This window comes from Callionymus lyra, chromosome 10 (genome assembly GCF_982586985.1).
Source record: "Callionymus lyra chromosome 10, fCalLyr1.hap1.1, whole genome shotgun sequence".
NCBI classification, from domain to species: Eukaryota; Metazoa; Chordata; class Actinopteri; order Syngnathiformes; family Callionymidae; genus Callionymus; species Callionymus lyra.
In genome coordinates this window covers 15,647,687-15,756,632 of record NC_141827.1, presented here as the reverse complement: position 1 = coordinate 15,756,632, position 108,946 = coordinate 15,647,687, and the positions used below count along the sequence as shown (strand labels likewise).

At 37.5% G+C, this 108,946-nt stretch overlaps 4 protein-coding genes across 6 annotated transcripts; all 4 read right to left on the bottom strand.

The window, feature by feature from the left end:
* Window positions 1–34,913: 34,913 nt before the first annotated feature.
* chchd6b (coiled-coil-helix-coiled-coil-helix domain containing 6b) lies at window positions 34,914–83,629 on the bottom strand. Of its 3 annotated transcripts, none has more exons than XM_087800814.1 (8): window positions 83,426–83,629; window positions 82,680–82,776; window positions 82,496–82,577; window positions 81,223–81,319; window positions 68,473–68,493; window positions 58,009–58,079; window positions 51,769–51,908; window positions 34,914–35,878 (listed from the first exon to the last, which is right to left on the bottom strand). In XM_087800814.1, exons 1-8 carry the CDS (start codon window positions 83,507–83,509, stop codon window positions 35,838–35,840), a joined length of 633 nt encoding a protein of 210 aa, XP_087656940.1. In that variant the 5' UTR covers window positions 83,510–83,629; the 3' UTR covers window positions 34,914–35,837. The 3 variants fall into 3 exon arrangements, with proteins under 3 accessions (XP_087656940.1, XP_087656941.1, XP_087656942.1); XM_087800815.1 differs by having other exon boundaries at window positions 82,680–82,773; XM_087800816.1 differs by lacking the exon at window positions 68,473–68,493.
* Window positions 83,630–84,416: 787 nt separating this feature from the next.
* tpra1 (transmembrane protein, adipocyte asscociated 1) lies at window positions 84,417–90,180 on the bottom strand. Its single transcript, XM_087801384.1, has 11 exons — window positions 90,026–90,180; window positions 88,852–89,038; window positions 88,604–88,736; window positions 88,142–88,228; window positions 87,784–87,856; window positions 87,606–87,685; window positions 87,436–87,546; window positions 87,289–87,349; window positions 86,620–86,722; window positions 85,708–85,788; window positions 84,417–85,634 (listed from the first exon to the last, which is right to left on the bottom strand). The coding sequence occupies exons 2-11, from the start codon at window positions 89,025–89,027 to the stop codon at window positions 85,370–85,372; spliced, it is 1,170 nt and encodes a 389-aa protein (XP_087657510.1). The 5' UTR covers window positions 89,028–89,038; window positions 90,026–90,180; the 3' UTR covers window positions 84,417–85,369.
* Window positions 90,181–91,908: 1,728 nt separating this feature from the next.
* trim107 (tripartite motif containing 107) lies at window positions 91,909–94,798 on the bottom strand. The gene is made up of 2 exons (XM_087800702.1): window positions 94,425–94,798; window positions 91,909–93,574 (listed from the first exon to the last, which is right to left on the bottom strand). The coding sequence occupies exon 2, from the start codon at window positions 93,561–93,563 to the stop codon at window positions 92,106–92,108; it is 1,458 nt and encodes a 485-aa protein (XP_087656828.1). The 5' UTR covers window positions 93,564–93,574; window positions 94,425–94,798; the 3' UTR covers window positions 91,909–92,105.
* Window positions 94,799–95,588: 790 nt separating this feature from the next.
* On the bottom strand, window positions 95,589–107,592 carry LOC148070534 (phosphatidate phosphatase LPIN2). The gene is made up of 20 exons (XM_087800867.1): window positions 107,545–107,592; window positions 104,325–104,526; window positions 103,595–103,690; window positions 103,257–103,522; window positions 102,704–102,811; window positions 102,503–102,614; window positions 101,782–102,415; window positions 101,587–101,680; window positions 101,096–101,283; window positions 100,933–101,026; window positions 100,795–100,864; window positions 100,593–100,685; window positions 100,316–100,377; window positions 99,817–99,967; window positions 99,595–99,743; window positions 98,739–98,825; window positions 98,018–98,170; window positions 96,726–96,840; window positions 96,540–96,643; window positions 95,589–96,450 (listed from the first exon to the last, which is right to left on the bottom strand). The coding sequence occupies exons 2-20, from the start codon at window positions 104,514–104,516 to the stop codon at window positions 96,303–96,305; spliced, it is 2,916 nt and encodes a 971-aa protein (XP_087656993.1). The 5' UTR covers window positions 104,517–104,526; window positions 107,545–107,592; the 3' UTR covers window positions 95,589–96,302.
* Between the last annotated feature and the right edge of the window lie 1,354 nt (window positions 107,593–108,946).

Sequence of the window (108,946 nt, the reverse complement as noted above, 5' to 3'; positions counted from 1 at the left end):
TGAGTCGGATTGGATTTCTAAATTCGGATGTAAAAGGAAGCGAAAAAGAGGTGTGCGAGAGACAGCGGCGGGAGACGTGGATGACTTCCTTCCACCTGAGGGCAGAGTAATAATATCTGAGAATGTGATATAAATGTCTTTTTAAACACACCATCATGCATACACACACCTGCACGCAGCCAGGTAAGAAATAGAAGCTGCAGACCGTGTTCATTCCTCCACAAGTCTCCAACTGACTGAGTGATTTCCTCTAAACTGCACCCTAGGGCCGCTGTTTGACCATAAGCGAGCCTGTCAGAAAGGCAATACACACAATTGGTTAAGTTCCCCGCAGAAACACACACAGACGCACACATGCGAGCCGCGGAGTGTGAGGTGACAGTGTGAGAGGGAAATGGGTGATAAAATACTCATTTTCTTTCATTGCGGGGTCGTTTGTCTTCGTCGCGCAGGCGTCTTGCCAGTCATGGAAATGTTGGCCGGCAACAGAGCTGAGTCACGTCAGACCTTCATCGATCATTGGCCTGTTTACTTTTTATTCTCGCTCCTTTGCTTCCGTCTTCTCCTCTCTGCGGACGGCTAACCCTTTCCACCGCCGCTATCATATTTCTCACACTCTCTCAAACCTACGAGCCATGTTTTCAGCCCCGGAACTACCGCTTTTATTTTCATACACCGTCTGTGAGAAGTCGATGGAATTGATCAACTGCTTACAAGCCGGAAGACGGGAATGGGATTCGGAGATGTGTTGTTGTTGTTGCAGGGTTAGAGGTCAACGAAGATTTTAAAGAGTAAACTTCTGGACGGCACCTTGTTTTCACCGCTCTGACGGTGAAATTCGATCACTCCATCCTGTGTTTGTACACTGACAACCGCTGAAAAGAAGATGACAACCTGAGATGCTGTTGTTCAAAACCGAACTATTTCCCAATGGATTTGCAGCCTCTTGAGTTTCCTGTCAGTGTTATTGCACATGACCTTGCCTGGGGGAAAACCTTCCGTCAAGAGGGGTCCTCCGAGGGATCGTTGACTTCGTTGACATGTACCTGAAAATACATTTCCCTTTAATGAGGTGTTTTGAGAGGCTTTGTTGACGCAACTTCCTAAAGACAAAAAAAAAAAAGGTTCAAGCCATTTGTGAATAACGAGAATATGTCACGGTGCTACGATATAGCAATACGCTAATCTTCTGATACGATATATTCAGCTCACGATACAATTTAATAGGAAATATTCAGCTGCCAATAGAATATATCAACTCGCATCATTTCAGTAGCTGTTTTAGTCACATGTCCAAACATCAGCTTTAAAAGCAGCCTCAGCCGACTGTATCCTCTCGTCCTCAGTCATCGCCAGGAGCTCACAGGATTTTGAATATTGACAATTGAATATAAATTAGCCAAAAATGACTATTGATAAAAAAATAGAAATATGATTTGAAAGCTAAAAATAAAAATAAAAAGGCCCCTTAAACAAATGTGTTTGTGGTATCCCTTGTGTTGTCTCTCAGTCAAGGTCATCAACCTCCACCACTGCATGTGTATTTCTGGAAGCTGCAAGGCTCAGGTGTTTTAAATCCACCTTGAGCAAATCATCCACAACCAAACAAGGATAAATTAATAACTATAAAATGTTGTTCTGAGTTGTGTGGTCATGTGGCCATGAATGAAGAAACTATTCTCAGCTAAACACTAAAAACCTTGAAAGTGTTTTTGTGTAAAAGTTTTGAGCGCTCCATTTGTGGCATAGCATGAAGGTTAACCTTGTGGGATTAATTATATTTTTCTCAACATCATTTTAGGTGATTCAAATGTTCTCTAAGACACCAAATAAGAATGATTTTACTCAAAATAAAATGTCATTATAGCTCATAAAATCATGCCATTTTACTCTCATTGTTAAGTTAAATTATCTTATCTTTGTAAAAAATATTCACCACATTAAGTGACTTTTAACACAAATCCTATTACGAAGAGGTCAGATTATTGTGTGTGTGTTGCGTGTCGTTGATAATTCAATAACCGTTGCAGGATCAAGTTGTCATATTTCTTTCCAAACAAAATTCTTTTCAATTGTTGAACCACATTCTGCCCTATTAACCAGTTTCCTGTTTATCATAAACGGATGTACACATCATAACATACTTCCAGGGAACAAGTAACTTTTTTGTGAAAAGTTCAACACAACCTACAGGCGACAACACAACACTGTGCAGTGAACTAACAGACTCTTTTTATTCATTCCTGAGGAACCACATGCTTTGAATAAGAACACATGACCAGATGCTCTTCTAGACGTTCAGTTTTTAATCATACACGAGAGTTAAAGAGTTCAAGGGTTCATGAACACTGAAGCTATACTGATGTTCCTGCCTTATTTTTCTACCTAAATATTCTTATTTTGTGTTTCCCAAAATGATTTGTCGACAAATAATCCACCAACTATTCAACCAAGTTCTAGCACAAGTTTAGAAATATTTGACTTTTTTTTTAGGACATGATTTATACGAAATATAATTATTTAAGTGAATAAAGATGTTATGTTATCTTTATATTTTGACTAATTATTAAGAATATATTCCATTTTATCTGGATTCAGAAAGTTTTCAAATAAAAAAAAACACTAAGTTCAACCAGTACCAGGTTTTGACCGTTTTCGGATTTGAGTGTACCCCCGTTTTTAGTAGGAAATCTACGCACTTCTTAGTACATGAGGTTTTGTTGCCTAAGGGTACTTGGTCACTTAATTATTTGATTCGGATCATCTGTTGGTGGAAAAAATGTCATCTACTACAGCAGAATTTAAAAAAATATATGTGTGTTACGCTGTCAGCTAGTTAAGTGTTGATAAGGCAGCTGATGTTGTATCATGATACAGTTAGAAAGGACACTAGATGGCGCTCTGAGTGAAAATGGTGCCAGTTTCCATTGAACAAGTAAATGAGAGCCAAACATTATAAAGCAGAGAGTGACATCTAGTGGACTTCCAAAACAAAGACACTGTATCGTGTTACAGCTGATGCTGTATCATGAGGCCTCATCAACACATCACTACTGTTGGCCAAGCATCGCCTGCACGAAACCACAAAGTAGTAACAAACGTATTATCTTTCATTTGAATCATATGCATTGATTTCTACAAAACTCTCTTTTCATTTAAATATTTACATCCGAAAACGTGCTTAGGCCCCGCCCACTGAAAACACTTTATTTATTCTGGAGACTAAATCTCGTTTACCATAACCCCACCCACTCTGCTTTTAAACGTCGATGTTTGTCACTGCGCGTCATCAGTGCCGGTCGTTTCCACCTCCGAGTGACTCGTTGTGTAAACAAAGCGGAGTAAGATTTCAGCCAGCTGGAGGGAAGGGAAGCCATTATTAGGTCAAAATGGACTCCGCCCTCGTAACCTCTTGTTCGCCGAGATTTCAGACGGGGGAGAACTTTATAAAGTAATAAGTTCAAAACAGGGTCATGATGAGGGACTTATTGCATCTTGGAGAGGAAAACGTTGGAAACATGTCAGTGAGTCAGGAGAGTTTGGTTTTCACAAGTTATTTCCTAAATTAAGTTTCTGACACATGTTCACGATTCAATTCAATTCAATTCAATTCAATTTTATTTAAAGTGTCTTATCATAACAAAGTTATCTTAAGACACTTTACAGTTGAAGTAAGACTATAGTTGATTAAGGAAAAACAGATCCCAGCAATTTTATTGAGCAAGAACTTGTGAATATATGTGAATATACGCGTAAAAAAAACAAACCACCCACACACACGTACACAAAACCACTTCCTCATTTGAGCCCGTCGGTGATGGCTGACACCTGCAGTGGAATCTCTGAGTTTATATGTTTATCATGTCATTACTGCTGCAGCCCAACATAAGCGAAGCGCAGAAAACGATGCGTTGCGTTTCACAGGGTCAGAGACGGGCGATAGCTATTCATAGCGCAGACGTTATCTCGACTATCTAGTCCAGCAGGAATCTGATCCCACGGGGGTGGAGACAGACAAAGTAAAACTTCTTGGAAAAAGAAGATTTTCAAACCGACTGAGACTTGTTGATAGAAGACGAGGATTCGACTTTTCACAATCCGTCTGCTAACTTCGGTAAACAATTTGATTTAAACATCGACACAACAAGAAAAGAGGAAAAGAGTTCCAATCCATTTGAGAATGATGTGTTTATACTTCGGCTCATGTAGAGTCTCGCACCTCCCTCTTCTTTTACTGCCAGTTTTGAAATGTTGCGGCATTTGAAGCAACAAGGAGATGTTCCTCCTCCGAGAGTCAGGAATAGATCAAAGTTTGCCACAAAGGTGGGAAGAAGAAACATGGTTGGGTTGTGTGTAAAAGCTGCCTTTTTAACTCTGGAAAAAACTTCCAGCTTGTTGTCAGACCACTGAGCAGAGCCTACACAACATCATATGCTGGAGCTGAGAAAAAAAAAGGTCCAGGTTTTAATTCGAGACTCTTAAGTTGAGGTGGCAGTGAAAGAGAAGACGAGACAGAGAAACGCGACAGACTGTGTTTGTGTAAGTCGGAGGGAGATCAGCGAAGGTGGGGAAAGGGCAGCGACGTGTCAGGCTGGTTCAGGACAAGGACAGACACTGTTGCTGTATTAACTGAGTCATGGACAAAGACTTGCTTTATTGTCGACGAGGACATTGTGAGTCGGTGACCTTTTAAATATAGCTCTTCATGACACTGCGTTAAAGAGGCATTACATGGGAATTAAAATTATTGAAACTCGTTTCCTTTTTTGGATTATCCTTTTTCTGTCAAGAACATTTTCCCACGTTCAGAAAATTCCACATGAAATTCATCATTCCCTATAAAAATCTTTAAAAAAAAAATTGTTTCATTATTGTAATTATGTTGTTAATGCTATTCAAGCTGTTTTTAATGATTTAAAGTCAAATGTAAACTATCTATATGCCTGATCAGCATTTACAACATATCAACAAGTAACGCCTGAACTCCAACCAAAAGCAGTCGTGGCTCAATTTTTTTTTTTTAAACACCAGGAAAAAGCAAATCCAACAGAGGACTCACTCAGATTGCAGGTGCCCCGTTTTTAGCGAGCTCTGAACCGATTAAATAGGATCGATTTTGATTCTATCCACTTCCTGTTCAGGCAGGAAATGATTCCCAAACTTCATCATGTCAAGGCAAAGGTCCCCAATGGCAAAATAAATGATGTAAAAATAAAGCATTTTAGTGTATTTTACCTTACCTCAATTAACTTTAAAATATGTTAACATAATATATGAATAACAAATGTGTTTTCAGTACTGTATATTGAATAACGTTTCAACATCATTTTAAAAATCCTATATCTTGTCAGTATTCTCACCAAACAATTTTTAAAAATGTATTTGGTAGCTGGTAGAACCAAATCCTCTTCAACTATATGAGGGGTTTTTTTAATCACGAGAAATGTGGTACAAAGCTCAAAGTAATGCATTCAAGGTACATAAGTTGCTGTTAAAAATAACAAATTGTTAAATGATATTAAAGATTTGAATCCTTAAACACAGATCTCCAGTATTTTGGGCAAATGGAGATGTTTTCTATTTGTCTGTAAATCTATACTTGTATGTATGGTTGATGTAAGCCTACTTTAGAATTCTAGATTGTCATGAGATCTTTTCAGCAGATAATTCTACAGCAGGTCTGTTGGTCTGCTCATTTGGTCTTTTTCTGACTATCTAGATATAATAAATTCATCAGGATAAAATGTTCTGTTGTTGAGTTTGCTCAACTAAGAACAAAAATCTTGAATCTATATTTTCCAGTAGTAGTTATGAGCATCTTTGTTTATCATATGACTTTTTTTTTCTCACTATTACTACTACAATTACTATTACTTACTACTTGCTATTTCCGAAATTAGTTTCCGACACATTTTCGTGAATGTGTTTTGCTTATTGGATGTGCCTAACAATAGCATCTCATTACACAGAATTAAATTAAATTGTATTAGTTGTTATTTAGTGTGAAATCATTAGATATAATATATTTAACAAAAGAGGAAAACAGGGAAACTGTTAAAACTATAATTAAGTACATGTTTTGCATGATTATATTTGATCAGAAATAGCTTTTTCTTCATGATTGGACCTTGACAGGACTGAATTCAGCAGCAGCAACATCAAGTTAGTTTGCAGCATGAAGCAGTAATAAGCAGCAGAAGATGGTGAGGGTTTGCTCTCTTTGATTTATAAAATGATTCTGTTGTTCATCCGTCACAAGATCACACGAGAGTCTCTTCAACAAACATTAAGCTAGGAGGACAAGAAGGTCAATTCACAGCAAACAAACCACTGTGAATATGTTCACTTCAATAAAGTTTTACTATCTATCGTATCCATCCATCCATCCATCCATCCATCCATCCATGCATCCATCCATCCATCCATCCATCCATCATCTATCCATCCATCCATCCATCCATCCAACCATCCATCCATCCATCCATCCATCCATCCATCCATCCATCCATCCATCCATCCATCCATCCATCCATCCATCCATCCATCCATCCATCCATCCATCCATCATCTATCCATCCATCCAACCATCCATCCATCCATCCATCCATCCATCCATCCATCCATCCATCCATCCATCCATCCATCCATCCATCCATCCAACCATCCATCCATCATCCATCCATCCAACCATCCATCCATCCATCCATCCATCCATCCATCCATCCATCCATCCATCCATCCATCCATCCAACCATCCATCCATCCATCCATCCATCCATCCATCCATCCATCCATCCAACCATCCATCCATCCATCCATCCATCCATCCATCCATCCATCCATCCATCCATCCATCCATCCATTCATCCAACCATCCATCCATCCATCCATCCATCCATCATCCATCCATCCATCCATCCATCCATTTCTTCCAATCTTCTTTTTTCAACCAGTTGTAGTTGTCACTATTACGATCCCAGGAAGTAAAAGATCAAATCTTGATGATGATTTTCTCGGCTGATGCATTCAGGGAATATTTAGTAAGACAGAGAGAACAAAAGGCAGGAACTAAACTGACAAAAATAAAGCTCAGTGATGAGAGGAGACCAAACAATTTCAAAAGCTGTGAGACAGACTGACCATGACGTGCCTCACTCTCGTCTTCATCAATTTTTAGTTATTTTATCATAACTCTTACTCTAACTTTACTGACTCTTCTCCTGGAAGTAATTACCCCCGTGGGTGTTGGACATCAAAACACAGATAATTAAGCACGCAAGTTAAACAAACTTGTTTTTGTAAATATAGCTCTGGATTCTCATCAAAAGAACTCGACAACAATTGCTTTCACCGGAGAATCAAGTTCTGTCTCTATACTCGAGGAGGAAACATTAACAACAAGAGATGAAAAAGTATCATTTGTAATATTTCGCCAGTAACCATCAAAGGAAATCAAAATCCCACGTCTGTGCTAACGTGAGCCACCAGGTAAACAAAGGGACAAAACTATCAATATTCATTGATACATGTAAGGTTTGCCAAAATGGCCCCCGCTGTTGTTGTTGTTGTTGTTCCGGTGCACCATGCTGTGCAAACGATTGCATTCCTTCAACCAAATGAGAGTCTATATGTAAATAAGTAAGTTATGGTTATTTGTACAGATCTTTCTGGACCAGGGTCACAAAGCGCTTTAACAATCACCAACAATACACAGTTGAATATATATACTTTATATATCTACTTGTAGATTCTGATCCACAGACCTAAGAGCCCGAGCTGGGGTGTAAGGCTGGATCAGATCAGTGATGTAAGGAGGAGCCTGACCATGAATAGATCTGAAAGTAAGAAGCAGAATTTTAAAGTTGATCCTGAAAGAAACTGGAAGCCAGTGAAGAGTTTTAAGGATCGGAGAAATGTGAGTTCTTCTACTAGAGCGGGTCAGAATTCTCGCTGCAGAGTTTTGTATTAACTGCAGGCGAGACAAATCCTTCTTGTTTAGACATAAAAATAAACTGTTAAAATAATCTAAACGAGAAGACACAATCGCATAGATTATAAAACCAGATCGTGTTGTGACATCATTTTCCTAAATTTAGAGATTTTTCTCAGTTGAAGGAAACGGTTTCTGGTCAGTTTTCTGCAGTGTTTTACTAGAGACATGTCTTTGTCAAATACAACACCCAGTAGTTTTTAATATATAGTTTTGATTATCTCATAAAAAACGGATAGTTCATCAATATGACTTTGTTTCCAGACATAAAAGAAGAAAATCATGACCTCCTGAATCAGTGTAAGAATATCTTGCTTTGTGACCGAGACATTTGCCACCGATGCAGTTTTGCCGGCGGAAAAAAGATCTTTAGAGGGCACAGAAGGATGGTGTCTGTTTCCACAAACTGAAAAAATCTGTAACGTGATGAGCAGAAATAGGTTAAATTTGAAAGAGTCTGTGCGCCGGCGTAGGACGATACGCATCCAGCTCATGAATTATAACTGAAGCCGTCGGAATGCTTGCTCGTCCTCACCTACGCTAAGAGGCTGGTTCGCGTCAGGACAAACCCACAACTCTACTACGACTACACACACATTTTTTGCAAATTGTAACAAAAATACTATCTGTTTTTCTTTCCTAATGTTCCTAATGGCGCTCTCTTGTGCAGCGAGGGAGCTGCACCCATGTGTGTCGGTGAATCTCCAGTGACAGTCGGCACCAGACCACAGGAGAGCCGACCCGAACAGGCAGCGTGGTGGGGGGAGGTGAGAGAGTCGGGAGAGAAAAAAAAAACCCCCCCGAGGGATTTAGGTGGCGCTGGGCAAGACGTGAAGGTCACGTCGCTGAGCATCAGATCAGCCGGGGATGCGAGCCATGGCTGCATCTCTCAAAGAAAAAAAAGCTTCTCTCTTTAGGTATGACATGGTCACTGTTTTGAACACAAACAGTCCAATATTGTTGAAGATGTTTCATGGTATGGAAGTATATCGGTGCCACCGGAAGATTGATGGTTGAATTACACGTTTAAAAACTTTTTTTTCTTCTAATATACAGTATATATATTTTTTTAACCATTTATTAAGAATAATGAATTCAATAGTTTCTATATTGAAAGAGAGATTTCGTTTTTATTGATTAATTGGACTTGAAAGAATCAATTATTTTTTAAATTAATGTTTTTTACCGATAGATATTGCAATTCCAATGATAGAAAAAATGTTTTAAATTGTTTTTATTTGTAGCTTTTTTAAGTCCAACATGTGTCGACGTGGAAGCGCCGCTCATGTCGTCCTGTGATCGTCCGCACGTCGCATGATTGGCTGTGAAGTTTGATTGAATAGCTTGGTGTTCTTTTAGGTAAGGTAAGGTAAGGTAAAAGTTTATTGATCCCTCAGGAGGTCTCCTTCGGGAAATTGTTTTTTACCAATAGCCAGCAATTTTTCATAAACAATAAAAAATAATACATGAAAAATAAAATATAAAATAAAAAAATAAAATAGTATCGTCTGCTTTCACTATTATAACAACACTCTTTATTGAATTTAAAAGTCTACGAATTTAAAAATATAGAAATTTTGGAATCAGAATATCAAACTCTATGTGTTGAAGAAAATACATTAATTTTGAAAATATACAAAGAATTTAATTCAACTATTAAATAAAAGCAATTTTTTTTTTTTTTATTAGAATAATTGAATGACATTTTAGATTAAAACAAATTTAACCTTTAACTATTTTAATCATTGAATTGAATTATTAAATAAAAACAAATACACATTTCAATATTCGAATAATTTAATATAATTGTTTGTTCAACCTTTAACTTTTTTAATGATTGAATTAAATTATTTGAAAATCATTTCCACCTTTTCATATGTAAATTATTAAATAGAAAATGTTTTTTCGAAAATATACAAATAATTGTATTCAACTATAATAATAATAATAATAAACTATTAAATAAAAACAAATGTAACGTTTTAAAAACTTGTAAAGTTGAATTATTCTATTCAAAATTATGTTTGCACTGACTCACTAGCTTAGACAGAAATTAAAAGAAACATTTTTTAATTTGAAATCATCGGCTGCCGTGTCAGCAACGACAGAGGAGACACATTATTAATGGGTTATCCTTAAAAAAGTAACACATAACTAGAGCTCATTATTCATTTATCTTTCTCCAGGTTCACGAATGAAAATGGCATTTGTAACAAAGTAAAAACTCATGTTCTTCCCTCTCTCATGATACAGGCAGAATAATGTGTTTCATAACTCCCCGAAAAGCTTTTCATCTCGCGGCAGCAGAATGAAGAAAATTGGAAAGAGAGGTGGTGAAATCACATTAGAGACCTGAGAAAACAGTTACATGGACTAGAGTGGATCACGTTGTACTTACAAAAAGCTCCATTGTGACTCAAACAGAGAGTGAGATGAGAGAAAGGAGGATGAAAGGAAGCCAAAAAATCTGTGGATCGTCTCTCTTTTTCGTTTAATAATTCTGGCTGTTGCAACTACCGACGGCTGCCTCTCGTAACACAACATACACATTTTTATTGTGCGGCTAATATCAAATGGGAGTCCATTCCGAGTTATTTTCCGTGTTCATTTGTATCTGAAGAAATATGTGCAAGTGTAAGGATGAATACTTACTGATTATATAGTACAGGGTCAATAACATTTCCACATCATATACAAGACTGTGGGGCCGTCATGCAAAAATTAGCTTTAAGGATAACTAACGTGAAAACTAGTGATGAGCTGAGGAAGTTTATGAAGCAGTGTCATGTTTTTTAGAGGTCACTAGGTGGCGCAATCATTTTAAGAAGGATGTTATGTTTCATTAGAACAGTGGAAATACACCAGGACACGAGGAAAATAGTGCAGAGGCCGCCATCTGGTGGACTCTGAAAATAATGACACTGCTTCATGAAGCTTCATCAGACCATCAATGGTGAAAACCCAACTTTCCTGACTCATGTTTCAAATGTTGAAGTCTTCCTCACCAAGATGCAGTGAGTCCATCGTCACGACAATGTTATTACTTTATAAAGTTATTACTCTCGTTCGTCTGAAATCTTGGCGAATAAGAGGTTACGAGAGCAGAATCCAGTGCAACCTAATAATGGCTTCACTTCTTCTCCAGCCAGCTGTAATCAGGCCCCGCTTTGTTTATACAACAAGTCCCTTGGAGGTGGAAACTTCTGGTATTGATGACCCGTGGTGACAAACCTCGATCTTTAAAGTTTATACTTTATTGAATATTGTTTTGATTGTTTAAGCGCTTTGTGACCCTGGTCTAGAAAAGCGCTATATAAATAAGAATTCCTTACTTACTTACTTACATGACCAATCACAGCAGAGTCGACGTGGTTAAAAAGGGTATTCAGTGGGCGGGGCTTACGCTAATTTTGTAATGTAAATATATCAACGAAAAGAGAGTCACTAAAACATCATAAACCTTTCATTAAGAACAGATATTAAATCATGTTTTGTTTCAGTATAATCTCAATATTCACTCAAATTAAGAAGAAAAAGAAAATAAATCATATTTATTATATTGTAATTGCAGTCTTAGTAACTCACATGCAATCTGTGGTTAAGCCCTCTTCACAGACTTCAAAACATCTGTAGGTTTAGAAAAAAGCATGCATAACATGCATGATGTCACGGCTAATATAATGCATCATACAGCAGTCCGAACCATAAAAACTCCCCGAGAGCCCAAGAATAACCTTAATATTTGAGCATTGCAGCTAAATTTATGTGATGGAACCTGTCAGTGAATCACTCAGTCTTCTCTGGACCATTTAATAATAGCCATCTTACAAAAAAAGGGAAAAAAAGAAATGCTTTAGTCACAGGTCAATTTTCCTCTGCAGTCCGATGGAAAGACTCCCGGAGGAGAAGCGAATGAGTCTGGGCCCACTGGCTGCTCTCCAATAAATGGACAAACACCTGAGAGGGAAACATCATCCACAGAATAGTTCGGCTCTTTCTCTTCCACCGAAAACCCACATGAAAGAAATGACCTTCCATTTAGAGTTATGTTTAGGATTTCAAACATTTCTTCCCTGTTGTTCAGCCTGAGGAGGTTTTTTAAACCACACAGTCGTCCTCGCATTTATCACAACTTCCCTCATCAGTGACATTCAGTTGTCACAAGTATTTAAGTGTATATGTGTATGAAAGTGACAAACTAATCAACTTATCAATGTTTATTTGATCGGATACTTACTACTTCATGTGGTATTTTACCCCATACATACACATACACATACACATACACATACACATACACATACACATACACATACACATACACATACACATACACATACACATACACATACACATACACATACACATACACTCCCTTCCATCCATCCATCCATCAATCCATCCATCTTTCTATCTGTCCGTCTATCTATATATCCATCTATCCCTTTCTCCATTCATCCATCCATCTTTCTATCTGTCCGTCTATCTATCATCCATCCATCCATCATCCATCCATCCATCCATCCATCCATCCATCCATCCATCCATCCATCCATCCATCCATCCATCCATCCATCCATCCATCCATCCATCCATCCATCCATCCATCCATCCATCCATCCATCATTCCATTATCCATCCATCTTTCTATCTGTCTTTCTATCCATATATCCATCTATCCCTCCATCCATCCATCCATCTTTCTATCTATCTGTCTTTCTATCCATCCTTACATCCATCCATCCATCCATCTATCCATCTGTCCATCCATCAATCCATACATCCCTACATATATCCATCAATCCATCAATCCATCCATCCATCCATCCATCCATCCATCCATCCATCAATCTATCTGTCCGTCTATCCATCCATGCATCCCTACATATATCCATCCATCATTCCATCCATCCATCCATCCATCCATCCATCCATCCATCCATCCATCCATCCATCCATCCATCCATCCATCCATCCATCCATCCATCCATCCATCCATCCATCCATCCCTACATATATCCATCCATCCATCCATCCATCCATCCATCCATCCATCCATCCATCCATCCATCCATCCATCCATCCATCCATCCATCCATCCATCCATCCATCCATCTATCATCCATCTTTCTATCTGTCTGTCTATCCATATATCCATCCATCCATCCGTCCGTCCGTCCATCCATCCATCCATCCATCCATCCATCCATCCATCCATCCATCCATCCATCCATCCATCCATCCATCCATCCATCCATCCATCCATCCATCCATCCATCCATCCATCCATCCATCCATCCATCCATCCATCCATCCATCCATCCATCCATCCATCCAAACTGTCCGTCTAACTGTCCGTCTTTATGTCTGTATACAATATCTATATTGAAATATATCAATCGATTTATTTGATTGATAGTTTAGATTGATGCATGCGTTAAACAATAATATAACACACATACAGTATATATTAGGTAAAGACAGTCATTGGTGAATAATCAGTAATAAGTGAAGCGGGTTTTCCGAGTCATCTCCAGGTACTTCCATAATATTCAATCAAAATGTCTGCCTGCCTGAATGACAGCTCTTGGTTTTAATGAGTAACTTCTACTTGGTTGAACAGACTTGTGTCTCTTCTAGGCGGCTTGATGAAGGGACACACTTCCCTCAACACAAGCCTGGCTCTCAAGGCTCTGCTATGAAGCTGACTTGCTGGATTTTTAGCAGGATTCTTTGCACAGTCGGCGGCTAAATGTTCTTTAACTACCACTGTTGCTTTCTCAAAATATCAATCTCAAATCCATTAGAGAGAAGTGAAGCTGGGGAGTAAACAGATATGCTCGCACATACCAAACAACTTCTTTTATTTTTTACTTTTGTAAAAGAAGCCGAGAGTCATATTCTGACATCACTGTCCAGTTGTATTAACCCCTCTTTGAGAATAAATGACCTCTACTTTACAATGCCAAATAAAACATGTTATCATGATGTTTACTTGAATATCTGAGAAAATATTCTAGCAAGTTTACACATATTTCAACATATGCAAACCTAATGTGTTGATTCAGGTGAGTCTTAAATAGATCTTGGACTCTATTGTATCATCAGTAAGTGTCTGTTTGTACAAAACTCTATTTTCATCAAAATATTTACATTAGAAAATGTGTTTAAGCCCCGCCCACAGAATAACAGAAGCTTGTTTACCATAACTACACACACTCCGCTGTGATTGGTCAAACATCCAGGTTTGTCACCACGCATCATTAATCCCGGAAGTCTCCACCTCCAAGGTACTCATTGTATAGACAAAGCGGGCGTTATTACAGCCGGTTAGAGGAGGAGTGAAGCCATTATTAAGTCATAATGGACTTTGCTCTTGTAACCTCTCGTTTGCCGAGATTTCAAATGGGTGAGAACTTTATAAAGTAATACGTTGAAAACATTGGTCATGTTAGGGACTTATTGCATTTGAAATATTACACTACTAAGAGACAATTAGAGAAGAGAAACTGTTTTTTACTCTCAAGTCCAGAACGATTATTTGAACACAAAGGATCGACATCATATGCAGCGAATGAACTCTTTAATGCAGAAGACAGAAACAGGAGTTCGATGGCACATCTTTCATTTCCTCGACGTCTGTTCTGTTCCCTCCACTCACCACTGTTGCACCCCTGTGCTTTTATTTTGAAGGAAAGAAGTTTTTCAAACTAAAGAGAAAAACTTTCATGTCTTAGGGTGACCTAGGCAGGCGGAGAAGGTGGTGGAGGTGGTAGGTTTGATGCTCCGTGCCTCTTCTGATGTGTTTTATGATCCTCCGGGAAGACGTGATCGCTTCAGGCTCAATTGCCGGAGACTTTGACGACTCCCCCATAAGAAGTGTTCCCCTTTTATCCCTTTTAGCAGCACAGTCCCGCATCAGGTGAGCTGGGAGCACTTCCGACAACACCCCAAACGTTACACTGCATATTGAAAATGAATTTTTATCAGTGGAAGTCGACCGAGGCATTCTGTGGTTTCTGTCCTGCTACGACGTCTTTGTGATCTTGAAAAAAAGGCAGCAAAGTTGATTCGCCTCCGAGGACGAGGAGACGGGAATGATGTTCACACATTAGCGTGTGTGACCTCCACTGGATGACAATGTGAGATGAATCCACGGGCTGCAAGGAAATGTGTTACATTTTGGATCCTCAGCATCGAAAAAAAAAAAAAAAAAGGGCCACGGGCACACACGGATCCATGACCGCACACGCCTGTTTTTTCAAGCCGGGAACTCTCGGCGGCTGGTGAACAAGAGGCACGTTCATGACACCTGCTTCATTCAGATGCTGGAGAAATCAGGAGCGCTCACATGTGAGCACGCCGCTCCGATAATGCGTCTTGATAATATTATGGACGGATGAGCGAGCGGCTCCATACTAGTGTGATTACCGACTGCTGTCTCTGAAAGGAAGTAGATTAGTCGCCGTCGCACACTCTCTCCGTTAATAACAAGGCATACACACTCTCGTGCCAAATGAGTCCAAATTCAATTCAAAGAGCTGGCCGACTAATAAAGGGAATAAAAGTGTATTTATTTTCCATGTGTGTGAAATTTTGATTTATTGAACGTACAGTCATGTTCAAGCTGTCAGATCTATCAGTTTAAAGTCAGGATTTCTATCCTCATCTCTGCTACACCGACATAAACTCTAGGGATGTGTATTTACGATATGTATCACGATACAGAAGCAATGATACAATACGTAGTGATACCGTAGGAACACAGGAATATATTTGTAGTATTCTTAAAGTATTTGACTCTGGTTGTTGCAGAATTTACAGATCACATGACTCTTGATGGAGTGGGAACTAATTTCATTTGTTTCGAAAACAAAATATGTCCAAGCATCTACTTTAAAAGCTGCTAGGGTCAACTGTATCCTCTCGTCCTCAGTCATTGCCGGGATTTCATTGTTCATTTTGGTTCAAAAGACGCAAGGAAGGCTCACACCTAGTGGCCTCGAAGTATAATTGAAACACAAAAATGAACAAATATTGTGAATATTTAAATATTAATTCTAAATAAGAAATATAAATATTTTAATGCATACCAACTTTATTAAAATGTAAACAATAAAATCACTATGATAGGAAAGAATTGTAAATTAAAGGCAAAAATTTCAGTTGAATATCGATACACTATTGTCCAAATGTATGTGCATGTATATATATATATATATATTTCATGTTACAACCCATCTCTACTCTGCTGAGTTAGAAAATATTTCACAAGGGGGGGATGAATGTGAGGTGACACTTCTGGGTGGAGAGCAGAGACAAGAGGACAAGTTGGACGAGGAGAGATGAAGGCAGCAGGTGAAAGAGAAGACAATGTGGTGACGTTAATGGTGGAAGAGGACGTGGAGGGGACAGGAAAGACTGGGAAGGATGATTTAAGAGGAGGAGGCTAACCTTTGAGTCAGGAAATATGAACGAAGATACCAGATTTAAGCCAGAAACTTCTCAGTGTGACTGGCGGAGGAGGATGAATTGGTGTTGCAACCCCAGCAGGAATATTCCATAACAAGAAGAGCTATTAAAATACACATTTTGTACTTCTTTTCTACTATACCAGGTCACTGATCATAGATAGATCGAGACTTTAAGGAGAATTCTTTTTAACACATCCATCTAAACAAATCCATAAATACATGTAAAACAATCGAATAAATACATAAAAAACATAAAAAGACGTGAATAAATAATTCAGCAAATAAAAGTGCATGTAAAAGCATGAGGAAGTGATCTGTTGTGGCACCTTATGGCAGAAGGAACAAAGGATGTCCTAAAACGTTACGTTCTGCAGTGCATGGAGAGGAGCCTGTTGCTGCAATCACTCTTCTGAGCCGCCCTAGTGTCATGCATAGGGTGTCGAGGGTTACTCTGGATTCCCTGCATAAGAGCTTTCATCCTTTTAAAGAGTCCACATGTTTACCCATCGCAGACACACATTTTTAGAATCAGCCTGTCACTCGAGGTCATGCCACCGCCCCAACACACAACCCCAAAGAACATGGCATTAGCTTCAAAAGACTGATAGAAAAGGTGAAACAACTGACAGCTCCCATCAAAAGACCTCATCCCCCCCCTTCACACATGCCGTATCATCAGAATACTTTTGTACGTGACATGTGGCAGAGTTGTGTGCAAATTATGCGTTGTGAATTGTAAAGAGGAAGGGGGGACAGACCAGTACCCTGTGGTGCCCCCTGTATTACTCACCACTGTTTCAGGCACCACTTTCCTAGCCTGACATACTGTGGCCTGTACAGCGAGGTAGTCGTGGATCCAGTTTGTAAAAAATATGATCACTCCCGTCTTCACCAGATTCTCCCTCAGCGCATCATCTACTCCCATGTCATCCTGGTAGGCGAACATCGAAAACATCTAACGGTTTTCTTTGGCACCACAACATCTGTGCAGAGGTTGATGTAATCCGTGACACAGTCTACAGTCTCGTTAAAGTCCTCCCCTGAGTCCCAGTGTGTCCCAGTCAGGAGAGTCAAAGCAGTCCCTCAGAACGTCTATGCTCTCTTCTGTCCATGTTTTCAGGCCTTCATGATCTCCTGAATATGGCCAATCTGGTCACATTTGGACCCATATATGGGCTTTAAATGGTTCAGATTGTGGTCAGACTTGCCAACAGGGGGCATTGTCCCTACACTGTATGCACTTTTCAAGTTAACATAGCAAAGGTCGAAAATGTTGTGTTATCTTGTAGGACGGTAAAGATATTGTGTAAAGCCACGCAAATGTGAGCTCACCTCCACATGAACCAGTCTTCTGGTATTATGAACGGTGCTTCAAGGTGTGACGTGTGCAACTAATAATCGTGGTGCTTATAAGTACGTTTATAATTAAGTTGTTGGAGCCGGTAACGTATTAGTATTAATGGTAGCTGGGTTATACAATGAAATTTCAGATCCTACAACAGAGAAAGCAGCCCATTGGTTAATTTCGCAACTAATAGAGCAATGGACCAATCAAAGCAGAACTATTGCAGTCATCATCGCTGCCCCGGTTCTGAAATCTTACATTATATATCTACTTTATAAACATAATACAAGTTTTACTTTTTAATGCCAGTTTAAACAAGGAATGTGAGATTGATAGAACTGATGATGGGAGAAGCATCATCATCATCACTCTCTGAAAAAAAGCAGATCTAGTATGAGTCACTACAATATAGGGGTGTGGGAAAATATGGCTATCCAATTGCATTTCTTTGAATATCCATTCTGTTTGTTCATTTTTGTGTTGCAATTAAAAATGATGGGCAATAGCTTGCAGCAGTCATTGCATGCTCTGGAGCGGAAAGAATAATAAAATCCGGCAATGACTGAGGATTAGAGGATACAGTCTACTCCAGCAGCTTTTAAAGTTGATATTTGGACATATTTTGGTTACCAAGCAGATTGAATCAGTTTTAAAGAGTCATGCAGTCCGTAAATTCGGCAACATCAAAGTCAAGTACTTGGACAATACTACAAATATATCCTTGTCTCACAGTCTGGCCATATATCATATCAATTGCCCCTGTATCGTGATACGTACGGTATCGCCACACCGTTGCCAATACACACCTCTAAGGAAAGCAGAATGTTGTCTGCATTTGCTGGCTCTTACAAAGACACTGTTTCTTTAAATTATATAACATGCAGCAGATAGCATCACTTAAACTCAAACCCATATAATGTTACATGATTATTATTTTTTTAACAATATAGAAAGATATTTTGTTAAAATGTTTTAACTGTAATTTAAAGGGAGTTTTAATTGTATAATTGCTGGACTTACAACTGGGTCACGCTCAAACCATGACACTCATAGAGATTCATGCCCGAGGTGGGACTACACATTTATTTTTGCAGGTCAGACAAAAGTCTTTTAAAAATAGGTTTCCATGCAAAGTGGAAATGGCACCGGTTTCTTTGAGTGACCCAGTAACATATGTTCTGTCACTATCTTACTTCATTGGTGAAAGTAAACTCTCTCCTCACTCGGTCCGACAAGCCTGATGCCTCAAATGCTGCCACAGCGACACAAGCGTGTGACAGCCAAAGCAGAGAAACCAGCGGCGCAACAAAGAGAACGGCAACAAAGGCTCTTGTTTATTAACGAAGCCTGCGAGGAAACAAATGAAGCGTGAAATGAGCATCTTCCACGCGACGCTCACGTAGCAGGTACCTCGGTGCGAGAGCACGCGGTAACGGATGGACGCGTGTCACAGGGCACCACAGCTCACGTACAGATTAGAAAAAGAATCAATTTCATGGGTCGTGATAGCGAACAGAGGGTGGAAGCGTGGTCACATCCACATGGCTGTGTTAGTCAGACCCTCTTGTTGATCTCGTTCCTCATCCCAACTAATCTGATCTCATTCATGGAGTTTATTTGCTCGCCACGACATGGACGGTCAGTTTACGAAAACACGTGTTCTACCGTCAGCAACCACACGTGTCTTCATTGCCCAGGTGTGTTACTTAAGGAGCTAAGATTCTCTGGAAAAAAAGAAATCAAACAATGGCTGAGTGAAAACTTCACTTGCAGCTAAATGTGGACAAAACTGAAACTCTGGTGATTGCTCCTGATGATAAGATTCCAGGGTTGAGTCAGTACTTGGGTGACTTAGGTCAGTCTGTCAAACTGAGCCTGAGAAACCTGGGTGTTGTATTTGATAAAGACATGTCTCTTGTTCAACACTGCAGAAAACTGACCAGAAACGGTTTCCTTCAACTGAGAAAAATCTCTAAACTTAGGAAAATGTTGTCACAACATGATCTGGAGCTTATAATCCATGTTTTGTTTCTTCTCGTCTGGACTATTGTAACAGTTTGTTTACATGAGGGAAAATGCTTTGTTCTAATGATGCTCTGAACTTCAGGGTGTTTTTAGGTTGATCAGTAAACATGTGCAAACACCAAAGTGAATTAAAACTAAAAGTTTACTTTTCTCTGAAATATTGGGATATTCGAGTCTCTTGTGGTTTCTTAAAGAGGAACATTTTCAATAAAAAAAGGCTCTTCAAATATGTGTTTATTTACCTTCACCACCGTTTTTATTTTTTTGCTTTACTTCAGTGGTTCTCAACTTTTATTTTTCTTACTTACTTGACTCTTACAGACGATTTTAAGAGACTGTAGATCAGTCGAGAAAACAAGATGGCGTTATCGTCGCAGCATCAGCCAACGGACCTTCTTTGCCTCAAAGAACTTTGACTTGAAAGTGTTTTCTAATCTAATTTTACATTTATAAAATCTCTAATAAGTTATTTACAACATGAATTATATTTGAGTTGTATATTTAAGCGAATAACTAGCTGTAACACATAGTATAAAATATAATGTAACTTAAAATATATATATATATGTTTCTTTGTTTATATTTCATTTAAATGACCTCTTTGGCAGATGTATTGTCTCATTGATGAATATACTAGTGGCATCCAGTGATAGCGCCTCCTACAATAGTTTCCTTGAGCAAGGGGCCACAAAGACAACAGGGCTGCGTTGATGTCGCCAAGAAGAGAACAGAGAAGCTCCCTGAAGATTCCACAACCGTCACAGATCCAGTCCGCACTGCTGTATGAAAGGGGACTGACGTCGAGGGAAATGTCGCCATCTTTAGGCTGAGAGGAGAATTACAGAGAGTCCAAACTACTCTTCCTAACATCTGTCCAACTAACTAACTTTATTATTTGTCACCTGATTTATCCATTCTTAACTTTCTTTGTCCATCATGTTGCTTTTCTCACTTCTACCAGTTCAATCTGTCTCTCCAAACCTCACATGTGCGGAGGTAGATTTGTTTTTGTTTCCAGATATAAAGTTTAAATGAAAAAATATATTTATGATTGAAAAAAGGAGCTTGATTCAAAAAAATGTTTTTTTTTGTTGTTTTTTTAAGATTTCTTTAATCAAAAATATATATTATTTAATTGGTTCAATAAAACATTAAATAAAAGAAACCAATGCATTAATCAAATCAAATATGGTCTCCAAACAAAAATAATAAATATAAACTATAACTATAAAAATCTTCAATTAAAAAAATAAGGATTTGATGAAAAAAAAAAAAAAAATGTAGTATTCTAAGACATTTGTATTTGTTCTGGCTTTTCCTTGATTTTCTGGAACTCCTGTTGTGTTATCAGTTTTATCTTGACCTTTATATGACCTAGTATATACTTTATTTAATATTGTTTTGATTGTTTAAGCGCTTTGTGACCCTGGTCTGGAAAAGCGCTATATAAATAAAAATTACTTTTACTTTTTAAGATATGCAACAAAAACCATGAGATGGACATTTGTGTCTTTATTATTTATTCCCCAAAAAGTCGCTTTGATCAATTTAAGTCATTTTCTATCGTAGTTTTCTTTTAATTTGAGTGAATTTAAAGTTGTTTTGTCATTTTATTCTGAATTGAATTATTTTGACATCATCAATTTCATTGAAGAATCATTTTTTCAACGATAATTTAATTGAAAAATATGGTTTTAAATGAAGCAACTTTTTTTTAATTTGAATAATAAGGAATGCTCATCGCTGTTGTTTTTGATGACCTTAACTATTCTATGTCACAACATCAGCTCAACACTGGAGACCATCATGGCTGTATTTACGGTGGTTCCAGCTCCCACACAGAGTCCTGCTCACACACACTGCAGCATGTAAGACGCTGAGGCTCATTAGTCAGTCTGAGCAAGGCTCGGGGCGGCTTGTCACCGTCGTTCTCTAACAAAATTTGACCAAACACGACCCGCGGGGCAGAGCTGATTGGCATGCAGTCGGCCCGCCGGCACTGGCCGGCAGGTAAAAAGACAGGGGGCTTCACTCCGAGGTCCCCCACCCTGTCACTTATCTGCAGCTGCCCACAGACCCGCTCGGCTGCCTCCAGGAGAGAGTCCATAAAAACCATGTGCACTGGTGAATGCAACTAAATATTAATTTCCTCTCGCCCGTCCTCTCAGTCATGCTTTGATGGATGCTGCCCACGTGCCCATCAGCAAGGGCCGGGATTGATCGCACGGACGCACAGAATTGCGACTGAAGTTTGAGCTCAAATGTGTGTCAGCAGGAGGAAAAAAAAAAGGAAATTGTTGTTTTAAGTCATGCTCGAGATATTTCCGGGGTTGAAGGAATACTTTTTTTTTATATTAAAAAATAATCACACACGCATGGTGGGGAGACAATGTTGCCGGTTTAGCCGAAATGGAAAAGTTGTTAGATATAAAAAAAATAATAATTTCAATTTAGAGCTTCACGCAGCATGTAATGTGATCCAAAATATCATTCCAGACCCCCTGAAGAGAAGTAGGTTTTCATTTCTGATTTCGTCTGTTTAATGCAAATGTTTCATTTCCTTTCAATTTATTCTGCAGCCAATGATAGAAAGTTTCTTGATTTGTTTCTTCGCGGGGAAGAGAGACTCACATCGCGACCACACACCGGGCGCCCTGATGATTCCACCGCTTTCTGTCTCTGCAAGAAGAATAATTGGAAGAAATTTGTTTGAAAACCTGTTGAATGTTATTCCATGAAAAAAAAATCTGCTAATCATGATTTAAAATGTAAAAACACTTCTTCTTCCTCTCCTGGGAATTTTTACTTTTATTTCTTCATCCCTTATGCTGGATAAAACAAAAGAAGACAAAAAGTAGGCTAAGGAGGACAAAAACACTCTGAAGAAGAAGAAATGTAATCCAGAGAGCAACAATAGAGAACGTACATACCATGGAGTGAAGATTATAATCCGGCGCCTGTTGCTTGAGGAGAGTTGGCTTTAAGGCCTGCTGCCGAGGTAGTGATTGCGTAATGAGCTGCAGCTGCTCTTTAAGCAACAGGCGCCGTGAAACTCAGAAAGGACACAAAAAAATAATAAAATCATGAGACATGACAGGCTGAATATCAAGTACTTTTTTTCATTCGTGTTGTTGAACTTTAGGGATGATTTAAGATAAGATAAGGATCAGCAATTAAGGCTAAATATTTTGCCCCCTTGTGAGTTCTCGCATTAGCACAAGTAATTGAATACATTTTAAGTACATTCAATTACACTGTCAGGCTACTTCCTACCATTGAGCCCACAGTCATCCATGATATTTTAAATTTTAAGAGCGAAAAATAAGATTAATATAGGTGGATTAAAACGGATTACTAAATCTGAATCTGTGACTGGTAATGAGCTGCTTGGGGGATGTCTACCGAGGATAATTTTTCCAAATTTATGATGACCCCTTAATAATTGTAATCTTGTAATCCATGCGTTGTGTCTTCTCGTTAAGACTATTGTAATATTTTATTTTTGTGTCTAAACAAGAAGGATCTGTCTCGCCTGCAGTTGATTCAGAATTCTACAGCGAGAATTCTGACCTGCTCTAGTAGAAGAACTCACATTTCTCCGATCCTTAAAACTGGCTGCCAGTTTCTTTCAGGATCAACTTTAAAATTCTGGTTCTTACTTTCAGATCTATTCATGGTCAGGCTCCTCCTTACATCACTGATCTGATCCAGCCTTACACCCCAGCTCGGGCTCTGAGGTCTGTGGATCAGAATCTACTGATGGTTCCTGAAACATACTTCAGGACCAGAGGAGAGAAATCCTTCCAGACTGTTGCTCCTAAGCTTTGGAACGATCTTTCTCTCCCTCTGTGTTTGATGATCTACTGACTCCTTCAAGAAACATCTTAAGACATTTTTATTTTTTCAGGCTTTTCCCTGATTTTCTGAGACTCCTGTGTTTGTCTTATGTGTCTTGATCTTTTAAAGTATATATTTTAACTGTGTATTGTTTTCGATTGTTAAAGTGCTTTGTGACCCTGGTCTAGAAAGGTGCTTTAAAAAATAGCCTTTCCTTACTTACTTACTTACCTTAACAAACATCAGTATACGTGAAGTTCATTTTATCAAGTATACTTACACATGAGTAAAAGTACAGTAAGTATACTTAGGTTTATCTACAGTAAGTGCACTTTAGTATAAGTATACTCATTTGATACTTCTTCAGGCTAACCTGGAACATTTTAAGTTTACAGATACATCTCTATACTACCAGTTAACTAGGTATACACACCAAGTCTATGGTTAAGTCAACTTAAAGTATACTCAAAGTACACTATATTTTATACTACCAATGTACTAGGTATATACTTTAAGTACACACATTTGTTAAAATGCACTACTTTTAAGACTGACTCACATGGAACACAAACCAGCCTCATATTTCCCAGACATGCGCTCGGACCACTACACCATAGTATGTCTCCTGAAGGTTCTAGTGTTTAAAGGAGAATACCATGTTTTTGGCACGATAGATGCATCAAAACTTCAAAGGCAGGACAGACAAGGACACATGTCATGTTTCCCATTATTAAAGACAACCCTTTCCAATAAACAAAGCAGGTTGAATGGGTTCTTGTTCGCGTTTGTCTTTAGGGTACGTTAAGGTAATGCAAATGAACACACATACTATTTGCTATAAACCTACACACACATACTTCAAACACCACATGATCAAACACATGTAGATTTACGATGGGGGGGGGGGGGGGTAATACCTCAAAGCAAACGTGCGTATCTAACATTAAAAATCGTTTTTCTGTCGCCTTAACCCACTCCCATAATCCTTTGCACCACAATAATACAGTTGCCCGGAGAAAAAACTAGTATACAGTACTTGTCGGTTCATTAAGTACACTCAAGTTAAAGTATACATCAGTGTAGTATTTGAATGTAGAGTATGTCAAAAGTAAACTTCAAGGATGCTACTTTAGTTTCATATACAGGGGTTATTCAACCAAATATTAGTTAACTAATTGTCAGGATTGCTAAATGTTAATATTTTTTCAGTTTATTTAGTAAATATTTGAGTTTGTAATGAGAAATGCCGATACTGCAATTTTTTTGAACACAGAAATATCACCTGTTCCTTCATATTCTGTAAAGTAATTCAATATTGATACTTTTTTCTTTATGATTAGTTGTGCAATACCATGTGCAGCGTTCCTAATGAAAGAACATTAAAAAATATTATTAGGATTTTGAACTTTATTCACTTTTTGAAAAACATTTCTATTATTTTGAACATAGCTGTAAGTATACTTATAGTACACTAGAATATACTTCTTTTGCTAAGGTTCAGATCTTGACTTCAAACTCACGGTTCAACCAAAGACTATTCGGCGGATGTTGTCCAGCGAGGCTGTCAGAGTCTCCGAGGCTTTAGCTTCTCATCTGTTTTTTGGGGGGTCGAGCAGCTGCGTCCACGGTTTAATCAAAGCCTCTGTTGACACAGGAAGTCTATCAGATGACGCTCAGATGTAGGAGGCCGTTGAGTGGCCGGTCGAGTGCGTCACGTGCACTCGCATCTCCTCCGCTCTTTGTGCGACGGACAAAAGCCGATAAGATCCCGTCTATGTGAGCGAGATAGCATCATAATACAAACGGACTGCTGCCATTATTGACAATGTTTGCCGGCGACAAATGAAGAGAGAGCGCTGGTCGAGCAGAATATTGAGAAGATATAAGTTCGGTTCTTTTAATCACCTGGAGCGTTATTGCCGTCTCTGGTTCATGAGCTTAAAGCAGCACTACGTAACATTTAACATTGTTTTTCTAATGGAATGAAAACGCTTGACCGAAACCGGAAATCAGTTAAAAATTCAAACTTGACTCATTTTCTACTCACCCTAATGAGGACTAATGTGATTATTTTCTGAATAATCCGTTCTTTTTTACGAGCACTATTACGAGTTATAGACAAAAATCTATGTTCATTTTAGCATAGTGACTGGAGCTCAGTGGACAAACTTCATCCAAAAAGGCGCTTAAAAGCATCCAAATACCTCCATGGAGCTCGTCTGTAACGTCCCTCTTGTATTGAAGCCTCGACCAGAAGGATTGTTCTAAAAAAAAAGAAGAAAAGTCCGTATTTTACGCTCGTTTTGTGGCTGACGTTTAAAGAATAACAAGCGATTTAAACAGGAAGAACTCAGGTTAACATCGCGACCACTTCTATAGAGTCCACTGTATTCACTGGAATGATGGAATAATCCCAACCCTTACTCGACATTAAGGGCGAGTCGATTTTTAATATCACTTTAATCAACGACGAAAACCGGATCTGAAAAAGCGACTTTCATGCAAATTTTTTGGCTATTACTGTGTTCTTACCTCATTTAAATCACGGGATTGATATTTTTTTAAATGCCACAAAAAATAATTCAATTACCAAATTATGAATTATTTCGACAATGACAAATCAACAATGCACAATAAAATAATAAAACAAGTTTTATAGGAATTTATATTAAAGTGAACCGTGCATATATATTTGTAAAATGTCAATTGAAAATAAACTATTATTAAACCAGCTGGAAACATAAATAATAATAAATAAAAATTGCAGTAATTAAATGTTGGAAAGTCTTTTTGTTTTCTGTGCTTTAGTTTGTTCATAGAATGGAACACTGTTTATTGTTATGACATAATATGAAGTGAGGAGGATCTGAATAAATCTACGGGAAGCATGTTTTGTTTTTTTTAGATATTTTGAACATAATCGGTTTTGTGTTCAAACAACAGCCTGTTTCTTACGTTTTTCTTTCGGTAATAAAAGTCTGTCTCTAATTTTTTGTCCAAAGATTCAGTAAATCTCCAACTTTATTTATCATCTTTTTGTTTTTTTCTTTCCTGGATGCTTGTTTTCATGACTCATACAGGATAAATATTTAACTGTTGTTTTAAAAATGTTCCATCAGGTTGACTCACCCAACCAGGACTTTTTGAGAATGGGTTGCATCAGTAGATGAAGTTGCCAGATTGAGGTTCAGACACTAAAAAATCAACCTCGCTTGTCCAGAGGTGGCGCTCATCAGGAAACATATTCATTCTGCCATTGACTTGATTGTCCTTCTGCGTGACCATCCTGCTCCCCTCGGTGGCTCAAGACAAGCACAAGGGCTGCTCCAGTGGTTTCATGGAAACATGACTATCTGGGTTAAGACCAATGAGCACACTCGCCTCTTCTTTGTTTCCGCCCGATGCACAGGCTCGGCAAACAACCGCGGGCGATGGTGTCAGAGTAATGAAGTGTTTGACTTAAGACATTTTAATATCCCCGACCATGTGACGCTCCCCTCGTCGGCATGTGCAACCTCGCTCAACATTATCATGCACCAGCTGTGCACGCATCACTTTAACCACCCGCCGGATCTGTTGAAAGGTCTCTCAGGTGTGGTCATCTTTTTTTTGTGTTCAATGTTTTATTGATGTATATGTCGGAACAGAGATACAAAAGAAGATTAAATTCAGTGTTTAAGTCACATGAACTCAATTGTTACTACCATGATGTCAGGACTATTGATGCTACGTTTTTACACCTGATACAATGACGTGCTTATCCTATAGATTTTTATGAGTTGATGACCTCTAGAAGGCGCTAGTTTCATTATGCTTTGAATAGTCATGATAGAACACTGGTCTAGAAAAGCTCTATATAAATACAAATTACTTACTTACTTACTTATATATATGATGAAGCTTTGAAGTTAAAGGATATTAATCTGGCCATTGAATAAAAATATAGAGGTGCTGCAAGTCAAATTGATTGTGAGATGTTGGAGACTGCAGCGTAAAGAACAAAAGATAACAACGAATTTTAAAATTTAAAGAGACTGTTGTTAGGCTTGTTATTTCCATCTTGCTACATTACTGCCGTGTTACAAGTGAAGTTAGAAAAAAAACAAAAAACAATTTTTGTGTAGAAATTTGAATTTTGCAATATTATAACAGCTGCATCTTATAGTCCTATATATGTAAAAGTTATGCTCCCAATTTAGGTTTATTGGTTACTTATATTAAGCTTCTCTCCACATCAAAATGACAGTAACAAAACTAAACATTATAAAATTGACGTTCACTGTAATTCATATTTTAGCCGCAGAAAAACACGATACGATTCGATTCGATGTCTTTTCGACACAGAATTTTAGTGACACCTCGCGATGGTTCCGCTCTCTTTTTGGTGAATAAATAGAACTGAAAGCCAAAATATAACCAACATAAGCAAACGACGGTATCCTCTCATCCTCAGTCATAGCCAGGATCCTGCAGGATTTCACTGTAGGATTTCAGGACTGGAAGTTGAATTGAAACACGAAAAATAATATTTTAATTGTATTATTTTGTTTATTTGGAACTCAATAGTTCAATATGAATGTGAATAATTACAATAAAATATTACTTATCGAAAAATAATCGATACAGTGCTATTGAATATTTATGCAGTATGGTAAAAAATATGGTATGTATTTTTTTTAACACTCCTACTGGTACCTGATGCTTGTTGTGGAAACTTAACAACACAAAATCAGTATAAAAAAAACACGATTTTTTAAAGATCATGCCTTCAGTCGCTTTCTTTTAACAAGGGCGTATTCCACTGATTCATAGCGGAGAACCATGGCCTCAGACTGGAACCAAACTAAAATTCAACCTCAGCAACAGTGGCTCCGATATATCGGGCTTTGTTCGCGGCGGCGGCGGCGAGTGCGGCGGGTTGACGCAGCAAATTTCATTCTGCTTTTAGAAATCTCACAAATCCCGCGCACAGCCGGCAATAAAGCGGCAAAGACATGTCGAATCCATGTTAGCCCTTCCTGCCAGCGTCGGAGCAGATTCCCGAGCCTTAAATACAGAATAATGAGGCATTAAAGTCTGCGGCGGCGACGCGTAATAAAGGAGGTGGATGAGAGGGCGGGGGGGGGGGGTGCGTAGGGCACGACGGGTAAAGGGGACAATAGTTTCCCGGGGAAAAAAGAGTGTGTGGCGAGGGGGGGGGGGGGGGGGGGGATAAGGCTGGTGGTTTATTCTGGTTACTAGGGCAGGATTAGGAGATGGTGAACATGCAAAGGAAAAGTCCTTCTCACACGCTCTTTTATCCGCTCGTCCTCGGAGACGACTGGCATGTGCTGAAAGGGGTTAAGGAGGTGCGTTACCCTCCGAGCTCGTCTTACCGCGCTGAAATAGCTTCAGACCATGTCAGATTCCTTTTATTCAGCAGAGTAATATAATTAAAGGGAGAGAGAAGCCGCCATTTATCGGCTTCCACTGATCTCGGCGGACTGCTGCCTCTCCCATCTTCCCTCACCTTGGATATCACAGGGAAGTGTCTCCCTGCCCTCTCACACCACAGGACGCTTGATCCTGGATCATTTTCACCTCGTTCCCTCGCTTCATATCCTTTCTTCCTTTAGTTTTGGTTAAGATTTTTTCTCCTCTAAATGGCTTGTTCCGATGCAAGAATCCAGGGTTGTTGTACTTTGACATACATCCACTCAGGCCACGCCCCCTACACCTTCAGGTACCCCCTGGGTTACCGCATGACATCCCAGACTCCTTTGCTGTGTCTCAAATCACATACTTGCGTACTCAAAGTTAGTATTTTTATTGTCTAAGTGCCTCTCAATTCTTAGTATGCGAAATTTAGTGCACCATGCACACTAAATTGGCGTACTAAAACACCCACAAAACTGAGTATGGTTCGATGGACACTAACCACCCTAAACGGCCACCATCTTAATGACGTTTTAAGTGGAAGTTATGTCATATATATACTGTATGTATATATATTCATATACTTACAGGTGCATTTTCAGCAGTAGTACGAGTATGACACGTCTTCAGTGCTGATACCATCTTAAATATCTCGTGAATATTTCGATTCTCATATTTTTTCTTTATTTCTTCTTCCAAACTTGCAAAATGTGCTGCCAGCAGGTGGCGATAGCGTTCAAACAGCTGGCTGCAACATCGTTAAATAGTAGTAGAAGAAGAAGCTGTCGCGTCATTTCCTGTTAGTGCGTAGCTGCAGTGTTTGATTTGAGACGTACTATCTGTGGAGAATTTGCGTACTAGTTATTACGTACACTATCCTGATGCATACTAACTTCTAGTATACTAAGAGAAGTATGTAATTTGAGACACAGCACTTCTCTTCATTTTCAGTTTAAATCGACTTCCGTTTGCGGTATCGACACATTATCTTCAGACCAACGAGTCAAGTGAACCTGAATGCTCGCTTGGCATTTTTAAAGATCAAACTGATGTATAACCCATAATAAATAAAGCTGGTAAAGTCACCAGCAGGTATAGAACAGGGGTTCAAAAATTGCGCACTTCTGCACTTACACTTAATATCTTGAACGCACAAGTGCATCCTGATGAGCAGTGTGCGAGAATGTAGAGCGCATTGAGCACTCAATCGGAGCACTCAAATGGCCAGAAAATTGTGAGTGTGGATCGATGGACACTTTCTGTCAGGGTTAGGAATTTGACTTAAAACTGTAAACAAAAGAAGATCGATCAGATTTGGTTGAACGGTTTACTCATCAAATTAGCAGAGATGAAAACAAGTCCCTCTTCCTAGAAGGTCCCATTTTCACTCTGGATTGCGACCGTTTCGTCGGACCTTCATACACCATCATACGTTATCTATTACCCATGAAATAGGCCAAAGTTCAGCCACAAGGAAACCACAACAGATGTCGTTAAATGAAACAGAGAAAGATCAATGTTTCTTCCTCCTCGATTGAATCAGTCTTCAGTGTTTTACAACATATAACAAAAAAAAAGGTTAGCATTTAGTTTCCTGTGGTTTCAACAAATTTCACACTCATCGCACTAATTTAGTATTTTCCCATCACTTTTCCACCCTTAAAGGCCGCCATCTTAGTGACGTAGATGGCGCTAAACGGAAGCTACGTCACTGGCGACTCGTCTTCAGAGCAGATATCGGCGTTAGTGTAATAATTAATGAATAATGTAATTTTACCACAAAAACACACAACTACAGTAATAACACAATGAAACACAGCAACAGTGTTTGAGTGGAGACTAGCTGTGGGTGTTTTTTTTCGTTTTTTTTTTACAAATATTGGACTTAAAGCGACAATGTGCAAGTTTATAAATGTTGTTTCTGGCGACCCCATGTGTCTATTGACTGTAATTGCAATAAAGTAACTGTAAATAACAGCATGTGCATTATTTTCTGAATACAATGTTTCTTGTTGTGCGTCCAAAAAATTATGGTTTGCAGTTATTTGATGGAATTTGATCACTTCAAAATATGCATCACTATGAACATGAAGTTTATTTAAAAGAAAATATTAAGAATTTCACAACAAGCTAAAAGAAATCCAACTAAATCCAACTAAACAAACACAATTTAGTTCTACATATTGACTTATAAAGAGAATTTGTTCAAGAATACTTAACAAATTCCTATATTACCTATAATAATAGGACTTTCAGCACAATCTTATCTTTTCTGTCAAACCGTTTCTGAATGTTTCGTTTCATCAGATTATTTGTTCATATTTTCACCCAAAATAACCCTTTTTTTCACAACACGATGACTTGATAAAAGCACACATAACCATTTTTCTTTCGTCCCACCAGCTTCTGTTCCCTCAGTCCTGAAAGAAGTCCAGTGTTCCTACACACTCTTGGCTCACACTCCCGAGACACAAAAATATCATTTGCCAATATGGAACAAAGTAAGATGCCTGGTGCACGGACAAAGCACTTTAATGATATATAACATTAATTTATGCATTGTGTAATGTAAAAGTATTACTAGCAGCTACCTTTCCAGTTTATTTTGCAGTTTTAGCATTGACTATTAACTCACTTTCAATACAATTTATAATATTTTTTATTTTCTCTCATCCCTCTGAATTATAATATTGCCTTATAGCACATGTAATGTATATATGTATAGACTGTATATATATACAGTATATATATATATATATATATATATATATATATATATATACAGTATATATATATATATATATATATATATATATATATATATGTATAGACTGTATATATATACAGTATATATATATGATTCCAATACCTGGGTCATGAAGCCTATCCCAGCTAGCCAGGGTGAAAGGCGAGGGACACCCTAAACATATCACCAGCTTATCCCTCAGAAAAAAAAGCTCATCTTTTTGTAATTACATGGCATAACTACAGATTTTATTACACTTTTAATTTTATTTTCAGGTTTTATCTTTGTGTTACCCCATTATATTTTGACCTTTTTCTTTGTGCCTTCTATCTTTTTGAGTTAAGTTAATTATTTTGACTGATTAACTCTGTGTTTTGTTGTGGTGACTCCATTGTGTTGTTACTGAACCTTACGGATGAATCATTTATCTATTGTGTCTACAAATCACCGCCAGTTTCCAGTTCACGTTACACTGTTTAATGAAAGACTATTCAATTAACCAGAGCTGCTGCTGCTGCTGCTGTAACGCCGACTGTTACTGACGGAGCTTTAATCAGGACCACGGTTGTGTGGTTAGAACCAGGACAGGAGATAAAACACAGGACGAGACACAATAAAGACACGCCCTGTAAAGTATCGTCTCTGTGGAACTGTTTTGCTTTATTTTTATTGTACGCTCCTCTTTTGAATTGCAAGCTAAGACATCTTGGCTGTTGCTTATATACTCTTAGTCAAGTCTTTCATTTTCTGCTTCTGTCATTTTAAAGTCGTTTAATACTCGCCGTTTTCTTCTGGCTTGTCCGGTTTTCCTGTCCAGTTTTAATTGAGTTTCCCCCACTTTTTGCGTTCCTATTGACCCGCTGTTCTGTCAGTGCCTTCGGTTTAAGTATTTATATACTTTTTTATTTTTTATTTAAGAAAGTAAAACTCTCATAAACATAAACATAAACATAAGTTGGTTAACCATGAATTCATGCCAATTTAATTTAAATTTTGTTAATAACAAGCAAAGGCGATGCTTGATTGGTGTGTGTGTGTTTGTGTAACTACTGTCCACTACACACACGGACACGCTTGTGCACATTTGGTGACAAGTGGTTGCAGAAAAGGGGCCAAGAAATGGAAACCAATCGTGGCACATTATGAAGTGTAAGGAGCCATTTTCCACCCTCACACTGCAGATATTTTGCCCAATCAAAAAAAAAAAAAGTGGTGGTTGCTATAGCAACCTCAATCCCAGTTCCCTCACAGTAATAGGGCGGGAATAGAAAGGGATTGGCAGAGTGAGGGGCATGGTTCATGAAAATAAAAAATAAAACACTTGAAGTCTGTCTCGCCGTGACACTCTAATCCAAATATCTCATGAATCCTTTATTTGTCGGAGCCATTGTGCCGCATTCTTCCATATATTGGCAAAATATCCGCCTTATTTCTGTAATTCGGCCAATTTAATTAAAGGCTGGGGGTTTGCAATAAAAAGCCAAATGGCAGATAGCAGCTCCTGCTCTTTTCGGGATCTTGTTTAATCAAAAGAGTGTTGAATGGAGAAGGCAATAACAGCGAATAAAGGCTGGTATTTCTAAAGAAATGTCAGAGAGAGAGGCGGAGGATATAAAAAGCCTGACTGAGTTTAACATAGGTGATCGTGTGCATCGCTGCTGCTGCGAGCCTGATCCCTGGTGTGGTCGCTATTGGAACACACTTCCCATGGATGACGGACTGATAACACAAACGCCACACACACACACACACACACACACATATACCATGCACACACGCTTTCATTACACACACACACTTGTACAATGCACACACACAACACACACACTTGCACAACGCTCACACATACACACAAGGCAAACACACACTTGTACAACGCACACACCCAAACGAACACACAATGCACACACACTTTCACAACACACACACTTGTACATCGCATACACACTTGCACAATGCACACAATCTCACACACAAGCAAACATACACAACGCTGACACACTGGCACAACACACACACTTGTAAAATGCACACACACACAACACACAAACTTGCACAACGCACACACATACAAACGATGCAAACACGCACTTGTACAACGCACAAACCCAAACTAACACACAATGCACACACACACACACATATACACACACTTTCACAACACACACACTTGTACAAGGATCACACTTGAACAATGCACACAATCTCACACACATACAAACATACACAACGCTGACACACTGGCACAACACACATAAATACACAATGCACACACACTTGTACAATGCACACACACAACACACACACATACACACAATGCAAACACACTTGTACAACGCACACTACCAAACTAACACACAATGCACACACACACATATATACACTTTCACAACACACACACACTTTTACAATGCACACAATCTCACACACAACCAAACATACACAACGCTGACACACTGGCACAACACACACACAATGCACACACACACACACTTGCAGTGTACAAACACTTACACAACTCACGAATACAAGCAGCACACACTAACACAATGCACGCACACATTACAACACACGCAATCACACGCACACACACACGCACATACTTACACAATAAACAACTTACACAACACACACAAGCACTCGCACAGACAGAAACACACAAATAAGTAGGTTTGAAGAAAGTTAAACTGTCATGAAAGAAGTAATAATAACTTAAACGTGGAAATAGCTCTACAGTTCAACAGGTCACATGACTTCTGGAACTTACCTTTTCCAGGTCAACAAATCGGATTTTAAATTGTAAAGTGACACGGAGGAAACGAAACACATTTGCTTCAACACCAACCAAAGTAGATGAATGTTTATATGATGATCTATGAAGACGTTACCTTAAACACCGGACTATCACTTCCTGATAGAGACAGTTTGTGATTCCATCTAAAACATTCCTCTAAGAATAGACGAATTGTACCTTTTGCTCGGTGAGTTTTTCCTCCTGTTCTCTCTTTTATAGACAGTATTCACCAGAGCTCACTGCTGCCATGCTTGGTACCGACACACACAGAGAGAAGGTCAAAGAAGTATTTCCTCATCGTGAAGTGCTTTATTCTTGTCTTCTTTTTTTTTTCCCAGTTGAAATTCCTGACAGGATGTTTGGTTCCAACGCTAGCGTCCTCTCCTGTACACGAGGCGGTTTTTATTGTGAGTAATGTCTTCGGTGCGGTGATGGAACGATGAATAATGAATCCCGTCAGATCTATTTTCAAGAGCGTTTTTAAATATTTAAGCAGCCGTGAAACACGCCGTCTGACAGACACCTGTACGACTGAGAGGTGTATTAATATTCCCCGGTTTGGTCGGTCGAGTGACTGTTGGCGAGCGATAAAAGACGCCTGTCACTCACGGCCCCGGCCGAGCGTGTCCGTATAGAAGTGGAAATGCTTGTTAAGTGAAGCTCCTGCTTTAAAGCACAAATATATGGGGTGGGGATGAGGGGGGGGGGGGGGGGTCAAGTGTGTGGGCCCGAGCTTCGGCGCTGACCTTAAAGGTTATCTCAAAAGGTTCCTCCACACCTTGCTTACCAAAGCCATTCCTCGCCGTCACCATGGAAACACAGGGAGAAAGGACACCATGCATACTGTCCAGTGTGTTGCTGAAGTCGCTCCATGTGCATCAAGGAGACCATTGATGATCCGGACTTTGAATCGGCAGAGAAGGAACGACAACAAAGAGCCGCGCAATTATTCGCTCATTAGCTCTTTTTTTTTCGGGTGGAGGGAAAAAAAAGTGTGTGTGTGAGTGTCATTACCACGCTGTGGCGAGAGACGGACACACAACCTACAGCCTCATCGCTCGCCGGACGACTGGGATTTATGTCGGCGAGCACGAGGCGGGAGAGAAAAACTCTCCCAAAATCAGGACATCGAAAAAAGGGGAAGAGAGTGTTGAAATGAATTCACGGACGGCGAGATCGGCGACTCTTGGCACGTCAGGTGTGTCTCCCACCTATTCTTCTCGGTCTCCGGCCTGTGATTGGTCGGTGCGTTCTGAAAGAAGAGGAAGGGGCGGGCAGAGGAGGAAGTAAGTGAAGTGCAGAGAGAGGAAAATGACAACAGTATAACATTAAGATGGACGGATCAAACAGTGATAAATAATTCAATATAATGTAACACCGGGGGCGAATGGTCAGCGCCTCTCAGCAAGAAGGTTGCCGGTTCACTTCCACGTCAGGAATGAACCAACCTGTGACCTTTCTGTGTGGAGTTTGTTTGTCTGTGGGTTTACTCCGTGAACTCGGGTTTCCTCCCACAGTCCAAAAACATACAGATGTTGATATGGAACTTCGGGGGAAATTATCCATAGGTGTGTGTATGATTGGTTGTCTTTTTGTGTCACATGTCCAGGGTGCCCCCCGACCTCTCGCCCGATGGATTAGGGATAGGCTGAAGTTGATGTATAAACAACTATTATGATTAATCTATAATGTATATATAAGAACGGTTGAAAGCTCTCAAAATAATGATTCAAATACTTTAAACGAGATGTGCAGTGACCTATTTTTCTTCTGTCACAGGTAGTAATGAGTATATACAAGTACAAACAATACAATTATTGAATTAATCTCGTCTCCTACAGCTTTAACAAATGTTGATACTTAAAAGGTCACAAGAATTTGTTCTAGATGCGGATCTCAGTCTTTCAACTCATGAGAACTTCCCTCATAATACTACTTTTTCGAGAGTTAGAAGTCCAGTACCTTATTTTACAATTTTCAAAATTTTGTAAGTCTTGCACAACCGTACACTTTGAATCATACCCCTTCATTCATACTTTCAATATCGAACATAATAATGAATTCATACTTCAATAGTGTTTGACCTCATTATGTGATGTGATCGTGTTTATGTGTCATTGGAACATAATGTTTGACATGTATTCTTGAATGATGTTTATTCATGTTATTATTCATTAGATGCTTCATATTCAGTATTCCAAAACGTCTTTGACGACCTTCACACTGTTTTTTTGTTTTTGTTTTAATGGAAATTAGCTCTATTTCTGTTGTGCTCTTCATCAGGATACTTTCTATTTCTGGCCAAGAATGTTTGTCTCATTATAAACTAAGGCCATGTCAATCATCATGTCTTTACAAAAAGTTGATTTGTGTGTTCTACCTTGTATTTAAAGCTATTTTCTGTAGGGGAAGCAGTTGCTTTGTATTACTTTGGAAGGTAAAACCACATATTTTCACACCATATATCTGGTGTGAAAGAACCAACGAGCAATACATTGTTCTTAACACTGTCATTTAGGAAGTACCAAGACTTTTTATATAAGACTATTTTTTCCCACCTTAAGGCCCTGGTTAGCTTGGACAAGCATTGTATTAAAAACCAAGAAATAACTATTTTCCTTCTCGATATCAAAGGAATTATTTGTAAATATTTACAGGGTACATTAAGACACGTCCTGATCCCCTTCCTGAGATTTTATTTTTTATCACTTCCTGTTCCCTTTCTCTTGCCCTGTGTCTTCTTTGTCGACGGTCGGTGAGGCAAGACTACAGCTGCCGACAATTGGCCAATCGAGCTCTGCAGCTTAAAGACGGAATGCGGACCTGTTGCCGGCGTCAGTGGGTCGCTTCTCTTCACCCTGGTAATCTCCTGACTCCTGCATGCTTCGTTCATTCGTCGTTAAGAGACTGAATCCTGACTGCTTTTCTGTCAGCGCTTTTTGTTCCTCATTTTTTGGCAAGATTTTCTTTAGTTCTAAATTTGGCCTTTTTGTGTTCTAGTGGCTCTCGCTTCCTGTTGACCCTCATTGGCTCATTTTTATTTTTTCTATGGACTATTTCTATTTTCATGATGGACTAAGAAAGTGGACTTTCTGTTATTTGTCTTCCTCTGGAGGAGATTTTTGGTTTTGTGCTTGTATTTATTGAATTATATTTGTATTTAATTCGACCTTGGCTTGACCTATGTACACCACAAATACAACCATAAGTCGTGGTCCAAGGTCCGGTTAGCACTAGCCACACGTCTTTAGCTAGGTGGTGTTCCAAGTACCAATACTTAACCAAGATTGACTTGCCAAGTTTATTCAATGGTATTCCAGCCTGTGCTATTCAATTGAAGATGAGCAGCAAATGAAACCAGAGTATTTAGTCGTACATTCTTAGATATGAAAAAAAAGCATCTAGTGTGAATTCTTAATTGAAGGTTGGAAGGTCGTAGACGTCATGTGCAGGGTGAGATGGATTTAGTCATTTTTAAAGTGACCTCTTGCACCCAAAATAAGAACGTTCCCCCTGGTGACCGTCTTTGGACCGTTGCCAGGTAGCATTTGGATAAAATATTGACAGAGGAATCCGTCTACACACCTTGGCCGTGAAGGGCGGCCAAAAATTCCCACTCAAGGTCTGGCCCGAAATTACGGGTTTTACTCACAGAGACACACTTATGTGTCAGAAACATTCATCCATACCTTCCCGCACTTATCAAGGTCATTAGAGGTCGTTCTTATGTTTTTCTACTTTTCAATCACAAGGTGGATACACACATTTATACAATCTTGTAGAATAATACATAGTTAAGAATACATATTTGAACTGTTATTTATGCACCATTAAAATCCCTTTGTATTTATACAAAAGTTAGTGTTTTCACTTCATTTACTAAAATACGAGAAGTTGATCATCAAAAATGTTTATGTAAGTTTGGCAAGGGGGCCACATGTAGCCTTTTGATTGTAGTCATTCGGCCTTGAGGATGTAGAAGTTTTTCTGACAGCAATTCAAAATAAATACTTTAAGTTTTTGGTTCTAAGATTCAATGCAAGAAGACCAAAAAAAACTATCAAAAATGATAAAAGCACATGGGCCAAGCTTGACAATTACTTTTTTGGTATGGTGGTGGTTTTACTGCCGTGTTACATGAATTTGGAAAATAAGTAATTGAAAAAAAGTATATATATAAATAGATATATATGTGTGTACATATTTTGAATTTAAGTGAATTTTATCAACCCACAGTTGATTTTAAAGATATTTACATCCAAAGAGTTAAACTATTAAATATAGATGTCAATATATATATATATATATATATATATATATATATATATAATGTATTATTACCTCAAGAAACTTTAAACTAGCAGTTTAATTAAGAGAAGCGAAAACGGGTCAATACCTAGACAAGAGACAAGATAAAAAATATTTCTAACTATAAAACTACTTCAATAAATAGTATAAAAAGTGTTGAAAGTTCAGGCTAGAATTCTGAATCATCAGGAGACACCCATAAAACACCAATCATTAAATTTTTTTTAAATTTTTAAGTGGGGACCCCAAAAAGTTGGTACTTATTATTCCAAATATTCAACCACATTGTGATGCGGCAGTAAATCCAGATGTTGTCGACGAAGGACTTTAATTTTATTAGCTCGGAAAGATGAGTAATTTGCTTGAGAAGATGAGCAGAAAGTCAGGTTAATGTAATCTGACAAGTCGAGACAAGCTGGGTTAAATGAAATTAGGGTGAGAACATGATGAACAAATGGTTGCAGCAAAGTGATATTACATTCACAAAATGGATTTGAAAGGCATTAGAAAGTAACTAATACAAAAACCTACACTGGGGTCTTTATTGGAGAATGCTAATAAATCCCCCAAAGTGTCACTTATAAATGGATACGTTTATAGCTTATGGTGTAATATAGGCCTCGTCTCGCACAAAACTCATTATATAGACACTCCATTTCATCCGGCTGTCAGTTTCTGCCCAATTACGCGTGAGTTGCTGTGTTTGTTGACATGACTTTACACAACCGGGTGGACACGTTGTGTTTGTTCAAACATCCACTGTGAGAAGCTAATGGGCAAAACTTCATGAGCACACATGTACGTGCACCGTGAATCCGTCTCGTGCCCACGCAAGACTTCCGAGGTTCCCCCGGCTGTTCTTTGAGAAAAACAAAAAAATAATAGACGAGTCAAAAAATAAGAAAATCGATCCGTGTCTTGTGTGTTCACGCTCGCTGCTGGGATTCTCTCAGGAGGGAAGGAAGACGGTTGCCAGGCGCGCCTGTCAGTCAGACGCTCATCAAGTGGCCGAGGCAACGGTTCATTTATGGAAGGCAGGAACGGCGAGTCGTTAAATACGCGTCCAGACAGGTAGAGTTAATTAGAGGCTCGGTTAAAGCCATTAGTGAGCTCCATGATAACTCCTGCGCAAGTACCTCACAGCTCATCTAACATCGCTTTTCTTCATCGCGTACGCTTGACATCAATTAAGCTGGAGATTTATTTCAAATCTTATATTTTGTTTACCTCTTATTTTTGACATCCATCACCGTATTTCAAAGTGACTTTCCGTTTTTTTTTTTTTTATTCCTACACATTTTAACGTATCTTTTTTCCAAAACTCTCTTTTGCAATTTTGCTTTTTAAGACATAGAATAAATATTCTCCTTTTCATTATTACCATACTACGTAGCCTCACACATGATATAGTAAAGAAAATAAATCTAAAGGACCAGGGTTCGATCCTTGACTCTACAGTATCACTATTATTTTTAGGAACGTAAATGTACTTTGTAAAAAATCTGAATATTTACTATTATAGACCAAATTATTTTTGAGGAGACAGGTTATTTGTTGTGAACTGCTTCAGATAAATGTATGTACTGTTTATATTACACACGGGGAAGACTTTGTTGCGGTTTTATAGCGAAGGTGCGCTCAGTTCGCTTACCCAGCTCTCCAGGAAGGGTATTACGTGCGCATATACAGTAATAGCTACGTTTACGGTGGCGGTCAACAGCATGGTCTGTAACAGTTGTGTATAAATATTCAGATATACAATACAATGTAGTATCTCTCTCTTTATTTAACATCTGCAGGAAACTCCTCTGCATGTTCTACCAGTCTGTGGTGGCTAGTGTCCTGTTTTATGCTGTGGTGTGTTGGGGTGGAAATGTGTCCAAGAGGAGTGTCAACAGGTTGGACAGGTTGATCAGAAGGGCTGGCTCTGTGGTTGAAGCTGGACTCACTGGTGACAGTTGCTGAGAGGAGATCATTGAACAAACTACTGTGATGACAGTCATCCTCTGAACACATCAGTGAGCAGAGAAGCAGATGGAGCACGAATGCTCCTCCCATGATGCAACACTAATAGACTCAGGGACTCATTCATTCCTTGCGCTATTAGATTTATTCTTATTAGATTCTGAGTTTGGGGGCAGGAGTGGAGGGAAAAGATGATATTCCATGTCAATCTTTGTATCCTATTATATGTTATTTTTCTGGTGGCTAATACCAAAATATATAAAAAGACTCATTTCAAAACATTTAAAAAATAATCAGGTTGAAATGATGGATGGATCAAACATGATTGTTATGGGTCGGGAGTCGAGTGCTATAGCCATGAGCTATAGAGGGTCTGATGTTGTGGTGGGTTAACTGATAGTATTATTATTATTGATCCATTAAAGCAGCTCTATGCGAAGTCGAGCGACACCAGTGGACTAAAGTGGTAGTGTTTAGCCCAACGGAAGACCACATTTCCCATGAACAGAATGAAGGATGGATACCGATGAGGTAATGAATCAGATTGTGGATAATGAAATATGATATGCGTTATGACGGCTTTATAAATAACATAACTTTAACTTTGCTTTTGTACCGTAATTGACTTTTCTTACACACATTTCTAGGATCATTTTCCTTGTCTAAGAACAACATTTATAATCAGGTACACGACATTGTACTTGTGTTCTTCTGAGTTGAACACTGGATTTATCAATTATATTTATAAACTATTGCTCAATGACGTATCCAACCATCGTCTGCATATAGAAAACCTCGGCCATGGTGGTGATCGTTTCCTTGGAGATGGTGGATGGAACAGAGAGTTCAACAGAGAGTTGAAAGAGAGAAGAAGTGAGTGTGCTGGACCAGACAAAGATCTGGAACATTTATACAACAGGCTTTCTTCTAAAATGAAAGAAAAGTATGTCTTTCCTTCTTACAAATCAGAATGAACCAGTTGAGTTGCTCGGGTTGACCTTTAAATTTGAGGGTATTGTTAAGTACCTACAAATTGAATCCAATTTTGGTCATTTCATTGATACAACTGAGACATGACCTTGATGGACTGAATGAAAGGTTGGGGGATGAACAGATGAATTAGATATTATTTTGAATGCTTCTTCAATTCAAGTAAAAGTATGCAAAGTATTAAGTGAAACACATGTTTAATATAGAATACTTTCTAGTTCTGTCAACTCTAACAAATCTAATCTTCAGAAATATTCTAATAAATAAAGAAGGAAATATGTTTATGCTCTTTATGTGTCTATTAAATAAACGTAACAATTCACATTAAGTCTTTCTTGAAACACGTTTATCCACATTCATGTGTCACTGCTACTCAAGCAGCTACTAAGACAAACTATTGAGCTTTGATCGCCTCTTATTCACGATAAGGTGCCAAATTCAGAGACTTTCAAAGTATTTGTATCATTGTTTAGATATACTTTTGCTATAATGCAAGTGTATGATTGCAGGGACTTAGAGATGCAGCCACATACAAACTGCCTTCTACCACTCAGAAAATAATATTGTGTGTTGAGTGACATCCGTTACTGCGGTGGAGCTCAACATGCCCCTACTGGCCATAGTATTGAACTGCTGCAATGAACATTTTAAACCCCCATCGAGTCAAGGTAGGGTTTTTTTCTTCTTGTAGTCACAGTGTTCTATTGACAAACTGTAAAGTCTTTCAACTTCTTCTTCAAAAACACAATGTTTTCTTCATCATACGCCATTCTTTTCTCATTGTGGACAAGGCAAGGTGACAACTCCTTCCCATTTTAGAGTTTATATAACTTTTTTTTAACAGCTGGCAGAGTTGTTTGAACCTCTTTGACAATGCTAAGAGGGACACAGAGTCTGCAAAACCAAAAAACCAGCCACGCCTTAACCTAGAAATCCTATCTAAGTGAAGGTCTGACTAAAAATGGGTTAGATTTAATAAGCGGTATGTAGACCAGACAGACACCAAAGGGCTCATTTCTCTCTTGATTCTTGATGAGGAAAAAGCCCTTGATTCCATTGTTGGATCCATGGTATTTAAATCATAAGGTTTGATTTTAAAAAAGGTTTTGAAAAGTGGCACATAGTGCCGGCAGTGAAGGGAGCCAACTTGTGACCTGAATGAGTGAAGGAGAAAACTGACAGCATGAAAATATATATAAAATATTCAATTTTTTTCTGTATTTCAAGTGTAAGCTTCTACTACATATCAACTATTATTACATTACATGTTTAGCTTCATAATATAACAAATCATTATGTATTTATATATTTGTAATTAACCATATAATCGAGGGAAATGCGAATGTTTGGAGCCAGAGGAGAGATGATAACACAGTAGCTGCCCCGATGATGGGACACATTTTATTACCGTCAATGACCGAGATGACATTTAGAGAAAAAACATGACCCGCCTACAGCTTGTTATTGTCACATCCAACCACTTTCTTTTGTTATCGTACGTTTTTATTTACATTTGTTGGTGCTTTTAGGGAGAGAACGTTGAGGCACTCAGTTAGGTCTTAATGCGTTTACAACCACATACTGTGGGCAGTTTAAATGTCTTGTTTGTTATTTTTTACCAGTGTCAAAAAGCACCTAAACAGCAAAACATTTTAAAATACAAACTTTAAAAGGCCAAGACAAACAAAGTGACAAACACAGGAGTTCCAGAAAATCATGGAAAAGCCTGCACAAATAAAAATGTCAGTAGACTCCATCAAACACAGAGGGAGAGGAAGATCGTTCCAAAGCTTAGGAGCAACAGTCTGGAAGGATTTCTCTCCTCTGGTCCTGAAGCGTGTTCAGGAACCATCAGTAGATTCTGATCCACAGACCTCAGAGCCCGAGCTGGGGTGTAAGGATGGATCAGATTCACTGATGTAAGGAGGAGTCTGACCATGAATATCTCTGAAAGTAAGAACCAGAATTTTAAAATTGATCCTGAAAGAAACTGGCAGCCAGTGAAGAGTTTTAAGGATCGGGGAAATGTGAGTTCTTCTACTAGAGCGGGTCACCAAAATAAACTGAACCAAAACCTGGTTCTCTGCTTTAAGATAATATTTTCTAGACCAGATCCAAGTTGAAGTCCAAAAATTGATCATATATATCATATATTGATATAAAAACATCACAGACATGTAGATCTGGACAGATTTACTTTCTGTGTCAGACAAAATGAACAGGAGTGCACGGTGATACGTTGTACCTGAATTAAGTCGGCATATAATCAGCCTCCTGCCGAGGCAATCGACTCCCTGAGTCACTGCCGCCAGTTTTAAACAGTCATAATTGACATCATTGTGTTCAAAATATTCCCTCCATTCTTATAGGTTGCTCAACCCTATATATAGAGTAATCACTTGAAAGCAGAAGTGGTGCTTTATCCAGCACTCACCAGGCGCCGACACGCACTCGCTCATGAAGGCGGACAAATGCATCCAGAGGACTGATGGAACTGGGTTAAGTACGTGCAATACAATTATAATTGCTGCTCAAATGTGCTGTTGATGGTCTGTACCGGCGTCGAGAAAGAACTGTTGCGAGGGATGACAGCACTTGTAAGTAAGGGGTTTGAAAAAACACACATTTGTTCTTGAGTGTGACTTTGAGGAAGGAGGTTTTTGTTTCATTGAGAAGGAGGATGAAAGAAGAGGAGGGTGAGCTCATAAGCCTTTTATTGGGATTATACTCCAACACGGGAAAGACGGAATGAATAAAAGAGGAACGCGGCGGCTGGACGTTGACAGTATATAAGGTGGAAGATTCACGATAACACTCCGCCGTGACATTTACCCATGGATCTGTGACTCATTGCAAACATAAGGTCCAATATGCATGACAATAGCAGGGATGATGACAGGAGAGGGAAGATGGGTGGGGGGTAGGAAAAGCGATCTTTGATGGAAAGCAGAAGAAGAAATGTGTGACTCACAACACATAAAAGACTGAGTGACACGTCACTAAGGTTGGCGTACAGTCGATTGTGGGTTAGGTGAACTCGCATTGAGGAGAACTCCACTGATGCCGAGATTATCACTCTGGCAGAGTTGATCAGACAGCAGGCTTTGTTGGCACGCCGACTGACAAACAATGACGACTGCAGGGGGAGTCGACGGACTTCCAGCGGGGACTACATCAATGCTCTTTTTCAAGCTACACTCAGAATCATAGGTGCATTATCAACCTCTTATTTCAAGCTCTTTGGGAAGCAGTTCAAACCCAATCGATCATGAGAGGTTTGGCCTTTTATATTGAAACAAGGGAGAAAGGACCAGTTTCAGACAAATATGGTGTTTAATCTGACAAATGTGAGTTTTGATGACGGATATTGGAGAGGCCTCGTGATACAGCACCCCGATGTGTGAAGAATTAAGGTATAATCGTCATCAGATGTATCATGATGCAGTGTCTACATTTAGAAAAGCCACTCGATGTCACTCTGCTTTGGAATCTTTGGCTATGATTTACTAGTGCAATGAATTTTGGAATCATTTTCACTGAGAGTGCAATCTAGTGGTCTTTCAAACTGTATCATGACCGGCAGTGTAAGAAAATATTGATACAGTGATATATTGCGATGTTTTTTTCACGATACTGTATTCAACAGCACTGTATAGATAATTTGTATCCATTATTTGGAATTACAAATCATATTTTATATTTTATCATAGTTCTTTTATGGTTTATATTTCAATAAAGTGTGATTAAAAAATAAGTTTTTCTTTACGATTACAATGCAAATATTTACACCCTCTATTAATTTTTGTTTATCTTCCAGCCTTTAAATGGCAGCAGTCATTACATCCTCTAACAATAAAATCCCACGAATGACTGAGGATGAGAGGATGCAGTCGACTCCAGCAGCTTTTAAAACTGGTGTTTGTAAATAGTTTGGTTACAAAACAATTGAAAGCAGCTAAGACTTCGTCAAGAGTCATTTGGTCTGTAAACTCTGCAACACCATAGTGAATTACTTAACAATACTACAAATATATCCTTGTTGCTACAGTATCACAATATATCGTATTATTAACCCTGTATCGAGGTGTATCTAGTATCAAATACCAGATTCTTGCCAATCATTTAAAGCATCAGCAGCCACATGAGGCCTCAAAAACCCATCACTATGGATGTATATTGTGTGTTAATAAAAATTTCTTTCTCATAATGAAGTTAATAAAATGAATATAAGTTGCTGCAGAAAGGGATCACCAGAGTAGTGGATAGAGATTGTGGGAGGTAAAGGGGAGTCTGCAGGCAAGAATGCAAGTAGCAGCTTCAGTGAATGTGAAGCTTTAACTCTTGTGTTATGTCTGGGTCAAAGTGACCCAGAGTGCCAAGGCTTAAGGGTTTCCCCTTGTGTTGTCTCTGGGTGAAGGTGAACGACCTCCGCCGCTGCAATTGTTGACCCAGAGATAGCGCAAGGGATAAATGGTAGTAGTGAGACATGTGCTGATGTATAGTTTCATACCCCGGGCAATGGGCAACCCAAGGGCCACATGTATATTCGGAATATAAGTTGAAAAAAAAAACAACTCAGAAAACACCTTTAATTACACCTTTATTTCTATCTTTTTCGATCTTTCTAATAATTGTTTGAGAAAATATTTTGAAAATAAGTTGATAGAAAATTGAAAACAGAAAAGTATATTAAAATTGACTTTATATTATATTTTAATATTGCACCCATATTTATGATGAATACTTCAATATAATCAAAATGAATGATTAAATCCCAATTAAGCTATTTTCAAATCTGCTCTTGTAACATTTAACATAACATTAACGTTTGTTTTTTCTAATTTAATTTTGAGTTTGTTATTTAGGTAGTAACTCAGGATTTCATTTCATAAAAACATCGAATAGCATGACATGTTCAGACATTTTAATACATTTAAATTGTATTAACATCACTTGGTTAGGAGAGTCTTTTTGACACAAAGCTTGGAAGCAGAGTTGACAAAGTTCAGGTTTTCATTTAGAGAATAGAAAGGATGATTTATGAGTATATGAAAGAGACAAAAGTGCTAACAAAAAGAGACAATAAAGACAAACCATGGGGTCCAGGGATGTTGTAGATGAGCACATGCATGACATGGAAGGATGATCCAGATAGGTTAGCATGGAGGATGACTCCTATTTCTCGAATAATGTCAATTTACTCATTAGAATTTCTCACATATTGCATCTAGTTTACATGCTTAATAAATGTTCCAGGGACAAGACAAATTATTCATGGCACCAATTGTACGACTTGTTTAGGGCATAAACGGAACATTACCGGGGGAAAAAAACCCAGGACATTTGTCCATAATTCATTCAGCTTCCTCTTGATCCTCATTCGCTTGCCACAATATTGGAACTTTTCCCATTGAAACTTTCTTGATGTGCTCTTAGGTGCTGCCGGCTCTGCCCGGCCTATTTATAGACGGGCAAATTGGCGGAGTCCTGTGGGGTCTTCATATCTGCCTGCTGATATCTTTTCATTTAGCCTGAATGACGACGAACCTTTTGGCTTTTTGTCAACCCGGTTTAATCAAAGCCGTCCCAATCATGTGAGCAATAATAGGGAGATAAGATAAGTCTTTTTTTTCGGCTCCTCAAGGTAAGAAACTAGAGTGATTGCTTTAATTTAAAGTGCGATTACGTACAACACGGTAGATTAGATTATCTTATTCATTATAATAAAAGTATTCATATTATTAAGGACCGTGAATAATAGGGATTCTGATGAATCAGATTTAGAACAAAAGCAGATCTGTTGCACAAATTCAGTGAAAAACCATCAAGTTTGTGTTGTTAGCTTTTATTTAGACGACAATCTCCGTCTTTGATTTATAGTCCCTTCAATGAAGTCAATTAAGTGAGAATGTCTTTGTTCGAACAGCTGCCACAAATCCAAACACTATTTATTAGAACCTGCGAGCACACAATCTTTTAAAAACATGTGCAACCGACTCACCATGGCAACACCACCTGGTCATAGAGAATGACTTCTGATCTGATATTCTACTGCATCCAACATGCGTTTCCAGCACAGTTTCAACACGTTTGTATCCGTCATGAGTTTCATACGATTCAATTCTATGTTTCCAGGATAATACACTGGAAAAGTTGTACATTTATTACCTTAAGGTTTGCACATGTCACACACATATACCAGCATATTCATATAATATAAATAGTATATAAAGATGTAATCACATACAGTACATTTATCTGCAAAGGGCACAGGTTATATTACAATGTTTTTCCATAGCTTTTTTTTAATATACATACCGATAAAAAAAATCGTATTTATCTACATAAATAATTATTATTTTCTACATATTTTTCAAACTATACTTTTCGTTATGGAACTGTGTCAGATCAATAAAATATTTGAAATCATCAGAATGAAATCATCAATATGACCAGACATGAACCACAGATTTGTTCATTTTCCAACAGATCTAAGCAAAGATCACCATTTTAAATTGTTGGAATAAAGTTGAAAAAAAATTGAACATTTTAAAATTACAGTGGAATTGTTGGATTTCATTTCAAATTGTTCGAGTAAAGTTCAAAATGATTTGATAACAGTCGTTTTTTGTTTTTTTTACATATTATAGTTGAAAATGGTTTGATTTCAGATGAAAATAGTTTGATAAAAGATATAAATTATATGACAGAAACTGGTAACAGTTTGATTCCAGTTAAAAATTGTTTGATTAAAATGTAATTGTTTTTGTAATTACAGATTGAAATTGTTTGATTTATGTTGTTTTTATTGCATTAGATGTATACAAAACAATCCTTGTACCAGATGGCGGTCTATAAAAACCCAGTTTACCTACTGTACTTGGTAATTTTCCGCCAAAACAAAACAGTATTTCTTTACAATTGAAGGTGTTTTCATGGTAATAAATAGTTTCTACTATCTTCTGCTTCTACACCACGTTAAGACCACTCAGTCTCTTTGGACGACAGCTGATGAACCGGTGAAGCTATGTCGTCCAGTACTTCAAGTACCAGAATACCTTCTTTCAGCGTAAGTAACACTGTCCCAATGTATTGGAAACAGACTCTTTCAATAAATACAATGCTCTTGTACTGCTGAAATCATTCATAGCTTTCCAGGACGGCGGCTGATCAACAGGAGCTTGTTTTAATGATGACAAGAGACAAAACACGTCTGGCTTGTTTCAGCCAAACTCAAAGTCAAAATGAGACGGTTGAAGCGAAACCAGGGGAGCAGGTCTGATCCAACGCGATGACTAATGTGACAAAGTGTGTGTTGGCGGGCAGTGAACGAAGACGAAGAAGATTTTCAGGAAGAGGAAAGAGTGGCAACAGCACAGACACTCCAAGGATCCTAAGATTAGGAGCGGAAATGATGATAAAAGATAGAAGGTACATCAAGGAGCGGCTTTAAACTGAAGAATTTTATGTTTACTCTTCCATATCTTCAATCTGGAATTTGATTTGCCATTTTCCGTCTAAGCCTGAAAGAGAGATTTCTTCAGAAGTATTAAAGGTCAACTAGAAAATCCAACTATTAGAGATTAATTCAGGTCGCTCCTGAAATCTTGGACTTTATCTCGTAGATTATCCCGATGAAGAAAGGTTAGACAGGAACAGTTGGGCCGATTAAATCTTTGACAGAAAACTCTTATTTTAGTTGTTGGACATTTATAGAGGAGCCTAAACTTGTGCAGTGTTCGAGTTTTCTAACCTAACAAAATGCATTTGGATCAAAAATCTTTTATTTCTATTTATTCAATAAGCTGTTCTGTCATTAGATGCAAAGTTTTTGTATATGAAAACTGAAAAGATTACCAGATAAAAAACAGAATTCAAGTCATTAACAGAGTTTAGTCATTTGTTTGGTTAGCAAACAAGTGTCTCAGACTAAATTTCTTAACAAACTGTTTAATGAAATTTTTGAGAAGAATCCCAACACACGCAGTTGTGCTCTCTCAACCCTAACAGAAACATGCAGTTACGATACTTTTACCTTTACAAGGAGAACTAAGAACTGTTTCTGTTGCATCTTTATACCTCATCGTAAGTTCTTCATCATTTGAAAGACCACAACAAAGGTCTAAGCTGAAGAACACAGAGTGGAACTTGGTATATTTATTAGGAGTCTCGTACGGTCCGTTTCCAGCTCAAATCACGAAATTATCAAACAAAAGCATATGTATATACATATATATATGTGGTCAACTAAATGTGAAAATAAACTCTAGCTCAGTATTTCCACATTCTTAGGATAATCCTTAATTACGCCATTTCAATTCATATGAACAATTAAAAAAAAATAGTTCCCTTACTTTTCCGTTCATAATCTTGGCCCTCTATTGAAGCCCATTTTTACGTCATTATGGACTTTACTCTCGTAACCTCTCGTTTGCTGAGATTCGGGACGGGGGAGAACTTTATAAAGTAATACGTTTAAAACAGGGTCATGATGAGGAACTTACTCTTCGAGAGGAAGACTTCAACATTTGAAACATGCGAGTCAGGAGAGTTGGGTTTTCACATTCGTTGCCCTTTAAAGCAAAGCAACACTGTAGTGTTTTAGCTATAATCTTTTAAAAGTTTACAGAATAGTTTTTGCCCCACTTCATCCAAAGTTACTTCCCAGTGTACTTAATAGGATGTTGGATATGAATTTATGTATAAATAAAAACCTATCTGATAATAATCTGTTTTTGAATTGATATTATAAGTGGTAGTTTTGCACAGACTAATCCTTCATGACAAGATTGACCACAAGATTGACTTGTATTGGAGTCGTATTTGAATGAAAAGGACCAAAACACCTTCGATGCACATCAACATTGCTTCTCTTCCTACAAAGATCTCTCGTCAAATGCACTCCCAGAGCAGTTTTTTTTTAAGTGTAACCCCCCCCCCCCCCCGAACAAGACGTAGAACGGCAGCTCCGCCCATTTGCCTATCCTGTCCATTTCGACGCAGTATCCATCTGTGTTGGCAGGATAATGACATGTTAATTGCCATGTTCATTATTGTTTTGATGGATAAATGGGTAAATAAGCACTCTGTTGATAAGCTGAGGGCTTTTGGTGAAAGCACCCACTAGAAAGTGCATTTTAACGATTGAATAGAGACAGCTATTTTAATTCAATGAGAACCGAAGTGAAACCGAACAAAAGCTCTCGCACTGAAACGGCTCAATAAACCAGTCATTCCGTTCACCTTTTTTTCAAACGCAAATGTACTCGCATACGATCAACACACTTGGAAGGTGTCGACAAATCAAATACATTTTTACATAGAAGAACATTTTAAATGTACCGATCTAATAGAAGTGTATTTTTTTGTTCTTTTTCTCTAACTGACAAAAATGCCTTCATGTAGACTCTATTTTACCTGTATTTTTATGTTACCTTTATTAGCTGCTGTAGAACTCTTTTGTTGACATTCCTGCCAATGTTTTTTTTTGTTAAATCGCTGAAAAGTTGTAATATTACTGCAAGGAAATGACCCAAAATGTGGTTAACCCTTTTGTTGTCTCTGGGTCGAGGTGAACGACCTCCATGGCTTCCAGAAATACATATACAGTGGTGGAGGTCGATCATCTTGACCCATAGACAATACAATGGATAGAATAAACACATTAGTTTTCGGGCCTTCCAGTCACCTTGACCCTGAGATAACACAAAAATTAATTAAAAAAAAGGATCGTAGGACTTAAGGACCAGAGTGGATTAATTTACTAGGAGAAAATATGCATTTTTTTAATTACTCTTTTAAATAAATATGAATGTTAAAAGATTTACGATTGAATTGTTGTCAGTTTATCAATGAATAAATGCACTCTTCCCAACTCACCCATCTTCCTTGCTTGCCGGACACAGGTCATGTACTCCTTGGCCAGAGTGGAGCAGTGGAGCGTTTGTTCGGGATGGTCTTTGTAACACTGGAGCACTTTGACCTGCAGCCCGGTGCACACGGGCGCTGTATGCAGTGGCCTGAACATAGAGAGGAGGAGTTAAAATCCACAAATTCAAAACGGCAATAATCCATATCACAGATCACAGGGAGAGAAGAGACAAGATTTTATGGAAAAATCGTGTCCCTTCAGTGCCATCCGAATATTAAATGGTTGAATTTAACATTTAAAATGTTGAAACTTTTAACTTTTCATTGAAAACTTTCTGACTAATTGAATTCAATAGTTGTAGCTTCATTTATGGATTGGAGATGTTTTGATTAAATATTGGAAATTAATATAAGTAAAAATAACAGAAAATATGTTAATGTTGAAACTTTTTTATTATTATTATTTAAATAAATTACAGAAGCTACTGACTCCTTCAAGAAACATCTTAAGACATTTTTATTTGTGCAAGCTTTTCCTTTTTTTTTCTGTGTCTTTTAAAGTATATACTTTATTGAATATTACTGAAATTTAAGAATCCTTCGTTTTTAAAAAAAAAAAAAGTTTAATTAGAATATCCAACTGTGAAAAACGGTTTAATTCATTTTGAAAATATTAAATGTTTCCAATCAATTATTGGAAAAAAAGGTATTAAATTAAAACAAATCAAGTAATTCAATATACTATTTTTGAAATATCAATGATATAAAAACACAATGAAATGCTTCAAAACAATAACATTTCAAATTAAAAAAGGTTTGAAAGTTTGTACCTTGAAATGTTAAATTCATCCATTCAATATGGCACTGATATACTTACAAACAATTTACAGTTAGTTTAGTAAAAGATTAAAAAATATAAGCTCGCAAATACAGACAAATTATAACATTTTTACTTTACTGCAGTAAAGTTTCCCTTCCTCCTGTTACATCTTAGTGAATTCATTTGAAGTCACAATGCTGTCATTAAAATAGAATTCACTACCTTGTGCTTATAAGAAATACATACAATCTTAATAAACTATTCTTTGTAGTAACATTTTTTAATTGTCATCAAGGTATTGTGAAGGGAAAAAAAAGTGTTTTTCAAAATACAACTTGCGTGTGTAGAAGGAAACAATCATTTGAAAACCATAAGCAGATGCTGGAACAGAGAAGACACGCACACGCATACACACACACACACACACACACACACACACACACACAACAGTGTGAAAAAGTGATATGTGTGTAATCCCGCACTGCTCCGCTGCCTCCACTAATTTACCCGCTGCAGTGAAAGAATGCGTAAATAGAATTGACTTCCTCACACAGACACACGCAACTGTACACTTGTGTCGCTCACAATAAGCCATAAAAACATAAAGACGTGAAATAAACAGAAGGTTGTTTTGTATGAATTGATGTCGTTTTAAAATACCAACAGAAGCAAAAAGAGCATCTTAAATTAAGGTAAAGTAGATCATTTATTAGATTACCAAGCTTATAAATGAAAGAATTTGAAAGCAACATCAATTAAGATTTATTTAACACAAGTTAAATTGAAATAATATCCAAAATATTGAAAGTGTTATCGTCAAATGTAACCGCAGGCCATGTTTATTTAATTCATACCTACATTCTCTCTACACACAATGTAATTAAGAATGTACTCAGATGATATGAACGCTCGACTGCGTGCAAAATTAAATCAGCAGGTTATAAATGTCTTTGTGTATTCAAGTGTGTCCAAGAGCCTGAGACGATCAACACTAGCTTGATCAGTGGGCATCACTGCCTTGTATGTTTGCATTTGTGTAGTAGCGTGTGAAGGGACAGGAATCAATGAAATCGCTGGTCGTGATTCTTAAAAGAGACGTAAATGCAGCCTTAGAGAGAGAGAGACGTGCAAATGGATCTGTTTTGTTTTAAACAGCAAATAAACCTGGTTGTTGCCACTTTGTGTTAGGGTGTGAAAATCAAGTGAAAAGTTATTTTCATTGAGAGACACATAGTCAAGACTGTAATCTGGTTTAATGAAGGTATTATAACATATACATCTGGCTCATGATTCTCACTGAAATAGTCAAGGATCAGTTGGTCCATGTATGTTCCTGCTCTCATTCATGGTCTCATCAAGAACTTTTCGTAATGACCAGAAGAACATGATCCCAGACACAAGCAGCTAAAATAGATTCTCTCCACATGGAATCTGTTTAAAACTGAGTAGCTCAATCATTCCGGACATAATGTATTTACCACACTATTAGGCGCAACAGATTTTAAGGCGCACAACAACCAAGACACACTCGCTCAAAACGGTGTCAGTAATCTTACTCCATAGAGTCCGCTAGATGTGATGTGTATCCGACGTAAATCCCAACCTGTGATGATGCAATGAGGTAATTCCGTGTTTGTAAACAAGTCACCCACCAGGTAATGTTTTTTTAAGTGCGCCTCATAGTCCGCCTTATAGTGCGGAAAATACGGTACTCAAAGTAGAACTCCTTTTTATGCATGAGGTGTTCAGCCATATTGAACTGGGAAGAGACCACTGGGCAGACCCAGGACACATTAGAGCTACTAGATGACTCCAGAGTGACCTCAGTATTCTCCCAGAAGAGTTACAAGTAGTTTCTGGGGCAAAATTCTATAGTAGGGGTGTTAAAATCTACACGTGTAAAGGGGTACACGGATAACAAATCATAACATGTAGAAAAATCAATCACTTTTACATCCTCCTCGTTCTTGTCATATGTTGAACATGTTTTTAACGTTAATGTTAAGATACGACAAGAACAACAATTCTATTCCTACATAAGTGTTCATTGTACTTAAACCGCAAAATAAATATAGTTTCACGGGTTATCATTTATTTCGTTTGAGATTTTTTGGGATGATATTGTTGCCTGAAAGCTTCAGATAGTAAAATAAACTTATTAAATAATGTATATAACTTATTACTTATAAAAATAAAACACAGCGAAGTCTAGCGTTTCTTCAGATTAAATTGGGGACAAGATGGTGACGGTTAACAACGGTTGAAAAATATTAAACAAAGTATTTATTAATTAATTGTATAGACTTATTATGTATGTTGGCTATAATTTAGAACCTATTTCAATAACACATTTATGTCTGATAACTACTTGAAGGGCTTTAATGTAATGGGATTAGGAGGTTTTTAAATTTAGACGGAACCTTCTTGTGGTTATATAGCAGAAATGCGATAGAAAGAGACCATAAATCTCTGACGTGTAACCGGATACGCGATGGTTACAAGCCCTAATTACTCAGTGATGCGGTAGAAGATGCTTAGAATCCCCTGCTTTGTTTGATACATCTCAAAAACATTCTAATTTCTCTATTAAACTGAACTTGATTTATGTTCAGGAGCTCCTTCTGCTCCTCCCCTCGATGTCTGCTTGAGCGTTACAGGTAATGGCACACAGCTGGAGCTCGTCCAACAGTCAGCCTCGAACCACCTGCTACAAGAGCTCCTGTGTTCCAGCGATGTGAGCCCGAGCAACAGAGTTCACACTCCGGTAATGTGACTCTTCTCGGAGGACGACCGCTCACTTTCATGTTATGATTGGTTCTTGAGTTTATCAGTTAAACGTCTCTGTGAGTGTGACTGCCGCACCCTTTTTCCCCCCCCCCTATTTTTGTGTTTGGAGTGTGTTGACCACGACTTGTGTATTGTGGAAAATAGTTATATGAGTGTGTATTAACCACTGTGTGTGTTTTAAAGTCTAGAGATGATTAGTGTACTACTTGTGTTTTGACATCTATATTTTTTTCTTTTTTATCAATATTCCATGAGTGTGTATTGACCACTGTGTGTGTTTTAAAGTCTAGAGATTATTAGTGTACTACTTGTGTTTTGACATCTATATTTTTTTCTTTTTTATCAATATTCCATGACTGTGTATTGACCACTGTGTGTGTTTTAAAGTCTAGAGGTTATTAGTGTACTACTTGTGTTTTGAGATCTATATTTTTTTCTTTTTTATCAATATTCCATGAGTGTGTATTGACCACTGTGTGTGTTTTAAAGTCTAGAGGTTATTAGTGTACAACTTGTGTTTTGACATCTATAATTTTTTCTTTTTTATCAATATTCCATGAGTATGCATTTACCACTGTGGGTGTTTTGGTGTTTATAGTTTTATTTTTATTTTATCATGACTGTGTATTGAACAGTGGGTGTGTTTTTAAAGTCTAGAGATATCTTTTTTATCATTATTGCATTAGGCTGTTTCTTTTGACATCTACATTTTTTTTTTAAATCATAATTCCATGCCTGTGTATTGACCACTGTGTATATTTTGGTGTTCATAATTTTTCTTTTTTTAATCATTATTTATTGGCCACTGTATGCGTTTTGGTGTTTATAGTATGTATTTCTTTATATCACTTTTCTTAGTATGTATTGACTACTGTATGTGTTTTGGTGTTTATAGTTTAAAAAAAACATTACTGTGTGTTAACTACTGCATGTGATTTGACATCTACGGTTTTTATTTTTTTGTCACAATTCCATGAGTGTGTATTAACTACAGTGTGTGTTTTGACATCTAGAGTTTTTCTTTCTTTTGAGTGTATATCGACCAATGTGTGTGTGTCTTGAAGTCTAGAGTTCTTAATTTTCTTTCATCAATCCATGTGTGTGTATTGACCATTGAATGTGTTTTAGTGTCTATGTATTTTATATATATGTATTTCACTAGTGTGTATTGACCACTATGTATGATTTTGATTTCAGGTTCTGCTCCTTTGGTTTGTTTCACTCATGAATTCATGAATTGTAAAATTGTCGTCTCTTTTCAAAAGTGGAAAAGCTGTGCAGCCAATCAAAACTAAACAAGAGAAGATTCACGAAAAAAAAATTGGACTTAATGTTTAAGTTTTTTTTAAAGTGCTATCTGTTTGGGGTGAAAAATACTCCAGTTTGTCATTCCAAGCATGTTTTGCTAAACTGAAATCTGTCAATCATCCTCGGAAGTCTTTCAATCCGGACCAAAATTCATCATATCCTGAAGGCTGAAGTGCTGGGCAGAGATAGGGATGTACACAAACTGTTCACACTGTTCGTCTGCCTTGATTGATCCTCACCAAACTCACTTGGTGGGAAATGGGGAGAGCGAGATGGAAGCGGATAAAAGGAGTGTTTCATTAAATCAGGTGACATGCAGGAACAAGATAAGGTGCGCACGGGCACTTGTGTTTGTGCGCCACATCCTCTTGCTGATAACTTTTTAATCAGGAGAACCTGCGCTTGAACTCACACAAGTTGTGATTTCTGGGGAGACATGTTCTTCGGAGCGTTAAAGCTCCTATCACGTTCTATCGTCAGCATTATAATCAGACCGCACTTTCAATTCCAATTTTGTCTCATCTTTAATTTGGACTCTTTTGGCTGTAACTACGCCATTAGACTGCGGAGGGAACTACGTCTTTTAAAAAGTCATTCTGCTCAAATCAATTAAAAGAACTCTAGAGTCGGTGCAGACTAAAAATCTTTTTTTTCGTGCAATTTTCGTAGGCAGATTTGTGTAGAAATGTAACACATTAGTGCAGATATGGTGTAACAACCCTCGGAATAAAACGTGTAATCGATAATGCGGAGCGACCTTTGGGACCGTCGAGTCAGTAGAAGATGAGATTACTACTCCGGTGTACAAATAGGAAGTGTAGCTACAAATTGTACTGAAATCTCTTCTCCTTCCGCTTCCCCCCCCCATTCTCAGTGGTGGGTAAATAGAATAATTACTGGGTGGTCAGTGTAGTGTGAAATGACAGTGACCACGGCACAATGAAACACTGGCCAAATGCTGAGAGGACATGACAAGCATGTCGCCCGCCCTGAATACAAATGCACGTCTTGTGAAGACAGAAAAGATGAGACAAAGTGTGCGTCACACAAAGGCGGAACAAAGTAAACCTCAATTTATTCTTTCAGTGAAAACAGATCAGTGTAGGCGGGTAAAAGCAAGTTAAAAACGGGATTTATACACTCAACTTTAGAAGGGAAACAATCGGGAAAATGGACGGGAAAATCGGAAATTAAGTTTCATGTCTAACTTGTGGGAGCATCGAATGTTTGCAGTCAAGTTGCAAAGATGGTTTTTGACATCTTGTAAATACGAGCGCGGCAAAAGGTGAAAAGACAGTTTGTCGTATTAAAAAGTCAAAATGGTTCATACATACCTAATGTTGGTCTCGGCGCTGGCAGCTGTCTGGTCGTACTGCTGAACAACCTCCTTATAGCCGTCAGTGTTCTGGCAAGTAAAAAAAAAAAAAGGGAAAATATTAGATTCAATTGAAAAGATGAAATTCTTCGAATCTAATCCCTGTTGCATTCTTGCTCAAATTCCTCAGCCTATTAAGATAGACAAGAAATATTACACTCACTTAACGTGAGGTATTTGATGGAACTTTTCGGCAAATTTTTCCAAGCGTCTGACTCTGAAATGCCAGGCTTGATGAGAAAATGCAGATCCCCACTAAAATGTCACTTTACTTAAATGGTGACCTTTGCATTTACAGCGTTAATAACCAATGTGAACACCGGTGGCCTGCTGTTATTGCATTTAATTTCAGGAACAACAGCTTCGGTATAAAAAGTTCCCCGAGGCAGCAACGCCTCCACTCCATTCTGTCCGTCACCAGGCAGCTCTCGACTATAAACAAGCATTAAACGTCACCACTTTTACAACAAAATTGGTCGTGGCATTAAAGCAGGAGCACACGTTTTTTAAGAGGGATTGAAAACCGGCAGAGAAATGTGACATGTAATGGTGACATCAAACCAAGATGATCACAAACTTGAACTCAAAAACTTCTTTAGCATTTTCCCCTTTATCACTTTGTCATTAAAGTTACAATTTGATTTACAAATGGTGGTGTATTTTAAAGTGTTGAAGTACACCGTTTATAGTGGGTGCATAACAGTACTCAGGGGCCACAAATGTCACACTTTGAATCAGAAAACTTGAACAAATAATGAATAATTATTTTTTTTTAAAGAGAAAGTAATAATTCAATTATACAATATTCAAATCCTTGTTTACTTTAATGTAATGTTTTTTTTTATTTGTATTGATTATTCATTTTTCATTAATATGCCTTTTTATGTCAATGTCTCCTATTGTTCTTTAATATATTGTATTTAAATGTATTAATCTCTTTGTTTTTGTCTAATTTTTTATGAATATGTCGACATTAGTGCATGAGTGAAATATTAGACTTGTGCGATGAAAATGAACAACTATTATTGGGAAATCATTAACTAAAACTTAAATAAAGATTTTTGTTGCAACTAAAATGTGTGTGAAAAAAACAAACGATGCACTAGTAAATATGGTGTAGAAGCGACAACATCGTTGCAAGATTCATCAGCAGAAAATACAGTCACGCTGCCATTTTATTCCAGCAGTAAACAGAATGATCCCGGGATCTGAAAGAAAGCACCAGGCTTGATCAGTTTGGTTGTAAATCATTATTCTCACACCACGCTACAGCTTCAACCTAGTTCTTCTTATATTCCCTACAGACAGGGTGGTACAAGACAAAAAATAATTGAAGCAAGAGAGCGGGGAAGGAGATGGGTTCAAACACAATTCAGCACATTCCCAAGCCCTGCACTTCTCCGGTGCCCCCTAGTCATTTTCATATTTCATTATTTCACGCTGATCCGCAGACATGCTTCACCCCGTCTGAGGGGTTGCTGTTGAAGAAGCTTAAGGTATACGAGACATTATTTTACCTTAATCCGCCCTCCTTGTCTTAAAAAGCTGCAAATCCGCCTCCTGCATTCTTAGCATTATTAGTCCTTAAAAGCAATTGGCTTATTTGTCCCCAACTTTAATTAACTCTGGTTATTTTAAACCCCAAATCATTTCTTATTTAGTTGTCTTGATGAAAAGATAATAACTAAGGTAATAACTGTAAAAAAAAAAAAGAAATTAAAAAATGCCTGTGAGCACTCTGATGGGACAAAATGATGTCTTAGTCCCACTTAGTGCTTGATATTGACAGGTTAACATCTTTTTGACGGAAAACCAAACACAAGTAAGTGAGCTTGGCGCCAATGACTCGATGGAGACGGCAGCGTAAACAACTCACTCAATGCAAAAAGGCGACAAAAGTGCTCTGCGGCAGATCCTGAACTTGATAATGAATGTTCTGGTAAGCTGGTCATTTATTTAGACATTTAACTACTGGGAAAAAAAAAAGAAATGATTAAACCACAAGTTTAAAATCTTTCTCATGTTGCAATTGTTGACACAACATTGTCAAGATTATATTAAGGTATAGTATGGTAATATTCCATAAATCATGTTAATTTGATATTTACAGAATTCTTATCTTCTAAATTCACAAATTGTTACAGGGCGGTAAATTTGAGTGACTGAATGATTAGCAATGTCATCTAGTAGCTAAGCTAGCAATTATTTCAACATATTAAGAGATTTCGTGGGAACTGAACACCTTGAAAGAGGTTGAGTTTTATCATCTGCTGTCTCTGACGTCACTTAAAGAAACAGTGTTTTTGTAAAAGTCGAAACATGCAAGTGTCACAAGGTGAGATGAAAAAAGGGCTTGAATTATATTTGTTATATAAAAACTATTTACGTTTATTTCTTAAAATTATACAGTAGAATGTCAAGGGCATTGGTTTAATTTGTTGAAAGAACATCTAGATTGAACAAAAACCTTTGCAAAAAGTACAAATAGATACAATATCTCTGAATCAAACTCCATGAAAAGAGAACATTGAGCGCTTCTTTTTAACTCAGCCAAGTGTAATTATATTAGTATAGTACAGGAGGAACCATTTTCAGATTGTCAAAGCCTGAATCCAGCTGCAAACTTTCACCAGGTCAGGTGCTTGAAGATCTACAAACTACTACGAACACCATTGGCTGATGTTCGATACGGCATCAGTGCCTAAGCCTGAGCTTGATACTATTGATTATTGATACTTGACCTTTACATAAAGGTGTTTATTTATCCGATTTATTTTTAAATACTCCTTTTGTTTTTATCTTGATCTTTTAAGTATATACTTTATTGAATATTGTTTTGATTGTTTAAGTGCTTTGTGACCCTGGTCTGGAAAAGCGCTATACAAATAAAAATGACTTACTTACTTACTTAAATAAATGCTATTTATATGTGTATGTTGTAAGTCAAATAAATGTGCAGTAAGTTAATGTGATGTACTAGTATTCAACGTTTCCAATTGCATTAAAAACGAATACAACAAAGTTACAATTCAACCTCATCATATAATTGTGTTTTCGGACTATTCAACATATATCGCTCAACAATTTTGTTCTGCTCAAAACACCTGGATAAATAGAAGATGTCGAGTGTTTGGATTGGAGATGGTTCAAGCCTCTTTTTTTTCTTTTTTTCTTTTAATGTCAGGTGCCGTTTCATCTTTGTATCTTTGTTTACCGAAGAGATGCGGCGCTACAACCTGTGCTCGGCTCTCTTGACACAAGTGAAGTGGCGGCACTATCGCCAACGTACACAAACACATGCTCTGAGCTCTTCCCAGGCATTTGCACCCGTGAGGACAAAAGCCTGATGTGGAGAAACAGAAAAGCTGGTTGATAACCCTCGGTTGGGGGGTGGGGGGGCGCTGATTTGGGGGTGTGTTGGAGAGACTCATGGAGGGGATTAGTGTTTGGTGCACACATGACAGGAGTGTGTGTAAGCTTGCATACCTGCAGGTGTGTGACTAAATCTGAGTTGCTACGAGAATGGGTTGTGTTCAGATGATCCTCGCACGCGTCTGAACACCCTCCAGCAGCTGCGGATTGAGATGGGCCGATGTCAGGGTTTTCAAGGGAGGGGTTGTTTCACGCTCTTTGCATGGATGGAGGGGGATTAATTTTGATTTTTTTTTTTTTCGGAGGCTGCAGTTGACAAAAGGAGGAAGAGGGGATTAAAAGAGGTGAATTTTAAAAGTGTGACTTGTTTACAGAGTCACAGGGTGCGTTCGCACGGGGAGACAGATATACTCCACCTGAAGAGATTAAACTGGAGAGGATTGGTAGGAGAGCAAGACGATATTCTTTTTACGGTCCAGTTTTTTTTTTTTTTTACTCGGTCCGGTCTCTCAAGTCAGTGCCTCTTCAGCGCAATATCGAGTGTGAATGACTCCAAGGTTACATGTTTTTCATAAACAGAAAATATCACTGCATCGTTCAAACGTGGCTCTGAAATGAAACCCTATCACTTGGCTTTAACATGAATAAAGAGTGCAGTTAATTCGGTGTAATACAGCAATTATAGAGAGTTTAAAAGTCAAATGTTAACCCGCTTGGAATGACATTTCTTCCGATTCAATAGAATGTCCTTCTGAGCTGCTGAAGGCCTACATTTTAAGATAAGGTCACGGGTAATATTCTGTAAACTGATAATGTCATGTATTAATTTCTTCTTTTATTTGATGTCCATCGGTGTCTTCTTTTTAGAAAGGAGCCTGTGTGAGAATACAAATATCTGCCACATTTTTAATAGGGAAAAACTCTATAACCCCTTAAATAACAGCCATAGAAAAAGTTGGTGATGTTGGTAAAACACTGAAAATATCAAATTATTTCAAATTTTTCCTCAACGAATGATCATATAAAATAATGAAAGGAGAGAATATATTATATAAAATATATAAATATATTACATTTGTGTTCCATGAACCTTTTACATATATATAATTATTTATATCAAATTATAATAATCAACTGGGTCACGCTTTAGAATGGGGAACACATGTAAACTATTATAATGTACATATTTACACGAGTTTTAACAGAAAATGTGTCACTTATTATGATATATATTCTACCCTTAATAGTATGACATTAATGAGTTAACCCTGAACAAGACCTTAATTACTGCTTATTAACAGAAAATATAGAAGTAAGTAGATTAACTTTCATTAAAACTAACTTCTCTTCATTTACCCTTTATAAGTACCATGAGAGAAGCAATTCACTCATAATAATACATTCTCTTTTAAAGGAATAATACTACAATAGTCTATAAAAGTTTGAATGGCAGCTTCATTCATAGTTAACATGTGTTCCCCATTCTAAAGTGTTACCAACAAACATGTTGATGTTTTAAAAGAAAGCGGTCATTCTCTGCCATTTTTACATTTTCTACACTAAGTAAGAGGTGAATGAAAAGTTTTGCGACCAACTGTAAAAATGTAATCAAGCTTTGCATTTATCTTGGATATTGTATGGCAATGAAATAAACATAAATAAAGGACCATTTAAACAACAAACATTACACTAGATATCCATTGATAAAACATATAATATATAACCTTGTTTTATAGAGCGTAAGTGGAAAAATCAGGTAACAGACTGAGACATTTTCCAAGACAAATCCCTATTGGTCCATATTGTTAGAAGTGAGTGTATCCTCCACATGCACTTCAGCGATGTCTGGGCGTGCTTCTGAGGTTACTGCCGGTATCTCTCTTGAGGGATCTCCTCTTGAAACGAAATCAGGGCATCAGTCTGAGTTCTGAGTTCTGAGCTATGGTTCGTTGAAGTGGTACAACATGTCCCAAAAGTGCTTGATAAGATTCAGGTCTGGGACACAGAGAGGGCCAATGACATGAGGCCAAGCAATGTGATGCATCAAGAAGGAAGTCAGGGACGTGCAGTCAGGGGAGGCAGGTGAGGCAGCGCCTCACCTCTCAATGCGCAATCCATCACAAATTGCGTTCATACCTGCATTTGACGGGTGCAGGTTGCCGTAGCACTGAATGTCGCCACTATAATGCTCACAGATATGTTTATTTGCCTTAGTTTTCCACAGTCTGGCTGATGTCTTTAACCATTAAAGACATCATTAACATTTTTCTTCATTTCCTTGAATTTCTCGAACTCCTGTGTTGTTCTCGGTGTTGTCTTGATCTTTGAAGTATGTACTGTTTTGAGTATTGTTTTGATTGTTAAAGCGCTTTGTGACCCTGGTCTCGAAAAGCGCTATATAAATAAATATTACTTACTTACTTACTTACATTAAACCACCACAGTGAAAAGGCAAAGTTGGAGGCACATGCTAATGAGCCTCAACAAACTTCTTCACATCTCTATTGAGGCGGAGAGACTTTTTAAAAGGAGGAAATAAGGTGGACTTTTACAACAAAGTAATGGAGGTTTGTATGGTGAAGGGAAGAAGCATGGACTTTATCTACAGATACAATTAAGACCAGAAACTGTTTTAATCTCAATCATATAAAAGGAGATAAGACTAAGAAAAATACAATAGAATATAATCTAATAGAGAATGTAAAAACTACATTTTGGCCTTAAATAAAATATTATTTGTTTTTCTCACACTTATATTGACCCATTTGATGGAGTCTACTGACTCCTTTAAGAAACATCTTTTTTATTTATTATTTATTTATTATTATTTATATATTTTTTATTTTTCCTTGATTTTCTGGAAGTCCTGTTGTGTTATCAGTTTTACCTTGATCTTTAAAGTATATACTTTATTGAATATTGTTTTGATTGTTTAAGCGCTTTGTGACCCTGGTCTGGAAAAGAGCTATACAAATAAAAATGACTTACTTACTTACTTACTTACCTTTCTTATTGTACTTACTACTATTTATTACTCAATTTTTATCTTTTCACCATAATAAACATGGTGTAAATCTAGCCAATCACAGAAGGCCTGACGCAATATTAACCAATCAGAAGCAACAAAAGTAAGTAAGCAAGTCATTTTTATTTAGTAAAGGTTATTTCTAGAGCACCTTTCTAGACCAGGGTCACAAAGCGCTTTAACGATCGCAAACAATACACAGTTAAAATATAAACTTTAAAAGATCAAGACATCTGTCATTACAGCACCACTTGTCTAACGCCTTCGCTCTGGATTTTTCACTCTTGAGCCAAACTTAAATCTGGAGAGTTCTCGCTAAACTTTACAGTAAATTCCCCAAACACCATTTAATAGGAGGAAATAAACGCTCGGCTTTCAAATTAAGAGCATTGAATCAGTTGCGTCTTCCTTGTAATCCTTTCCTATCACGGTCATACTATATACTGTTTAAATTTACGTTTGCTAATCCTTTTTAAATACTGATTAGTTCATTGATGATATAAATAAACATATTTTGGAAGCCAAATCTTTAAAGCACTTAAGAATTCCACTTTTCACAGGAATACCACAACTTCGGCAGCACTCTCTCATTACAATAATATATTATATTGTGTGGAAAATGTTATATTTCCCATATAATAACATTAAATCACAAAACATTTTTCCCCCCCCCCCCATTTGCTTCACTTCACTCTGTAATTTCTTGGCATGTTGGCCTCTTCACTGCACTTTAAAGCTTAGATTCATACATTAACTGAACTCCCACACTTCCTGTTGCAAACCTCTCAGATAAATGTGTACAAGTGTGGCAACATTAAAAGCTAAGGAAAAGTGACAAGACATTTGTGATGGTGCAAAAGAAAAATCAACAATAATACAGGCCACAGGTGGAAGGAAACTCACTTGTAATTTCTTGAAAGCTCCCATCAAACCCTCTTGTATTTCCTTCTATTTGGACCAACAGACTACAAGGTTACAGGAGGAGCAGCGATGAAAAAAAAGGTAATGTACATTTCATTAGACACCTGAAGCTTTCACGGGGCTGCCGGTGCTGGGAGAGCGATAGTGAATTCGCTGTCTTCAATATACTTCATTTACATTTGTGGCATGTGGGCTCAGTATTACCATGGGAAGGGAAAGTATTCTGAGAGTGTGTGACGCGCCTCTGTCAAAGGTGTACACGCTGACACGATGTGAGATTTTATCTTGCATATAAAATATTCATGGTTGGACTTCATTTGGAACTGCACCAAACCACCTTGACGAACACTAGTACATTTATCATTTCATGCTTGTATTTACATTTATCACGACCAACTTCTGGTTTAAATGTATAAATGATTATGAAGTGTGAGGTTAGGGGAAAGGAGGGCAAATAAGTGAGTAATTTAACTCTGAAAGTGCCTTTCGCAGACCAGGGTCACAAAGCGCTTAAACAACAGAACAATACACAGTTAAAATGCGTACAAATTTAGTGTACATCAAATCATCTTCTGAACATATTTACTTCAGACCTCATAGGTCTACTTAGACTCTGATAAGCAATTCTGTGTGTCGATAACACATTTTGTTTCTCAATGTCCAGGAAAGGTGGTTTATTTCAGTGGTTTGATGGTATATTACATGGAATAAAGTCAAGTGCCACCATATTTACCACATATTTACTAGCACCAGTGCATAGGAACCTTTAAAATGTGTATTAAGTCATGATGGCAAAGAGGAACACCCTAACATATCTACCTGTATCTTGTCTTCTTGTTGTATACAACTTTTTTATTTTGATAAATGATAAGCGTAGAAAGAAATCAAGACTTTCTTGGCCAAGATACACATAAAAACATATCAAAAACATGAAAATAAATGTCCTCCATTAAACAGTGGTTGCATAAATACAGTATTAGAAATATCTCAAACTGCTGATGTGTTGATAAATGCATTACCAGCAGTTTTTCACTCCATCAACACACCATCAACATGGAGGAAAACATGACTAGCACACCTTAAAAGAGTGATTATGAAAAATATATATATACAAAATAAAAACTATTGGTAAAATACTTAAAATGGGACAAATAAGTTCACAGAAAAACAAGCAATTAGCTAATGAAATTTTGCCCAAATTGTTTTTTAGAAACATTTAATTATGTTTGTTATTTTGGCTGGAATGGAATATTCCTGAGTATATAAGGTGACAATAAAAGAATAATGACATAACTTTTGTGATGTTTTTTTTTCCTTTAAATGTTTTTTTTGAATAACCACAAAACGACTCTCTCTTACCCCCTTCTCTTGTATTTTGCCCCCAAAGACCCCGCAATATATGTATGAATTCTCTGTCATGTGGGAAATATCCTTCAGCCCAAAAAGAAAATACATAAAATATAGTGTACCATTTTACATAGAGACTCACTGTTATGTGAAATGAAAACCTGAATTGCAAAAAGGCTATTTTTCTTAACAAATGAACCCATTAAAATGCTTTGCAGAGTAGAAAGAATCAAGGGTGTTTAAATCTTCCCCCGAGTTTTAATTTTTGCAAAAAAAACAACAGAGGGCGGATAATATAAAATCGAGAACAGAAGCAGAATTCAAAAGAGTGATGTGTACATGTTTAAAATTAAACAGTGCCAGAGATATCAGTGAATTACGCTCAAAGAAGAAGTTGTATATCATTGAAGGTGTTCTGGGCAGATGGCTTGAAGATGCTATGGACAACCCAGAATCAATTGCGTCAACGATATTCAATTGCAAGTACCCATTGAGTGTGGAAGTGACATTGGTATGCAACGAGGTAGTGGCACTTTCTTAGAAAGAGGCTGGTCAGGACGGGATGGAAAGAAAGAATGACAATATTAAAAGTGAAAAGATGACCGAAATCAATTCATGAGAAGAAGGTATTTTAAGCTAAGTTTGTTTGGTATGAAAAAGTCAAACAACTATTGACTGATAGTGCGTCAAGTTGAATTAAGCACCATTGCCTCAGCTCGATGAAATAGGAAAGCTTTCACCAGTTAATTTCCTGACACTGCATACCTGTTGTGCTATAGTTTAAAACTTAAATACACTGTGTTTATTTTAATGGATTGAGCCGCGCAACTGTCCAGACGACTCAGGTATCATCTTTTATCTTTTCCTTACTTTGTGTATTTGTTGGGGCTTGATCTTGACTGACTGTTATTAGAATTAAACTAGTGGGGGAAAAAAATGTAACTTTCTTTTCATAGAAATGCATCAGTGATCAGATGGTTTCATTTATTATTGTGTAAATAAATAAATGAGAAATATGAGGTAGAAACTCGTACAGTTTTTTTCATTAACGTGCATGATGGGTGATGATGGAAACTCAACGTGAACACAATCCCAACATGAGTAAAGTGAGCAGAGGAGTCTTTTTCTTTTAATCGTCATTGGAATCGTTCTTCACGCTAAGGAAGGACAGCCAAGCAGCCTCCCAGCAGGGGGTGAGAAACAGCAATTTTTGACTATTTGATAGCATTGTAACAGGTCAAAAAATGACTATAAATATGAGATTCAAGACATTTCACTGGTACTTACAACACAAAACCGTCGATCCGATCATGTGTGGAGTTAATTTAAAAACCATCCATGTATTAAAATATGGGTGGAAAAAGATATCCATGTCCAGCTGTATGTTTTCTGTCACATGTCTGTGTACCTTGCTTTTACAGGGAGAAACACCAAAGACACTTACATGGACATTAAACCTGTATTTTTAAATTTTCCAATCACCAAAATGTGTTCACTGCACTTTTCTAAGAGCTGTCTGATGCTTAAGAACTGTGTGTCTAAGTGTGTTTGTGGGTAAAAAAAAAAATCACCTTTGCCAGCGGCAGAAATGATGTGTAATTTTCTAGGTGAATACCTTCCAAAGTGTTGTTGTGCAGTATAGTGGCGGCTACACACTCGCAGCCCTGCTTTAATGCACAATGGAAACATGACATTTGAATGAGTGCGAGGCGGAAAAGAGGGCATAGAGAGAGCAAAAGCATTGATAATGTTGCTTACCCAGGCATCCAAATCTGCCGGCTGAGAGAGGAAGGAATCGAAGCGACGTTCGAGTCACGAGGCGGCGAGAGGAAAGTGCCGTGTGGAGAGTGATGGGCGACAGAAGACCAGTAGATTAGGTTAAAGGAAGAGGAAATCATTTTGAGATGTGAATGTAAAATATTTATAAACAGCAACAATGGGAGAACAGGTCAGCACGACCGGGCTCGAGTTGTTAGGAGTTTTAAAATTACTTTATTTGTGTGAATGCTGAAATACGGGCTATGTTCTAGCTTTCTTTTACCTCTTTAACTATTTCTTCTATTTCTCTTTTCTACCCTTTTATTCTCCATTCACTTGAATGGGAAAACTCTTAAACTCATGTTTCAACTCCTTTGACCTTTTGGTACATTCATCTACTCGCACCTAGAAACTTCAACTTCAAAAACAGCACATTTTGTCTACTTACTACTACTTCTACTACTAAATCTAATACTACTTCTATTTGTATTACTAATCCTACTTCTACTACTTATTCTACTTCTGCTTTTAGAACTTATACTACTAATTATACTACTAGTTTTACTATTTGTTCTTATACTTTCATTACTAATTCTACAATTACTTTTACTACTAATTCTCCTACTACTTCTTCTTTTACTACTAATTCTATTTATAATTGCTACTAATTATACTACTAATTCTACTACTGCTTTTACTACTGCGTTTACTACTTATACTTGTATTACAAATATATTATACTTATACTACTTTTTTTCTATTTATACTACTACTTGTACTACTAGTTTTACTACTTCTATTCTTCTATTAATTCTACTTATATTTGCTACTAATACTACTCTTAATTCTACTTATAGTTTTACTACTAATTCTACTAATGCTTCTACTCCTTATGCTTGTATTACCAATTCAACTATTTATACTTCTAATTTTACTACTAGTTTTACTACTTATACTTATACTTTTACTACTAATTCTACAACTACTTTTATTACTAATTCTACTACTACTTTTATAACAAATTCTACATACACTTTTACAACTAATTGTAGTTCTACTTCTACACCCACTACTACTACAAATTCTACGTCTACTACTTCTTCTACTTCTCCAAATTCTACTAATTTTCTTCTTCTCTTTCTTCTTTTTCTTTGTATTCTTCTTTTTTTTCTTCAACCTATAACAGTTCATTTCAATGCCTTCACATCAGTCTTTTTCGTTAACAGTATGCCTTTTTACTTTGAATACTCATACAATACTTAGGTAGAGAGCACCACCAAAATCTGTCAGTCTGTGTGCAACCCTGTAGTATTTGCACGCCTACAAGTTCTGAGTTCCAGAAGTATTTTATTTTTATTTTCCACAACGAACATCCCTGTATTGTAAGAGTATGATGCTACTTTAATGCCTTCAAATATAGATGCATTTCTTAGCAAGGTAAAAGGTTAATTGTGAAAGTTTTAGAGAGCAGATAGTGCCACCTAGTGTATTTTGAAAATAAGAAGATGTTTTGATTGTATTATGAAACCTCATCAGTTAATGTGGTTTGGAACTGTGTCAATATTTTTTTTAATGTTTAGAACTACTTATCTTATTACATTAATTAACTAAGGACTAACCCTTTATTTCAAAGATATAAAGGGCCGTAGATTGTTCTTGAGACAAACTAGTCAAGACACTATTGAGATGAGAGAGAATCTTCCAGGATTTGAACCATGTGTGAAACAAAGATGGTTCAGTATCAATTATTGCTGCAATTGTACAGATTAGAGTATAAGCCCCTGTTTTCACACGTTTTTGAACATGCGGCTTATACAATGATGTGGCTTATCTATGGATTTTTACGGGTTAACTGGCTTTGGGATGCGTGCTAGCAGCAAGAGTGTGACGGACAGGTGCACGAGATAATAACCGAAGGAAGATGGTAATTTGACATGCCCTCATGATGGAAAACACACTGAGAAACGCAAATAATGCAGTTTCTAAATGAAAGGTGATCAATATGTCTGTTCAAGAAGATAATATGCATGTTAGCTCTGCATCAACGAATCGATGGTGAAACGTTGAAGACGGCAGCGTAAAGAGCTTTTAGAAGAATAAAAGCAGCTGTTTTATAGTAAAGGATTATTTATTATTAATATTGAATAATAATAATAATGTTGGCTAATGACCAGCTCTCTATCTTCTTAAACCAGGCTCTAGTCAATCTTGAAAGGATGAAGTGGTGTCAACCCAGAAAAGACGAAGATTTCCCAGATGTTGATGGAGATAGTCTTGGAAATGTATCTGATGTGATTGAACCGACTAAGAGGACTTTTTCCATGGTACACACATGCATGGTTTATATATACCCTTTACAATTCGCAACAGAGTAGGAATAAAGAGACCTCCAGAATGGCAGAATGGTGTTTGTAGGTGAAGACTGTTTTTTCTCAACATATTAGATATTTAAAATTCTATGAAAAGAAAAGTACTACAGTGCTCCACAGAGGCCCAACAATTTCTTAAATGACCATGAAACAATTGCAGCCACAACAGGCACAACTTAATCATACAAATGTAAATAACATGCGTTTGTTTTTTCTTATTTTGACATATTGCTCATGCAGTTCTCACATAACAGTTTGAAACTAAAGCTGCTGCTGCTGCTCGTACAACTCACTCCAATCATTACAACATAAATATTCTTTATTTAAAAAAAAAGAGCCATAAATACAAAATATCCTCTGCACTAAGAAAGCAGGATATTTACTTAGCCTAAAATAAGACATTAATTATCCCTTTTATTATTAAAAGGCCCAAGAGCGCTCGGAAATAAATAATGGTCTATACTTGAGATGGTGATTGTTGAAACAATGAGACAGAACTTCTAAAGAAGGGTAATTAATCAAACATAAGTAATAAACCCTACTAAGTAGTTTATTGATTTTCGTTTTGAAAATGTTGTACTTTTTAAAGGGCAACCAATGTTAAAAACCCAACACTCATGACTTCAAATATTGACGTTTTCCTCTCCAAGATGCAGTAAGTCTCTCATCATGACCCTGTTTTGAACTTAATACTTTATAAATTTCTCCCCCGTCTGAAATCTCAGCGAACGAGAGGTTCAAAGATTGTCGCTTTACAAAATCCTTTTCCTCCACAGGGTTATTGTCAGGACACAGACTAGGCCACTCAATAAACTTAAGGTCATTTTTCATTAGTCGCTTCTTTGTCGCATTAGTTGTATGTTGTAGGAAAAGAGGGATCAATAAAGTTTATCCATCTTTATATCTATCCTGGCTCAAGAAGAAGGTTGCCTCTGAATGGTCGAAAACAAATGTGTTTGTGGTATCCCTTGTTTTCCCTCTGGGTCAAGGTGAACGACCCCCAGTGGCAGGGCGCGCCCGTACTCTGCATGATCCGCTTTGACCCGAAGCAAAGAAACTGGGGCGTAGGTGGGAAATAAAGAGCGACCGGAGGGTTAACACGGGTCTTCTTGAGTATAGGGACCTTATAGTCACGGATGGAATGTAATCTTTAGTCGTGTGTTGCCAGTGGTGTTCTTGGTGACGGAGGTCCTAGCTTCCTAAAAGATCAATACAAGCCTTTTCTTGCCCTTAGGAGTCTACAATATTATATCTTTAGACATTTATTTTTGCTATGGTCATGATGAAGACGATTGTGTCTTTGGACTGTGTTCATTTGGGTTAGAATTTAAGACAGGTGTATTCCATATCTATAACAAAAAAAATCATTCATTATGTAGAATGAGTAGTAGATGATCAAATACTTATTTAACCTGGTGAAATACAAATAATTTGTCCGTCTCTTACTTTGTAAAGCAAACCTATCATTAAATAATAACGTAGTAATTTTTGAGCAAATTTTTTATTTGGTGCACTCTCCCCTGCTAATTTATGACCAGCCCCTTTCCCACCAAAATCACAAAAAACGATTTCACTTCATGAGGGCCAACTGACTCACCAACCAACTCCTGACTAGGGCAGGTCATCGAACTTCCATTCTTTTGTGGCACAGACTGAAATGCTTCTGTAGTCCCGAGTATCACAAAATGTTTGAAGATTTAATACCCATGCATGATCAAAACTTGATAGGATGTGGATTTCTCTGAATGAAAGATAATAAGTGAAAAGGCAGTAAAGCTTAAATTGATTTGTCACTTGCAAGTGTTTTTTTTGCACTGGAAATGATTCATTACTTATTTTATCAGTAAGAAAAACCGCTTTGAGTTCAGGATCCTAAAAGGTATACATCAGTACCAGTGTCAAAACTTTTGAATTGATCCCCCACCATAGCCCTGACAGCCACAGCAAGAACAGATATGTTGAGCTAAAGACTCATAAAGAGTTTAATAAGATGAACTCACGCGTATTGTCCCTGCATGTGCTTGTTCTCCTCCGAGAGCCTCCGAGAGTGTGGAGCAGCCTCATAACCTTTAATGACCGACTTAAGAGGCGTCCTCTTGACAAAGTAATGCAGACCCACAAACGGAAGCAGTTTTACTTCAACACAGGGGTCAGATTGGGAATTGGCAGTACAGGTTTACACAATTATAGTTTTGCTGCTGTAAACTCCCCGGTGACCAGCAGTCAGCAGTCTGAGGCTGAGAGCAACATCTTCTCTACAAAAGCAAGTACATTTGCCAGGTCCTTGTAAAATTAAACACTGTGTCTTTTTTTAATTCCACTCATCAACGAGAGACAAATGCGAAATTTCGTCCACGACCTCATGATAGTGTGTAAAACCAATTACATATACTGATTAGTTTTTTTTAACCATGCATTTGTAACAACTGATCTGTATTTGTATTTCACAAATCCAGGCTGTTGACTTGGAAGACCTCAATAAGCATGTTAGTAACAGCACAATTGGTATCTGCTCCCTTAAAAAACACCTTCATTATTTACATAGATTTATTTTTTTCCAACTTGGAATCACATATGTCTCTTTTAGACACACACACCAGTTTCACGGATATTTATACATTTGATTTTCAACGCTAGACGCGCGCTCGTGGCATGAGGGTCACCAGATGCAGCAGCTCCGCAATATTCTTCACGCTTGATTAAGTTCAAAACCTCTGGGGTCCGGAACACAGTGTGTATTTGTGTGTGTGTGTGTGTGTGTGTGAGAGGGAGACAAGATGAGACCTTTTAGTCTCAGATAGCACACGGCATAGTGAGAAACACTTGGAAATCAATTATGTTTATACAGAGTTATGCAAATGGAACACTTGAATAAATCTAAGTGTTTGGGGAGAAAGGATTTGAGTCTGGTGTCAGGAGAAGAGAGAGACAGATGAGGTGAGAGGGTTGCGATAATGATTATTATGGCCGACAAACAATATTATGGTTATAGTTCTGCTTGCATGTCATCGCTATAAAGAGGTCGAGGCCGTGTTTCCGATATTGCCGAGATCACGGCGAAAACATCACATCCGTCCTTGTAGCTGAAGCTCATCGCTTACGTTGATTTGAAAACGGCTCAACAACGGCAACATTTTATTTAATACACCCGTTTGGTTGAAGTTGAACCTCTAAAAGAAAGATCTCTACAGCTACATCGACTACTTGAAATGCTTATTGAATTCTTTGCCGACGTGTGAAATGAAGCAGAAGAAACTCATTTTCACATATTTGTACTTCATTCACAAGTTTCGTGTTACCTAAGCTGGTGTGAAAGCGTGACTTTGCCAGTTGAAGATCCTCATGATTATTCTTTGTTAATCTTTGTTATTCTATGTTAGTCTTTGTATCCTTTTTCCTTTGTATCAATTTCTTCGTGTCATTTCCTTTTGATCCATGTTCTTTATACATCCTTGCACTTTGTTCTTTTGTTTGCACTGTTTTTAGTAAAACTTCTGTAGCTTCTATCGTCTGCTGTGTGTTGGAAACCCCAATTTCCCAAAGGAGATCCCCAGAGGGATAAATAAAGTAGATCTATTTAATGATTTAGACACAGTAAAGTGGGCGTGGCAGGATAGGCTACTTTATAATAATGAGCGCAACAACTGCATCATGACTTCAACCATGTGAAACCATCAATACAGACAGAAATCTATTGATTTTGTAAGGATTTGACGACTTCATGTTCCTTTTTAAACCTTTATTTACCTGTCTCCATCAAGGTAGCACTTAAAGGTCAACTAATATGTTGATTTAAGTGTGTCTTAAATTGATCTTGGATTTGATTGTATCATCAGTATGTGTCTTTTTGTACAAAACTCTCTTTTCATTGAAATATTTACATTACAAACTTTGACCCTTAAGAGTTAAATAAACATATGTAATTTATATAGAAATAAATAATGAGTTGGTTTTTTTTAAACAAACGATCACAGGGGTACCTGAATGTGAAAAAGTCCGATATTTTTGTCATACATTGTAGATGAATTAAAATAAGTCCCTGGTATTGTTTAGGGCACACTTGGGCAAAGAGCAGATGGGGGCCACATGCGGCCCTTTGACTGTATTCATGCGGCCCCCAAGAGGTCAGAGCAGAACATACTGAAGACATCTACTAGAATAGACACTAACAATTTAATTTCATGATTATTATTGTATCAACTCTAAATTAAACTGTCTTATTTCCTTTGTTTCAGTTTTTTTTTCACTCTTTTTTTTATTTTTGTGAAAATTTCTCACCACTCGAAATAAATGGAGAAAATATTGACATCATCTTTAAAACGAAAATGTTTCTTTTCCATCAGTTTCTTTTACACAAAAGGTTTATAAACATGTTTTGCCATAGTAAGGTTTATTTTATGTTGATATTTATTTATTTACTATTCTTACTTGCTTTGTTTTTTTAATATCATATTTTATCTCTTTGCTCCTCTCTTTTGGATTGATCAATTGCCCACCACTGGTTAAGGGGTCCTTGGCCAAATGTGGAGGAAAAAAAAACAACATCTACCATTTTCTAGTATATATTGAGAATTAGAAACTGCAACTATCAGAAAAGTAAAACTTTTAAATTGTGGACTTCAAAAAACTTTTTCCCCCTGAACTGGAACTAATGCTTCTGAAGTCCTGGGAGGTTTATTTTTGCAAGAGTCACTACAGTATTTAAGACCAGTGCAGTTTACGGCATGGCTCCAAGCCCAACTCTACTGGTGGTCTCCGCTCCATTTCCTTCCTGGCTCTCGTGCTGCAGCATGACAGGAGTCATGCGTATCCACTGCTGCAGCGAGTAAAGATCACAGATCCGCGACACAACTGGAATAAAACACGTTCTCTGCTACCATTTTTTCTTAAAATCTTTAATTATTGATAATCTATTAACCTTCATATTGAGTCTAACATCACAGAAACATACACACTTCTGTCTACACTTCGCCAGACCATCATCTGAGAAAGGTTGTTTTTTTTAAGTTAAATTGAAGCCACATTAACCTTATTAGCTTCAGTCTGATGTGTTGCATCTTCAAAGATAATTTTTCTTCTCATATACTAGACGTGTTTCTAGTTAGAGTCATCTAAGAGGGTCATTTTTGGAAAATCAAACCGGCCAACTTCTGAAAGCAGGGCGGAAGGCTTGACCTACTTAGCGACGCTCTAGGAGTGAAAATAATTTGGCGAGTTCCAGAATCATCGTGTGACATGATCCATCCTGAGACATCTAAAGATGTAATCTCTGAGCCCTGAGTCACCACGACGGGCTCTCCTCCACATCTCTTCTGGATGACCGAACTTTGCTCGCTACTTCTTTGAGGAGTACAACACCGAGTCGGGTATGAATCCTTGTCTGTGTAGAAAAACGTGATGTTCTTTCTCACTGGCTTATTAAAGCATAAAAACACATGGATCTGAGGTGTTTAAATCTTATACAGTCGTTCACAGCAGGTCTCTTCTGTCACAGATTACAATGTCCTCAGTCGACGAGCCACTGTTCGTCAGAAATAACCGCAGGGAACATAGAACACTTGTAGATGTGTAATTGATGCACTCACAATGTTTGACTTTCTTAAAAGCCAACGGGATTTTGAAGGGAAGAAGGTACAGAACCAGCTTTTCTACCCACATAAACTGTGTGTTGGTCAAAAGAGGCTATGGTTCTTCTTTTTATTACTAATTCTATTTATAATTGCTACTAATTCTACTATTGATTCTGATTGTAGTTTTACTACTTATACTTGCATTACGAATTCTACTACTAATACTTGTACTACCAATTCTACTACTGCTTTTAGCAATTAAACTTATACTACTAATTGTACTACTTGTTTTACTATTTATACTACTACTTGTACTACTAGTTTTACTACTTCTACTTCTACTTTTGCTACTAATTCTTCTATTAATTCTACTTATATTTGCTACTAATTCTACTCTTAATTCTACTTATAGTTTTTAACTACTAATTCTACAACTGCTTCTACTCCTTATGCTTGTATTACCAATTCAACTATTTATAGGTCCAGAACCAGCTTTTCCTCCCACATAAACTGTGTGTTGGTCAAAAGAGGCTATGGTTTTTACATCACTATCTGAGGACATGGTAGTCGTAGCAATTAAACATACCTGACAATAGGTGGCGCTGTGTACTTTCGAGAAGGTATCAGCTAAAGTGCAGATGATCAGAAACATTCTTTTTGACTTGTTCATCTTGAAGGGGTCATAATTAGAATTCTTACTTTTGGTGCTACAAAATAAAATAATAAAGTTCAAGTCATCTTAACTTCTTTGTAATTAAATGTCTTGGAGTATTTACACTAAAGAGAGATGGACAAGAGCCTTTTGGTCGTTGGTGGCCAAATGGCTAATGCTAGCTCCATAGATCCGGAGAAAATAATAATTCAAATGTTACACTTTTAAAAAATAGTGCTCCTGATGAAGAAGATTGTTTTGGCAGCTTCCATTTTCCTCTTGTTGTTGGATTGTTCTTAAGGTGCCTCATTTTACCATTTAGTAAGCACTAAAATACTTTGAAATATATACTGGAAATGTGGTCTGTACTAGTGCAAAACTTACACTAATATAATGGACGAGTATAATTTCTGGAATTCATCAATTGGAATTGCTCGCCCACAGAATATAAACCGAGGAAGAAAAATGCTGCAAGAATTGGGAGAAATGGATTTAGCATCTATACACTCTGACAGTCTTACATGACCTCTGTGGGGAACAACAATCCATCCATTATGTGCATCTAAAGGTTTTTTTTGTTGTTTTCGTGTGTGTACGTGTGCATTTACTGTTTTTGTTGTTGTTGTGTGTCAGTAAAATTGGTACATTTGCTGAATAAAAAATGTCTTCAAGGAACGCAAATAGGGTGAGAATGTAAACCTGAACAATTCATCTATTAAATTAATTTTTTGGACAAAAACCACAGTAAAGCAGAAGTGTGCACCTCTGAAAATGCTGTGTCAGTACAGTGTAACTGGGACGTCGTGTTTAGTTGCTAGAATTCTGGATTATTGGAAAGCATTAAACCCTCCTTAGATGATCATGTTATAGGAATTCACATTAAATATGTATATCTATATTACTGTATGTAATGACCTTTAATGTTACCTTGTACATTTATACGCGATATAATCATTCTCGAGTGGCTCTCTCCCACCCTCTGGATGAATATACCGTACAACCACCTCAGCGTCATTATCCCCTTTTAGCTTTGTTGTCGAATGGTTCAATGTAATTGTAAGGCGAGCTTCTTCCTGCCAGAATATTCGATACATCAACATGTATTATTGACTCACAATGTCAGTGCATGGCCATATGATATTGATTCTGCTGCACAGCTATTCATATTGGTCCTTTGAAACATACAACGGCCCACTTTCTTTTTTTTGCAGTGTATTTTTCTCATGGATGTAAGTTATTAAAAACAAATCTTGAAAAAAAAGATATCCATCTTGCTGAAAAAGCAAACGTCAAAGCATCAGAAGTCATCCGAGTTGACGGACCAACGTTCCTACAGGCTGGTTCACTGAGCAGAGATGCCATGGAAGACCAGCCATCGAAATACTGACTTGATGCGTTGTGGCATATTCAAGCATGCCAGAGATTTAATAGGAAAGCCTATAAACTGATTCTCTGTTGAAAATTAAATTGAGATAATAACTACGTTAAGATTAAGTTACCAACTTGTATCACATCACAAACAAATGCAATCAACCCTCACAAACGCTTCAGAGACTGATACGTTTGGTGTTTTTAAACCAGGATTGTATTCCCCCATGTCTTCCAATGAGAAAAAAACTAAAAGAACATTCTTAAGCATACAGGTATCACAGGCATTTTTATAATTCATGTAATATTCATTTACCACGGAGAGCGTGTTGCAGTCGTCCATACAGGGTTGACGGGAAAAAGTGTTACAACACTGCCATCAAGTGGACCTGTTTGGTGTGCGTGAAAATGTTAGGATATTTTTTAAAACGCCTAATAAATTGCCCTTACTCTAGTTAAATAATAACTTCTATCATTTATAATGTTTTACTATAATATGTCAAATTATATGCATTAATTTACATACAGATATCAACATGTTAAAGCAATTGCAAATATTTCATGTAAATCACTATTAATGATTCATATCATTGATTCTAAATAATAGGTATTTATTTCAGAATAAAACATGATTAAGTGGATTGACGTTATTACCAAAACAGTAATACACTCACAAAACTATAGTGGAGGTTTGCTGCCATTCCTTTTCTAAAACTACATGTTTTATTTTACATTGTATTTATTATAAAGTGATACAGCCTAGTCTTACTATCACATTCAATATATGTCAGTCAAGCCATGGTTACGATTTCTTCCACAATATATTGAAGTACTGCTTCATTTTTGCTTTTGATTCATGGTGTGAAGAGTATTTTGACCAAGCATTCATCATTCTGATGCCCCCCTTTGTGACAGGACTGTCGGATCTAACAGCCTAATATCCTGCACATCTATCTATTTAGTTTACTGCCACCTTTGTTTCCTTCCATTTATTATTTAAATGGAAGGTACAGGTCTGGCTCTGTGGTTGAAGCTGGACTCACTGGTGACAGTTAAAGAGGAGATCTCTGGACAAACTACTGTCCATCATGGATGATGACAGTCATCCTCTGAACACTGTCATCAGTGAGCAGAGAAGCAGATGGAGCACGAATGCTCCTCCCATGATGCAACACTAATAGACTCAGGGACTCATTCATTCCTCGTGCTATTGCGTTTAATTCTGAGTTTGGGGGCAGGAGTGGAGCGAAAAGATGATCCTATTCCATGTTAATCTTTGTATCATTTTCTTTGTGTTATTCCTTCTATGTTCTTAATCTTTAGATTTAGATTTTGTCATCTTGCACTTTCTCTAATTGTGCTTTGTTCTTCTTCTTGTTTCATGAATCTATTGTCTGTGTTGCTGTGTGCTGGAAGGAGATCTCTAGAGGGATCAATATCTTCTTATATATCCATCTATAATCATCATAAGAATAGGAGTTTCATTTCATAAGAGCTAAAATCCAGTGATGATCTGATGAAGCTTCATGAAGCAGTGTCATTATTTTCAGAGTCCACTAGATGGCGGTCTCTGCACAATTTTCCTTTGTCTTGAGCAACTGTTCTAAAGAAACATCACATAATTTTTAAACTGATGGCGCCACCTACTGACATCTAAACAACATGAAACTGCTTCATGAAGCTTCATCAGCATATCAATACTAAAATCCCGAAATTTTCTATGGTTTTCTTGATAATAACCACTTGAATCCATTCGTCAATCTTAGTGATGAGGCATCATGATACAGTATCACCTGTTTTAAGTAAGTAAGTAAGTAATTTATATTTGTAAAGAACTATTCACAGACCAGGGTCACAAAGAACCCAAACAACAAAACAATACAGTGTTACTTACAGTTAAAAATACATAGACATTTTAAAACTTTGAAAAGTCAATACAACACAGTGGCAAAGACAGCAGCCCTAAGATAATCAAGAATAAACCTGCACAAATAAACTGGTCGGTAAACCATGTTTTGTTTTTGTCTGTTAGTCGCGTGATACAGAGATATTACTTGATTGAAAAATATTACTTGTATTGTTTCAAGAAAGCACAGCTGCCCTTATAGTGTCTTCCATTACTGTAGAAAGTTGGAGGATTGAAGGATTTCATTTGAGTCCATATCTGACGGAAGCTGTTTTGTTAGTAACTTGATATACTTTTAAAAGTCAAGATAAAACTTTTACATAGCACAAAAATGTAGTAATGAGAGAAGCTGACCAACTGTCTTTAAAAAAAAGAAGTGGGAAATCATCAGTTCCTCTTTAATTCCTGATAGGGTTTTAAGAGAAGTTTTTTATTATGCTATAAAGTTGGAATCAAATCATTTTTAAATAAGTAAAAAATGTTTCTTCTTGTTGAATGTATGCGTCATTCACTGGGGTTTGATCAGTTGACATAAAATAATTAAAATACCGGCAAGTATATTATATTTAGAAATGATTCATACATCAGAAAATGAATTTATTTAAAATGTGTTTTTGCTGCTGCCATTACATCATCACCATTACATTTAGATTGATTTATTGATAAAGCATTTCGCTATGACTTGCGACACAAACTCAAACGTTCCGTCCAACTTTGACAGCTTCAGTTTCCGACATGATATTATCTAAACCGAACTTCCTGTTTTTCTGTAACCTTCGCATGAAACACAGCCAGTGTCGCAACACATTCTCAGTGTACATATATTAAAGATACCCCATTCGTGGTAAAGTGAGAACGCAATGAATGATTTATTTGACAACTTACCAATAACTTGACCTTCTCTTCTTCATCATGGTTATTTGCTTCAGCCCTCTGGGCCGTTTTGTGCCGACCCTGTTCTAAAGCCTGCTGCTGCTCAGAGCTGAAGTGAGATGAAAAAAAAAACATTATTGTTTACCAGTCATTTGTCTACGAATCTGTTGCCATGGTTAGATTCAATAAAGATTCAGCTGCAATTTACCGCGTCAATAACAAATCTATCCTATTGCAAGAGGATCAGTTCATTGCACAGACAACATGAACACAACTTCTCTCACAGGTACAGATCATTAAATTATTACTACTGATGGACTGATGAAGCTTCACGAAGCAGTGTTATGTTGTTGAGGGGTCAGTAGGTGGCGCCATCAGTTTTACATGATGTGATGTTTCATTAGACCGGTGCCGTGTCTCAAATCGCATACTTCTCTTAGTATACTAGAAGTTAGTATGCATCAGGATTGTGTATGTACTAACTAGTACGTAAATTCTCCACAGATAGTATGTCTTAAATCAAACACTGGTGCTACGCACTAACAGAAACAGCTTCTTCTTCTACTACTATTTAACGATGGTTGCAACCAGCTGTTGGAACACTATCGACACCTGCTGGCAGCACGTTTTGCAAGTTTGGAAGAAGAAATTAAGAAAAAATATGAGAATCAAAATATTAGCGAGATATTTAAGCTGGTATCAGCACCGAAGACGTGTCATCCTTCTACTGCTGCAGAAAATACACCTGTAAGTATATGAATATATATGCATTTATATATGACGTAACTTCCATTTAAAACATCATTAAGATGGCAGCCGTTTAGTGTAGATAGTGTCCATCGAACCATACTCAGTTTTGTGGGTGTTTTAGTACGCCAATTTAGTGTGCATGGCGCACTAAAATTTCGCATACTAAGAATTGAGACGCACTTACGCACTAAAAATACTAACTTTGAGTACGCTAGTATGCGATTTGAGACACAGCACTGTTGCTCAAAATAAAGAAAAAATATTGCAGAGACCGCCATTTAGTGGACTCTGAAAATAATGACACTGCTTCATGAAGCTTCATCAGACCATCACTGGTTGTTACTAGATCTGACTCTTTTATTTTAAGACTATGAGAGAAACCATGAAGCAGTCGGCTGGACTACACTAACCGCGCTCCCTCGATCCAATTTATGTTGAACCGGCAACACTAAATGAACCAACACGTTGTCTTGTCTCCGAACAGCTTGTTTATATCCTCATAAACATTTGACCTTTACATCGCAGCAGTTTTCACCTGCACTGAGGACGGACAGACACCGGCTTTTTGTGAGTTCCAGTCTGTATTTCTGAAGCGGTGGCTCCTCGCACACATGGACCTGAAGTAGATGAAGTTAGACAATTAGACACACCAGATTTAATATTCCATAAAAGCTTTCGTAGTATTTGAAAAGTGCTTTTCGTTTTAATTTCCGACCTACATGATCTTTGCTCATTGTTTTCTTGCAATCCTTGCTGGTCCTCGGATCCGACGGTTCCATTAGATTCTTTCATCCGACAGTGGTCATCCTCCGACTGCTGAACAAGATCATGTGGGTGTAAACATCATGTGGATGTAAACATCATGTGGATGTAAACATCATGTGGGTGTAAACATCATGTGGATGTAAACATCATGTGGATGTAAACATCATGTGGGTGTAAACATCATGTGGATGTAAACATCATGTGGGTGTAAACATCATGTGGATGTAAACATCATGTGGGTGTAAACATCATGTGGATGTAAACATCATGTGGATGTAAACATCATGTGGATGTAAACATCATGTTGCCACACACACTAGAATGCTTACATCAACTAACTGCACATTGTCCTTTTAAATGAACTGAAACTGAAACTAAATGGTTGAAAGTCATGTTGCTCTGAATGGATACACATTTGCAGGATATAAACCAAATCTAATTTCACTCACAGTTAATATATATATATATATATATATATATATATATTGACATAGTCATTAGTTCTCGTGGCGTTGCAATCTTTTAAAAATAATATATCGAAATGGTTAATATTACAGTTGCAGGTGCAATTTTACTTAACGAGAAAACGCCAGCTATTCCACAGACACTTTAAAATAACATTCTGCAAATCTGCTTCAATGAGGCGATGTGCAGTCACACCGTTTTAACGATAAATGTTTACAGAATGCTCTACATGTACCTTAACACTTTCAAAAACACTGATCTTCTCGTTTTCACCCAGAACGAAAGACACGTCCTTCCCCGTGCTTTCATTGGCTCCCATATCCGTCGATTCCCAAACACACAAACTCTGAATAATGGATAAATACACTGCGTTAACTTATAACGCTATTATTCTAAATTGACATTACTGCTGCAGACACCTCCACATTGCATAGGAAACCCTCCAATAAAGGTCATGCCGCTAGTTTAGTATCCTCGCAGCCCATTGGTCCGTATGTGTAACACGTATCCAATCGCTGTGAATGTTGTGAAGGAGAGAACCGCTGAGGATTCTGGGTGATGTAGTCAGTTCTTCGTAGAAGTCACATGATGCACGGCTATTTATATTTCGATGCATCAGTATATTGTATGTTAGAAAAAATACATATAAGAAATAAATAATCAAACAATGAGGGGGGGACAGAAACGTTTTTTTCTTTTTTTTTAATGGAATAGTTGATTTATTTTATAATATCTTGACTCTTGTCTTGTTGACATACTGTAGTCAGTATTACATAACTGTGTCTAATCTCTCTATCTCTGGATATATATACATTAATTATTGTTATCTTTGTATTTTAAATATTTATTCCTTTGTATGTTCTTTTTATTTTACTTTTTTTCTAAATAAAATGGATCTCTCGAAGTTGCTTTTCCAATAGTTAAACTGTATTTTCATTATAGTTAGACTCTATTTTCATTTATATTTAAGACGTTTTTCTTTTTTTTCAAGGGTAGAAACCTTCCACTCATAATGGCAAGAAAAATAATTCTGAAGAATGCGTTTCCTGTCATATGACTTTTCCTGACTTTGTCTGTTGTTGTCGTCTTATATGTCATAACGCGTCTTTCAATAGAACTAAATAGCTACTATTAAAAAAAAAAAGGATCTAAACCCATCATCAGCCTAAAGGTTAACAAGATTGTGGTCATTGAGAGACAGACACATAACAGAAGGAACAACAACATAAATTAACCTTATTTATTCGTTTGCACATTCAATTAAAAAAAACAACATTTTTGCAGCTGGATACTGAACTATTTGAAAGTTTACTTGGGTAAAAAAAAATTAAAACAGGTTTAAATTAACACAAAATACAAATATTAATACTCCAATTCACCTCATCAAATTTATTTTGATTGTTCAAGCGTACTCAAAGCAAATTTTTTTACAATCACAAGCACTTAATCCAGGTTAATTATATAGCGGTGCTGTTCACATTTCACGTCATTGACTAAAACAGCAGGGAAATGATGCTACTAGCAAATCCGAAAACAGAACGACACCTAAAAGTCCAAATTGACTCAACCTGAACATCTTTTTTTTTAATGAAGGAATGATTCATTTCAAAGCAAAAACAAAAAAAGCTCAAATAAACTGCAAAGGGGTTTTTTTGCAAGTAGGAAACTGTTAAATAGGAACTGCTGCATTTCAGCATGATGGGCGGTGAAGTAATCCAAAACAAGGCTTATCTTCATCTTAATACTGAAGTAACATACTTCACACAAAAACATCTTGTTCTACAATAACAGCATAGCAACCATTATCATTGAGAGCAAAGCGATTGGGTCCAAACATTTGCTACTAGAAGGAAAAAAAGAAAAACTCTTGATGCATTTTTATACAATATAAAAACTTGTACCCATAAAACAAAAGGAAACATCTGAGCTCTGGGATTATGGAATGATGAAAAGTTTTCCACAGAGAGTGAGGAATATAGTAGAGGTCAACTCTGGAAAGGACGTCAGAAAAGCGGTTCCTGCGCAGGAATGTCGAAATATATCCCTCCACATCTTTACTAAAGACGCCTATTTTGGTTGCCAAGTCCATCGCCTTTCCACGGCACCTTTCGCCTCACGAGCAATATTCAGGCACGATCGCAAGTTCAACGGCATCATGTTCCTCTTTTGCGCCACAGCTTTACGCATTGATGGGTCGCCAGCGGTCGGCCTCTATGCTGTTAATGCTCCTTGATCCGAAAGGTCCCGAGGCGACGTCATCCAGGTAGGCTCCCGTCATGTCGGCGCCACCGGAACCATCGATCTGCGTGGAGGAGTAGAACAGTCCCTGGTCCGTCATCTCCTTCCGGCCGAGGGTGGAGACGACGGTGGGCGGGAGGTGGACGTCGCTTTCGTCGGGCTCGTCCACTTGCGACTTGTACGAGAAGAGTATTTTGGGCTCGGAGCTGTGGGAGAAGCAAGAAGAGCATCATGGAGATAATTGTTATATCAGATTTGTTTTTGATGAGCAATACATACCCGAAAAAGCCTTTGAGGAAAGTGACGTATATAAGAGGTGCAAAGGCGGAGAAGTACAGGAATGTGGTCACATCCACACAGCTGTAAAAAGATTCAAACGAGTGTCAGAAAAAAAATGATCAAGTATTCAAACCAGGATAATTCTAGGACTTCTGACCCGCTCTAGTAGAAGAACTCACATTTCCCCGATCCTTAAATCTCTTCACTGGCTGCCAGTTTCTTTCGTATCAATTTTAAAATTCTGGTTCTTACTTTCAGATCTATTCATAGTCAGACTCCTCCTTACATCAGTGATCTGATCCAGCCTTACACCCCAGCTCGGGCTCTTAGGTCTGTGGATCAGAATCTACTGATGGTTCCTGAACACACTTCAGGACCAGAGGAGAGAAATCCTCCCAGACTGTTGCTCCTAAGCTTTGGAACGATCTTCCTCTCCCTCTGTGTTTGATGATCTACGGACTCCTTCAAGAAACATCTTAAGACCTTTTTATTTGTGCAAACTTTTTCCTTGATTTTGTGAGACTCCTGTGTTTATCTTCCATGTCTTGATCTTTTAATGTATATATTTTAACTGTGTATTGTTTTTGATTGTTAAAGCACTTTGTGACCCTGGTCTAGAAACACGCTTTTCAAATAACTATTACTTACTTACTTAGTTACTTTTAAAATAACTTTTGAACAGTCAAGTTAACCCATGTGTTACGGCCTTCAGTTCAAGGTGGCCCAAAGGCCCGAAAACAAACGTATTTGTTTTATCCCTTGTGTTGCTTCTTGGTCAAGGTGAACCTGGCTTCCAGAAATGCACAGTGCAGTGGAGGTTGTTCACCTCGTTTGTCGTTTTCGGGCCTTCGGGTCACCTTGACTTGTATACATAATGTCTTTCTAAACTACTGTGAACGGGCTGATACTGACCAAAGTCCCTCGATGATCTCAGCACACAGCAGAGCACTGCCCAGTCCCTGGATGAGGTTCAATAAAGACAAGATGGCTGCATAGACATAGAAGCTCTTCTTGGCTGGAATGGAAAGAAACAAGAAATTATGCGTTACAGTATTTTCCACAAATATTAAAACTGTTGAAGGACCCATATTACGCTCATTTCAGGGGATTTTAATTCGATAAAACACCTTTTTATTGTGACCAGTCGATGACCAGTGAAATCATCATATTGTATCTTCTTAGAAAGACAAGCAGAAGGATTTTGTATTCTCACATAAATCTGATCGTATAAGGAGATATTTCCCAACACTTGCATGTTCAAGGTTGACCGAATTCGGTTGTAAAGAAATAAACTGAATCTTTTAGATTGGAGCAAACAATAGGACTCATCCTGGAAGTATAAATGTTAATAATTTCATTGTTTTTGGATAAGAAAAATAAGCCTGTACCTTTAGCGTAACATTACTAAAGATAATTAATGTATGCCCTGATCAAAGTATGGATCTGGCTATAAAATACCTCTTAATAAACAACTCAATACCCCTGAAAGTGCATTTTACTTACAATGGGACCTTCAACATGCACTCCTGACACAGTTAAAAAAAATAAAAAATAAAAAAAACTTTTGCTTTTGAAACTCACATGGTAGCGAAATCCTCTCTCTCACTGGAGTCTTTGGCAAGATCACAATCAGAGAGTAGACCTTAAAAAAATAAAGTCAGTATGTGCACCATGAGTCCAACGGTCATTTCCATTTTTGATAATCGTCGACTGGTTGCGGCGACTTACCAAGAAGAAGAAGGAGGAGCTGACCAACCAGAACTGCCGCCCTCCATGACCATAGATGTTGAAGTCCTCCGCAGATAAAAGACTGTCTGGATACAGGATCTCTAGTGTTCCCTGTGAGAAGAAGTTTGTATACCTGAGGGTGTCATTTAAAACATTTTCCGTGATCTCACCTGTGTGACGGAGTAAGCAAGAGCCAAAACGGCAGTAATTGCCAGAACACGTTTGATGCTGGATTTGCTTTCCAAATGTCCTAATAAGGGATAACAAAAAAAAAACACAACTTCAGATCCGTGTTGTGAAAGTTCCAGTGACTCACTTCAAGGGAAGTTAAATAGAAAGCTAACTCACCGAAAGCCAATCCCAGAATGATGACGCTAAACTCTATAGCCAAGAGGAAGAACCGAGTGATTTCCCACAGAACCTGCAGAAGGAGAAGTTACAATTCACAAAAACTGCTGGAACAGGTCTATGTTTACAGATTGACTTTGGGCACAAGTTATAAAAACATTTTTCAAATGTCTCATAAACTAGTAGAGTGACAATCGGATGCTAGAGAACAGTTTGTGCATCTCATAAACGATATCCAGTAACTAACGAACAATGTGTCAATCATTTTCTATTTTCCAGGTCATTAGGCCTTCACAAGCTAAAGTTTTTAAATGTGATAAAAAATAAATTAAAAAAAAAAAGCATAAAGCTTGCTCACCTTATCAATGACTGTTGCAGCACTGGATGCACTGACTGTCATGGACACTATAGCACGGGTGATTCCAACAGCTGCCACAACAAACACCTGGAACATTTTAGACAAAATAAGTGACTAAATCACATCTAGATATTTACAGCCTTCTTAGTGCATCATGTTGAATTCCTGGGGTCATGACTAGATGTATTTTTGAGCAAAAATCACAAGGGGGAAATTACTTAAAATAGAAAGAAATAACAAAGATCCCTTTGTTAAGACGTAAGGCTGAGTAAAATGAACACGCAATGAAGTAAATCACATATTCATAATGTACTACTATGATGTCACTCCTCCTTAAACATCTTGAAATGTTTAAAAATGAGAGCTTTAATAATCTCCAACATTAGATTTTTACAACTGCAAATATATCTCTTATGACGACATGTACAGTTAGTTCGATTGTGCGTCGTGCACGGATCCTACCAACAAGTAAAAGGTGATGAAAATGGGGCTTGAAGTCAATCTGATCTTGGCCCTGGCGGACGGCAGCTTCCACATCAGGAACACAAGGAAGGTCACGTTTGGAACCAGAAGCAACAAGTCCCAAAACCGCACTCTGATGAGAGAGAGACATGAAAGTAGGATCACCACTGACTGATAATCTCATACACCATCTTGTCCTGATGGTGAAACAATTATACGGATGTGACGATGGCTGCTTTAAGCCTTACCTTGAATCTCCGATGTCCTCGTAGAGAATTTGAAGGCATTTGTGAGGCTTGGTAATGTTGGCTTCGGTGTCAGAGGGCCATGTGGTAAATACTGATGTATTCGGTAGTGGTGGTGTAGGCGAAGTACTTCCATTGTACTGAGCGAACCTAACCACAGCACTCACTGTGGGCAGCATAGTGACCAGATCTGGAAAGAAAAGCATGACGTTTCAAAGGAGCATAAATCATCATATACTTTGTGTTTGAAAACATTATAAACCTTTAATTAGACCCTTTAAATATTGGCCTGAATTCTCATAACATGCTACAGCAACCTTTTGGATATTTGTGTGATTTCGTTTGACACCCCCTGACGTAGGATCATGTTGGGCTGAGAGAGTCAGTCCTAACCTAGATCCAGATCTTGTTTTTCAGGAGCTGCCATAATGTCTTTAAACCAGTCAGGTCCCATTACTCCACCTCCTATAGTCCTGACTTGTGAACTTACCTGCCTCATTGGCCTCCAGCTATTTTTTTCAGAGGGCATCCCAGTACACTAGAACACCAGAACAGACCAGGGGAAAGCGCGGCCCCGGGGCCTCTGGCTCATCTATAAGGCTAGCATGAGGTAAAAAAAAAAAAAAAAATGGATCATGGCTTCCCAACATTTTTATCACGAGTTCAACTCTACATATGACTTGTTTGTATATATATACACTTTTCATATTGCTTTTATATAATATTTTATTTTACTAGTATGTTTATAAAATGAAATACAATACAATTCATTTCATGACGTCATAGCACTTTTTGCATTTGATTTATTTTATTGTAAAATACATATGTTTTTTTCTTAGGGATTTTAAAATGAAATTAATTTCAATAGAGGGAATTGTATACAATCAAATGAAGAAGAAAAGTTATTAGATCCTGTTTTCTGGTCTATAATATATGTTGTTATCTTTACAGGTGCATGCTTCCTGAATACGTTCGGCTGTTAGCTAGTGCTACTACTTTCAGCTAGCATGTTAGCTCGAGCGTAGCTACAGCCTTTGTACACATGACGTTAAATCATTTTAATAACATTTATTCACAATATTTCCCACCGATTGGAAGTGGCTGACATGTTACAGTGCACGTTCATCGACAGCGCACGCAAATGAAAAACAACTTCTGCGTGTGAAATATAACTCACCCACGCGACGGCTCTGCTGTGACAGAACAGAAGGGCTGACGATCCTAGATTCGAAATGAAGATTTCAAATCGGAAATCACGATCGGACGAATTGAAATAGATCAATAAATTGGTCACTAATTCGGAACATGGTTTCGATGGTGTTTCGATGTCGCCACCCCTTTGGTCAGCTGACATGTCAGCAGGGCTGCGCGCAGGTCTCGCGAGAAGACGATGACGTCGACTGTAGCGAGAGTGCTTGGATTTATACATCCTTTATCATTATTTTGTTATTATTATTATTATTGTTATTATTATTATTATTATTATTATTATTATTATTATTATTATTATTGTTATTATTATTATTATTATTATTATTATTATTATTATTATTATTATTGTGTGAATGCTGAATGTACTGCATCTCCTCCTGCGCATTTTATCAGATTTGAACCATTGAAACTTGTTTTCAATTCTGCTCGTTCCCGAAATGCGGTCTATGGTCTATCTTTCTTTTATCTCTTCTACTCTTTCTTCTATTCCTCTTTTTCTACCGTTTTGTTCCCCATTCACATGACCATTGACCTCTCGGTAAATTAATCTACTCACGCCTAAAAAGTGAATTCCACTTTTGCTGCTTAGTACTACTAATACTACTACTTTACTACTTCTACTACTACTAATTATATTGCTACTTCTACCAATACTACTAATACTACTGCTAATTCTACTGCTTTTACTAATTATAATTGTACTACTAATTCTACTTCTACTTTTACTTCTAATTCTCCTAGTACTTCTACTAATACTTATACTTTCACTACTAATTCTACTACTGCTTATACTTGTTTTTCAATACAAATTCTACTACTTGTACTTATAATTATACTATTAATTCTACTGCTAGTTATACTTATCCCTTTACTACTAATTCTACTACTTCTACTACCAATTCTACTACTTCTACCACATCTTCTACTAATTATACTTCTGTTTTTACTAATTATACTTATACTCCTAATTATACTTGTACTATTACTTCTAATTCTACTACTACTTGTACTTTTACTACTAAATCTACTTATAATCTTACTACTAATTCTACTTCTACTTGAACCAGTTATACTACTAATTGTACTACTTCTACTCCTACTACAAATTCTACTTCTTTTTTTCCTTCTTATTCTTTCTTCTATTTTCTTCTTCTCAACATTTTTCACTTTATTTCAACGTGTTCACATCACAATCTTTTTTCTTTATGCCATCATTTCAACTGTTTCCACTAATTTTTTTTTTGAATACCAATACTTTCAAGCATTTCAGTTTACAGATTCAGCAGATTCAGCATTCATACTGCATTTTCTTTTTGAAATGGACATTTTCTAGTTGTTATTATTATTCTATCATTACAACACATGATGATGGACATGATCTGTGGATATATTACATTAATTGAATGTTAATTAAAAAATACATATGACCTTCATATCTTCTTTAAATATATATATTTATTTTCATATTAATCATTATTTTTATTGTAGTAGAAAAGTTTGAAAACGAAGTTAGAGAGGCCAGACTCTGCCTTGGCAAGCCCAGTAGGGAATCATTTGAAGACAAAGACGTTTTTTAAAAAGTATTATTTTCAAATGACGAGTGATATTAGATTTAATGGCTGCTTTAGTGCTTGGTTCTGTTTTTCTATTGCTTCTCTTGTGTCGTATTATTCCGTACTACAACACTGGCAATGAAAGTTTCTTATTCTGATGTAGCAGATATTTAAACAACCTTGTATTTAATGTTTTTAATTTGGTTTAAAAAGAGATATTTTCTTAAGCCTACAAGGTATGCTTAAAATGTATAGCAGTTCACAAACAAATTGACAACAATATTATTGAATAGATCATTTTTTAATCCTGTTTACAGTCAGTCTGAGTAACATATTAAGTATTGCACACCACACAGTTATTGAGCCGTATTAACATAATTTTCCAAGTTGCGATAAGTGTCATTTTAATGAAATTATTGCTGATGGCACAAATAGAAATTTGTGATTGTTGAAAGTCCACACAGGTCAATGTGCACATATGCCTGCATATTCTTACGAGTAGATTACAACGCGACCCTTGGGATGCCCGGATACCATTCTGTAAGCCACGTGCACTGGTTGTGTAAACTCAGCGGTGAAAGTGTGAATATGAATCTTCTCATTGTAAGTGCTGATGTTGTAGAAGCTAAGGCGGTTGGTATCAAAGCACAACTGGATCTCCAGGTGGCGTGATAATGTTGTCTTCTTTAGCGGTGAAGCTTTTCCTTTCTCATAGGCTGTTAGGAGATGGTTGAACCACATCAGACACCAGGAGTTTGGGTTGCTCTCCAGAGCAGAGGCCACTCCAGAACGTGCAAAGTTCTCACTGTAAACTAAACCAATGATCCAAGGAGCTCCTTCCAACTCCACTCTCCAGCTGTGGGTTCCTTCCTGAAAGCTCTGTCTGCTCAGGACCTGAAAGAAGCTGGCAAACCTTTTAGGAGACGATGGGTACGGTTGTTTGGCAGCGCTGAACGTCACGGTCTTCAAGTCATCGGTGAGAATGAGATTGGGATGAGCCGTTTCTGGGTCGAAATTTACTTCCGAAGGATTGACGGCATTACGAAGAGATTGGTGAATTGCCGTAAGACCTTTCCATAGCTCGGAATTCATCTGATCCAGCTTGGAACAGAGGACAGAAGAGTTGACTTTGCAATCCAATTCCTCTTCTTCTTCACGCTCGGGAAGTGCCATTAATTCATCAATGTGAGGCTGTAGAGTTTGGAGCTCCTCGGTAAATGCCGTCTCATCATCTTCAGTTAGAAGAGACTCGGATCGGAGCATAGCCCGCCTCAGCTGCTTTGTCATTTCTGAAGCTTTAGCAACTCTTCCGGACATGAGTTCCTCAGAAGGAAAGAGCTCTTCTTCCACGATCTTCATCACCCGAGAACAATAGTTTTGCGACATATCATTAATCTTCATGACAATTGAAGATAGCTTATCACGTTGCAGAGAGTTGACACTTTTTACTTCCATTTCCCTTTCTGTCTCAGTTTTGAGCAAACCTTCTGCCACCGCCAGCTTTAGGGTCAACTCTGTTATTTGGGATGCAAGATCAAATTTAGGTTTGTCCAGTTGTGTGATTTTCCTTTCAGCAGGTTGTGAATCCAAGGTGAACAGGTTTCCTGTGGTGGCACATCTTCCGTCGTCCTGTTGTGGTTCAGCTAGACTTGGCTGGAAGATCGTAGACTGACCACCAGTTACCATGCAGGACTCAACGATGCGACTCATTTTGGAGCTTTTTACAACGTCTCTGTTCACTTGGTACTCAAGTTGACACTCGGGACAAGTGTGTTGGTCCAGACCTTCGCCCATAGTGTGAATGCAGACACTGCAGTAAATGTGACCACAAGGCAGAGACACAGGATCGCAGAATAGCTGGAGGCAAATGGGGCAGGTGAGTTCACGAGCCAGGACTATAGCAGGTCCCAGTGGAGTAACGGGACTTGATACTGACTGGTTTAAAGACATTATGGCAGCTCCTGAAAAACAAGATGATCCAGGTTAAGACTGATGCTCTCTCAGCCCAACATGATCCTACGGCAGGGGTGTCAAACAAAATCATACAAATATCCAAAAATATCTGTCGTGGGTGGAACAAACTTTATATTAACCAAACTGTCTCGAACACACATCAAATTCCTCTCCTTTAAAATTAAGTTTAATTATAGAAATTATTGGAAATCTTGCTGTAACTGTTGACCATTGACAACAATAATAACAGCTTATTATCTTATTTTAATGGTATCTTTATAGGTCAGGATATCAGATGAACATTAATCTACCCCGGTTATGAGCAAACATAAAATGACGTGGCCAGCCTGATCTGCCTACGAGTTTGACACAGTTTCAAGGTTTTAAGTCACATGTATTATTACAGATTTCAATTTAAACGTAAATTCATTTGTTGATTACTTATTTTCTTGAATGTCTTTTTTAATGACCTTTCAACTGTATTCATGTTTTGCATCATGGGTCAGAGAGGACCACAATTTTATTTATGCTGTATGTCTTAATACATGTATATTTGACAATAAAGGAACTTGAACATGATCGACTTCCTTGTGTGTTGTTGTAAATCAAATACAATCATTTTATGTTCTTGGTAAATATTTGTCTGGGTCGATCCAATGTTTGTCGTCATTAGATATGACGTTTTTTGTTTTTACATTTTGTTTTTATTCTAACAAGAGTAAAAAACTATTCGTGACTTTCCATTGATATATTCGATAAACGACACGTGTTTGCGGAGTTGACATGCACTTCTATTCACCTGGACTTCAAGTGTTAATCCGCGATTTTATTTGTCGATAATCTGAAAATATCACTTACTGTTCCAAACAAGCAAATGTTCTCGTCGATCCGTCTTTTCCACGCAGGTTCACCTGAAACGACAGCACGTCTGCTCGACAGTCTGGGCTCTGCCTGCCGTCATAACACGTTGGGCGAACGAACACGGAAACGAAACCTAAGATAAGATTAAAGTCTGATCCGCCACCGTTAGCAAGTGGACGGTTGTGTAAAAACAAATGTTTTAAAGTGAGGCATGAATGAACAACACGAAAAAGTTTAACTTTGTTTGTATGTTGTCTTCAACGTTGATAAGATCATGTTCTTCACTGAAAGTTTGTGTCTTCTCGCCTGGACTATTGTAACCATTTATTTGCATGTCTAAACAAGAAGGATCTGTCTCTCCTGCAGTTAATACAAAACTGCAGCGAGAATTCTGACTCTAGTAGAAGAACTCACATTTCTCCGATCCCTAAAACTCTTCAATGGCTGCCAGTTTCTTTCAGGATCAACTTTAAAATTCTGGTTCATGGTCAGGCTCCTCCTTACATCACTGATCTGATCAAGCCTTACACCCCAGCTCGGGCTCTTAGGTCTGTGGATCAGATTCTACTGATGGTTCCTGAACACGCTTCTGGACCAGAGGAGAGAAATCCTTCCAGGCTGTTGCTCCTAAGCTTTGGAACAATCTTCCTCTCCCTCTGTGTTTGATGGAGTCTACTGACTCCTTCAAGAAACATCTTAAGACATTTTTATTTGTTCAGACTTTTCCTTGATTTTCTGGAACTCCTGTTGTGTTATCAGTTTTATCTTGACCTTTAAAGTATATACTTTATTGAATATTGTTTCGATTGTTTAAGCGCTTTGTGACCCTGGTCTGGAAAAGCGCTATACAATAAAAATGACTTACTTACTTACTTACTGAAAGGGCTCAACAAACAAGTGAGTCTTTACTGGTGGGGGCGGAATATAGAATAGGACAATCTTGTTTTCAAAAATTAAAATGGCAATAAGGACTCCCTTAATACATTATTTAAAATAAATGCTTCACCAATAGACATGGATGATACCTGAGAGAAGGACGAGATACACAAGATAGTATATGGCTACTATGGGGCAGAAATGAAACTGGAATGTGTATTTTACAACAAAATCTTGGTCGGTTCAACAAGGACAGGAAGGAACCGGGGGAAACATGACAAAAAAGAGATTCACACAATAATATTTAATTCAAGATGATTCAAAACAATCAGTGTCAATGATTACCTTGTATACTTTCTATGTGGTTTTAAGTACAAAAGTATTCGTAAATCAATTGGATAACAACGTAAAGGCGAAGCACATTTCCTGCTAGTTAGATTGACCCTCGACCTCAAGACTACTATAGATCTATTGTAAGAGAGAAAGGAGCTGTAGTGTTGAACATCCGTGGCTTCGGAAGGCAGAGAGAAATTTAGTCTACAAACACATTTAGACCCAAGTCTGATAAACTATATGAAAAAAACATCAGTTGTTTTTTTGTGCAACTACATAATATATCCTCTTATAGATAAATCACCTTCTGTGGTGAACCCCAAGTAGGTCTTAAATGACCGTCGTAGCCAGGTTTCAGTGTGGACTTCACTTCAGTCACAAAACTCACTATGTTGCTCCACTCCAAGCTCTCAAAGTACCTCGCGCTTCTAGCTTTTTTGGTTTACATTAAAGAAAAGGGTGTATTCATGTTTGTGCAACATTACATGAAAACATGGAAGCCCTTTAATAAATTGCATAGTTAAGGTGGACGTCTTTGTAGAGAGTTGCAACTATATTCAGTCAAATATTCTTTGCATAGTTTAGTATATTTGGTTCGACTGTTGATGGGACGAATGCTGCTCCACGACTCGGTCCGTTTATAAACCCAACACATGTGTCTCTCGTTCACAGCAGTAAATCCAGATTGAGTTCTGGCAGAGGGTTCCTCCAATAGGTGAAGCTGCTGAACTCCGGGCAGTCCAAAGATATCGATGTGCTTAACAGGGCAAGCTCGGGGAAGAAATGTTGCACCAGCTCACTGAGATGACTGTATCTGCACATCGAGACACACACATCAGCCCATAATTTAAAAGTTATACAGATATGTTAGTCCAAGATTGATCAAATGGAAGCACAACTCACGATGACTTATTGCCTTTGGTCATCTCTTGTATCAGCTCGCCTTTTGGGTTGACGGTGAAGATTCTGGTCTTGGACACACCTACTTGCTTGTATGAGAAAGCATCCTGAAAATACAATTTAATAACATTATTCAAAATCCCTTGATCATTGTTTGGTTTAACCATTTAAAAAAAAAAAATTGCTTACATTTGTCCGGTTGCCAAAAGCTGCATAGAATGGTTGTCTCTGGGGGTTGAACAGGTCCCTGATGTCCCCGAGGCAGGCGATCTTAAATACCTCCGGTTTCTTCTCAATCACCTCTCTGGAAAGAAAAGATAGATAAAATAATGGATTTAATCCAAGCACCTTATTGTACTCGGAAAAAAATCAAGAGGAATTGAACAATGTTCTATTTTATTTATATGGCAGTTTACAGTAATAGAACACTGACATAAATACAGATGTACATGTAAATAACTGTTATGTTGCTGTGTGTTGGAATTCGTATTCATCCATCCATCAATCCATTTCACTTTATGAAACCTTAGCTATTCTTTTCTTGGGTAACTCTGTCTGAGACTAGTTCAACATTGTACTCAGAATAACTCCTTTAATCCCCAGTAAAGATGAATGCAGCATAATCTGAACTAGTGGATGGAAGCTGGAGTGTACGAGTTCTGCATCCAAACCCCTACTCTAAGCCATCTCTTCTTGACAAAACCATGGCGTTTGTCTCGTTCTTGTGAGCACTGATGTGAACGAGAGACTGTAGTTTATATGGAAAAAACAATAGGAACAAAACTATTTTGCAGGTAAATCAGTGACTGAAGTGAAAAAAAGGTCGAAGTTACAACTAAAAACAACAAAAATGATTTTCAAAACAACTATATCCGACAGTAAAACAGTAACTGGTTCATGTTTTGTATTCATAACACATTACATCAATCATTAGTTTGCTTAAATAAGTGACTTTACTTTCAGAGCTATTCATTGTCAGGCTCCTCCTTACATCACTGATCTGATCCAGCCTTACACCCCAGCTCGGGCTCTGAGGTCTGTGGATCAGAATCTACTTATGGTTCCTGAACACGGTTCAGGACCAGAGGAGAGAAATCTTTTCAGGCTGTTGCTCCTAAGCTTAAACAATCTTCCTCTCCCTCTGTGTTTGATGATCTACTGACTCCTTCAAGAAACATCTTTAGACGTTTTCATTTGTTCAGGCTTTTCCTTGATTTTCTGGAACTCCTGTGTTGTTCTCAGTATTATCTTGATCTTTAAAGTATATACTTTTTTGAGTATTGTTTTGATTGTTAAAGCGCTTTGTGACCCTGGTCTGGAAAAGCACTATGTAAATAAATATTACTTACTTATATATATATATATAAATGTGTATACCTGAAAATGTAATTATTATTTGTTATTTTAATGCTAACACTCCTGACATTTTAAACTACACCTCATTTAAAATATCTGCTGCCAGTGACTTGGTTTATACCAACCTGTGTAGAGCAGAAAAGAGGCTACTAGGAGCCAGCAGCACAGGTCCTTGGGGAAGAACAGTTCCTTCGTCATTGACCCACTGGAGGTAGTCCTTAGTGATGGCAGCCATTCCTATTGCTCGGGCAGAGCAGTAGAGGAACTTATAGCCATTCCTGCGGGACAAAAGGTCACCAAAACATTAGATACTCATCAACACATATTATTTTCAGTACTTTAAAGTGTTTTCATCAGATTCCAGGTTCTGTCGTTGAATTTCTTTTATTTGTCTACAAACTTATACATTCTAATCAGGTATCATTTTAGTCTGAGACAATAGAAACAGTTGCTCAATATATTGTTTCAAAATTCATGTCAAAAGTTTATTTTGCAATGAAAAAAAAGCACATGTTCCCTTTCTCGAATAAGGGTTGGAATGTTGCTTAAGAAAAACAATATATTTTCGCAAGATTTTTTTGCGAAAACAACATACAAAGGTTTACATGAAAATTCTCAGAGTTTAAAAGACATATTTTGTGACTAATTAAACTAATAAAATACACAATAAATTAGAGGGATGTTGAGCACATGCACTAGTAAAGCAACTGTTTCCCTCAGTCCCTTGTAAGGTTTGTATTAAATAACCCAACAGGCTGCAGGATAAATCTAAACTTTTCTTTATATAAATGCTGCGATTCATTTAGTTATAACAGAAAATATTGGAAAAAAACTGCAAAGTCTTACTGGTGAATGTTGTGGTAGAGCTTGGCAATGCCTTTGTGAGTCCAGTCTTTTCCAAACTGAGGAAGTATGTGGCCGAGTGCATCCGACCTGCAGGGGAGACAACAAAGGCTTTTTGGGAACGTGACTTTACCAACTGGAATGAATGTCTTTAGATCATGGATTATCTTGGATGGTGACTGTGTCACTATTTTTCTTAACATACATACAGAGCAAATGTATCAATTCATACTTTGCTCACTGGCTACTTAAAAGTTCTTACAAGCTGTGGCAAAATTAGATTAGATTAGATTAACTTTATTGATAACTCTGGAGGTCTTCTTCTGGAAATTGTTTTTCCAGCACACAGCAACACAGACGACAGATTCGTGAAACAAGAACAAGAACAAAGTGCAATAAAAAGAAAGTGCAAGATGAAACAATCTAAATCTTAAAGATAAAGAACATAGAAAAAAGAAAAAAACAAAGATTAATATAGAATATCATCTTTTCACTCCACTCCTGCCCTCAAAATCAGAATTAAATAATCTAATAGCACAAGGGATGAATGTGTCCCTGAGTCTATTAGTGTTGCATCATGGGAGGAGCATACATGCTCCATCTGCTTCTCTTTTAACTGATGACAGTGTTCAGAAGATGACTGTCATCATCCATGATGGACAGTAGTTTGTCCAGTGATCTCCTCTCTGCTTTCTCACAGGTACAGGTACATGGTACTCAGTAACTAGTTAATCTCAACACAAACCGACACTTTCTGTCACAGAGAGTTTTTAATTCTGCAGAGAACTAACTTTTACTGTTAAACGTTTATACTAAAACATTTTGCAGACAAAACAGTGCTTCATTTGGTTGATCTTACTTTGTGATTGTGCCATCGATGTCTGAGATGATGACTCGGTCGTCCCAGTTCCACAGATAGATTGCAGCCACACATCTGCATGTTCCTTGGTACTGCGTGGTCACACTGAAGACGACCTTGTTCGCGCCCTCACGCAGCCCTAACTGCTCCTGTATGAAAGATAAGACCACGTTTTGTGAAGTGAAGATTTACAAGACTTAATCTAAATATGACAAATATTACAATCTGTTTGGAGCTCAGGCGAAGGGATTTGCGGTACATCTGGCTGATACACTGAGTGGTCCTCAGTGTTTCTGCAGACAGACCAGAAGAAAGAGTGTGTTTCTCTCGAAGACCCGTTCCTTCATCCCTCGGACTATCGCTGTTAGTGGTTCTGAGGAAATAAAGCACAAATTACAGTGAACGATGAGGAGATAAACTAGGCTAGAATTGAACAAAATAAGGAGTGCAAGTTTAATGGGGATAAGTTAGGAGTTTAAGGACAAAATATTTTGTTAAATCTGTTACATTTCTTCCTATTAATCTCTTCATTGTCAATTGTCAAATTGTATGTGATGTATTATGTAAACTGTCTGCATTTTTGTTGAGGACTACAGATGGAAAGTAACATTTTGCTAAATCTGGTGCAGCCATATTTTTAATATAACTGCACATTGTCATTATATAAATAAATAAACTGAAACTGAAAATTCCCTGTGTTATTGTCAATTGCAGTGCCTACTTCACTACAGTGGTTTGGACGGAAGTCAGCAGCTCCTCTGGTTCGTCTTTTGAATTTGTTTGCTGAAAGAAAGAAGGAACAAAATAAATATCCATCCTTTAATTTAGCTCATTAACAACCATGACTTATATGGATGAAGCCAAAATCCGCATTATATTCCAAAACACAATCTGTAGCTTGCTGTAACAATCAAGTCATTTGACTTTTTTTCAGGGGGATGAATAGCTTATAATTGTTGATATTTATTGGTTGTACATTCATAAGTGAAAAGACTCACCTGACTGTTGCTCAACTCTCTTCTCCTCCAGGAAAACCACCAGCGCCCAGACTTTTTGGGCATCTTATCCTTCACCAGCCTCTCCACAGTACTCTGTTAAGTTGGTAAATAAGAACAAACTGAATGTCATGTACATAGGAGTAGACCAAAAGAGTATTCACTAGGGTTGCTTGTTTAAAATGGCAAATAGACAATTAATGACCTTGGGTAGATTCTTCTGGAAAGCCGTCATTGACAGGATCATTGGTGCAGCTGCAGCCCAGTTGTAATAGCTAAAAAAATAGATCATCTTGTTAAAAATAACCAACAAGCCAAAGGTTTATTGAATAATACTTCTTACTTGGAGTTGATGCAGATAACGAGGTTTGGGTCGTCAATTATTCCTGGATTGTTGGCAAAGTCCTGGTATGTGACAGTATGTGCCGTGAACTTTTCTGCGGGGGAAAAAAAAAAAAGTGAAATTCACTTCATAAATAAACGACAGTGGCTCATACGGCTCTCACCTTTTGTTATCTGGCTGGTCCCGCCCTCTTGACCGCACAGAGACATGCTGACGTCCATGTTGTAGGAGGTGGAATCAGAAAGGTATTCCGTCCCGCTGTCGATCGTCCCACTGCCCACCGACTGTGGAGACTGGCTCCCTGAGTTCGACCCTAGTTCCGCCGCGGGTGGAGATGAGCCGTCCTGTTCACTGCAATACGACCATCATCCATTTACACTTAACTATTGTAAGTAAACACATCACCCTCATCAATGTTTTGTATAATCCCTTTCTTTTTCTTTCAAATTAAGTAATTAGCGGCTTTGTTGTCTTCTTTATTCCACTGCTCAACGAAGAAAAATAAGTTATTAATTATCAAAATATTTTACCACTAGACAAACCGTTTGTACATAATAATATAACATTTTTTTTATTTTGTTTTACATTTTCTTCATTTATTTTGCAGATGCTATTGATTTTTATTAGTTGTGTTATTCAATGACACCAGCTCACCCTTTAGGGAAGTACAGGGCGGCAACTTCTGGGTCAAGTGACCTTAGATCATCCAAGTAAATGCCAGTTTGTCCCAGGTGATGGTTGCGTTTACCTGCCACAGAAGGGAATACACAATCATTCCAAGATTTAAAAAAAATGCGCCTTGTTCCATAGAGAGAAAGCTCTAGAAACCAGAGAGTGTGGGTATTTTACCCCTTTTTTTGTCTTGTTGCTCCGTTTTAGTCCCTGTAGCCATCGAACCTGAACCCTTTTTGTTGGCTTCGGGCCCATCTGCAGACCCATTAGCTGCACCATTCTCTTCCTCTCCTACTTCTGCACTAGGGTCTATTCCACTGTCCCCCTCACTGACAAGAGCACTAGCAGCAGATCCATGTTCTTGTGGATCAGAAACTCCAGTTGACATGTTTTCAGCTTGTAGAAGAGTCTGGTCTTTTGGTCTGGTCACAAGAAAGGTTTGGCTAACGACGCTAGTCTCCGTCACAGTGCCATGTTCAACAGCGCTTGAACTTTGGTCACCAGTTAAACTCTCAGGCTCTGGGCTTGTGGTTTCTTGTGCGTCTGGTGAGTCCAAGCAACTGCTGACTAAGGACGTGCACGACTTGAAAAGGTCACTTGGGGACACAGGCACTGACTCGGTACAGTAGTCGGTCAAGTCGAGAGATTGAGTCCGGGGTTGTGGTCTGACCAATGTGACGTCGTCCCCTCTCCCACGGGTGATAACAGGCTCGAAGCCCACGTCGAAGGAGTCCTGTCTCTCAATGGTACGAAAATGAGATGATTTTGAGGGCGATAACTGCTCCAGCGACGACCTCTCCGACTGTCGCAGCTGAGGAGAGGAAGATCTAAGAGGTTTTGCTGCCCACATGTTATCCTGCATTAACATGCATTAAACACAACAACTAATCTTTCTTACCGTAGGAAAGGCTCCCCAGTTCCACTGAATATGAGGTTCAGAAGATTCTTGAACCTTCTGAAGAAAGAGTTCAGAGTCGCTCTTGGGTGACGGTGGCCGGCTCGAGAACACACTGAAGAAGACACGGGTTAGCAATTATAAAAGGGTGTTTTTTTGGTCGAAAACGTGCAATTCCAGAGGAACACAAAATTAAAAGTCAACCTTTCAAACTTGTCAATGGGCGACTGCTCTCCTTCCGAGTGTGGATGAATCTGGACCGAGCCGGACTCCTCACTCGGCTCCTCAGAGAGAGAATAATACACGGACTTGCTGTAAATAAAAAAATAAAAATAAAATTAAATGCTGATAAACAATAACTAAAAAATATATTTTTTAAATGCATTAAAAAATGTTCATGACCCGACAGGTAGAAAGAGTTCTTAAACCAGGATCAATCCTATCAATCCTAATAATAATAATAATTGATCTAATTTAATATACTCTTTTTGACACCAGCGATTTTGTTCACTCGAGTGAAATCACAAATACAGTTTAACAGAACAAGAGGTTTAGTAGTTTAATGCATTAACTAATACCCTTTTACAAGTTTCTTTTTTGGTGAATATGGACTGTTTAAAGGCTTTTTGAAGCAAAACTATCTTTGAAGACTTTAATGAGGAAGTATTTTTGTAAGAATTGTCAAACAGACGTTGCTAGTGCAGTGTAATCTATTGCTTATACTATTGATGGGTAATTTTTTTTAATCAAAACTAACCTGACTTGTAATGCCGTGACATTCTCCTCTCTAGAGCCGTCCGGTCCGTTCTGATCACTGTCACGCTCCCACTCCTTCTCTCGCTCCTCCTCGTCCGATGAGAAGACGACGTCGTCTCTCAAATGATTCTCCGTTCGTACGCGTTTGCGACGCCGTTTTTTCCTGCGGGCCCCGGAACCGCCGACGGTCGGTCCTTCCCCGACCTCTGCGTTTTCAGGGCCCTCGCGTGGAATTGGCGAGGTACACAAATGTGCCGGGACTTCCGACTGTGATGGATCAAAACGTAATTAATAATAATTTATTACGAGGTAAATACAGTATAACATTTCATCTCTTACCCCCATGTTCTCATTTTCTTCAACAAAAAAAGCCTCTCCATTGTCTCCGAGCTTCATGTGCAAGTCCACTGGCTCTCCATTTATTTCAATATCCACCTGAAATATCCACACACGAAACCCTTATATACTACTTGGATCAGACCTGGACAAACTGTATTATTGTCTCATGAGGGCAGCGACAGTAGAAACTTACCATTTGTTATTTGAATTTATTTATGTTATTTTATCATTTACTTTTATTTTTATTAACCATTTTAGCAGTTATCTCTTTATATTTAAGTTTTCTGACTGTTTTCCTCCACTTCGGTCATTTTTGGTGTATAGACTTAATAAGGTAAGGTAAGGTAAGGTCAGGTAAAACTTTATTGTTTTTTTCCAATAGCCACAGAAAATACAGCAATTTTTCATAAAAAATTATCAAAATAAAATAAGAACAAGAACAAAGAGAAACAAAGAAAAATAACAAGATGATATGATCTAAGTCTAAAGATAAACTATAACTAATAATAATAATAATATCTAATAATAATAATAATAATCTAGTAATAATATCTATTTATATAATTTAATGAAATCATCATTTTATCTTATATATTAGCTTGATTGTATTACTTGATATTTATGATGCCCCCTCACAAAAGCATGTGTATAAAAAAAGTCGCCCCTGAGAAAATTCAATTGTCCACCACTGACTTGGAAGTTGAGCTGTGGTAAGAATTCGGTGACTCACGATCTTCTCTTTGGAGCGCAGCACACCCAGTTTGCCGAAGCGGACATGGAAGGGGGAGCACTGGAACGATCCATCAGGCTGACGCACAACAATGACGTCGATGCCTCCCGTGAGAGTGGCGGGGTTCAGACCGCGGTACAACTCCTTGACCGTCACGAACACCGTCTCCGCCAGCTGGCCCACGATATTCATGGTTTCGGGCCTAGAAAAAACACAAAGACATAACATACTGAATTAAGAAATTAAATGTGACTATTTATTGGTCGACAATATGTTGTTACAGATATAAGCATTAAGCTAGCAAACAAAACTATCTTTATTTTTTATCTATTTAAATACAGATTAGTTAAATAATCAAGAATGTTTGGTGGTACAATAAGAAAGGTAAGTAAGTAATTTTTATTTATATAGCGCTTTTCCAGACCAGGGTCACAAAGCGCTTAAACAATCAAAACAATATTCAATGAAGTATATACTTTAAAGGTCAAGATAAAACTGATAACACAACAGGAGTTCCAGAAAATCAAGGTCTTAATCTCTTAGTGGAAAATCTGACATCAGTGCTATTTATATGCATTTTGGTATATATATATATATATATATTTAGAATATATATAATATATCACAACATGAAGCTTCCACCAGATGAAAAATTGTGGTTAAAGCCTGAAAAGCCTGTTATGATCATTAATAAATTATATATCAAACATAAAACCTTCAAGTTGGCAAATATTATATAGAGGACAACTAGACAAAGATGTTCGTTTAAAGAAGCTTCGCCTCCAAGAAACATGAGTGCACAACTACTAGACACATTGAGACATGTTGAGACACAAACAATAAACTCAAGTAGCACATTTCAGAGCTTCTTAAAAACAACTTTGTATTTCTAGGTAATAATTAAAATCTGTGAGGTGGACTTTCAGGCTTAACTTGCAAGGCTGACATTGCATATGACAATTAAAAAGTAGATTTAAAAGTAAAATATTTATAAATTAAGACAATTATGAGAATGATAAAGTCTGTCTGTCTATCTAACTAGAAAAAGGTTAACAGAACCAGTGAAAGAAGTGACCGATAACTTATCTAGCTAAAATGAGTTGGTGTTGTAACATCAACTGTTTGTTGTTCAGTTGTGGTGGGTTCTTTGTAACTTGACATTCAAGTTAGAAGACAAAACAAACCTGGAAAAATGCTTGTTTTATGATAAAAACTTTCTGAAGCCTTCAGTATTAAATCATCAATTCCAAAACAGCATCAGAACTTAAATAAATTAAATTATGATATGATGATACCTTTTTTTATTCCCACATTTAGGAAACACAACAACTGTGCAGGAAACAACACTGCCCTTTATTTTTGGTAGTTTAAAGTCAATCATTACAAGAGTAGTATTTTAGAACACATGCAGATGTATTGTTTAGATTTCAAGATTGCTAGAACTGGTTGTGGGGGAGAAAATAGGCTTCCATGAGACTCAGACTCCACCTCCCTCTACTGGTAAACACATTGGTACATCCACACTTGCTGTACGGGCTGTCGTCTCGCTAGAGGCTTCTAAAAGGCCCCGACAGGCTTTTCAAAACACAGTTGGCAAGCGAACACACAGATTCCCGACCATAGTTCTGGGCTTGACCACAGCGATCCATAACTGTGTTCATTGTGCATGTGGGTATTATCAGTGGTGACAGTTTTCACAGTTTAAAGATAGTGGGACAAGAGTGGAGAAGCAATATCTTACAATATACTTATCTCAAATCTTGATAATTTAGTGTAAAGGCCTGTGATATAATTAAGAGAAAGAACCTCAAAGCTGTCACGATTGATCTCTATCTTTTGTCAGCTCTGGCAGATTCTTAGCGGAAACTGTGGGGCCATTGTTGATCAAGTGGTTTTAATCAAGATTAAAAGAAAAACGTAACCAAATGTCGTACCAAGTGGATTTGTTGATTGGGAGTGGCTGTAATATTTAAACTTTCACAAAAACATACAATCAAAACAAACAAATTACTAAGCTACTTTGATTATAGATAGATACACCGATCAATATTAATTTATTGACCGCTTGGATAATGTATCTAGGAAGTGAGGGTTCCAGCACACAACAGCCATGCAAAGTGCAAGAACAAAGTGCAAAGAACAAAGACAAAGAACAAAGACAAAGTGCACCTAAAACAACGAAAGTTGTCAACCAATAATTCACTATTTTTAACATCACTATCATGCAGATAGTTAGATTAAATATATAACATTTGGTCATATATGGAGAGGTGGAACAACTTTATAACAGCATTAATTTTGTTTAGAGTAAGTGCATGTCTCATGCATGTACTCCGGTCAGATGTACTTGAGGCTAGAAATGAGGAAAAATAGCCTTGTTGTGTACTCGTAATAGGATACTTCTTTGTGAATGTCAGCTTTTCGATGTGAATGTAACTACAAATTGTATTTTTGAAAAGACGCAAACAGCTGGTGCTTTAATTCCAGGAGGCAAATTGGTGTTGAAAAAGAAAGAAAAAGTAAAAACAATGCTATATATCAGTGTGGATGTCACAATACTTCACAATTAGTCCAGCATTATAAGCATCACTAACGTCAGCTATTTTTCCATCTATCTTAGTGTCTCTATATATATATATATATATATATATATATATATATATATATATATATAATATATACACATTGGAGTAATTTTATTTTCCAAAGATGTCTAATGAAATAAAAATATCATGCCACACATACGTGGATAAGCACTCAGTCAAAAATAAACATCTTACCTTTTATCTTAAATACACAATAGAATACGTTACTAGGTTGACTCCCTTAGCTGACGTTTTATACAACAATGTACTCCAACACTATGACCATCATGGTAGAAATACTTCTTAAAAATACCACGATCGTTGTCAAGTCAATGTCTCCAAGTCTTGAGTTGAACCTCGATGTTGTTTTACAGCAACACATGTGTGACACGAACACGGACACGTTAAACGTGACGCACTTTTAGTTACTAAATGCTTTGTTAAAAATAAAACAACAAGTTAAAGCTCAGTTGCAGGGAGGACAGAAGAGTCTAGAGTTCGTGGAAACGTTGAGTCGTTTATATGAATGTACAGTAGTTTTGTGTCCATCGTTTCCTGTTCTAGAAACGTAAGGAGAAGCAATAAAAATGTATTTTGTGTTAGTTTATTTAGTTTAATTGTGTGTCTTCACTCACCTATCTTCGTACCGTAGACGCTTCTCTGACAACTGTCCACTACATTTCCTCGTTTACAGCGCAGGCGCAGACTTTGACGTCACCGTGAAGAGTAGCCAATCGTTGAACTGGAAATGGTTTTTATTCCCGCCCACCAGATTATTGTAAACAAAGGGACGATGACGCCACGTTGTTTAAATAAAGTTTATTTTATTTTAAAATGAACTCGTGTGCATATTTTTGCTAAAAGCAATACCGTATCAGAAAAATGGAATGCCTTGAAAATAAAAATAAAATATAATGATTAATGCGTCACGTTTTTTTTTCTTAAGGAATTTCATTACTTTAATGGAAATGACCTGGATTTGGCCACAAAGTATTCGGCTTTACATTAAAGACCTTTAATTACGTCATATATTGGGACGCAACTGGTTTATAATTCACAAAGAAAGAAAATCCAGGCAATTACTTTTGTTCTGCCTTGATTTCATCTTTCTGGTGTAGTTTGCTGAGTATTGTGAGTATTAGGTAGTGAGTCCCCTTTTTTTATAGGATATTTATCCTAACACATAATTCATAGAAATTGTATTTCTAGTACACAGCAGACGATGGTACAGTTTCATAAAAGCAAGAAAAAGTGCAAAGAGATAACAAAGTAATACAAACATGTACGTTGAAGTTCTTATTTTAACCATCAGAGGGCGTCACAGCCTCTTACAGAAAATTATTTTCATCGACGTTGCCCCCCTAATAGATAATATATAATCCAATTAATTCAATTCAAACGACTTTTAAATATCAAATATTAGAAGTTATCCTAATCATGTGACCCTGTTCTTACAATGACCGAGTGTGGCATGCAATCATGTTTACTACTTTATTTTGCTTGTGATAAATATAAATGATTAGAAGAATAAAACTTATATATATTCTGTGATTACATTAAAGTCACTGTATTTCAATAGCAGAGTATTCTGTGGTATGTGTACATTATGTTGTTTTTGAGTCATATTTGTAAATATTTCTACTCATTTGTATCACTTTCAGTGCCTGGTCATGAGTAGTGTGTGAGTTGTGAATAATGTCTGGCGTTGTCTGAGGCTGCAGCTCTACTCAACTTTAATCATCACTTTAATGAGAGATTAAAGTGATGTATTATCTGATACAAAGAGAATGAAGCAGTCACCCAGAAGAAAAGTTACAGCTCAAGCTCGAAGGTTTTCACCATGGTTGTTGATTGAAAGACAGGAAATAGGAAGTAAATCCTGTTGTTCCTCCAACCCGATGAACTCCTTCTCCAGAGCAGTGTGTTGAATACATCTGATGGACAATCTTCATTCAAATTAAGTTTTCATCATTAAAAATAGTTAATTTTAAACCTTATCCATAATAGAAGTAACAGGTAAAATATCTTTGTACCAAG

Coding starts and splice junctions, on each gene's coding strand:
- chchd6b (XM_087800814.1), bottom strand. CDS start 83,509: ATGGGAGCCAATGAAAGCACGGGGAAGGACGTGTCTTTCGTTCTGGGT. Junction 82,777..83,425: donor GTGTTTTTGAAAGTGTTAAG/GTACATGTAGAG, acceptor GATCTTGTTCAG/CAGTCGGAGGATGACCACTG. Junction 58,080..68,472: donor CGGCAGATTTGGATGCCTGG/GTAAGCAACATT, acceptor TTTACTTGCCAG/AACACTGACGGCTATAAGGA.
- tpra1 (XM_087801384.1), bottom strand. CDS start 89,027: ATGCTGCCCACAGTGAGTGCTGTGGTTAGGTTCGCTCAGTACAATGGA. Junction 87,350..87,435: donor GCTCCTCCTTCTTCTTCTTG/GTAAGTCGCCGC, acceptor TATTTTTTTAAG/GTCTACTCTCTGATTGTGAT. Junction 85,789..86,619: donor GAGATCATCGAGGGACTTTG/GTCAGTATCAGC, acceptor ATCTTTTTACAG/CTGTGTGGATGTGACCACAT.
- trim107 (XM_087800702.1), bottom strand. CDS start 93,563: ATGTCTTTAAACCAGTCAGTATCAAGTCCCGTTACTCCACTGGGACCT.
- LOC148070534 (XM_087800867.1), bottom strand. CDS start 104,516: ATGAATATCGTGGGCCAGCTGGCGGAGACGGTGTTCGTGACGGTCAAG. Junction 102,812..103,256: donor GTCACGGCATTACAAGTCAG/GTTAGTTTTGAT, acceptor TTTTATTTACAG/CAAGTCCGTGTATTATTCTC. Junction 101,681..101,781: donor GCAACAAGACAAAAAAAGGG/GTAAAATACCCA, acceptor CTTCTGTGGCAG/GTAAACGCAACCATCACCTG.